At 33.4% G+C, this 144179-nt stretch overlaps 4 protein-coding genes across 5 annotated transcripts; 2 read left to right on the plus strand and 2 right to left on the minus strand.

Moving 5' to 3' along the window:
* The first annotated feature begins 2191 nt into the window (after window positions 1-2191).
* LOC129226383 (group 3 secretory phospholipase A2-like) lies at window positions 2192-24559 on the plus strand. The gene is made up of 6 exons (XM_054860985.1): window positions 2192-2283; window positions 5804-6018; window positions 9213-9391; window positions 14861-15020; window positions 16106-16261; window positions 24407-24559. The coding sequence occupies exons 2-6, from the start codon at window positions 5834-5836 to the stop codon at window positions 24543-24545; spliced, it is 819 nt and encodes a 272-aa protein (XP_054716960.1). The 5' UTR covers window positions 2192-2283; window positions 5804-5833; the 3' UTR covers window positions 24546-24559.
* A 19520-nt stretch (window positions 24560-44079) lies between these two features.
* On the minus strand, window positions 44080-85452 carry LOC129226238 (required for meiotic nuclear division protein 1 homolog). Of its 2 annotated transcripts, none has more exons than XM_054860838.1 (12): window positions 85266-85452; window positions 84850-84950; window positions 83228-83388; window positions 73083-73267; window positions 69929-69968; window positions 65469-65569; window positions 62917-63014; window positions 60862-60926; window positions 59515-59591; window positions 56760-56880; window positions 50685-50801; window positions 44080-44219 (listed from the first exon to the last, which is right to left on the minus strand). In XM_054860838.1, exons 2-12 carry the CDS (start codon window positions 84947-84949, stop codon window positions 44175-44177), a joined length of 1110 nt encoding a protein of 369 aa, XP_054716813.1. In that variant the 5' UTR covers window position 84950; window positions 85266-85452; the 3' UTR covers window positions 44080-44174. The 2 variants fall into 2 exon arrangements, with proteins under 2 accessions (XP_054716813.1, XP_054716812.1); XM_054860837.1 differs by lacking the exon at window positions 85266-85452 and adding an exon at window positions 85102-85199.
* A 471-nt stretch (window positions 85453-85923) lies between these two features.
* Window positions 85924-87549, minus strand: LOC129226960 (uncharacterized). Its single transcript, XM_054861588.1, has one exon. It carries the CDS (start codon window positions 87547-87549, stop codon window positions 85924-85926), a length of 1626 nt encoding a protein of 541 aa, XP_054717563.1.
* A 28137-nt stretch (window positions 87550-115686) lies between these two features.
* Window positions 115687-116247, plus strand: LOC129226961 (sperm acrosomal protein FSA-ACR.1-like). Its single transcript, XM_054861590.1, has one exon. The coding sequence runs from the start codon at window positions 115687-115689 to the stop codon at window positions 116245-116247; it is 561 nt and encodes a 186-aa protein (XP_054717565.1).
* Window positions 116248-144179: the final 27932 nt, after the last annotated feature.

Raw genomic sequence — 144179 nt, forward strand, 5'->3', positions numbered from 1 at the left:
TCTGACATATCAAGAAATGTTTCCGAAATTTGCTACAGTGTACACATACGCACGCTCATACACATACAGATTCATACACATGCGCCTTTACCCACACGCTAACGTGCATAAACACAGGTCTACGCACACACACAAGCCTGCACATACACAACTGTGCACACGTAATCGCCCAAGAGCCCAGTAAGCAAAATATCTTGCCTCAGTATTGCATAAAGGTTGACATGCAAGAAAAATCATCTTGCATTAATGCTGCCTCAATGTTGTTATGTTACTCCCTTTATGCTGTCAGCAGGCTGCCACAATATTGGCTGACAAGGTGTATGCAACATAATATCAGGAAAATATCAAGGTAGGCTGCTTTTGTAATATTGCATACGTATTGATATGACAGGATAATATCAAGATGTTGTCATGACAGCATAAAATCAAGGTCTAGGCAAGATGATCTTGCTTTTGTAATCTTGCATACGTATTGATATGACAGGATAATATCAAGATGTTGTCATGACAGCATGAAATCAAGGTCTAGGCAAGATGATCTTGCTTTTGTAATATTGCATACGTATTGATATGACAGGAAAATGTCAGGATACATTGACATGACAGTATGAAATCAGCACGTTTGCAAGGTGTTTTATCTATTTATTTCTTTGTATTATTTTCACTTGAAACTCGAGAATTAAATTTCATTCTGTAATTATTTCTGTTATTCTTCAAGATAGTTTTCTAGCCTAAGAATATTTCCTTAAAGCTGACATCTGATCGGAAATTCATATAAAGGTATTAATAGTACTCGCAATTTAATTTAAAAAATGAAAGTTTCTTCGTTTTGCGTAATACTTGACTTATTTTATAAATTCATGCTTCTAATTGTATTATAAAGACATAAAATGCCTAGTTAGGAATAATTGCGGAAGTTTTTATAACACATTTAAGAATAAAGAAAGCAAAATAATAAATAAGTAAATAAATACAATAAAGTACATTTCCGAATGGGTGTCAGCATTGAAAATATCCCATGGACAAAACACATGAATTTATCTTAAAGAATAACATAAATAACCATTGAATAAAATTAATCTTACTCATGAGTTTGAAGTGATAATACGAAATTCTGGGCTTCATGTCCTTCGTTTCGAAGTCTAGGGACGAAAAAAGTTATTTTCGGCCATTTCTAACATTGATCGCACATCGTCTGCGATATGACTTGTTTAGTACTATATTAATAAACAAATGCAGTTATCAGTCATTCATAAGTTATTCCTAAAACAATATTATTCCACACTAATAACTAAGCAACCAACTTAACGAAGCCTAAAGAACGCAACGACAACGCCACGTGCAGCTCCTCTGAACCGACTGAAATCGTAGGTCGAAGGAGGAAGATGTGCCAGCAATTCGAGGGACGCTGGGTAGAAAGAACTGTGCGCATGCGCAAGTATCAACGAAGGTCCACCTGTTCTATTGACGGCGTCAATATGTATGCAATGTTGTTATTGTAAGGTAATATCAATATTGATATTTTAAGATGAATGCAATGTTGCATACGTGTTGTTATTGTAATATTGCTTTTTAATCTTTATGCAAGCTTTATGCAGTATGAAACACGTCAATATTGACGCCGTCAGTATAATATCAAGATCTGTCAAGATTGATGCAAGAAATTTTGCTATTAGGGAGGAGGGGCAAGAACCGTTTCTAGAAACAAGCGATTGGGGTAGTAACCAATGAGTAGGGTCCTGTCGCAACTCGTGGTTGCGAAAAATATAATTTGAATTCAAAATTTCAGAATTCATTTCTTTTTTATCCAGAAACTTTCTCATTGTTTGGCGAAAACATTCCGTTTTACGGATTTACTGACGAAAACCCTTCTTGGGTTTGGCCCCGCTCCTTACAGTTGGGCGAAAAAGCTTTTTTCGCCCCCAACTATTTGCGACAACTGTACAATATTTATTTATAAGGAGTTGTGTTTAGTACCATCTTTTTTTTTGGGGGGGGGGATATTTCTTAGACATATTTTCTCCCAGACAAATCTTCTATTCACAAATTGAGATTTAAGGAAAACGCACATAAAAGGGGAATGGGGAAGAAAAAAATGGCAAGCGTACCAGAAAAATAACAACAGTGAACATCTGTTGGAGATTGGCTTCAAAGATTAAACTGATAAGTTCTTTACAGACGTATAAAGGTAATAGCGGGCAATAAACGCATCTCATCTACAGCCTTCAATTCGAGTGATTTTTTTCTCCTTGTATCTGGATATTGTTTTTGATAAAGCTTCGAGTAAGTACATTACATCATGTTTATATCAGAAAGAGTATCTCTCGTAGTATTTTCATTATTATTTAAAACTTGTCAATATTATTATTGGTTTTTCACCCCCGGACGCAAAAAGGAAGGGGGTTATGAATTAGACGTATCTGTGTAGCTGTCTGTGACACCGTAGTTCCAAAACGGATGAACCCATTTCTAAAAAACTTTTTTTTTTTTTTTTTGAAAGGAGACTTGATTGAGGGCGCTTTTATCTAGATCCAGTCTTTGTATGTTTTAAATTTGTATTGTTTTGTATGTTAGATATTAGTTAAAAACGTATAGAAAACTAGATAAAGTTTTTTTTTTTTCATGTTTAGTTTCCTTACCATTTGAGTCTGACGAAGAGCTATCGCTCTTCTCTTGTGTTGAGTCAAAAAGGCACAGAAGTGTGATCACGCTGTTGTTTGTTGCTACAATTTTCATACTACATAGACTACAATTTACTTCGAGCTTTATTGTCGAACAAGAAGTTCCGTCTAGAACTATACAAGCCTATTTTCCCGTATACCCATACTACTTTCTAGTACCTGATCAATATTCTCAAAAATAGCTAAAATCGCAAATGTTTTCCAACATACTTTCAAAATACTTTAAGCTAATTTCAAGGAATAAAATATTCCTCACTCATCTAAAAAAATTAGATGCGAAAAAAAAAACGAACAAATTAAATAGCAGCTTCTTTTAAACAAAGCAGCTAATACACTTTTTTCCATTTAAAAAAAATTCTTTAACAGCTATCAAAACGAAAAAATAATAATTAAAATAAATAAGCTCATTAAAATATCTACATCATATCAAAAAAAATCGTTTATTTTCCCCCCATTGCCAAAAATATTTTTTAAATGAATTAATGTACTTACCAAAATAAAAAAAAAACAATAAAATGTCAACTTAAAGAAATATTTTTCGGTGTTTTTTCATTGTCAAAAAATAAAAAAAAATCGTCTGCGCATATCTTTATATAGAAACATAAATGACTTCGAGTTTATTCGCCGAAAACTGAATACCTAAATTAAAACTTTAGCGTGAAAATAAAAACAAGTCATACCAACAATAATTATTTCACAGTTAAAACCATAGCTGCGGAGTCGGAGTCGGAGTCAATCTCATTTTGAGATAAAGGAGTCGGAGACGAATATCCAAGAATCGGAGTCAGTCATTTGTCCTCCGTGTATAAATTTTTGACAAAGCAACGAAGTCAGAGTCGAAGTCAGGGAGTTGGAGTCCGATTAATTATCGGGCACAGGAGTCGGATTCGGAGTCAGGTGCCCCTAAATTCTCGGAGTCGGAGTCTGGAGTTTGGCGTCAAGAGCTATTTCCAACAAAATTTGGTTGAAGTAAATCCGCCTTCAAGTTACGGAATCTACATTGACTTTCAGTTTCCCCGTAGGCGCTAATGTTAAGGGATTTGAACTGTTCAAAACTGAACGGAAAATTGCTCAAATCAAAAATATATTTTATATACAAGTTTTTCATTAAAAGCTTTTTCCTACAAAGTTTGTTTGAAGCAAATTCGCCTCACAGTTCGGAATTGCCTTGAATTTCCCTGTAGGCGCTAATGTTAAGTTTTTTTGAACTGTTCAAAATTGAACAAAAAATAGTTCAAATCAAAAAGTAAAATATGGGAATGAGGTGTCCTCGCCGAGATCTTTCGAACAAAAAAAAGTTTGTTCGAATCGGACTATTCATTCAAAAGTTATTAGGGAAGGAAAGACAGACACACGGACAGACATTTTTTCCCATCTCAATACACTACTTTCCAATTTTTAATTTTTCGATATTTATTTAATTATTTTATTTATTTTTGACTTTTTTTGTTTTTCGCAATATTTTAAGATGCATTAAGTCTTCTTTCATGCTTTTTTCTTCTTTTTCTGACTTTTACTGGGTAAGTAGGCCAGAAAGGGAAAGAATGGCTAGCAACCCAAAAATACAACAGGAAGTAAGAAAAATTAATAACTAAAGAAAATTTTTGTGGGTGAAAGTTTGGCAGTGTGAGGTTTGCGCAGTAAAAAAGAAAAAAAAAATCAACGGATTTTTACCAACCTAATTTGCGATATATGTAAATAATGAATTTATGAAATTTGTTCAAAAAATTTGTCTTGTCGTGAGTGAGCTTAACAGTATTTATTTGTTTTGTTAAAAATTTCCTTTTGTGTAAAAATTAGAGTAAATGCGTATATTGAAAATTATTATTTTTCAATGTACGTAGTTTCCTCCGCACTTATAACATAATTACAAGAAAATTCTTCAGCCATCAAACAATTAATTTAGGCAGTGAATCTTTATCAAACAGCTAGGCTCGTAGTCCTTTTCAAGAAGAATTAAACCGAGATATTTCTCATTTTACTGCAAGAAAAAAAGTTTATTTAGTTAATCTGAGAGTTCCCTGAAAGGCATTTTAAAGATCATTCTTAAATTGACTTCTGATTTTTAGTGATAACAGAGATAAATGTACCTTAGGGTCAGAAAAATTTCGGCCAAACTTTGAGCCTCTTAGTTCCACAAATATCTCATTTTCATAATAAATTTAGTTCAACACAGAATAATCACTGTGTTTATTTTTTGGTGAATTTGTTTTGCATTTATTTTGTAGCGATCATTTTAGTTCGTAGCAATATTCGTAGCACATTCTGTAATTACGTTTTCGTTCTTGTTATAAATTATGCACACACAGCAGCATCAAACAAAAAACAAAATCTCACAAAATTTATTGTCTATGTGTAGTTGCGCGCGCGGTTTTTTTTTTTTTTTTTTCTTTGCTTGTTACTTATTACCTAGTATCCAAGGGGTTCGCCAACTTCTTTCGGAGTTAGGAAGGGGTTCGCTAGGGGGAAAAGGTTGGGAACCGCTGTTATAAAACATACTCAAGTTCTCTTGGAATGCTCCTGATTCATTTCAAAAACGTGACTGGCTTTTATTTAGGAAGTTTTCTTAATTCTTCAGAAAAATTCCAGGTTAATTACTGGAAGCTTACTGACATTTAGCGGGAACTTTTCCTTTTTTTTTTTTTTTTTTGTCAGATATGTTGTGTGCCAAAAATAGGCACATTAACTGCCGATTATTTTCCAGTAACGTTTCTGTTTTTTTTTTTTTTTTTTTTTTTTTTTTTTTAAATTTAAATACAGGTTGTCTAAAATAACTAAACGATCAACACTGCGTCGCCGCATAAGAAGACAATTGCACGAAAAGGCAATGGAGAAAAAGCAATCAGAAGACACCATATAAGCAGGGGTGCCCACCTAGGAAGGGGGCATTACGCAGACTGCGCCATTGAAATTTTTAGGGGGGTTGCTTTGAGGGTTTTTCTTTTCTTCTTTTGGGGGATAACTCTTGCTCTTGGGGGGATTTTTGCGATATTTTGGGGGTGCGCCCTTGCTCTTAGAGGGGTGGGCACCACTAATATATGTGTTCTTTTAGCTATGAATTTATTTTAAAAGTTACGCCATTCGACAACAGCTTCTTAAAACATCCCTATCACCTTTTACAGAGGCAGTTGAAACACTTTTCATATAAGGCCATGAAATATATTCTCTTGACATTGTGTTTGTGTTTGTCTTGGAGCCAACTGCATTGTGAAGATTTGGCAAACAAAAGCTTCTATCTTCAGAGGTCTTTGGGCAAAAACAATGACATCCTCCTGGTCATCACTTGGATGCAATCTAAGGATGCAATAGTGCCAATGTGCAAAGTAATTAGCAATAGGTAAGACTCTGGTTCGTATATTTTTAGTTACAGTTTAGTCTCAGTAGAAACGTTTAAGAAAAATATGTGACGTTGTGGCTATGCCTATGTGTAAAATGTTTATACATATACAGTAAAATCCCTCCAATGCGGACAATAACGGGACTTTTTTTTTTTTTGCCCGCAATAGAAAAGTGTTCGCAGGACAGGGGTTTAATAATGTTATTTGCATTGGAACTGGGAATTGAAAATTGTCGGCAAAAGAGGGGTGACCGTTAAGAGGGGTTTTGCTGTGCATATATTCGGGAAAATATGATGCCAAGCTAAATACGTTTGCGCATTAGATAACATGACAAATGCGGGTTGTTGAGAGAACAGAATGAAATTAACAGTAGAACTCCAATTAGCCGAACGCCAACTATACGAATCGCTGATTTTCCGAGTCGTTTTCAGATTTTGAGCAAAATAATAAAGGTGATTGTACTTTTACTGTGATTCGTAAAATAATGATTCTGTCGACATGCTATTATCTTTCCCTCCGTGAAGAACAGTAGGGTTTATTTTATTGCTTTTTATTTTACAGTCACAAAAGGGGTTTAAGGGTTAAAACCCCTCCCAGAACCTCAACAAATTCTTTTCCCCAATATTAATCAAGTGAAAAAAAGTGTTACAGATTCTGTAAGTAGTAAATAGCATTTTTTTCTCATGCAACCACGTGTCATCTAACGTTTGGCTGCTTCTGGATCCTCTGAATAGGGAAGTTGCAACCTATTAAATGTTCATATTTTGGCTATTGGATATTGTTAATTGACCCTCAAAACTAAAAAATTCCCCATCGCCGAATTTTAAAACACCGTGGTTGATTTTTAATGAATTTTTAAAAATCCACGCGCAAAAGTGCGCGCTTCTGAAACGTCACGAGCCTACATCACAGGGCGCGAATGGGCAGTCTTCCGCCAAAGATCCCTTGTTTTCGCTAGGGACATTTTGAGCGCGCTGATATTTTTATTTTTTAGAAATTCAATAATCCTTTTGAACACACTATGGAGGCCGGATTCGTTAAAGCACAATCTAAATAGTCTTCGTCAAGTAACACCAATGAGATATTCGAATATTTTCGAGAGGATGTGTGGTTTAATGTTCCAGAAACGCGAGGAGTTAAATGCGTTTTACGTTTCGTCTTCGAAGTCGAATGCGTGACCTTCGCTTCTCCCCTATCGGAAGAGGGGATGACGTCACTTCCTATGCCATTTGACGTCACAAGAGCTTGAACTTTAAAAATTAATTTAAAAAAAACTACTTATCGTATCGCAAAATTTTTTTCACCTATGATGTTCATACATGTTACTCTATCATATAAAAATAAAATTGAAAAATCGAAAACTTCTCTATTAGCTAATTTTATTTTTATTTGCTTAATTTCGAAAAAAGGTCCGACCCCCCAGTAACAGACACCGAAATATCTGATGATACCCAATTACAGATAGGATGAGAAACGGACAAAACTCTCTTTTTCTCTTCAGAATGAGCAAAAGTTCTTTATTTTTAAAACTAAAGCCTTACTAAATTCAAATGAACATGAAACACCAGCTGACCTCGTAATGGCCGTTCATAACCTTCCAATACTGCCTTGAAAATACCAACTGGCTCATTTTTAGAACTAAAGCCTTACTAAATTCAAATGAACATAAAACACCAGCTGACCTAGTAATGGCTGTTCATAACCTTCCAATACTGCCTTGTAAATACCAACTGGCTCATTTTTAGAACTAAAGCCTTACTAAATTCAAATGAACATAAAACACCAGCTGCCCTAGTAATGGCTGTTCATAACCTTCCAATACTGCCTTGTAAATACCAACTGGCTCATTTTTAGAACTAAAGCCTTACTAAATTCAAATGAACATAAAACACCAGCTGCCCTAGTAATGGCTGTTCATAACCTTCCAATACTGCCTTGTAAATACCAACTGGCTCATTTTTAGAACTAAAGCCTTACTAAATTCAAATGAACATAAAACACCAGCTGACCTAGTAATGGCTGTTCATAACCTTCCAATACTGCCTTGTAAATACCAACTGGCTCATTTTTAGAACTAAAGCCTTACTAAATTCAAATGAACATAAAACACCAGCTGACCTAGTAATGGCTGTTCATAACCTTCCAGCACTGCCTTGTAAATACCAACTGGCTCATTTTTAGAACTAAAGCCTTACTAAATTCAAATGAACATAAAACACCAGCTGCCCTAGTAATGGCTGTTCATAACCTTCCAATACTGCCTTGTAAATACCAACTGGCTCATTTTTAGAACTAAAGCCTTACTAAATTCAAATGAACATAAAACACCAGCTGCCCTAGTAATGGCTGTTCATAACCTTCCAATACTGCCTTGTAAATACCAACTGGCTCATTTTTAGAACTAAAGCCTTACTAAATTCAAATGAACATAAAACACCAGCTGCCCTAGTAATGGCTGTTCATAACCTTCCAGCACTGCCTTGTAAATACCAACTGGCTCATTTTTAGAACTAAAGCCTTACTAAATTCAAATGAACATAAAACACCAGCTGACCTAGTAATGGCTGTTTATAACCTTCCAGCACTGCCTTGTAAATACCAACTGGCTCATTTTTAGAACTAAAGCCTTATTAAATTCGAATGAACATGAAACACCAGCTGACCTCTTAATAGCTGTTCATAACCTTCCAACACTGCCTTGTAAATACCAACTGGCCCATATTATTTACTGGCTCATGGTTTCATCCAAACTTATGACTGTCTGTTACTGGACCCTCGTCTGTTACTAATGCCGTTACCCTATATCACATGCTTACTTGTCCTTGTCCTTCGGACCATTTGTTTTTTCCAAAGATTTCTAACGCTGCACGTGTTAGAGGATTTCATAGAAAACGTTTGAAAAATGTTTAGTAATTTAACTCAGCATTCAAAAATTCAGAAAAGTCATTGCATATAGTTTCTATGAATAAACTTCTTGAATAATCGCAAACACTCTAAAAGTTTTCAAAATATCTACATGTCATTCTATTCGATGGCCAACGATAGACCAGAAAATAATTGGCAAAACATAGGGCATGACATCACTTTCAGGTTGTAAGTCAAATTAAGTTGTTGCACAGTTACTTGAAATATGGAAAAATTCCCCTTCTTTAGCTTCTGAAAGAACCAAATATTCTGCTAATTTCACTTACAGGGAGGGTATTGATACCCTAAAGAGTATGGCAGGAGAAGCTCTTCATTTGGTTTCAGAACAAGAAATGGAATATCTTCTTGAAGATTGCAGCGCAATGTCCCGCAAATTGAGCCCTTCAGAGAACGAAGTTCTCATAGACCAAGAGCATCAACAAAATGGACTGCCTGTTATATTCCCAGGTACGATTCTGAATTCAATGTACAGAAAATGTGTTTCAAATTCAAAGTAAAGCTCATCATGCGGAACGATATCCTAAAAGCTTTCTCAAACTCAGTGTGTTCTGCTTTTATAAACGGTTTCAAATGTAAACAAAGTATTCGAATGCTCTATCCATTGAGAAGGAATAGATGGAGAGAGTGCAACCCTACTATCCCGATACGGCAAAGTACCATGTGAGCTGGGGTGCAATTTCGAGTAACTAGTAATTATTTTAACGGCTCTTAAGCATTTTGTGTACATTTGCTTTGTTGGCGAGTAGCTTCTCGCCAAGTTCCTACGAACAGCAGATGCGCGAGAATAAAGATTTGCTATTTTTACTTTCTTCTATATCTAATATATAGAAGAAAGTATTGGATTCGTGCAAATTTTCGAATTTCGAATTTTGACGGATTCGAACGTTTTGAGGTGTGCTGAGTCCATTTCGACTATTTTTGGAAAATGTCTGTCTGTCTGTGTGTGTGTATGTGTGTGTGTCACGTCTGTGTGTGACCAGTTTTTTGTGGCCTCTCTACAGCAAAAACTACTGCATGAAATCGAACGAAATTTGGTACACATATGTGCCCCTATGTGAACTTGTGCCCATTGGTTTTTGGCGCGAATTCTTCCAAGGGGGGTGGAGCAATGGGACGTTTTTTGAGTTACGCGTGATTGCTATTCCTCGAGAAGTAACTGGCGGAATCAAACAAAATTTGGTCCATATGTTGCCAATAACAGGAGCAGGTGCTGATTCAATTTTGGTGTCAATAGCTCAAACGGGGGTTGAGTTATAGAACGTTTTTTGTCGTCAATTGTGACTGCTGTATCTCAAGAAATAGCAAACGGAATCAAACAAAATATTTTTTGACAAGTAGCCCTGAGTGGGTATAAGAGCTGATTTTATTTTGGTGTCAACAGCTAAAAAGGGGGTAGCGCAATCGCCCGTTCTTTTTTTCCATTGTGAGTGCCCTATCTCAAGAAGTAATGCTACGTTCTGGTTGAAATTTGGAATATATGTGAATCCATACGTAAACAGGCTTTGGTTCAATTTTGACTCCAATCTCTCCAAGAGGTGTTGATTTTTTTTTTTTTTTTTTGGGGGGGGGGGGGGGAATAAAAATAGTTTTATTAATGCAACAATAAGAAAGATAAATCGTAATAGATAGTCCGTCTGCGTATTTCTCGTGATTTTAATTGTATGGAAATGATCGGAAATATTATCTCAATGATTTAAAATTTTTAACTGTTGCCATCTTATGTTTTTTAATAAATAAAATATTTGTAATTAATTCAAGTAAGGCTTTTAAAGTAACTTTCAATTTTCGCTCTTTGTTTTGTTTTTACAATAATTCAGACATTGGGATGGTCGTCAAGTTTTTGCATGTGTAATTTTGTTTTTGTTAGAAATATTGCTTCCTCGTCAAGCATGGGGAGGGATCAGAAAAAGGAAAAATATAGAAGAAAGTTTCGTGATGGCCACAACATACTAGTTATACTTCAATTTAAATACTAGTATGCCTGCGTATGAAATCATTTCAAAACATTGATTACAATACTTATGAATCCATAAATTTTCAGTCAATAACAGAACACTTTAAACTATTTATACATGCCCGTCATTTCAGGGAATAAACACCAAAATGCAATTACATTATATTTTAAAATCCGGGAAGAAATGGGGAGAGGGAGTTTGAATGATAGGCCTGTGTTTGCATCCGTTATTTATTTATTTATTTATTTATTATTATGCGGTAAAGGAGTTGGAGCCAGAGTTGCTCTGATTTGTAGCCCTGATTTCATAATAAGCGCCGTCGCGTCGTCTGAAAAATATTTAATGCCAAGAGAGCGATTGCGTGCCAAAACGCGACAACTTCCCAGCCAAACAAGTCACCTGACCTGGGAAACATTGGATCCCAAGCTTATTTCACTGAGACATTTGCTATGGCTCCCTCCATTAGTATTCCTTCTCAATGGCTCCATCAGATATTTTTTAATGCACTTGAATATAACGCTTTGCATGCGAAGAGTCATGGTGGCCAGTAGAATGAAAGCGTCATGGATCATGATCACCAGCAAGCCCCGATTAAGATATTGAGGGGCCCCAAGGTCAAACTCTTTTCTCAAGGCTCCCGAGTGGCCAAAACTTACAATTTTAGTCATTTGGGGGCATAGGCCACGTCCTAGTTGGCCTATTCACTAGTCAGGCCCTGGTCACCAGAGAAATTTTGTAGCTGAACTTTTGAATCATTCGTTCCACTCTTTTGTATTCCGTACTCCGAACCACCCATTAAATAGTCACTAAAATTGGTAACGGATAAGTCTAGTTTTTCGTAGTTTTTACCGAACGAAATCGACCATTCATATTTCCAAACAAATAAAACTCGGCTTCCTCAAGCAGAAATTTCGACTCTGTCACATTTTTCGTCTACAGGGAGAGTTGTTTCTACCATACCAGCACACAACCCGAAGGTTGCGCCGGTAGCAAACTATGTACATGTGAAGTCAAACACATTTCTTAGATATTGAAGAACTCTATTCTCTGGAACTAGAGATGGAAGGCTTGATAGAACATTTCCATTGATAAATAGGAACATTCTATCGAGTTGGAAGACATGACATGGCAGGAAAGTTTTAAAAATGTCACAAATAAACTCAATCATCAAAATCACGGAGAGGATGAGTTCGATTAACTAGGGATCTTTTTCGAGACAGTCATTAACTGAAAGTAAGATTTTGACTTCAGCTGAAATATCAAAATCAGATCAAATTTTAGTCGTAGGATTTCCTTTGATAAAGTTCTGTATGTAATCTCGATTTTTTTATTTCATCGTCTGGGGGGTCACTTCCAGAAACAGAATTTTTTTCAGCAGTCTGCGACGCAGAATAAAAAAACTCAAAAATGGTCTACAAAAGGTAAACGAGCGTTAGGTTAATCGAAATATTTATTATAAACCATCACTAAAGAATGCCAGAAAACAGCAAGCGAAACTAAAAAATTACAAGAAAAGCGTAAGGTTAAAACCTTCAAACTAAAATTAAAAAAAAAAAAAAAAGGTGCGTCCCGGGACGCTCGGCAGAAGTGATAACTTTCATATGATTAAATTATTATAATATTTTAATCCTATGAAAGTAACAATTGGCTTATGGTAGCTATAATAAGCAACGAAATTTTTGCATTGTATGTTGCAAAGACTGCATCAAATACAGTTCCGTGACTTGCAGTGGCTTTTTCTGGCTTATTAATCATTTGTAATTGTAATTTGGATTATAGAAATGATACTAAATTTTAGCTCGATCAGAAGCAAAATTAACATTAAAACCTCCGGTTAAAATTAAAGGAATTGTATAATAATCATCATTAACTAAAGCAGAACCTTCTTGTGTATAATTTAAAAGCTGTTTATGAATAAATTGAAAAATACTTGAAATACTTTTGTTTGGAGATATATATATATATATATATATATATATATATATATATATATATATATATATATATATTGGAAATAATAATTTGTTGCTTTGCTTCATTGAGACGACTTCAAAATTGCTCTAAATGGAAAATAATTTTATTCTTTGATCACCATTCAGACTACTTTTAATCATAAATTTTGACGTCGGCGCAAAAACAGTAGATTTATTGACGCGTCGTTTCTAAATATTTCGTTTATCAGAAAAAGCACTCAAACTTACGATATATTTTAGATTTTACTATGTGATGAACAAATTAAATGTTTATTTATTATTTTTGTTTGCTCGGCCGTCCCCAACCCCCGCGTTGCAGAGTCTGCGGGGATGAAGTTCGTTTAAAATATGTACACCTTATCACAGTTCAAAACCGTAAATGAAGCGAGATATTTTTAGTATAACTAATCGCAAAAATGTTTTTGTTTTGAAAATAAATTTAAAGATTAAATGCTGTTTTGATTATATATTGTTTAAAATGTTATTGGTATTATATTGTATTATTAAACTCACCTTTTGTTAGGAGATTGCGTTATGTTGCGTCGGTCATCCATTTTCTGTTAGTTTCATTACTTTTTCTACAATCACTTAACGCTTAAAGCTGACCCAAAGAATAAAGAAACAAAATTTCCCCGACCATGCGCGCTTCTGTCGTATGCGCGAACGAAAAGAATGCCCGGCGAGAGTTGCGCCGTTACGCGCGTTATGTCAAAAGTCGGTTTATCCTCCCATAAGAAGTTATCACTTCAAAAAAACAGAGGTTCAGATAGCTGTGGAAGCAAATGCTTTTTAACCGTTCAGCCACGACACCTGTAGTAGACACCTCTTCTTTTTTGCTCTTAAAGTTTTCTTTTCTGTTTCATTTTGAACTTTATTTTTCTGCTTTAAATTGGATAGATACGTGTATAAAGAGGGGAAAAATATCTTTCCAATTCAAAAATAGTCTGTAGACCCCCGCAAGAATATGCGTCGGGAATCGCACTGTTTCTGCTACCGGGATGCCACTTCTTCAATTTCATCATGCAACCGTTTATTAACGCCACTTAGTGCCCTTCAAATATTCCCGATTTCTTAAAAGATTCTTTGCAAATCCTCAATCTAGAACTAGGTAATATCGTGTCGGTCAGCTATTTTATATTCCAGTTCTCTGAACTAAGCAACCTAGAGCTAGGCAATATTGTGTCACTAAGCTATTTCTTATTCCCGTCCTCTGAACTAAGCAATCAATAAGCTAGGCAATATGATGTCGGTCAGCTATGAGCTACGTCATATTCCAGTCATCCATCTGAACTAAGCAACCTAGAGCTAGGCAATATTATGTCACTCAGTTATTTCTTATTCCAGTCCTCTTAACTAAGCAGTCTATAGCTAGGCAATATGATGTCGGTCAGCTATGAGCTACGTCATATTTCAGTCATCCATAAGCAACCTAGAGCTAGGCAATACTGTGTCACTCAGCTGTTTCTTATTCCAGTCCTCTGAACTAAGTAGTCTATAGCTAGGCAGTATTATGTTGGTTAGCTATGAGCTATGTCATATTCCAGTCATCCATCTGAACTAAGCAACCTAGAGCTAGGCAATATTATGTCACTCAGCTATTTCTTATTCCAGTCCTCTGAACTAAGCAGTCTATAGCTAGGCAATATGATGTCGGCCAGCTATGAGCTACGTCATATTCCATTCATCCATAAAGCAACCTAGAGCTAGAGAATATTGTGTCACTCAGCTATTTCTTATTCAGTCCTCTGAACTAAGCAGTCTATAGATAGGCAATATGTGTCGGACAGCTACGTCATATCCCAAGTCATCTAGAGCTCAGCGATATTGTGTCACTCAGCTATTTCGTATTTCAGTCCTCTGAACTAAGCACTCTAAAGCTAGGCAGTATTATGTCGCTGTCTCAGCTATCTCGTCCTCCCTTTTTCTGAATGATGTTATGACTGGGTATCCACGTGACTGGCTTGCTGTATTCTTTATTCTGGTTTTAGGTACAAAGTGGTGCGGAGCAGGGGACATAGCCAAGAATTACGACGATCTCGGACTTCACCAGGACACTGACAGATGCTGTAGAGCTCATGATTTATGTGATGACATTTTGTTGGCAGGCGAAACAAGGAATAATTTAACAAACAAGTCGCCATTCACAGCGTAAGATTCCCTTCTTTATCTTCTGGTAAATTTCTTACAAACTGAAAACTCTAAAAAATATTTATCGAACTGAATAAAATAAAATAATAGTTTAAAAAACTAAAAAAACACGCTTTCGTAGCAAAATGAACTAAAAAGTGAAAAATAATCTTTGGATGATAGTAGTTGACCAATCACTAAATTTTAATGTAATACAAAAAACCGTGGGGTGTTGTCTATTTACATTTTTGCGTGGACAATAAATGGAAGAAATTCAAGACAACTGATAAGAAACCCCCACGCTTTTTTGTATTACATCAAAATTAAATGATTGGTCAATTACTATCATCCAAAGATTATTTTTCACTTTTTAGTTCATTTTGCTACGAAAGCGTGTTTTTTTTTAGTTTTTTAAATTATTATTTTATTTTCTTCTTTTTAGTTTAACTTGTTTTACGAAAAAATATCGATGTGTGTGTGCGGAAATCATATCTACATTACTTGGAAAATTTGAGATGCATTTGAATAAAAGTTTGTTCAACAATGGTCTGATCAGCAACGAATTTCCAATTGGAGGCTCACCTAAATTTTGGCATGAAATTAGTTAAAAACAATTATATTTCAAGTTCTAATTACCTTGGAACATTGGAACAAATTTTGTCTGATGCAGAAAAATTAAAGGTTTTTGTAGATATTTTTAAATAATTTTTGCGAGCATTTTTTAATGTATTTTTATTTTTTTTTCCTTTTTCACATTGTTGGATTTATTCCAAAATATTGATTAAAATTGGAGGAAACTAACAATTAAAAGAGTTAATTAATTAATTTGATTTTAGAATATTGCATTTCATCGGGTCTGAGGTCGCGTGCCAAATTTCAAAAATCCGATCGCAGGAAGTGGGCGAAATTTGAACTGCAAGATTCCGTTACAAGATACATACAGGTGAAGCTAATAAAAGCGTGTTAAAAAAGAATGAAATTGATCGTTGATTTGTACAATATGATATTTTCTTCCCCCCCCCTCTTATTTTAATAATTTTTTAAGCTTTAAGTACATTTTATTCTATTTTGTGACTTACCGCATCTTGTCTTTTTTTAATTTTTAGATTAAGTTGCAAATGTGATGATGATTTTTACAAGTGCTTGGACAGAGTCAACAGCTTAACTTCTAATACAGTAGGCAATATGTACTTCAATGTTCTGAGAAGAAAGTGCTACAAACTGGACTACCCGACAACTAATAAATGTATAAAATACAGAACGTAAGTCACACTTTACTTAAATTAATCTTGAAAAAGCATTTTCATTCCGTGCACCAGCAGTTTCTTTGCCTTGCCTATTTATCACTAAAAGTAAAAATCAGGGGCGAGTACAAAAGTAACAAGATGGGGCGGGGGAGGAGGGTCATAGGTCACCGTAAAATTTAAAAAAAAAATCCTTATTCGATAAATTTTGTCTTAGATTCGGCAAAAATTTTATTACTCAGTGAAATTTGGAGATCTATTCGGCAAAATTATCCTCATTTGGCGAAATTTGGAGTTCCCATTCCGCAAATTGATAATTTTCACTCTCCCAAAAATTTTAGTTCGGGCGCCCCTGGTAACAATGGCAATGATAAATGAAGATTCTGTGTAGCTTTTAAGATATTGGGGTTCCTTTGCCCGGGCTCAGTTGGCGCATGCGCAAATCATAGTCTGGTGTCCAGCGTTCCCAAGTAATAACTGCGAGCTCTCCCGTTTCGTTTGGTAGACCCTCGAATTTTCATGCCTTCTTTCTAATTCTCTGATGGAGTAAATATCTCCCGAATTTTCACTAAAACAACTCCACGAAAAGAGATTTTTCAATGATTAAAATTTCGAGAAAAATCCCTACGTTAAAACGATTGCGAAAATAAAACTTTTTCATACTCAAAGTAAGAAAACTGTAGTATATGTTCCATCGTTTTTGAAACATATTAAATTAATTTCCTTTTTTTAAAACAATAGGGCTGCTATCACTTTTTTTAGTGAATCTTCTGCCGCTGCTTTCACTTTTTTTAAGCCAAGTTTTATCTGTTGTATGTAATCGCTTTCTCTATTGGTTTAAAAGAAAGAATTGTGCTTATTTCTTATTGGAAAAGACATTTGCAGCTTTCCACGGAGTTCGCGTAATCCACCATCGGACTTAGGAGAAAGCTTATTGCTATTTGAGAAACATCATTGGATGCTGAAAATCTGCCCTCTATTCTATTTAAAGAGCAGCAGTCTTGTTTATCGGTGTCAGTTATTCCGACATCCTTCCGTTGGAGATTACAGACATCCGTCTAAGCGCTCCAGAACCAATTTCCATTTCCATTGCACTACTTTTCTCTGTCTTGCTGTATGTGTGTCCCCATGTTTCGTATTAAACGTATTTGTTTATGTTCAGTTGTCTGAATCTCTGCTTTATACAACCTTTCAACAGCAGAGCGTGGTTAGTTCTAAGTTTCACCCAGCTACTAAATCACTGCAGTAGCGGAGTAACATGGGGGACGAGATAAAATATTCCGTTGAGCCTTTTGACGGAAGGAATTTCTCTCTGTGGTGCAGGAGAATGGAAGCGGTTTTCGCAGCAAAGAATTTAGAGGTGTATTTGGAACGTGAAGCGGATTCTTCGAAAGCCAATGAACTTTTAGCGAGTAAGAAGGCCTATGCCTTGATGTTATCATTTCTTAGTGATAAAGTTTTAGTTTCGCTTTCGGAAGAAAAGACTTCTGCTGAAGTAATTGCAAAATTGAAATCGATCTATGTTCGAGAAGGAGCGGTCAGTCAGATATTGGTTAGAAAGAGACTTTCAACTTTGAAAATGAAAAAGGACTCATCCATGCAGGAGCATATTGATGAAGTGAACAGGCTCGTTACCCAACTAAAATCGTGTGGCGTGAAAGTGAGTGACATGGACAGTATTGTCTATCTTTTGATGTCTCTTCCAGCAGAGTATGACGCATCGAAATCTGCAATAGAAAATCAGCCTTCGGAGAACTTGACTTTAGAATTTGTTTGCGGTCGTCTTCTGGATGCTGAAGCGCTGATGAGAAATCGTCGAGTCTCGGAGTCCAAATCGTGGAAAACAGAGTCATCGAGTGGTGCAGCCTTTTCTACAAATCATCGGGTAATGTGTAACAAGTGTCGCAAAACAGGGCACATTGCGAAATTTTGTAGAAGTAATATAATTTGCTACCAGTGCGGAAGAAAAGGACATTTCAAGAGGAATTGCACAGTCCAGGCAGGCAAGAATACTTCATCAAAGGATGGAGCAGTTGCAGTAACTTTTGTTATTGGCGAAGTAGAACATCGATCATTTATAGTGGATAGCGGATCTACAGCTCATATGTGTGCACATCGGGAATGGTTTGAGGAGTTAAAACCATCCTCAGGAACTGTGTCATGCGCTGCAAAAACCAGTAAAATGGAAGTAAAAGGAATAGGAACTATTCGCGGTGTATTAGGTGACGGTATGCAAGAGATCCTACTGAAAGATGTGTTATATGTTCCAGAACTAAATGGAAACCTCATTTCAGTGAAACAGATACAAAAAGCTGGGTACATTGTGAGCTTCAAAAATGACGAAGCAGTCATTGAAAAGGGAAGTACAAACTTCGTTTTGTGCAAGCTGAATTCAAAAGGTCAATATGCAAGTGATTTTGTTCCCTTCATTTCAAATTCCTTTGTTGCAGAAAAAGATGGAGGTGGAACACTCCGGAACCCATGTTCTGAGCAAACTAGGATTACCAACAAGTGATAAATTTTGTGAAAACTGTGTGTTAGCGAAGCAGTCCGCGAACCCTATAGGAATAGGAAACCGAAGAAGAGAAAAAGCTCCCATGATGACAATCCATTCTGACCTATGCGATCCGGTCAATCCACCAGCTCAAGCGGGTGAAAGGTATGTGTTAACATTAGTTGATGATTATTCTCGTTTTTGTGAATTTCGTCTTCTTAAAAAGAAAAGTGATGTTCCCAGTTTCTCAAATTGAATGAAAGCGTTCGAAAAATTCGTTGTGACAATGCCCAGGAATATGTTTCAGGTGAACTTAAAGTGATAGCAAATAAACTTGGAGTTACGATAGATACCTGCCCTCCCTATACTCACGAATTGAACGGAATTCCAGAGCGGATGAACAGATCACTTTTTGATAAAGCCCGTGCACTTTTACATGATGCAAATTTACCTAAGAACTGTTGGGGATATGCCATTCAAGTTGCAGCATATATTCATAACAGAATCCCTAGTTCAAGCATAAATGATATGTCACCCTTTGAACTAAAATATTCCCAGAAACCGGATTTAAATCAAATTAAATTATTTGGTTGTGATGCTTATGCCAAAATTCCTGATACTCGCAGACAAAAATTAGATCCAAAATCTAAACGAATGATCTTCATTGGATATTCTAGCATGGGATATCGATTAATGGATCCTGATACGCACAGAGTTATTGTGTCACGTAATGTTCGCTTCAATGAAAATAAAGTATATGTGCAAGATAGAAGTAATTCACCAGACGAGCTTCCGAAAGGAGAAGAAAAAGACGAGGAAAAACACGACAACGAAGTAAATAAAGAGATAGGAGAAAACGAAACCAAAGTGCCTGCAGCTGCACCCCGACGGTCAGAAAGAGAAAGTAAGAAGCCAGAACGATATGAAGCAATGTACTCGTCAGAAGAGACGTTGACTTTTTATGACATTTCAAAACTACCGGAAGAACAACAAGCCCAGTGGAAAGTCGCGATGGGGAAGAATTGCGCTCCATCCAGATAAACAAAACTTGGGAACTGGTAGATCTCCCTGATTACGCGACCCCCATAAAGTGTAAGTGGGTGTTTAGGAAGAAAAGAGACGGAACTCTCAAGGCCAGACTTTGCGCAAAGACCAGCAGAAGGAATACGTACAAAATTATTCGCCAGTCATTGGAATGCCTTGTTTACGATTAGTTCTTGTTTCGATTCTTCAAGAGAATTTAAAGGCTTATGTAATGGATGTGAAAACAGCTTTTCTGAATGGTGAGTTGCAAGAAATTGTTTTTATGGAACAACCGCAACGATTAAATGATTCATCTGGCAGAGTATGCAAATTAAAAGTTTATACGGATTAAAACAAGCTCCTAGACAATGGTTCTTCAGATTTTCGCAATTTATGTTAAAAATTAATTTTAAGCAGTTAAACTCGGAACCGTGTATTTTCATCAGAGTTTTGAATGGAAGAAAAATAATAATTTGTTTATATGTTGATGATATTCTTATCGCAGGATCAGATGATTCAGAAATAATGATTGTGATTAAACTTCTTCAAAATGAATTTCAGATGTCCAAACTCGAACCAGCTTCAGAATTTTTAGGAATTCGTTTGGAATTTACTTCTACTAAATTAGTGCTAGATCAAAAGGAGTATATTCTTAAACTATTGAAGAGATTTAACATGAGTGAGTGTAAGCCGAGTGCAACACCTTTAGAAGCAAAGTCAACTCCAGCTGACTTTGAGGAAGGAACTATCTTCAAAGGACCTTACCGTGAACTAGTTGGATCTTTATTGTATCTTGCGATGACAACACGACCCGATATACTGTTCGCTGTGAACTGTCTCAGTCAATTGCAGGAGAATCCAACAGAATCGGCTTGGAACGGACTTAAAAGAATTTTACGATATTTAAAAGGTACATCGGATTGTAAAATTGTGTATATTAAGTGTTGTGATTCTAATGTTGATTTATCTATGTATGTTGATTCAGATTGGACATCAGATCCGCGTGATCGCAAATCAGTTTCTGGTTACGTTATTTTTTATAAAAAGTGTCCAATTTTATGGAGCTTGAAGAAACAAAGTTCAATAGCTGTTTCTTCTACTGAAGCTGAGGTACTCGCAGTTGGTAAGCAGGGGCGTAGCTAAGGGGGGGTTTGGGGACAAAACCCCCCTGAAATGTTTGTCCCCAAAAAAAAGGAGAGAGAGAGAGAAAGAAAGAAAAGAGAAGAGAAAGAAAAGAGAAGAGAAAGAAAAGAGAAGAGAAAAAAAAAGAAAAGAAAAAAAAAATCAAAAATCAGTGGTCAAAAATTCACTTCGCTCCCCCCCCCCCCAGTGCCATTGAAAATCAGCTCAATGAGTGACCCTCAAGCGTAAAGACGCCTCACTCCTCACTGTGCTGCAACATTTTTTTGATAATTGAGTGAAATTTCACACTTCGCTTTAGAAATGAGATTGATTTGTTAAATCTACGTATATGTAACCTTTTTTTTGTCATAGATTCTGAAAATTGTTAAGTATGTTTAATTTTATGAGCGGCGCAGTGGGAATATTACATACAGTTGAATCTGTATGTTTCGAATTTCACAGGAAGGAAAACAATCGAGATAAAGAGGTTTTAATACGGGGGCTTTAAGAAACTTTATAGAAATTTGGAATATGATGGTGAAAATTTGAAATCGATACTATAGACAACATGGGCTCTTGATCAAAATTCCTCTGTATTAGTTTTGTTAGGTCTTTATTCTATTATTACATTATTAAGTGCTTTATTGCCAGTTTAAGGAAACATTTTGACCGTAAAAGAAACTTTGAGCATATCTTTTTGAAGAAAACGTCTTTTATTGCTTTTTGGTGCCTGATTTTTTCTTTTTCTTGTTTTTTGATTAATTATTTATCCTCTTGAGGTTAGCAATTGCTGCAAATCTAACCGGGCCAATATTCTAGGATTTTCGTTTTTTCTTTACTTGAAAAAATCTTCAACTTTCTTTTCCCTCCTATCATCTTAGTTTTCTTTAAGGAATCATAATTTTAAGAAAGAGAGCGATCACAGAACAGTACTAAACCAGATAACAGAGCAAAATGGCTTTTAACTTGAATGACCTTTAACCATGAACTTGAAATACTCATCCATAATGCAACTAATACTCAACCTGTGAATTTCACCCCTTTACTCTTCTTCCAAGAAAGTGCTCGAAACGACTGTCCTTCGGTTAATCTTCCTAGAAAACCTATTCGTGGAACGCATTTATCCTTTTTTTGCCCCCTCAGCCCTTTCTGTTTCGAGTTGAAGAAAATGCTTTTGCTTGCTGATTTGAAGATCATTGGGATTCGAATCCAAAAATGATAGCATAGCCGGAATTCGAGACATAAGGTTTTTGTTGGCGTTGTGCTATCATAGTCAAAACGGCCTTTGCTAACCAGAAAATCCACCGCAATCACATCGATTTGTCGAAAATGTCAGCCAGTATTTTCTGCGTATTCTTTTAAAAACGTGCAGTCTGAACTATTTAGAATAGTATATTCTAAGTGAACGTTGTTGTATAATGAAGCGAGCAAAACCGATAACAAGCTTTTTAACCCCCCCCCCCTCCAAAAAAAATGTAAATGACGAAAATGGTTGCTCTAAAAAGAGAAAGATAACGTCCTCTGAAGAAAACGAAGTACAGTCTGCTGAAGCAGCATTAATTCCATCGAACCCTTCTGAAGGAAATTTTATTTTAATTTAAAAGAAAAACTGCATAGCATTACATGAATAAAATGTTTAAAAACGAAATGAATCTAGACTGTTCTGTACTATTCTTGGTTGTTAGCTTGGTTCGCATTAAAAAGTAGAAAATAAACAAGACTTCTGTTTATAACACTCGAAAATTGCTGTTGCTCTCTCAAATATATATTTATGTAAATTCTAAAGCAGGTAATAAAATTAAAAATAAAAACTTGAAAGGAGAACAGATGGTATGCAGCTTTGTGCAAATAACTTTCTACCGCCTATATTTCTTCCCTCTTTTTTAATTCGAATTTTATTAACTGCTTTAGAACTAGCATAAATGTAAATACATATAAAAAGCAACATATAAATATAACGATATGAAAAGTCATTTCATTTTTTGCAGGTTATAATCAAGAAGTCTTTTTTTATTTTATTTCAAGCTTTTAGTGCGAACCAAGTTAGTAAAAATAGTCTGACCACCGATGAGATTGGAAGTCAAGCATCCAGTTCACAGGCGGAAATGGATCCATCTATTAGCTTTCAGAGATGCCAGCTTTTGTAGATGTATGTTAGCCTCTAAATTAAGCAGTCACACTGAAATGAACGGAACACGCTCATCAGATATTTGATTTTCCCCCTGATTTGGATAGACTGGTTTTGATTAGACCTGTTGCTAGAAAGTTTCACTTTAAATTAAATGGAGGAAAAGGAAAAAAAATTAAATTTTCCAAAACATTACAAAAAATAAATAAATAAAAAAAATTCTTTGATTTTGTTTTGTTTGACACAAGTATCGAACTTGGGGCACCCCATTCCAAAGTATGTAAAAGTTCACACACACACACACACACACATATATATATATATATATATATATATATATATATATATATAAAAGAAGTAACCCCCCCCCCCGAAAGTCGGGTCTAGCTACGCCTCTGTTGGTAAGTCTTTATTAGATCTAGTGTATTATAAAAATATTGCATGTGAATTTCGTACTGTAAATAACATTGTCATATATGAAGATAATCAGTCTGCAATCAAATGTATAACTAATGAAAATAGTTCTTGTAGATTGAAACATATTGATGTTAAGTTAAAGTTTATTAGAAATACTTTAAATGTTGAAAATATATATATTGAATATGTTTCTACTGATAAGCAAATTGCTGATATGTTTACTAAGGCTCTTCCTAAATTTAAATTGCATGAACTTTATGTCATTGTGTTGTTTAGTAATAAGCGATTAAGGGCGGGTGTTGTATGTAATCGCTTTCTCTATTGGTTTAAAAGAAAGAACCGTGCTTATTTCTTATTGGAAGAGACATTTTCAGCTTTCCACGGAGTTCGCGAAATCTCTTCTTTAATCCACCATCGGACTTAGGAGAAAGCTTATTGCTATTTGAGAAACATCATTGGATGCTGAAAATCTGCCCTCTATTCTATTTAAAGAGCCGCAGTCTTGTTTATCGGTCTTCACTACTTTTCTCTATGTCTTGCTGTATGTGTGTCCCCATGTTTCGTATTAAACGTATTTGTTTATGTTCAGCTGACTGAATCTCTGCTTAAGCAACCTTTCAACATTATCTGTACAAACTTAGTCATAAATTAATTAATTAATAAAATTTCTGGAAAAGGGAAAAGTGAATTAATATTAAATAGTAAATTTAAACATCAAATGTTGGGTCTGAAAATAATATAGCTTTTCCCACCATTAGTCGTTGATTTAAGTACGGGAAGCGGGGATAAGCGAAAATAATTGAAATGAAATACGTTTTTCATAATGAACAAACAGAAATTTCATTTAAAATTTTAGTACATAAAAGACAGAACATTGTTTTTTATTGTAGAACCTGTATTTAAAAGTCATTTTTCGCCGCTAATTTGCTTTGTCAAATAATAGCGTGTAATACAATTTATTGTACCATTTTCTCCCTAGGTTTCTGAAGATTACTTGCCTGGAATACGAAAAGGATAAGAAATCTCCAAAAGTGTACCAATGGGTAGCTGCTAAAAAATACAAAAAGATTCCATTTCCCGGGCCATTGACGATTACCTTACCTTCAGGGCGCCATTGAAAAATAAAATTACTTTTTAAACGATTGTAGTTCACAACTTAAATTACTAAACTTACATAACTTATATAACTAACATAAATTACATAACTAAAACCTCTTCTGATACAGATTTTCACGAACATCTCCAGCATAAACACGGGAAAAAAAGCGTCAAAAAGGCCTTTCATACATTTTTTGTAACACAGATTGATGCTCTATTTTATAAACGTGTCATTTTGGAACATTCACAATTTTTTAACAACTTACTACAGTGTAAACCTGATTTTACGTCCATCGAATGTATGTTTTTCCCGCACTTTACGCTTTTTTTTCATCAGGTCCCATTTTTTTCGTTTTCTAATAATGTTAATTTAACCTGGATAGAAAGTTTGTTATTTATGAATTTCCCGTATTTTACGTTTTCCCATGGAAGTAAAAAAAAAACAAAATTGCTACTGCTCCATCTGGCTACGTTACTGACTCCACTGTACAGAGTATTTTCACGCTAAGTGCAAATGAATGGAAAATGATATAAAATGGTAGGTGCAAGAACGTTTTTCTTTTTTTTTTTTCGTAAGATATTGATATTATATCTTTCAAAAAGAGTCATCATTACTACCTTTAGTTTTTTCTATTTCGTCTTTTCTTTCTATGTATTTCCCGTATTTTACTTTTTTTACCCAGTCTCTTGAGAAACATAAAATCGGGGTATTACTCTTGTTCCTAAAAAGCTCCCATAGAATCAGTGCAATTTAAAATCGTTTTTACAAACTAAAACAAAAAAAAAATAATCTGAATTTTGACATCTTGAATTCAAATTATGTTTTTCGCAATCACGAGTGTGTGTATATAGCAGGGTTGGCCGGAATGGACCCAATTGGGTTGGACCCAATGGGTTTTTTCGAAAAAACCCATTTAAAAAAAACCCATTATTTAGCCCACTTTTGGGATTTTTTAAATTTCCTGAGAAGTTTTTAAAAAATTAATTCATTTATATACTTTCACAATTTAAACTTCTTTTTTATTTGTTCTTCACCACAGACAATGGACATAAAAAATGAATTTTTAACTTTAATAATAGTATTTCTTAACGGCATTAAAAAAATACTTCAAAGATTTTAAATAAATATATTTAACTTTTTTCTTTAACTGGTCTATAAATAACTCAAATTATCTTGACTAAGTCCTGTCATGTCTGATTTTCTCAATATTTGTAGATTATACAGAAGAAACTACTCTTTACTCTAGCTAAAAGGCTTTCATGTGAATTATTTTCTGCAAACCTACACATCACAAATCTTGAATAAACAAAGTATATTTTTTAGAAATTAACAGGTTTTAAACGGTCGGACAGAAAACAAAATAGGATCTACAGTATTTTCATTATCTTTCGAAGAAGTTTAATATTTCTTATTCTGTACACAGAAATAGAAAAACAGGCAAAATAAAATTCAAAGAAATGTCTTGATTAAGCTTGAATTCAGTAAAAAGGGATTTAAACTACTTGAGGTTCTACAGTAGTTTTGCATAACAAAATGAAATACAATAAAGTAAAATGCAAAAAAAAAAAAAAAATGTAGTAATTGAAAACGAACAAACGAACAATAGATTTTATCACTCGAGAAGTAACTTTGCCCTAACTGTTGGTAATCACGGAAACTAAAAAATCTGAAACTTCACCATTCTTGGGTTTTGTCATCTTTTACACTTTTCTTCAGAAAATGCTTAATTTCCAGCTTTTTTACCCCAAGACAATTTTTGTGCTTTGGTCATATACTTACGCTACAATATGCTACAAGCACCCCACATTTTCCCTAAAAAAAAACAAAAAAACCCACATTTCTTTTAAAAAACCCAGCTTTAGTTGGGTTTTTTTGGGTTTTATTTAAAAAAACCCAAAAAACCCTGGGTCCATGGGCTTTTTTAAAAAAACCCGGGTTTTTGCCAACCCTGGTATATAGGGGTGTGTGTTTATGTGTGGGGAGTATGTGTGTTTGTGTGTAGGGGGTATGTGTATGTGTGTGTAGGCATGTGTGTTTGTGTGTAGGGGTATGTGTGTTTGTGTGTAGGGGTATGTGTATGTGTGTGTAGGCATGTGTGTTTGTGTGTAGGGGTATGTGTATGTGTGTGTAGGCATGTGTGTTTGTGTATGTGTGCTGGCATTAGTGTGTGGGTAGTTGTGTGTATGAATGTGAGTGTGGGGGGCGGGTATGTGTATGTGTGTGCAAGCATGTGTGTTTGTTCTGTGTGCAGGCATGAATGTGTGGGTAGTTGTGTGTATGTGTAGGTGTCTGTATGTATGCGTGTGTGTATGTGTTTGTGTGTGTATGTGTGTAGTGGTGTATGTATGCGTGTGTGTGTGTGTAGTTGTGTATGCATGCGCGTGTGTGTAGGACATGGATGCAACCTGGAGACGGCTTTCGCTAGAGGAGCAGCATCGTGAGGAGTCGGTCGACGGTGATGCAGCAGAGGGTGGCGGTGGGAAAATAAAATGATAGCACATCAAAACAGTCAAATAAAAGCAATAAGCAATCGTGATTGCTCAAAAAAAAAAATCTTCATTGCCAACTCAATGCAGCGACTGAAGTAGCTCTCTTCTAAGAACTGTAACAACAAGATCCGACAGTTTGAGAAAAGATTATTATTCCTCTTAAAGCTATATATTTTGAGTAATATTTTAAGTCAGAGCTTTGAACGTTTTTAGTCTTTTGACGGATTTCTTTTTTTTTTTTTTTTTTTTTTTTTGAACACTTAGGATTGCTTATTGTTCTCACTTGACTGTTTTTGGCGTTACGCTGATTTTATTTTCTCACCAGCACCCTCTGCCAGCACCGCCGTCGCGTCGACCAGCCTCACGATACTGCCCCTCTTGTGAAAACCGTCTCCAGGTTGCGCCCAAACACGCCTACACCCAAACGCCTACACACACATACACACATACTCATACCTGCACACAGACACAAACACAGGCCTACACACACACTTACACACATGCCTGCACACAGATACAAACACACGCACCTACACACACACACATACCCACACACATACACATATATACACACACACATACCCACATACACACACGCCTACATACACGCATACCCACACACACAAGCCTGCACACAGGCAAAAAAACACGTGATTGCGAAAAACATAATTTGAATTCAAGATGTCAAAATTCAAATTAAATTTTTTTTTTGCGGGGGGGGGGGAAGAATTTGCAACGGAATGAGATGGAACGAGATAAAAATTAAAAATTTACAAATCATCAATGAGTGAGTGAAATCTAGGAATTTGAGAATTTTGTTTTTGGAGTAATCATTGCTTCAATCATTGAGGAGCAATGATTGCTTCTTGCTTCATTTGACCGTCTAAAAAATCAAAAGAACATCAGCTCCAAAACAAAACACCATCAAAAGAACATCATCAGATTTTTCAGATTACCATGACGACAAGAATTAGTCTAGATCGTTGTTTTTAATATTTATTTGGAGATACAAATTTTCGTCGTCATGGTTACAAATCGTCTGCGGTTTGCTACATTTTTTTCAAGGCTTAATTTAAACAGATTTTACATAAAAGAAACGAGGCTGTTCAGTGAAAAATCACGTTTTTTTTCCCCCTCAGGAAAAACCCCTGTATAGATGAATTGAAATAGCAAAACTTCATCAAAATACAAAATTCTCAGATTACTAACTCCAATCATTTAAAATTGGTAAGAAATGAAAATACCACAACAGTAAATATAATCTTTGCGATAAGTGCAAATTGGACATGATAACCATATCTTTATTTCGGCATCCTAATAACTATTTATTTTTTATGGATATACCTCGTATTACCAAATCTAGAAAATCACCAGACATTTTATAATGGGTGCAAATTTCTTCGCCATTTCTATTCCATTCCACTCGTAGGAACAAGAAACCCTAGCAGTAGGTTCCTATCACAATTCGTGATAGCGAAAAACATAACTTGAATTCAAGGCATCAGAATTCAGATGAATGCCAGGAGCTGGATGTTGGTATTTTACTTCCTTTTACAAACTAGTATGTTGTGGCCATCACGAAACTTTCTTCTATATTTTTCTTTTTTTTTCTGATCCCTCCCCATGCTTGACAATATGCAATATTCCCAACAAAAACAAAATTACACATGCAAAAATCGGAACTCCAGCGCTCGAATATGCTACCTTGCGGTGATTTATAAAACTGCGAATGCAACTAAAACATTGCCACGTTGCGCTCCACGTGTATCTGTTGACGTAAACGCGGTCAGTTTGTTCTGAGTAACGCATTCAACATGTCTAAGAACGCCTTCAACAACAGAAATTAATTCGTCCCTTAGTAGTATTCTCGAGCTTCTCAAAATAATGTTAGTTTTCCTTATTTCTTTCAAAAAAGTATTAAATGGTGGAAGCGTAAATAAGAAAACTCTGGATTAACAAAATTGGATAACGTTATACCAGGTAAAATTTTTTATTGTTTTGTATGAATTTGTAAGAATATGAGTTTTTTTTAATCTTAAATTAATTTAACTAATCATATTTTACAGCAGCATTTAGTTGGAATGGACAGTATGCAAAATATTTTCTTGAATTTATTATCGTAGAACAAAATGAAAAATGCTTAACCGAGAAAGAATTTACTTTACTAGGGGGCTATCGCCCCCTGCTCGCTATCGCTCGCCAACCCCCGGAACTGCTTACGCAGTTCCCTGTGGATCGCTTCGCGATCCATGCTCGCTTCGCTCGCTCGCTGTATGCCAATACATTAGCCTAGCTAAAATTTTCCGTAAAAATTAAAGTTGGTAATTGCATTTAGGTCACCATCCATTTAACCAATATGAAAATTACGTTCATAATGTTAATTTGTCTGCTTTAGCCAGATTTTCGACAGTTTAACTTTGCTGTATGTAAGATGACTGCCTTGGCAATGTGCACAACTTTACCATTATAGATACAAAAGTGTCTGTCATTGCTTTGGAGAGATTGCACTTCTACCTGTTGGTCCGCGGAAGGTATTTTATTTCCCTTCTACCACCCATTGGAAAACCAATGAAGGCATTCCCCTATCCGCCACCTGGGGACGCGCCCTCTAGGGGTTACAGGCTCCCCCGAGGGATGTATTTACATTATTTACACTCTTATATATTTACATATTTACACTCTTATCACACATTGCTCCACAATCATGTTCATCGGCAATGTTGTTTTGAACGCGTAGGCGCTTTGAGCGTCGTCTATTCTCTGCTTCAGTACGATTGGCTCGTCTTAAATTGGATTCAAGAACGGTTTCCTGCCTTCTTTGAGCTTTTCTTTGCTGATTAAGGTTGAAATGGGCCACAGCCCGACTCAAACTCATCTCAAAAAAAAAAAAAGTTCGTTGAGTATTCTGTGATTCAAGATTTCAAAACAACGTAGAAGTTTGTTTACATGATTTATCGGCGAAGTGTTGCCAACAGAGGTTTAGAAATTCACCCCTTCATTTGCCGGCGCGTAAGAGAATTATATATATAGATTCCTTTTATTCTCAGCTGAAAGGTTTCGCCAAATTTCTTTAGGGTTATAGTTTTGGAATTGTGCGAGCAAAGTAGCCTTGGCGAGATTTCGCGTTTTTAGTTAAACCATTTTTAATTTTTATCATGAGTGGAATAAAATGATAGTAAGATTACAGAATTCGATAAATAAAAAGAAATAATGGTCAATCAACTGAAAAGAAAACTACCACCATATATAAACTGTGAGTACACATTTTATTTATTTCGTTCTGAGTGAATTTGAATAAATATCAGTTTTTCAATTCGATGAAAAAAAAAAACGAACTTAACAACATTGACTGGACACTTTTCCTTAACCTAATTCCACATAAATGATTTAAATAACCTTTGTTACTACAGTATCCTACAGAAATAGAAAGTATGCAAATAAATTTTCTTGAAAATATTTATCGCAGAACAGATTGAAAAATCCAGAAAGAACGTTAAGAATTTGAACAATAAAAAATAAAAGTTCGCCAAAAATATGTTTATAGGGTTATGGTTTTAAAATTGTGTGAAAGAATAATGTATCTTGACAAGATTTCGCGTATCAGGTAAATCATTTCCATGACGAATGAATTAAATGCATGATTTCTTTAGATATCCAATCATATAGTCATAGAAATAAATTATCTAGTGTTAAACGTTACTCTTGACAGTCTGCCACGTATGTGCACTATGTGACAAAAATGTCAACAAATGCCGGAAATGTCACGAAACTGAACTTAATATGTACTAATGTATAGAAAAAACGGTACAAAATGAAAATGCCGTTCGAAGCGAAACAAAAATTTATGAATTCCGAATTCAACATCGTGAAAATGGCTGCTTCAGAACAACTTAATGTGTGTTCTGCATTAATTGTTTACTTTCGTAATACTTTTTGGTTTCTAATCTCTTTCTATATGGGTCAGAATAACCAAAAGACTTTGAAAAATCTTTTCAAATGAATAAAGCGAAAACATCATACATAACAACAAAAATCACAACACTTTTAGCATTTTCTTCGTTACCACATGCGTTTGTTTTAGTTTTTAATTCCGCCATTAGACAGTGACTGCAGTGCCCCCTGAGCGAAAATTGAAAGTTATTTTAAAAGCCTTGCTTGAGTTAATTATAAATATTTTATTTGTTAACAAACATAAGATGGCAAGAGTTAAAAATTTTAAATCATTGAGATAATATCATAGACTAGTAATAAGAGTAGACCGAGCTATGGCAACCCTTTTGCTGCTCATAAACCAAACCATGTGACTGGTGGATATCCTAGCAGCAGCGGGCGTTGATCGTAGCAGACGATCAACGCTCGCGAGAAATAAAATAAATAGAACTGATGGAACTCGGAAGAATGATCTTTTATGGAGTCCGATTTGTAAATTTGTTATTCTAAGTTGTAAATATTTTGTTAATGTAGTGAGTTTTTCGTTTAGATAGTATTGTGCATTTTCTTTATTCAATTTCAATAACACTCTAAGCAATTAAAGATGCAAGCCCCCAAAAAGAATCGGCAAACGGTAAGATTTTTGCCTACAATTTCAATTTAAGATACCGATTAGTACATTTTTGCGTTAACGCAAAACGTTTACGCCATTACGTTTACGCCAACTCTGACGTAGTAGTTCCGAATGAAATAAAAGTTACTGAAAACTGTGACCAAAAACTATTACTAATGTCAAAATAATGCATAACTAAAAAAAAAAACAGTTCAATCTCTGCACTTGGAAATTTTTTTTTTAATGAAAACACATTGTCTTAAAATACGTGTCGAGTGTCAAACTATAGATAATGCTGCCATCTAGCAACCATGCTGCCAAAGTCTTCGCCAAGCCCTTCCACTAGTCACGTGATACATCTATGAACCAATTTTCTTCATCAGCAAGATTGAAAAAGCTCGGTCTACTCTCATTATTAGTCTATGGATAATATTTCCGATCATTTCCATACAATTAAAATCACGAGAAATACGCAGACGACAATCTATTACGATTTATCTCTCTTATTCGCAACTCCAACGAACTATAGGCAAGGACGTAGCCAAGGGGTGGGTCCATGGGGTCCGGACCCCCCCTTCCCGAAAGACCCCTCTCCTTTTTTCTCAGTTGTTCCATCTCGCATCAACAAAATTTTTCCGAAAGGTAATGATTTTATAAAACGCAGCATTCTCTCCCCTTAAATATTCCCAGTAATCGGCAATTTTCTCAGCGCTTGAGTCAATTCAGAACACGAGAACCTCGTGCAACAACCGCAGGTTCCCAATTTTCATCTGCTTTTTGCTGTGTCACCTACTCCGTCCGAAACGGGGAAATGTCCCTTTCGATTTTCAAACCAGCTGGGTCCTGTGACCTTGAAATTCAGCCCCTCTCCTTGGTCCATCAAATTGCCATTGGCAAAGTAAAAACAAGCATTTATTGCCACTTCCGCCGTATCCCACAGTCTCATATTGGCGTGGTTTTCTTTATTTCTTTCTCTTTTCTTTTTGGATTTTCGTGGATTTCCTAGACGCATGTTGTACGAAAGACAGTCAGAGTGAGGTGCGTTCCTGGTGAATCAGTAATTGAATTCCGATTCTTTTCTGTTTTAACACGCTGTTTTTATCTACGTCATACTTATAGGAAACATATCTTGAACAAAATTGTATGCAAAAGAAAATTAAGTTTACTCAAACTAGGTAAGTCGCAGTGCTTACTTTTAAAGTTTTCTTGATAATACGAGCAATTTTACGTGTTAATGTGTTTTTCCATTTAAAAACTAATTTTAGATTCTAAGCCAGCAGCGAAAAAAGAAATTCTACACATTTCGTGTGTTTGAGGATGAGAAAAATAATTATTGATTTTTTTTTTCATTTTAACTCTATATTTTTGGCATGGTTCATTTCAGATTCATTTTATATTTTGATAAAAATTTTATTTGAACTTTTAGATTACTTTTAACATCTCTCTCCTGTCTGAGTAACAAATTACGTAGATTTTTTACTGATGTTTTCCCCCCAATATTTAAGCATGATCATGAAACATATTAAATGCCCCCCCCCCCCCCCAAAAAAAAAAAAAATTCGTGTTCGAAGGTAAAATAAATAAAATAAATGAATAAATAAAACTTGAAGTTGATGTAACAAACTTTTTACGGTATCAAAGTTTTATAGAAAAATTAAATTGAAAATTACTTGAAAATTTTCTGTGATCAGTTTATGAAATTACAAGTTCGGCCATATTAACGCATTTAATAAGTAATTTATTAGAAATTATTACTTTTAAATATTACTGAATTGTGATTCTATGATCCCAAAAGAAAAACAGTTAGTTTTTAATTGACGAAAAAAAATCTTATTCGATGTTGTTCCATAAAACATGTTTGTATTTGCATCATTGGAATACATTTTCTGATTGTTATTCACTGGCTTTGTACTAAGTAGTTATTTAATTAGCATCTATGCATCCATCTTTAGTAAATTGTGAAGGTAGCATTAAACGTAACAAAAAACAGGCATACGCATTTAGCTATAAATTACTAGGTGAAAATTACCGCTATTTACTGCGTTACAAGCAAAGAAACAAAAAACGTGAATACGAGGTAAATGTTTTTGAGATTTTCTTTTATATATTGCCTTTTTTTTAAACACTTATTTTCTTCAAGCTAAAGATATTTACTATTTCTTGCAATAGTGTTTTGCTAACATCGTATTGAAGAAAAAAATCATTATCTGCGTCGTAAAATATGATATGTACTGTTGTTAAAATTAACAACATGTTGTTAAAATAAAATTACACAGATGCTTAATTTAATTCATTAGGTATACATTACATTAATCGGCATGTAAAAGATCCCTTAGGTCGTTTGACTGTGAATACTCTTGACAAAATTAAATTCCTTTTGCAGTTTCGTATCGAAGAGAGCTCAGGTGTCTCCATCTGGTGGAAACTGGGCATCAAATTTTCCTGTGACATTCACATCCGCGCCTTAATGGTGGCATATGAATGACTGGATGCCATATCGTTGGTTCGCACTTGTTCCGCAAAAGGCTAAAGCCTCTAACACAGCCCCGTGAGAAAGAAAAAAATAATGATAAAAAACGGCAATACGCCTTTTCCGATATTTAAAAATTTTTCGAACAGCTTTCACCCTTTGAGGAATAGCGACTTCACTTGAGAACACCATTTATTTCTTGCTTCTCTTTTTTTTTTCCTTCAACTAACTGAAATCACTGTGTCAATTGACTGAAGAAAGAAAAAACATAGATAAAAAATGGTTGCAACAAAGGAAGCCTCCGTCCCTCAAAGAGTTAATAGTTTGTTCAAGCTTTTAATTGATGATTAGGAATGATAATTAGAAAATAGATAAGATTGGAAATATCATTCTATTTCGTGTTATCAAAAAAAAAAATATTATAAATGTAAATAAATAAAAACTAATTCAAGCTTTTTAAATGAAACTTTGTTAATATTTTCGTTGAGAGAGTTGTGGGATTTTGCCTGAAATGTTGTTCAAATCGGACAGGGTTACGTTATGTAACATTCATATAGTTATACATTCGACACCATAGATATAGATTTATTTATCCTCATATAAATAATGCCGATGATCGAGTAACCCGCGTGTTTCAACAATGAATTCGCACCACGGCATGATATGTAATTCGATAATATGTTTTGGTAATGTTTAACATGCAAGGAAAGGCTTTATTGTGACAAGGCTGAACTCGATCCGGTAACTTGAACAGTTTTACTGGTAAGACTGGTAAGACTGTGGTAAGAATCAGAGGAATGAAGAAACGAAAACAATGAACGTTATCTACTGGAGTTTAGGGTTAATCCGCTGGTGTTAGAGTTAAAATTTCAATTATCAAAATATCACGAAACAGGCAATTGCTTCGTTCAAATGGAGAAGAGTTGAAGCAATTTTCACCCGTCATGCCTTGACGGGTGACTTTCTAGTTTTCAAATAAAATGGCATAAGTACAAATGTACATATTTTGTTGAAATATATTACAAAGCTTTAATATTTTATTAAATTATCGCATGCATTTTCCAAGTAATTTCTTGAACAGTTTTCGTTTTCCGTTTTTCTTTTATTGTGCCCTTTTTATTAATAGAAAATATATCACTTATTTTCAGGAGGACAGAGGTTCACCCATATTTGGAAACTTTGTATGTGATAACTTTCAGTTTAATGTTAATTTACGAATTGACAATAATTAATTTACCACTTAACATATTAACTTTTTGTTAACTAATTTTAACTAAAGACTCTATTAATTTCAATTATTTAATTAATTTTAGTTAATTATCATATTATAATGATCAGTTTTAATTGAATTTATCTTAGTCTTGTGTAATTATCAGCTACTAGTTCTGCTTTAGCATGCCTCCTCTTTTGAAGTTCGTGCAACCTTGGACCCCCCCCCCTTAACAAAGTTCCAGCTACGTGCCTGCCATAGGGGGCACTGAAGTCACTGTCTAATGGCGGACTTGAAAACTAAAACAAACGCACATGGTAACGAAGAAAATGCTAAAAGTGTTGTGATTTTTGTTCGTACGTATCATTTTTTCGCTTTATTCTTTTTAAATTAATTTTCAAAGTCTTGTGGATATTCTGGCCCACGTAGAAAGAAATGAGAATTCAAGAAGCATTACTAAACGTCAAAGATTAATGCAAACTACGTAGTCCGTAGTTCTAAGCAGCTATTTCCACGATGTTGAATTCGATATTTATCAATTCTTGATAAAACTAAATAATAATTGTGGCCTGACAAGAATAACAATTAATGCTAGAAAATTCAATATGACATTACAAATCGTTATCGAAAGAAGATGATACTTTTTTGCCTTGCTTGGCTAGCGCTTATTGTTTTCCATTTGTAGCCGAGTTATTTCTCTCGAATTCCCGAATCGGTTCATTTAAAAAATTTCTGTTTCGATTTTTCTAATTTCTGAACTACGATTTAATTGTGTCATGTTATGCAAATCATCAACAAAATTCTCACGGATATATGGTGGTAGTTTTCTTTTCAGTTGATTGACCATTATTTCCTTTCACTTATCGAATTCTGTAATCTTACTACCATTTTATTCCACTCATGATAAAAATTAAAAATGGTTTAACTAAAAACGCGAAATCTCGCCAATGCTACTTTGCTCGCACAATACTAAAACTATAACACTAAACAAATTTGGCGAAACCTTTCAGCTGAGAATAAAAGGAATAAAGTAAATTCTTTCTCGGTTATTCATTTTGTTCTACGATAATATATTCAAGAAAATATTTTGCATACTGTCCATTCCAACTAAATGCTGCTGTAAAATATGGTAAGTTTAATTAATTTAAGATTAAAAAATTCCCATATTCTTACAAATTCATACAAAACAATAAAATTTTTTACCTTGTATAACGTTATCCAAGTTTGTTAATCCAGAATTTTCGCTTTCACCTATTATTAAGGAAATAATGAAAACTAACATTATTTTGAGGAGCTCGAGAATACTACTAAGGGACGAATTAATTTCTGTAGCTGAAAGCAAACTAAGACACATCGATTGCGTTAATAAATACTCAGAACAAACTGCCTGTGTTTACGTCAACCTCAACAGACACACATGGAACGCAACGTGGCAAAGTTTTAGTTTCATTTGCAGTTTTGTAAATCACCGCAAGGTAGCGTATTCGAGCGCTGGAGTTCCGAATTGTTGCAGTAATAAAGCTATTTTTATTCAAAAAAAAAAAAAAAAATCAACACCTCTTGGAGCGATTGGCGTCAAAATTGAACCAAAGCCTGTTTACATATGAATTAACATATATTCCAAATTTCAACCAGAACGTAGCATTACTTCTTGAGATAGGGCACTCACAATGGAAAACTAGTATGTTGTGGCCATCACGAAACTTTCTTCTATATTTTTCTTTTTTTTTTCTGATCCCTCCCCATTCTTGACGAGGAAGCAATATTCCCAATAAAAACAAAATTATACATGAAAAAACTTGAAGACCATCCCAATGTCTGCATTATTGCAAAAGCAAAGCAAAGAGCGAAAATTGAAAGTTATTTTAAAAGCCTTGCTTGAATTAATTACAAATATTTTATTTGTTAACAAACATAAGATGGCAACAGTTAAAAATTTTAAATCATTGAAATAATATTTCCGATCATTTCCATACAATTGAAATCACGAGAAATAAGCAGACGATAATCTATTACGATTTATCTTTCTTATTGTTGCACTAATAAAGCTATTTTTATTCGCTAAAAAATAATGATAATAAAAATAAATCAGCACCTCTTGGCGCGATTGGTGCCGAAATTGAACCAAAGCCTGTTTACATATGGATTCACATATATTCCAAATTTCAACCAGAACTTAGCATTACTTCTTGAGATATGGCACTCACAATGGGAAAAAAAGAACGTTCGATTGCGCCACCCCTCTTTCAGCTGCTGACGCCAAAATAGAATCATTTCTTATACCCTCTAAGGGCTACTTGTCGATAAATTTTTGTTTGATTACGTTCACTATTTCTTTAAATACAGCAGTCACAATTGACGACAAAAAACTTTTTATAGCTCAACCCCCGTTTGAGTTATTGACACCATAATTAAATCAGCACCTGTTTCTGCTACTGGCAACATATGAAACAAATTTTGTTTGATTCCGCCAGTTACTTCCTGAGGTATTCCTCAGGAAGTACGTTGAATCACGCGTAACTCAAAAAACGTCCCATTGCTCCACCCCCCTTGGAGGAATTCGCGCCAAAAACCAATGGGCACAAGTTCACATAGGGGCACATACGTGTACCAAGTTTCGTTCGATTTCATGTGGTAGTTTTTACTGTAGAGCGGCCACAAAAAACTAGTCACACACAGACGTGACACACATACACACACACATACACACACACACACACACACACACACATACACACAGACAGACAGACATTTTCCAAAAATAGTCGAAATGGACTCAGCACACCTCAAAACGTTCGAATCCGTCAAAATTCGAAATTCGAAAATTTGCACGAATCCAATACTTTTTCCTATATATTAGATATAGAAGAAAGTAAAAAGAACGGGCGATTGCGCTACTCCCTTTCTAGCTGTTGACACCAAAATAAAATCAGCTCTTATACCCACTAAGGGCTACTTGCCGAAAAATTTTTCCTTCATTCCGTTCATTATTTCTTGAGATACAGCAGTCACAATTGACGACAAAAAACGTTCTATAGCTCAACCCCGTTTGAGTTATTGACACCAAAATTGAATCAGCACCTGTTCCTGTTGATGGCACCATATGGACCAAATTTTGTTTGATTCCGCCAGTTACTTTCTGAGGAATAGCAAGCACGCGTAACTCAAAAAACGTCCCATTGCTCCACCCCCCCCCCTTGGAGGAATTCGCGCCAAAAACCAATGGGCACAAGTTCACATAGGGGCACATATGTGTACCAAATTTCGTTCGATTTCATGCGGTAGTTTTTGCTGTAGAGCGGCCACAAAAAACTGGTCACACACAGACGTGACACACACACATACACACACACACAGACAGACAGACATTTTCCAAAAGTAATCGAAATGGACTCAGCACACCTCAAAACGTTCGAATCCGTCAAAATTCGAAATTCGAAAATTTGCAGGAATCCAATACTTTCTTCTATATATTAGATATAGAAGAAAGTAAAAAGGAAGTATTGTATTCGCAAAAAAACTTTCACTCAAAAATCGACCTTAATTTCCATTTTGCTCACCCCCAAATGAATGTTGAGTTTTTTTTTTTTTTTTTTTTTTTCCGACTCGACCACACGTGGATAAGTGCCTAAGAACGTATAGACATGCGAAATATCCATTTTGACGATTCCCGAGTGAGTTACGAGTTTTCTTGTGACGTCTGTATGTTGCATAACTCAAGAACGGTATGTCCTAGAAAGTTGAAATTTGTTATTTACACTCCTAGTGGGGTCTACTTGTGCACCTCCCCTTTTGGTTGCATTCGGGTGTTTCTAAAGGGGTCTTTTGTCCCTTTTTGGGGGAAAATCATTGTTAATTTCGATGTAAACTCAAGTGGTGTTACAATTTGGCGGACCCTAGGCGATATATCGCCAGTCTTTTGGTCGCCAAGTTTTGTCGTCAACTTAACGACAAATTTGGCGATTTTTTTAAATTCTGGTTTCAATTTGGCCACTGTTGGTGATATTTAGAGAGTAAACTATTGAATCACATTAAAATTACCAATAAGGGGAAAATGACATTAAATTGGAGTAAAAGGAAGTCATGTGAGGGCAAACATGAACTCGTTATTTTTATTTTTTTTATTTGATTTGTATTTTATGATCACAATTAAGAGAAATTGCTACTCCTTATCTGATGATACTTTGTTTAACATTTGTTCAAGCATTGAACTTTTTAAATGCATTTTTCCCCCCAAACAGCTTCCAGTTCTTTTTCTTTCTTCTCATTTTCTGTTTTGGGGCACAAACAGTAATGGAATATGCAATACACCAGACAGCCCGGTTCTAACTTTCTGCTAAGCAGTGGCGCAGTAAAGGGAGGTTTTGGGGGTAAAAACACCCCCAAAGGCATTGTTTTTAACATAACTGCAAATACTAATACAGTGCCGTAAAACGATACAACTTTGTGCCAAGGGGTCAACAATGGGCCCCTGTTGCCATGGCGATGATTTTGCTCTCTAGTGACCAAGAGCGTATATAAGGAGGGGCTGAGGGGGCCCGGGCCCCCTCCAAAATCTGGAAAAAAATTTAAATAAAAGGTAGTTATTTTTGGTTTTAGTTGCTCACAAACAATTTCCAAACTTTTAGCTACAAAAAAGGGAAAAAATAAATAAATATGATAGTGATAACAATTATAATACGTTCGATCAGAAATTTCAGAACTGGGTGAGGGAAGGAGGTGGTTCAAGGCAATTCCAAAAAAATTTTCGGGGAGGACCAACGATCTGTTCTCCCACTAGAAGGAAATTTTTTAAAGAATGTCCCCCTAAAACTATTTTTTGATTGCACCGCTGTATGACAGTATAAAGAGGACCGACAGTATGAAGTCCTTTCCCCGCATCGAAAAAATGAGAAGATCAAGGCACTGTTACTCCCCCTCAAAAACAATTGAAATTACAAAAAAAAAGAAAAAAGAAAGTGAGTGTGGGGGGAAGTTAATCTTGGTTGTTTGGGCCCCCTCCAAAATGAAAACATATATACGCCACTGCTAGTGACCTCTTTTTCGAATTTACGAGCTCCAAAAAAATCAACAGGTAGTGTAACCATTTAGGTAGTTAAAGTCGCTTTACCAGAGATTGCCATGTTTTTAACCGACTTCAAAAAAGGAGGTTATGATTTCGTCTTGCGGCTTTTTATGTATGTTTTCTGATTATACCAAGACGACTACTAGACCGATTTAAAAAATTATTTTTTTGTTTGGAAGGGTATACTTCCCAAATGGTTCCATTGTAATTTGGTCTGGACCTGATAAGGGGTCCCAGAAAAATCCAAGAAACTTTAAATTTCACACGTTGTGGCTACGTAATCCAGCTTACATCACAGGCGGAATACGTCACAGGTCACGTGGTTCTGAATTGTCCAATGTATTTTCACAACTTTGGTTTTGCCTTCGTCTTGAATATTTAATTCTCGCGGCATATGGATGATTAGTTTTCGCGCCTGTTAATTTTAAACTATATGTGTTACTGATGTATTTATTACTACGTAGCAAAGCAGTAAATTAAATATATTTTGCTACTTTAATAGTTAAATCAATTACCTTAATATTTTTTTTACTAATAAATAACTTTATTTAGTCATTAAAGTGTAATTGTTTTTGAAAATATTTCGGTTTTAAAATATATTTAGTGTTCAATTCAAGGGGAATTGAATACAGAAACCCCTCCCCGGAGATTTAATTTACATTCTTTAATAATATACTGTAACTGGTGTCTGATTTCTGAGGTTTGACCAGTATTCTAGATTTACTATTTCAAGATGGCGTTAGTTTAATTTGAAATTAGGGTTATACTAATTAGCAGGCTTCGAAAAAAGGAGGAGATTTTGAACTCGTCGGATTTGTTTTTTCCTCTGTACAATGTTCCATAAATACTCGAAGACACCTGTACCGATTTCTGTATTCTTTTTTTATTTGAAACGGTATACTTCCCCAGCGGTCTAATGGTAATCAAGTCCGGGTTTGATGAAGTCGAGGGCACGCTTCAAACATCATACTCACATTTAAAGCGATTTGTACTTTGTTAATTTGAAAATCATCTCACTTAATGAATCAGTTTTTATGATTTTTGTGTTTAGTGGATAGGGGGTGGTCTAACTTAGGTTCTAATTCCTTGATTGACCCTATTTGTTCTTTAGAGAAAGGCTATGGTTAAAAAACAATAAATTTCATGTAAATTCCCTCACAAACGATTAAATATAAAACCCATTGTTAAAAACAATGCCATAAAACAAAAGTATGTACTTGTATTTTCTATACCCGTATTCAAATAAAGCACTAAAGAACATTATTACTAAGAGTAATCATAATGAAAATTTTGAATCAAGGATTCTCTGAAGCAAACGCATAAAATTCATTCTAGTGGAATTTTTTATCTTTATCGAAAATGGGTCCATGTGAAGAAACATGCGACTTTTATCACGAGTTACATGACACATATTGTTGTAAAACATAAATTACAACTTACAATGTTACAACTTTACAATTTACACTGTTACAATTTACAATTTTACAACTTAAAATTTATTTGTAGTTTGGGAAACCATAAACATTTAAATGGTTCTAACTAAATACTAAATCCAGTCTACTTTTCATCAGAAATGAGATGTGTCAATTGTTGCATTTCTGCTAATGCTCGTTCATCGCGAGGTTTAGTTAAAAGTTTAGAGGGTTCTAAATCAGATAGAGCTATTCCTTCAAGTCTGCTGAGAGCTACGTATACTCATTAGGGTTTCCAATCCCGATAATTGTTTGAATTTTATTCATAAACTGATTTAACAATATGTGGACGAATAATATTGTTGACTGTTAGGGGTTAGGAGTAAAGGGGAAGGTCATGATCCCCCTCTTGTATCTACAAGTGGTGAACGATTGTTTTAATCATGATAAAATCAATTCGTTTTTGAAAGTTCGTCATCCAACTTCAAAGTTGCCTCTTTCTCTTATGTAGGTGTTCTTTATACAAACAACTTCCATTTAAAAGAGGGAGATTTTAATAAATTTTAAATCTAACATTTATTTATAATACAGGAAATCACAAATCCTTCAAATAAAATAAAAAAGATTCAGAAAAACTAACATTCCCAATATACAGTCAACTCTCAATAACTCAAAGTCCCAAGGGACTGGATAAAACGTTTGAGTTATGGAAAGTTTGCACAGCAGTCTCAAGAGTTAGGGGACCCGATGAAAACTTCGAGATAAAGGAATATTTGAGTTGTAAATATCGAGTTTGACTGTATGTCAGTATCTTAAAGGATAATAAAATAAAAGCTGAATGTTAATGGAATCTGATAAATCATCAACATCTAGGTAAAAAAAATAAATAAATAAAAGTTTTAATTAAAAAAACTTATCACATGCTTTCACATTGTTTTAAAGCATTATTATGAAAAACATTATTGAAAAAGTCGTGACTATGTATATATATATATATAAGTAGTTATTAAAATAACGGAAACATTTGAAATTTATAAAGAATTCTTTATTAGTATGGTGTTGGACGACCTTTGGCATTTTATACAGCTTGGATTCGTCAAGGAATTGATTCATACAAGTGTTGAATAGTGTTCAGCGGAATTTTGTACCTCTTCATGGAGACATTGTGAAAGCTCTCTGTGTGAGAGATGCTGGTGGAGGATGTCGATTCCGTATCGATTGCTCTAAAATAGACCATAACAGTTCAATTATATTGAGGCCAGGTGACTGTGTAGGCCAAGGCAGATGTTTAACTTCGTCTTCGTGTTCATCAAACCATGATTGGACAAGTCCTGCTGCATGGATAGATGCATTATCATCTTTTAAAATTCCATCTCCTGCCGGAAACAGAAATTGCATCAGAGGATGAACATGGTCAGCTAAAAATTCTCTATACTTCTCGCCAGTTATCCTTCCTTTTAGGGTTACGACAGGTCAGGCAGAAAACCAAGACATAGCTGCCCAGATCGTGACAGATCCTCCTCCATGCTTGACAGTTGGATGGAGAGCATCACGGTTATATGCTTGTGCTGGTATACCCGTCCTGTACTAAGTGTCCTGTAAACCCGTCCTGTAAAAAGTGTGAAAGACGATTTGTCAGACCATATTACTTTCTTCCAGTCATCAGTCAACCAGGATTTGTGAGTGTGGCACCACTGTAGACGACATTTAGCGTTAACATCTATGACAAGTGGCTTGGGAATCGCTACTCTGCCGTAAATTTTCTGTTCATGAAGGTGCCTTCTAACTGCAATCATTGACACTGGTGAATTCAGATGCTGCTTGAACTCTGCGGTCACTTTTGCTGCGGCTGTTCACTTTTTAGACATTACAATCCGCTTTAATACCCTTTGGTTTCTTTCACTGAACTTCTCGTTTCGCCCACTGTTTTGCTTTGCCGAGCTTGTCTTACCGCTCTGTTTTTATGCTGTCATAATTTTAGACACTGTATCTCTAGAAACACCAAAACGTTTAGATGTTTACGTCACACTTGCTCCATCTAGACTCGCTCCAACAAGTTGACCTCTTTGAAAACGTCAGAGGTCTGACATTTCACGTGATTGAAAAAAATCCAATACTTCCAGAACTTCAATTAAGCTACCATACACTTCCAGAACATGTACATAGCCATTTATAAAAAAAAAAAACCTAGTAGCTGCTTTTATTCTTTTATGCTTAAGAAGCTTATTCAAAAACGTCAATTTTATTCACAGGTGTTTCCATTATTTTGATAACTACCTGTATATATTTTTTAAAATATAATCAGTAAAAATGTTATAAAAACTACACATCAATACATAACAAATATTCAAAATGAAAACTTTATTGTAAAAATACAAATTTCAATATTGGGGAAGTATGCTACACAAATGTTCTTTTCAAATAATGTTGTAAAATTTATAATAAAGAATCTAAACTGTTTAATAAATTATCTTTTCGATGAAATGGATACATTCAAACATAACCTAAAAATGAAAAAAGGAGAAGAAATCAGATTATACACAATTGTACCAGTAATTAGATAACCAAATCAATTATCATATAATTTTTCAAATCAATAAACATAATAAATATTAAGTCCTTTCTTTCTTTTCTTTTTAAATTTTTATTTCTCATGTGAGTTGTAATTGCTGTTCATTTGCTCCAATTAAGAAAAAGCAGAAAACTAAATTGTTTTTGAAGCAGGAAAATGTGGGGTAAGTGAAAAAGTGAGGCAAAACAAAATGGTAAAATATTTTCAGTTTGTAGTGCTGCCTATCTAGCAATATTTTCACAAGTTTCACAAATATACAGGGTGTTCCGTTTTAACCTGCAAGACCTCTATTTTTGCAACCGTTTGTCCTAGATGCATACTTCCAATTGCAAAAATGTTCAAAATCAGATGCAGGGTTAAGATATTGAAAATTTGAAATAAAAATAAAAATGAGTGAAAAAATACAAAATTTAACTTTTTACACGGGCCCCTGGTCCTCTAACTTATATTTAGGGAAATAATCTCCATTGAAAAACAATTTGTCAACAACAAAACAAACAATCAACAGAAAAAGTTTGAAATTAGTACGACCAAAATTCATCCAGATACGAAACCCAGCGTTTTGTGACTTACACCACTTTACACCCGCCGTCATTAACATCTTTTGGGGGGAAATATAGCAGTTAATAAGTGTTTAAGATTTATATGTGCAGATTGTGGTTTTTCAAATTGTTTGCGGTTTTGCAGCAGGTTTTGCGTATCAGGACATAACATTTGCATAAAGTTTTGAATAGCAATGATAAATATAAATACCTTGTTTTTTTGTTTTTTTTACTTTGCCAACCTGCCATTCTTCTGAAAGGGCGATATGTTCCAGTCTCATCTTCTGTATGAGTTTTGGTCACACAAATGTCAAGTTTTTTGTATCAGTAATAGTTTTCAATGGAGATTATTTCTCCAAACATAAGTTAGGGGACCTAGGGTTCGTATAAAAAGTTAAATTTTGTATTTTTTGACTCATTTTTATTTTTGCTTCATACTTTCAATATCTTAGCTCTGCATCTGATTTTGAAACAATAATTTTTGCTTTTGAATAGTCACCATTTTTACAACTTTTTTTTGAGCTTTGATTTTACAACTTCAATTTAAAAGAAAAAGAAATTATAAAATAAAATTTCCTGCACTTTCCAGGTTTTTTAAAGAAAATTTCAAAATACCCTGGATTTTCCCAGTTTTTTTGGTTGATTTTTGAATTCCCTGTATTTTTCCTGTTTCTTCAAAGGGATGAAAACAGCCTGAAGTCAAAAAAGAAGAAAAATTGCGAAACTTAAAATTTGAGTATGTGTATATTTTTTACATTTTGCAAAAATATATTGATATCGTACTGTTTTTTAAATATTAATAGATGAATGTTTTTTTACTAGTAGAAATGCTAACAAATGAATAAATAGAGTAAGCTTGCATTTATTTAAAATTTTAACAGATGTATCAATTCCATTTACCACTTTCAATTTCCCATAGCCCACAAATCAGGTGAAATTAAAACTTTAAAATTTGACATCTAATGCTATAAAACTTCCATGTAATTAAACACTTAATACAACCTGAATCACTGGACACCATAATTAAAAAATGACATTATCAGTGTTGCTAACCTTTGAGAAACAATTTGAGGAGCATTTTGAAATTTTGTGGAGCAGCTGGGTATATATATTCTATAAAAATCATTAAAAAACTAAACCCAATCTAAAACTTTTTGAGCTTTGATGGTCATTTTAGGCACTAGAATAAAAATGATTATTTTTAAATTGATAAAAAAGTTTGAAACACTATGTCATGATTTGAGAACATAAGCATCTTTAACTTCCTATATTTACATGTCTGTCATAATAAAATAGCACAGTACAATTAAAATAAATTTGAATTTCTTAAGATCTTCAAGAGCTATATCTTTGATAAGCATTAAAACTAGATTTGAAGAATGATTTTGGCTTAAATTAACTCGAATGGAATAGGATAAACATTGTTGAATAGACATGGCAGTCTTCATAAAAAAAAAAAAAGTATAAGAAGGGTTGAAAATATTAGTCTACAAAAAGGTATTAATGTCTAAGCAGTAGAATGGCATAGCAGATACAAATGAGAGAGTGTTACAAAAGCGGATGCAATCGGATTTCAAAAGCTACATCTAACGATTGCAGCCAACACCACCACTCTCCATCATTTCCCCCTTCACTCCTTTCACCCTCTTCACCAACAGCAAAAAGTACTTCTTTCTACTCAAGAAAGAACATGTACCTCAACAAGAATTTTGTTGGGAAGGTTGGGGCAGAAGGGAGGAGAGGGGGATTTGCGCGATCGCTAGAAAGTAGCTGTAAAATGGACGTGGCAAAACAATGAGCGTAAAAGTCTTCAGTAAAAAATAAAATACATACAAGAAGGGTTGAAAATAGTAGTTTACACAAAGTTATAAAGGTTTAAGTGATAGGATGGCATAGTAGACAAAAATGAGCGAGTGTTATGGAAGCGGATGCAATTGGATTTCGAAATGCATAAATGCTGACGCTTTCTACGTCACGAAACGAAGTTCCTTTCTTCTTTTTACCTTAGAAAGAACACGTGAGTCAGCAAAAATCCTGACGGAAAGAACGCGATCGCGATCGATCGCTTGAAAATGCTCGGCAGCCGGGAAATGAAAAAAATACAAAAAGCGGAAAATCGCGGATCAGCGGAAGATTTTCATCCCTGCTCAGGTTTCCCTGTGATGTGGCAACCCTGTAATTTTTGCATTTATAAAATAATATTTTTGTAATTAACATCTTTAGTACTAGTTGAGATCTACTGATGTCCAGTGCAGTCATTAATTATTAGGCATCTCTTTAGTTATTACAGTCGGACCCCAATTTAACTAATTCAGCAGGACTGAAACTTTTATACGTTAAATCGGGGTTATTCGTAATATAAGGGTGCGAAAAAAAAGTTAAAAAACTGCACTTATCTTATCTGAAACCTCGAATAAGCAACAGCAAAAAAATATCCATAATTAGAAAGTGCACACTTTTTATTCCGCTTTCCATGACTTATTACACACTAGTCATGTGAAATTTTAAGCTACTGAGTGATAGACGTTTGACAATTTCCTTGATACTTGACTCGAAATAGTTCTCTTTTGGCTTGATGGAGAGAAGAAAATACTGTGCCATTTTCAGCCTGCTGCATGAGATATGTTTTTAGTTTCCGGACCATGTAGTGATGTAAAATACCCGGGTATTTATTTTTAGGGGTAAATACCCAGGGTATATACCCGGGTAAATACCCAAGGTATATACCCGGGTAAATATCCAAAATGGGTATTTACCAAGATATTTATTTCAAAAAATTATATTCAACTAAAATACTTCTTAGTATGTATTCCACTATGCATAACCAACCATATACAAAACAATAAATTTTTGCCCAAAAATTGTATTTTGATCACATATTTAAAGAATTATTGTGTGAAACAACTTTGCAGTCCAATATGATATTCACATTAAATGTGTTGGATATGCCCAATCAATGTTGATAGCCAAATTTCAGATATAAAAAGCCATTCTGTAAAAAGTAAAAAGCTTAACTGGTTACAAAAAAAAGCAAACATCAATTTTTTAAGTTCCTAGTCTTTTATAACCTAGTAATATGTCCCTCCATGACATCAAAATGTAACGAAATGTCAATAAAAATAGATTGAATAAATTTTCATCATGAAGTACCCGGGAGCAAATGCAAATGAGCAAAGCAACGGAAAACAATATTTTTATTTATTTATTCATTTATTTTTGCTTATTAATGGGGAAACTGTTTCTATATTTGTCACGTTATCACTTAAACAGCAATAAAATAAACAAATAACATCATAGTGTCTTAATAAATTCTCAGTTTATTCTTCCAAACATCCCTCATGCTTCCTTTTTTTTCATTTTGGATATGACTAACCTAGATTGTGATTTTGAAATTCTGAAGTTCATCATTGAATTGCTTCTACTTCTACAATTATGGCATTGAAAAGAAAGATTCTTTGGTTCACGATATGTTTCTTTTATAATTTCATCAAGTCTTTCAATAAAAAATATTATGAACTGTGTAATACATATGTATTATCAGTTTCACCAATTATTTCACATTAAGATTTTTTTAAAAAAATTCCCATTAACTTTTTGCATTTTTTTTGGAAAATACCCAGGTAAATACCCAAAAAATATTTACCTACCCGCTGGGTATTTACCCCATCCACATCACTAGGACCATGTAAAGCTTTTGAAAAAGTAAATTTTAATGGGAGTTTCATTATTGCTTTCTGCATCAGAATCAATATTTGTTGGTTGCCCACTCGTCCGTCAAAAATTGCTAATTCCAAGAAAAGTCTTTTTCTGCTTCGTACAATATGGATATATTATTTAGAAAACAATCCAATATTTCCGAACTCTAACAAAAAAAAAAATTTTTTCAACCGTTAAAATAATTTGTTAATTCAGGGTTCATTATTCGGTAAATAGGGGTTTTTGACTTCATTTTAGCATTAAATCGGGGTCCGACTATATTACTTATTTAGTTAATACCAGATAATTGTACGTAGCAAAAATGCCCGGCGTTGCCTGGGTCTGTAATAATTATGAGAAACAATCGCTCTTTTATTCGTTCTCTGCTGTAACTGAAATAACTCAAAACACACCGCTTTGACGTGATTAAAAATAGAGCTCCTTTCTAACCCATAAAAGTAAAATGGCAATAAGTATGAAGAACAAAATAGTACTCTTTTAGAAACGAAAAAAACGATACTTAAATATATACAAATTTGAGGAATTTCCAAAATATGAAATTAAACTTCACTTGTTTAAAAAGATTTAACTTTTTTTTTTTCGAACATAGTCTAAAACTTTCTGTATATTGCTATTGAAGTACAAATTTTTAAAAAACGTAGCCGCCTGTAATCTCTTACTGCACTTTAAAATGTTATTCAATTTGCATTAATCGTATTGGGATACCTTAAATGAGGCTCCCCCTCCCTATTTTGTCAAACTGTGTGTTACTTATTTTAATCAAAGAGATAGTGTCGCCAAATACTGAGATACTTCTGGTGATTATAAAATGTTGCTACCCGAAATGTTTCCAATAAATAGTAAAAATTTGGCAATTGTTTGAAAATGTGCACAAAGACAAATTAATGGAAGTTTTTGTGCTGTTTATGGATTTTCTTGATTTAGTTGGCGAATAATTTTACATGTTAACAAATTTAAAGAAAGAAATATTAAAGAAATGGCGATATTTGGTTACATGGTGAAAACCGAAAAACAATATTGCGTATTCTTAAGCTTCACAAACAGCGAGAGTTGAAAAAATTGCCGAATGCCTTAGCTATTGAAATGATTCCACAAAAAAAGTGTGGCTAGATTCCTACTGATCGATTAAATACCCAGTCAACACGAATAAATTTTTAAAAAAAGCGCATTAATTGCCTCAAAGTTGCATTAAAATGGAAAATAATCAGCAAAATCCATGTATTATTTGCCAATCTTGTGCAAAAATCTTGCTTTGTGCAAGATTTGACTTGAGAAAAGCCTTGAAACGGTCACGAAAAGCAAAGATAGTCAATAATACAACAATTGTCGCTATCGACAGGGAGTTGAGATGACACACTAAATACTGTATTGAGTTGAGGAAAGCCTTCGAACATGGAACTAAAAAACTCATAACTCGTTTTTTATTCTACTTAGAAATTTCGAACAGGTACCATCTTCTGCAGAAAAATCAGAGCTTTCTATGGACATATAATGTAAATATGTGCAAGTATTTTTTCATCCCCATATTAGAGAATTTATACCAAAATTGTGTAATATTGCCCCCTTAAGGGGGTTTTGCCCCCCATAACGGGACGAAAACTACCCTATGTGTTATTCTGAGGCATAAGCTATATTATTGTAAAGTTTCATCAAAATTCATTCAGCAGTTTTTGCATGAAAGAGTAACAAACATCCATAAATCCAGACAAACTTTCGCATATATAATAGTAGTAAGATTAGGCATGTTTTGATTTTACTTGTTCTTATTAGCATGCCAAATGCCGTTTAAAGCATATTATCTGCAATATCAAGAGTTTTGATTTTGAAAAACGGGAACATTTTATCTGTTAGCAATAACGCATTCGTGTAAAACCAAAACTCACCGAATAACATAAGGGTCTACTGTATATTTATACATTTTTTTGTTGCATGTTACAAATATTCTATTTTCCACAAAACTTGGCTCATAGAATTGTGGGTGGAGGTGGGTTAAATCACTTTAGGACTGCTTAAATGCCAAATTTTGCAACTGTAAGTGTATCAGATTTGTCAGGATTTCACACACACATGTGAATACAGATTCCTTTTAAAATAATTTGAGATAATTTAAAATCAAATTATTAAAATAGATACATTACCTCTACCATAATCAAGATGATAATCATCCACTCCAAACGAACGTGGTGCTTATCGTTCATATGATTTCCTAATAAATCAATTAACTCTGAACAGTAACTCAATCGCTCATTCATCACCTGAAAAGTTTCACATTATGAGTTAATTTGTAATTGATTTCACACAAATTCAGATCAGTTCTGAAGTGTATACAAAATTCAAGCTCAATTACTAATTAAAATCCACACAAAATGTGGATCTAATGTAAATTTACCACCTATTGCTCAATCCATCTACATGGGTATGACATGATTACCCGAGTAGCATCAACTCATCGGCCGATCATCAGCCGTTCATCAAAATCCGATCAAACTATTATCGGCCGATCATCGGATTCCGATGAGTTTTCATCGGAAATTGCTCCAATATGTCTCATCGGCAATAGTAGAATCCGATCATCGGAATCTGATGAATTTTGCTCCCTATACCGATGAGATTTGGAGCAATATACGAGCAGTGCTTTTCCGAGGCGATGAATTTTGGATGAAAATACTATGAGATTTGGAGCAATATACGAGCAGTGCTGTTCCGAGGCGATGAATTTTGGATGAAAATACGATGAGATTTGGAGCAATAGACGAGCAGTGCTGTTCCAAAGCGATGAATTTTGGATGGAAATACGATGAGATTTGGAGCAATAGACGAGCAGTGCTGTTCCGAGGCGATGAATTTAGGATGAAAATACGACGAGAAGTAATAACAACCGCAATATAGGGACAAGCAGGAGGAAAAAAAAATAACAGTGGGAAGATGGGTCCGCCATATTTAAAACTTTCAAAAGGGGTATTTTCGGATTCGTCATTTTGGACAATTATTTAATATATTTTAATTTCTTTTAATAACTTGTTTAGTTAATTTCTAATTTAACAACTTTTGATGAACGTGATTCATGAGCTCAATCTAAGTCGCTTTAGCCGGGAATCGAACCCTAGACTTCTGGAATACGAGATTCATATGCTAACCACTAGACAAGCAATGCTCTCTCCAAGGAGAAAAATAATGTATTAAATGGAAAATCATTTGTGGCGCCATCTATCGGGGGGCAAGGCCATGACAGATTTTTGAACGGAAAGTGAGAATTTTATTCAGTGAATATACGTGGCGCCAGCTAGTGAAGAGTCAGAGTCGATCATTTTGCCCGCAAACCGAGTCGGAGTCGGTAATTTTGGGAGTCAAATTGAACAGAATGAAATTGTTTTGGAGGTAGAGAGAAATCATTCAAGAGTCGGAGTCTCATTTTGTTCGCAATTCCAGTGAGTTAATCGGGGTTGGAATTGTGGAGTTACAGCAAATCGGAGTAAACCCTTCCAAAATCCAGGAGTCGGATTCGCAGTCAAAGTCTCAATCATTTTTCCTCCAATTCTCAACCCTGAATGTTGATCCGTATAGCCTTACGTTTGATCAATAGTCGGATATTCGAATAATAAAACTTATCCTATTTTAACAGTTGGGAGATTTCCAAAAATTTTAGATTGGGAAAACTTTTATCGGAAAATTTAAACGACCTACTTTTTTTAAGATGAAATGTAACTCGGAAAATTTTCATCGGAAAATTTGATTGTTACGATCTCTTTTTCCGATGAAATGTAGCGCGGCAAATTTTCATCGGAAAGTTTGATCGTTAAGATCTCTTTTTCCGATGAAATGTAGCTAGGCAAATTTTCATTGGAAAATTTGATCGTTACGATCTCTTTTTCCGATGAAATGCAGCTCGGCAAATTTTCATCGGAAAATTTGATCGTTAAGATCTCTTTTTCCGATGAAATGTAGCTAGGCAAATTTTCATCGGAAAATTTGATCGTTACGATCTCTTTTTCCGATAAAATGTAGCTCGGCAAATTTTCATCGGAAAATTTGATCGTTAAGATCTCTTTTTCCAATGAAATGTAGCTAGGCAAATTTTCATCGGAAAATTTGATCGTTACGATCTTTTTTTCCGATGAAATGTAGCTCGGCAAATTTTCATCGGAAAATTTGATCGTTAAGATCTCTTTTTCCGATGAAATGTAGCTAGGCAAATTTTCATTGGAAAATTTGATCGTTACGATCTCTTTTTCCGATGAAATGCAGCTCGGCAAATTTTCATCGGGAAATTTGATCGTAAGGATATAGTTTTCTGATAAAAAACAGCTCATCGAAAACCGTTCTCGGATTCTGATCGCAACAATATCAGCGTGCATTACGCGATGAGTTTAGGAGGAGTCGATGATCGGCCGAGCAAAATCCGATGAGTTGATGCTACCTGAGTAGGTAAATATATTTGTACTTGATTCACGAAATTTTAAACTTTGGCTTTTAATTGTAAGATATTTGAATGTAAGGAACCAATTGAATGTAAGTATAAATTTTCTAAAAGGATTTTCTGTACTTAAAAACAATGATTTGTATGTGTAGCAGTTTGACTGTACAATGTACAATCACACACAACATATACAAATTATAATTTTTTTAAAACAAGAATTTCTTTTAGAAAGTTGATAGGTATGAAGGTATATAGCATAATATATTAAATTTTTATATAACAGCTCTACGAATAATATAATAGTTATAAGAATTAAAAGCTGAAATTTAAAATTCTGTGAATTGAGTACAAATTTATATGTAAAAATCCCAACTGTGCAAATAAATTGAACGATATACATATATATACAGCACTCATTATCAAAGAGGTAAGGAAAAAATATCTAAAAGAGGGGAGCACAACTAAAAAATACTCAACTCTGATACTTGAAACTGTCAAAAGATTTGATTTTAATTATGCACAGCAGTCTTGAATGCATGAAATGGATTAGATTATGAAAATATTCCTTTAAACAGAAGATAAGTTTAATTTCCCTTATAGGAACTTAATTTTGAGCTTCATGGGAGAAATCTGGATGCAGAAACCATTTCCTACATCACTGTTCACTATTCAAATACCAACCAATTGGAACGTTGTACAACTGAAAGCGTTCCAGTTGGCAAATTTAAAATTTCTTACTATGCTGAAGTATCATGACAGCCACTAGCTACTATGTTCTTGCTTTGATAAATATTAAAATTTATGGGTTTATTTTTGTGAGTTATAAGACTACTGAAATGGCTATTTTGAAATTGCGAAATTCAAAACCACCCATTACCTTAATGGAAAGTGTTCAAAGAATGGCTACTTGATAAGTTAGGGGACTTTCAGATTTTGATTATGATTCCCTCTGACACAAATGCAAAATTTCTGATTTACGAAAAACTAACTTTCAAATGATAAAAGGTTTCAAGCATCCATGTTTTTAAAGTACTGTATTACTTTTCAACATGCTTTTACTAGCTTTGCTCGTACCTAGGTATCTATGTATTAGGGCTGGGTGATGCATCGATCATACTTGCCAACCTTCGAAGGAAAAAAAAAACAGGAGATTCCACTAGAGCTAAATGGATGATTCACCGGCGACATATCTTCACAACAGAATGATTAAATTACGCTTTTAAATAACAGAATACTAAATTTAAAATGAAATGGCAGAGAATGAATGAATGGGAGAATTTGCTTAAAGTTTCATACATTCCCAATCTCTACTAAAAAAGTAGCTACAAATATTTAATTACTAAAATCCGAAAAAAAAAAAAAATCAGTATATAATGAAAAAATATATATATAAAATAAGTAAGTATAGTTTAACATGTTAAAACAACTTCAAACTTTCAAAATAATTGAAATATTTTCAAGATGCAAAAGATTGAAATCTGCTGCAATTTTTGGCAAAGCACGTGCTTTGTTAAACATGCAATGTGGAAAGCTTCCAAAAAATAATTTTTTACTAAATGAATTATTAATTGGAAAATTTTTTATTCCCTGTCATTGGTAGATGACTAGAAAGGGGCGCCATCTATTGAGAAGAAAGTGAAACTTTTTGATGATTGACTGAAAAAACTGCAAAAATGGGAAATCGGGAGATGGAAGCAAAAAACAGGAGTCTCCCGTTATAAACAGTAGAGTTGGCAAGTATGATCGATGCATCTCCAAAAACCGGCGTGCCTCTCACATTGTTAAACTGGTTTAGAATTTTTCTCTTAACTGATGCATTGATACTGCTCTGATGTACAGACACCTGTCCAGGGTTTCTGCCTATTTTTTTCACACTAATGTTAAATTAATAGTGTGTCAATCCAATCTGGCTTAACAATGAAGGTGCGAAGAATTGGACCTTCATTTCTCCCAAAACATGTAAGAAATGCACATCTGTTTCTAGTTATTGACAAAAGATATTTTGATGAACTAGTAAGATTACCATGTAGTCACTTGCCAGAAAAAAGCAAAATTTAAAGAGCAAAATAGTAACAAAAATGCTGACATGTATTTTGGTGGGTATTACAAGCAGTATTATTATAAAAGAAACACTGTAATATTTTTTATGGGTGCATTTTTATATTGTGCAGAATATGTTTCAGTAGTAGTGATGTGGATCGGGTAAATACCCAGCGGGTAGGTAAATATTTACCAGGGTATTTACCCAAGGCCTGGGTAAATACCCAAAAACTGGGTATTTTACAAAAAAATGCAAAAAGTGAATGGGAGTTTTTTAAAAAATCTAAATATCAAATAATTGGTAAAACTGATACATACATATGTATTACACAATTTATAATATTTTTTATTGAAAGACTTGATGAAATTATGAAAGAAACATATCGTGAAACAAAGAATCTTTCTTTTCAATGCCATAATTGGAGAAATATAAGCAATTCAATGATGAACTTCAGAATTTCAAAATCACAATTTAGGTTAGTCCTATCCAAAATGAAAAAAAAAAAGCAAGGAAGCATGAGGGATGTTTGGAAGAATAAACTGAGAAGTTATTAAGACACTGTGATGTTATTAATTTATTTTATTGCTGTTTAAGTGATAACGTGGCAAATATAGAAACAGTTTTCACATTAATAAGGAAAAAAAAATCAAAATATTGTTTTCTGTTGCCTTTGCTCATTTGCATTTGCTCCCCCGTACTTCACGATGAAGATTTATTCAAACTATGATCAAGATTTATTCAAACTATTCTTAATACACGCAATTAGTGATGTAGGGTGGGAAGGTAAATATTTCTTTGAGTATTCATCCAAAAGCAGAATAAATCCCCTAGTAATTGCGCATTTTGCAAAAAAAATTTGGGAGGTATCAAAAGGTGGTGATTTTCTTTTTAAAACATAAACCACAAAATGAAAGATTAAAAATATAAAAATCAATGTATTATAATTTTTTCAATTAAAGGCTTAGTGAAATCTTATCAAAAAAAAAAAAAAAAACTGTCAGAATTTAGAATGAACTATTCTAAAACTTAAATAGGATGTTTGCTTTTTTTTGTAAAAAGTTAAGTTTTTTACGTTTTGTAGAATGGCTTTTTATATCTGAAATTTGGCTATCAACATTGAGTAGGCATATCCAACACATTTAATGCGAATATCATATTAGATTGCTAAGTTGTTTCACACAATAATTCTTTAAATATGTGATCAAAATACAATTTTTGGGTAAAAATTTATTGTTTTGTATATGGTTGGTTATATATACATACTGGAATACATACAGAAAAGTATTTTAGTTGAATATAAATTTTTGAAATAAATACCCGGGTAAATACCCATTTTGGGTATTTACTCAGGTATATACCCTGGGTAAAAAATAAATACCCGGGTATTTTACATCACTATTCAGTAGTAAACAAAGTGAAATTAAAGGTTTAAAAAAAAACTACAAACCAAAAAACAATAATTTTGAAAAAGAAAGAATTCAATTTGATTATGGTCTATTATAACCAAAGTAAAGTCTGCACAGTTTGTTACAGCAGGAATTTTAAATCATTACAGTACACAGAAATTTCTTGAGAACCAAGCCTTCGAATATGTTAAAAGAGAAAGTATCTTCAAACTTCTAGTGCCAAATGCACATAAAACATTTTGTTTTGAATACAGAACGTAAGTTTAATTTGTGCAAGAAATAAAAGTCTTGGTTGCTTAAGAAATAATTCATTTACTTTGCAATATTATTGGGCAAGAAAGAGGCATACCTTTGTTCTTTTTGCTACATTAAAATAATTACAAGTTTGCTGATACAAAACTTCTAATTCTTGTCGGTCCCAATAAAAATCTGGAGTGTCCAATAAATCTGAACTGAGGTTTATGACGTGTCTGGAAATGGAAGAAAACATATAAATATTATCAAAATTTCATACTTGCCATTTAAATATAAGTCGTAATTTATTTTAAACACTTTTCTCAAAGAAAATAATCAGCACATTAAAACTTTCGTGTGAAATCCTCTGATTTAAACTCAAGAATTAATAAAATCACTCTTTGACAAGGTTTGGGAACTACAGCTCTAATTGACTGTTCCAGATCTTTCTGAAAGTAATAAATCATTCCTTTTAGAATATACAGGGTGATCCAAAAGTCAGGACGGAGGACCAACTTTAAAAACGAATTATTTGAAAACGAATGAAGATTTTAAAAAATGCGGTTCACACTGAACGAATTGAAAAGAAACTAGGCTTTGTGTGTCAAGGAAACAAAAATAGTTCTGTTTTCGACCAACAGATAGCGATATAGCCTTTTATTTCTCCATAATTCTTATAATACAATTTAACTAAACAGACTTTCTCAACTATGCACAGCATTGTATATTATCTTCGACTACCATTACCTGCTGTCGTTGCTCCTTTTTATATCATTTGTTGCTTTGCATGGTCCTAGATCAGAAATGCGACCATCTGTTGGTCGCCACCAGAACCATTTTTGATTCGCTGCCAGACAAAACCCAGCTTCTTTCCCATACGTTTAGTCCATTCTTAGTGCCTCATCATTATATCTTCATTTGTTTTCGAATTATTCATTTTAAAAGTTGGTCCTGATATTTGGATCATCCGGTGCCTAAAGGAAAAGGTTTTCAAAAATTGAAGATTTAAAAGAAGGAATCTCATAGAAAATCAATGTCTTTTGACTTGTGCTAACGCAAAAAACTTGTAGGAATGTCTTCAAAAATGTATTGTCAATAACAGCTGCCATCATTCAGATATTGCTTTTAAACCCATAAATAAAATATTTCATACCTACTTTTCAAAAATACATTGTGTTTACTACACGTTGGGTTGGCAAGTTTCTGTCGAGGCGGTTAAAACCACTGGTAGAAACCAGTTAAAACTGGCATGGCAAAAACCACTTTCTGCCACTTTGTGGCAGAAACTGGCAAAAACTCACAAAATAAAAAATTAATTCTTGATATACAACAGAAAATGCATGGAAAAAATAATTGTTAACGAAAGTACTGTAATTTTATTACAAAATTATCACAATTCAAAAGCAAATGCCACATTATTTGGACCCTTCAATTGCTTCTTAGAAAAGGTGGTTTCAAAAATCTAAATAGGCTCTCGATTTACTATGCACAAATGAGAAATTTTAGAACATTCTTAAAACAGAAGAGCTCACAGACAGTGAATGCATCAAGGAGCAAGCAATGTTCGTGAAACTGGTCCACCATGTAGCGGTAAAAATTTGAATCAAAAAATAAGTTTTGAGAAATGGTGCCGATTTGTTTTGCAACGCTGTGACATTAGGTACAAAATTTAGGCAAGTAAATTTCTGGCACTTTCTTCTTGAAGCACATGACATGATAATTTCAATCACAAACAATTTAGAGGAAGCATATAAGTGAGCAAATTACAATCAGTAATGCCTGTTTAATTCTGTATGTGACTCCTCTTTCCAAAAGCACCCCTGTATGATTTTTTATCCTTTGTTAAATTAATCCGAATACTACGAGCCTCTGCAATTGGACAGTTCCCTTTTTGAACTAAATCAAGGGCATTAGCATGAGATTTTATTTTTAAATAATGAAATGATGTTTAAGTTTTTAATTTACTCGAGCAAACATTATTTACTAATTACTTGAGTTATTAAAGACATTTTTAAGTTTTTGCCAGTTTCTGCCAGTTTTTTACCGGTTATAACCAGTTTCTGCCACTGGCACGGCAAAAACTAGTTTTACTAACATGACTTTTTTCACTTTTAATCGTTTGCCTATGGTTTTATTTAAGTTATTTTAAGCACATTTGAAAATATAAATTATGTATTGCTGTGGAACATCTTACTGTTGTTGAATAATCTATATTCAAAGATTGTTTAATTTTTTAGGTCATATTGCAACAAAAGCATGCTTTTTTTTCTGCTTTTTTAAACTATGATTTATTTTCCTCACAATTTAACGAAATTCTAAAGATCTGCTTCTTTTCTGCCAGTGAAACTACACAATATCCACAAAAGATAAACAACTCAGTCTTAGTTATAGCTCACACCAAACTTTCTTTGCCATCCATGAGATCTTAGAGAGGATATGGACATGCAACATCTAGGCAAATGCCCTGCTCTTCCTCGGGCTTCAATTTGGGAGCGTTACTGGATGGCGAGAGCTGCAACGAGTTTATAGATTTTCTTATGTCAATTTTATTCTTGTTCTATGTTTTCTGTGATTTTCAGCTGCCTTATTACTTGCCATTGGAGTACAAAAAAGTATTATGTATTTTAAAATAAAGTAAAGTAAAATGTGACTTTTTGGGTCCCAACTGCAACTTGTACAAATTGTTATATTTGAACGCTAAAAATTTTTTCTCGAAAGTTGATACTTAATATTTTGTTCCATAATCGTACTTTATATTCAAATAGATAGAAATGCAAAGCCAATGTTTCAAATTCTCAAGATAAAATTCAAATATCCATGCAGAAATGTCCCACCCACAATGAATTGGACTAAATATTTCTAAAGCTTACCTTAATGCAAAAAGTTCACCTCTTTTCTTAAACACGTGACTTCTTGACATATTTATTTCTTTTCCACATTTCATATTCTAAAAATAAAAATGAAGAACATTACGTGCTTTATCAGAAAAATGAACAAAACATTTTGTATTAAAATATAAATAAAATAAATGATCAACATAAATGAAGCACATATTTTGAAGAAAATAATGTAAATAGATATGATGAATGCTCGACAGCAGCTTTGCTATTGAGTAATGAAGGGTAGTTGTGAAATAGCTATTTACAGTAATTTTTTCACAAGTTACGTGTCTTTTAGTTGATCATTGGTTTCATTCATATGATGTACTCACAATATCTAAACTAAAAATATTTCACCACTCATGGAAAATAAAATACTATCAACAGTTACACCTCTTATACCCAAAGTTTTTGCAACTATTGGACTATTGGAGCAATAGAGCTTAAATTCTGACATTTGATAGATCTGTTTCTAGCATAACTACAACATGATTCAAAAATTGACATTAAAAATGTTTCAGTCATAAGTTCACCCAAAGCTCCTGAGAGAGTTTTTGGATAATACACACATAGTTTTATTGAGGAACAGTGGTTTTCCCATAGGGTATACTACATATAAGCCATATACTCTTAAACATTTTTCAGACATATAGCGTGTAACCCTCAAGCTTCATAAATTTTCATATTACGACATACTTTGAGTATGATCACATACACAAATTGTGCGTAATGGAGTACACCCTCAGAAAAATTGAGGGGAACATTACTGTTGAGGAACAATATAAATAACTGCATTTATTTAGAAATTTTTTTTAGTAAGTTCATAAAGTAATAATGAATCAAAAATCATTTCAATTTATGTTTTTAAAACTCATTCTTTAAATTATATATTAAAAATTATGGTATACAGCATTTGAAATCATTTGTGGTCCATTGGTTTTAGACCAGTGAGAATTGCTTGAGACAACAATGAAACAATATTCAGTGGTCGATCAGTCAAACATTTTCGTATTATTTACATTTTAAGAATTTTATTTTGACAATTACAGTAATTTTGTATAATTAAAGGTTATTTTTTCTCATATGAATTTTAAATTAAAGTCGGTTAGTTACACTATGAAGATTTGAAAAAAAAAACAATAAAATGTTAATGAAATGGTTATAAATTTATGTACTAACACTTCACATAAAATTGAATTTATTGTTAAGAGGATCAGTCATTCTGTTTGCAGACCAGTATATATTCATGCTTACTGGTCTGCAGGACCAGCTATTTTTTCAAAGCATTTCTAACAGTGATACAGGAACTTCACATGTTACAACTACAAAAAAACTAACCTCTGTCACCCATTCCATGCTGTCAATATAACTTTCTAAAGCTGCTTCCCACATAGCTAATTTCACTGAAAGAGGGAAAGTATGACTAGATAATAATGGGAAAATCAAATAAAATCAAAACAGCTACAAATTTTCATTCCATACTTTTATTTTATTTAAATTAAAAATTTGAAATTCCTATTACAAGGCAATGTAATAAGAAAAAAATACTTTCATGCTAACTAAATCACGCAAATAATAATATCTGATGATAAAATAATTTTACAATACAGCAATTTTTGAGTACTAATTTCATTTAAGACGATCAGTATATGAGCCGTTCAGAGCTAAGTCCATGAACGATCTGGTTCACTTGAGCTCCGAATGTCTCATGTAAGACGAGCAAGAGCCCAAATGCATTATGTTAAATGAGGCATTCAAAGCTAAAGTGATGGACTTGATCCACTTAAGCTCAAGACGCCTTAAACGTTTAAGGTAGAAATATATTCAAGGCAATACTATTCATACATGTTACTAATCTGTGTTGAAAGTTGGTAGGTAATTGTGTGGACTAAGTTTAAAAGGATTCAAAGAAAATGTTAATTAAGATTTTTTTTTTCTTTTTAACTTTTAATAAATGTAAAATGAAAAGAGCAAAGAGAATAATGTTAAGAGGGCCCTGTTGTGTTGATGCTTAGTTTGATTCATTTGCTTTTTTTTTCTCTGAAAAGTTCAACTGCAATGCCTATTTTTTTTTATAAAACATAATTTAATCATTCTAGGCATCTTTTACTTGTTTTTTTTTTTTTTTCTTTTTTTAAATTATACTTACTTACTTATTTCAGAGAGGGTAGAGATAACGATATTCTATTATAATGTGCATGCAATTGAATTTTATTTGAAATGGAGTAAGTTCACTATCTCAAACATGAAGCTTCTTTTTTTAGGGGGGGGGGGGCTTTTTTTAATTTCTGGTTGGCATAACATGAATTTTTAAATACTAAAGAAAACAAGGGAAATATGATTAAAAAAAAAACAGATACCTAAAAAAATACAGCAATCCGTTACAATTATCTGTGTCTCTTTTTCATGTGAATGTCATGTGTGAGCACAAAAATGAACAGTAGCGAGAGGGAAAGCCTGCTTTGACAAGAGAATTTCTTCTTTTATTCACTGCAGAAGAAATATTTTGAAAAGACCTGTCTCAATCCTTCAAAGGGCTTCAACATTGAAGAATGAACTCTTTTCAAAATCCATGATCGCAAGTGGAGATCATTTACAAAAAAATCATGATCCCAAAAACATTATCTTGAAGAAATTGCTGGAAAATAGCAGTCATGATTTTACTGACAGGTTCGATCAATAACTCTAAATAAAAACCAAGTTCATTTTAACCTTCTTGATTTAAACTTAGATTCTGGTTAGGTCTGGGCTCTCAATAACAAAGTTTGACTACCTTATCATTATTGAATTCATTGTCATTTTAAAAAGGAAAAGGGTTCATCCTATAGCAAACTATAGAGGTAAAGAAAAAAGAAATATTTTTTCTCCCAGTAGTACTTATCAAAAAAAAAAAAAAAACAATAAATAAATAAAACAATTACATTAATTTAATTTTGAAAAAAAGCAAGAACACTTTAATAAATACAAGAATAGATTCTATCAACTTGACATGAGCATTTTGTTGATTTACTAAGCTTATCATTTTACTTATAGGTCAACATTTTCTACTAATTTTGTCAAAAGCGCATACATACATAAATGCATACAAATAAATCATTTACAATTAATAACAATTATCTGTACAATAAGTATGTATTTAAAAGTAGAGTAAAAATCAGAATTGTTTTCCAATGACTAAGCATGAAGGTTACAGTCCGAAAGCATGACAGTAATTATTCTGAATGAATCATCAGCAGTAAGATTCAAAACAAGAGATTTAAAAATCTCATAATAGATAAGATTTAAAACAAGACATAAGATTTAAAACAAGATTACAGTTTACTTATCAAGGTATTATGTGCATAAAAGCTGACATTAATCAAAAAACACTGCATACAGTAAAAAATAACAGACCTGAGAGTGCCATGCTGTTGGAAAACGCATATGTGTAGAGATCAGTTTCTTTTTCAGAATTTAGCACAATACTTCCTCCAGAAAATTTAGTTTCTTTCCTGTTTAGAAAAACAAGTTAATGCTCTAATATAGAGTTAAGCAGTACAAAATTTTCACATTACTAACAGCAATTGCAAGATATTTTTAAGAGTGGAGCATTTTGTTTTTGAAGAGAGATTACAGTCAGACCCTGATTTAAAGAATTCACCTGGCCTGAGATTTTATACGTTAAATCGGGGTTATTCGTAATATTGGGGTGTGAATTTTTTTTTTTTTTTAATGCATTTACCTTTCCTAAAAAGGTAATAAGCAACTGTACAAAAATATCCATAATTAGAAAGTGCACACTTTTTTATTCAGCATTAAACGACTTATTACACGCTAGTTAATCTGAAATTCTTAACAACTGAGTAATAGATGTTTCACAATTTCCTTGACATTCGACTTGAGATATTTTTCTTTCGACTTTATGGAGAGAAGAAAATACTATGCGTTTTGCAGCCTGTTGCATGAGATATGTTTTCAGTTTCCAGGCCATGTAATGCATTTGAAAAACACGACAAGCAATTTTCAGCAAAGTTCGAGTAAGTTTGATGTTGCCATGGCTCCGAAAAAAAAGTAGCTTATTATCTATTGAAATTAAACATAAAATTAGCTAATCTAAGGTAATGTATGTCCAAATAACTTCTGATTGTCAAAAATATCAAGATATAAACAAGATACGAAAAGATTGAACTTACAAACACAGGAAGCAATTTTTCGTGATGCTGCATATCAAACACAAGTTCAGGAAATTGCACTGATGAAATATTCTTGAAAAATATTTAAGCACAATTCAATGATTGTCTACCAATTCCAAGCACTAAAAACATTTTCACGTTTTTTTATATTGTTTTATTCAAGGTTTTAAAACTTTTTCATTTTAAAAATTTTTGTTTCAAGCACTTTTCAAAGTTTTTCAAGGCCGTACAATTTTTGGAAAAATATCGGTAGAACTCTGCTTCGATTTGACCTCATAACTCCTCTCCCAAACCTCTCCATTAGCTAGATTTCCATGCTGCAATGGTTGAAGGAGGAGTTATGATGTCAATCTGTAGTGAAATAATACGGGAAATTCAGGTTCAATAGAAAAAGGCGTGAGTTTGGGTGTAACAGACATCAGCGCACAGTATTTAACATAATGAAAACTTTTAAAATCTGATTTTTAAGTAAATACAATATAAAAACAGACTAATTGGACCAAAATAATAAAAAAGCGGTATAAAACGGACTTCACCCTAAAAACCGGAAAAGCGGACCATTTGGGAATCCTGAAGTTACCAAATACATTCCTTCCAGTAAATATTAAATGGCTACAATTCTGACTCACCAGATAGTAGCCGAAAAAATAAGGAAACATACTCAATCTATTTAGTTTGATTTGCAAATGCCTATGCTACAGTACGAGACCCCAATTTTGGAATTCCAAAATCCGGAAGACCTGAAAAGGGCAACTTTTTTCCCTTAAAAAAAATCATTTATAAAAGTTAAAAAAATGACCTTTTAGCAATTTCTTGTTGGAAACACAGTACTTTCAGTTCAGCTTTTTTAAAAACTTTTTTCAAAGACATGTTATGCCTAAATACGTGTTTTACTGCATCAATCTTTCAAAATCCCTTTTCAGTGAACGATAATTCTTTTTTTTCTTCTCATAAGTATGCAATACAAAGCTTATTGGGCAAAAGTATGAAATATTTTTAGTCAAAACCTGATTTACTTTTTGTATCAATCAGCACATTGCATAATAACAAAAAGCAACATCTGCGGATAGTACACACACGCCACTGCAAATTACATCCGACTTACTTCTATTTGTATACTTTCATTCAGATTGATCAGAAAATAAAAGAAATTTAGCTTGAACATTAGCGAAACCAGGAAAACGTCACACATTCAGCATAACATGAGTTTTCACTACTTTTTAAGTCAGAATACAAAATCCGGAAAGGTTGCGGTCAAGAGCATTCCGGATTTGGGGTTCTATACTGTACCAGTTGCACAGCCAGGGCAGAGGTTTTAGGGTCAACTCTCAGATTCCCAGAGTGACTGATATTAACACATATTATCAATCTTAACATGGTAGTTTTTATACATATAAAAGCCGTTATGACTAAAAAGCCCACCTAGAAAAGAAATTTCTTACTGCGTGGCTGTATACTAATGAAAAAGACCACACTGCACTATATTTTCCATCTAGCTTGAATCTTTTCACAAAAGTTTCGATTGTTACTCCAGCATCTCTTATGAAATACCAAAACACATTTGCATTACCTAATTATAAGACTTTCTAAGTCTAAAATTTACATTTGTTACTCGTCTATTATTCAACGCAAGTGTACTGAGCAATAAAAATAAAGCATTTTAAAGCTCTAATCCAATTTTAAAATCCAAATTATTCAGTATTTTTTATTCCTTTTCACTTGAACAGCTTTAAAAATTGTAAGCCAAATCTCTTGAAAATATGATATACTTACTCAGAATAAGAGTACTCTAAATCTTCTTTTTCTTCTTTAACCAAATTAAAATCATATGAATTTGTTTCAAATGGTTTCAAAAACTTTAAAATGGACTGTTGCTGCAATAGGAAAGAAACAATTACAAAATACCTTGGTTTCAAGTCTAACTTGCAACATTTAATTGTTTTTCACACTATTTTCTAGCATATATTTTTAGTTTTTCAATATTTTAGGCAGCAGTCAATTGTAGTTTATTGTAAAGGCACAAACCAGTTATGTAGAGGAATGTGGGCAAAGTGAAATAATTAAAATGATTGAAACTTTCAATTGGAAATTTGTTTTGCAAATTACAGTATATAAAGAAAGAACAATGTATTTTATAGCAAAACTTGTACTGAAACATTATTTTTCACTGCTTCTGCAAGCGATAAATAATTGGTGGCGCCAAATAAATATAATGCTTGTTGTTTGTTTCTTAGAAAAAATTAACAGCTGAAAAAAGGTTTGGTTTCAAATAATTTTGTTTGTTTTATCACAGCTAATTAGCAGCGATGTTGTAAACTTTTCTGAAAAGGCATTGGTAAGCACTTTTCTCAATGCTCATTCAATAAATAATAACAATATATAGCAGCGAAATGAACTTATAACTGCAAAGGGATAGTATGGGAAAAATATGATTGATTCAGATAGGATTGCCAACTTCAAAATTATCGCCACTTAGTGTCTGGTGTTAAACCTTTATTATGATTTGATTAAAAAATATTCTCATCATTTTACCAGCTTGCGTTTAACTGTTGTTTTGGGAGAAAATTATATGGTTTTGATTTTTCGATGCTAACAAGGAAGATTAACTTTAAATAAACTCTTATTTACTGTTTTTATTTCCTTTGGATGTCTATGTTTTGAAAAATGCAATTTTTTATCATCCCATATGAGAATCATATTTTATTCTTTTTTCAAGCTAACTTTGCTTTATTAGGATGCAAATAAATGAAAAGTCTCTTTATTTTTGTTAGAACGCTAGATAAAATTAAAGTCACGCTCATTTCAAGTTTTTAAAGCAAAATTTCATTTTCTTTTATGAGTCAAAAAATAAAATGCAGAATCAATGGTTTAATTTTATTTATTTATTTATTTATTTATTTATTTATTTATTTTTTTGCTTAAACTGTGTCTACAGATATTAATGATATGTTTATCATAGGACTCTAAAATGCAATTTTAAAATAATTTTATCAAAAATATTTCTTTTACAAGCTGTTTTTATACTTTTGATGCCTTCACTTTGAGGATTGCGATCTCTTTGCATCCACTATGAGTATCGGATTTTTCGAATTTTTAATGTTTAGTACGCTTTGTTAAGAGGTAAAGAAATAAAATCTCTTCTTATTTTTGTGAAAATCACGGAATTCATAAGATTTAAACGAAATTCTGTGCTTTTTAAGAGTGTCTTGGGTCAAAAAGGTAAATGCTGAACCATTGTCTGATTTTTTTTTGTTACAATTATTTTAAATACTGTACAGAAATACTTCTAGTATAATTTAACATAATGTAGAATGGTTGATAAATATTGATACTTGAGAGAGCGATGCCACCCCCCCCCCCCTTTCCTCGCCAAATACTAGAAAAACACCCCAGAATGATATTCTCAACATAGAAGAGGAAAACACTCAACTTTAAGTTTTAATGATGCAGTTTGTACCATCTCTAAATTCTAAAATTTCCTTTTAACAAAAAGAAACATATATATATATATATATATATATATATATATATATATATATATATATATATATATATATATATATATATATATATATATATATATATATTTAAAATTATTTGATTTTTCATAAAATTAATTCATTTTTCACAAAATTATTTGAGTTTTCACAAAAAACGGACCCTGTGAAAAATCCTGGACAGACCCCTGATAATGCTGACCAACTGACTTCTCATAACACAAACATTTCGATAACAAAAGTACAGTAAAATTGGTCTTGTATTTTCATACTTTTGCTTATGCAAAATCCTTACACAGAATTAAGAAAAAATTCATGGATATAGATGATTTTGAACCCCAGGGGCTTAGTGGTAATGAATCGAGCTTCCATGCCACAAACCCGGGTTTGATTCTTAAGACTCAGCCGTTAAATAATAACTTATATTATATACTTATTTTAAATAAAATAAGTAACTATACTAAAATAAGTAACTATTACTATATACTTACATTAAATAAAATAAGTAACAAGTGTGCTCAGGTTTCGCGTTCAGCTGATCACCTAATGGGAACATCTGCCTTGAAACTCAAAGTTCTCATCAAAGTAAAGATTCAATATCGTTTTAGAGTTTACTAAATGTTTTGTATCAGTCAACATTATATTTTCTTCCTTGCTCTGAAGTACATCGGTATCATCAAGCGCTTTTCTGACAGCCATTGAAGAGGCAAATTTGGCACTGAGATTTCCTCATCTCCCGAGACCAATTCCTTTACTTCTTGGTGCTTCTCTATCAATTTTTTTCGCATGATGTCCAAAATTTTGATTTTATAAAACAGCGATAGTGATTTTATTAAAGGATGGTTTTAACATGTTTTGATATTGCAAAGATTCTGTTCTTCTAGATTTGATTTTTAAAAGCGGCTGATTTTATAATCCAGTGATTTTATTAGTGGCGAGTACTGTATTCGTTTCATTATAATTCTTTTATGCCTTTAACTACTCAATCGATCATTATGAAATCTTGTATACATGTTGTCAGGGGTGCTGCTGTGAAACTAGGGTAGTTTTTGTTTAGAAAAAAAGTATTCCGTGATTTTTAATCCAATTTTAAAGAAAATCATAAATTTGAAAAAATTTCATCGAAAAAATGTTATATTTGCTTGGTTTTTGCAGCATGTTAAAAAAATTCTGCACAATGTGAAATTTACACAAAGTTTGAGGGATAAATAGGATAAATAGAACACTCCTTAACTCTTTATTTTAAGTTGACTTCATATTCTAAAACGAGGCTTTATTCATTTTAAAGTGTTGCCTGCGGTTTCTGGTCACAGAATTGCTGTGAGCTCAGTTTTAATTAATGTGAATAAAATCATCGAGAACAAAAATCTGTTGCCATTTTTTTCTCAAGTGTAAATAAACGAATAAAATTCTTGTTTTTGCTTTGAGGCTTTTCCTATATCAGGAGATTTAAAAACTTGTCCCCTTTTGGTTATTTTTCTGCAATTTATAAATATTTTTGTACTGCCGGCAGAAGATGATCAAAGATTTCAGTAGCATTAAATGAAAACTTTTATTATTTACTTTGTTCTAATTGTGAATTATAAATTTAGTGTAAACTTTGTATTAGAATTATTGATGCTGATAAGGATTTTGAGGAAATGACATCGTTAATCTAATGGAGACTTTTAGAGAACTTATTCAAAGGGGAAATTTTTGGAAGCTTTTTTCCCCATTTCTGATAGTGATTAAAAGGAGGAATTTTAATGTTATTTTGATGTTTTACTCTCATTCTAAAAGGGATTTTTCAAAATATTATCTTTATCAAAATAGTTTTAGTGGGACTGTTGGTGTTATTTGAAAACTGTTCCTTTTATTCTAATACGGAATTTTAAAAACAGATGTACTTATCATAATGGAAATTTCAAGGAATGTTTTTCTTTTTCTAATGAAGAGTTTGGGGGAACTAATGGGGATTTTTAGGGGCTGTGGCCTGAACTCTCATAGAGATCTTTAATAACTATTGTCCCCAGTCAAGCAAGGATTTTTAGGGACTAATATTGAGATTGTACTGGAGATTTTGGAGGACTACTGTTCTAATTCTAATGATGATTCAAAGGGTTTGTTGACACTATTATGATGCTGTTGTCTTTATTCTAATGATCCTTTTATTAGTATTTCTCCTTATTCATTCGGGTATTTTGATTTTTAGAGGAGTGTAAACTTTATTAATGAAGTTTTCTCCTACAAATGGCAATTTTTAGCGACAAAGGCTCAAACTGTAACGGGGATTTTTAAAAACTGTTGGCATTATTCCAACATATGGCAACATTTCATTATTTATTTTCTTTTATTTAACACTGGTTGCTGAACACACGTCATTTGACTTAACTTTTATTTTCCAGGTAGACCAGGCAACTCAGCTAGTTATAAATATACAACTGATATAAGTGCAACACAGTGTTTTACTTTCAATACACACTCCTTTTAATCACATGATTCCCCTTATCTTCTGACACATATTATAAAAGAACAAACACATTTCTGACCAACTGCATAGAAATGCTACAAATTGCAATTTTCAAGCAAATTTGAGGCAGTTTTCATCACGTTATATTGCTTCAACTGAGCAATTCCTTATTAATCATCACGCAAATTAAATTTTATATTTTAACAGAATGTTGATTTAATATTTGGAAAGTTTAATTCTGTTAAAGAATCATTAACTTAATACAAGCAAACATTTGTTTTTCTTACCTCTAGATCTGGAACATTCCAAAAAACAACACTTCCTTCACTGGAAAATAATATATTTTTATTAGCTTTAAAATGTCATAGTGCAAAATATTTCAAAAAAAAAAATTTCTTTTCAGTCACACTCAATTGAAACTATGATTTTTGATGCACGTTTGAAAAAGTTTTCTAATAAAATTAAATTAAAAATTGTAGGAGCTCTTTCTAAATGGTATTTGTATTTTTTAAATTATTCACAAATGAAAAGAGTTTCGTCACATACAACAATGTAATATATAGCTCGACACAATATAAAGATAATTGAAAAACTGACACAGAACAAAAATATTATTTTTGCACTATTTAATTAAGTACACTTTTTAATTAATTATTTTACATAACATGAAACAATAGTACTCTGACATTGACTCTGTTTACAAGATTTTCTTTTATTTTTTTAAATTTGAACTTTTAAAATTTAGAGCACCATAATCCTCCAGTTAAATCAAACTAATCAGTATTTTACCATCCTCAAATGATGTATCAATTTTATCTGCAAAGGTGTTCCTAAATGTAAAGGAGCGAGGGTCTTTCCCTCTTTTGAAAAGTGATCAATATATTTTCAAAAGTGAAGGATGATACAATTTGATGGGAAGAAGATAAAAAGCAATGAAATAAACAAACTAAATGAGCTGATCTATAAATAGAATTAATAAACTAATTGTCTCCGAAAGGATGTTTAAGCCAAGTTTTGCATGCCTAAAACAGTTTTTGAACTTTTTGCCAAACTAAATATTATGTGTGTATGAATAAATGACACATAAAATCATTAAAAGTATATCTATTAGTATCACATTTAGCATGACTGTCATGTTTGGAGATTTTCACAAGTTGCTTTAAAAGAAAAAGTACCTTTTTAAAGTACCTTTTTATTTCCACGGTAAATATAAAATTGCTTCTGAAATCTGACTGCTGAAAACTTATAATTAAGTAGAGTTGAAACTCACATGCTTATTTTTAACTCATGATAACAAACAATAATTTCAGTTTAATCTTTCATAATTCTATGCTAGTTTAATCCACATTTTATTGAAGAAATAAAATACTGAGCAATGACTTGTGCTGCCGTGTCCAATTTATTCTACTGTTCTACAATGAATTCAACCTGATGTAGGCTTTTTTTTCCCTTAAATACAGAGAACTATCCAATTTGAGAAAATTACTTGATTTTTTTTTTCTATTTTTTATTGTAAAAAAATCTTAAATTAATTAAGAAATTATAAAAAATGTTAAAAAGGTAAATAGTCTATTACTTTTACAAGTACTTGAAAAATTGTTTCATCAAGATGGTTTCAAATAAATTTCCTGTAAAAATGATAAAAGCAACATTCACAAAACACAAAACTAACACACTCATGTATCAGAGTTACAGGGAGCCCTCTATTGAACACAAAAGAAGTGAGTTTATAGATGAAGAAGTTCTTTCATCCAGAACCACTTATTTTTGCTATGAAAGAGGGGTTTTTGTAACCTTGAAACACGTGTATACAAGCATTTAGAAAATTTGTACATCATTATAGTGTGCAAGCCAGGTCCAAAAATGGGGGGGGGGGGCATTTGATACATAGTTGCATTGTAAGCTGTAGTGTAGATTGTGGAAAAGCGTTTAAGCACCATGTCGCACATTTTGGGTTTTACATATCGGGATAGGATATTTTTGGATCAAATGATACAATACGGCATATTGTTGATTTTAGAGATGGTCATTTAAAAGCCATTTTTTACTTATTGCAGTACAGAAAAAATGGGTCTGGAAAGGCCCAGAATTTTTGTTCATAGAATTATTTATCCGTCTTCTGGTGATTTTTAAATCCAATATTTTCACCCCTGTACCAATAAATTGGTACGGGATGAAAAAAATGAACTTTTAAATAATAAGAAAAGAAAATACGATAATGCCATACATTTAAAAATCACCGACAAAGATGGCTAGATAATTCTATAAACAAAAATTCTGGTTCTTTCCAGACCCATTTTTTCAGAACGGCAATAAGTAAAAAATGGCTTTTAAATGACCATTTTTAAAATTAACAATATGCTGTACTGTATCATTTGATCCAAAAATACCCTATCCCGACGGTACTTCCTGCTTCCGGTGTAGTCACATGTACCACCCAAAATGTACGGCATGGAGCTTAAATGCTTATCCCTAATCTACACTACAGCTTACAATTTAACTATAGGTGTATCAAATGACCCCCCCCCCCCTTTTTGGACCTGGCTTGCGTACTATTAATACTTTTAGTTACAGCACACAAGCATTATTTTATTTTTTAACTTACACCTAGCTAACTTTACATAGAAAAAAACAATTTTAAATTAAATTAAAATTCATTATTTGCCAGTCATGTAATTTTACACTGATACTGCAGGATTTTTAGAAGGATGAAATTGACCTTCTTGCCTCCATTCTGCAATGGATTGCTTATTATAGCAAAATTTATGTTTCAGAAATCTATCAAAAAAGTCTTTTACCAATATATGTCAACAAATGTATTTGTATAAAACCTCTTTTGAAAATTTATCAGGATTCATTGCACACTCCAGGAAGGAATAAAATGTTTACTTATTCATTTTATTACAAGGTTTTTATCTAATTTTTTGTACATAAAAAGAAAAAAAAAGTTAAATATTTTCTTAAACAATATTTAAAACAAGTTCAAATTAACAGCTCAAAAGTAAGTCCATTCTATTTTCAGGGTAAATGAAAGAGACATGAAAATCTCACATCTGGTATTTTAAACATTTTAATTTTTTTAACACACAAAATATTAAATGAACAAATGAATAAAACAAAGTTATAACAGAACTGGAGATATCATTTATCCTTTTAAAGTGACGATAAAAAGCAAGAGCAAAACTTCCACAGATGAAATTTTAAACTAAAATGTAATAGCAAAATAGCTAGACGAAATAATTTTCCCAAGTGTTTACGAAGCTTTACTTTTCAATGATTATACCTATTTAAAAAAATCAAATAACATGACAACCTTCTCCTGCTGTTTAAATTTCAGGATTCTTATTATCTTTGAGCTGAGACATAGTGCAGTGACTTATAAAAAAAAAATTGATATAGAAAATTCTTTTATGTTGGTAAAATAAGTACTTACTAGTTTACCTAAAAAAATAGATATGTCGAGGTTCTTCTTTCCCCAAAGTATATTTAGCACAAACATGAATCACATCTGCAGCATCTTCTGGTAATGAAAGACGTTCATACAAGCCTTGCCTCTCTAACTCTCTTGATAATAATTTCATGTCATATTCTTCAGCAGAACTGTAAGCAACTGTCAGCCACGTTTCCTGGGAAATAATGACAATGGTGCTTAGAAAAACTGACCCTGACAGTTTAACAAAATACAAATATTTTGCAGTTAGGTAGGTGAGTCAAAGCTGGCCAGTGTTCCTCAGCTAGACCACTAAAAAAAATCAGAACTTCATTTATTTTTTTTTTATCACAAAATGGCTGAAGTGCAATGTAAAGCAAGTATCTGCATTGCAAATGGCTGATTTTGAAGAGATTTCCTGCATCATTGCATCATGCATTGATTTCAGTTTTGAAGAGTGGTTCTGATTTCTAAGGGTCATCTTTTCTTTTGGCGAAGACCAATATAATAGCGAATGGTCGAGTAACGCTCCTGACGTCATCAACAATGAAACTCGTCCCACGGTATGATAATTTGATAGTATTTTTTGATGATGTTTGACATGCAGGGAAATGCTTTATTTTGACGAGGCTGAACTGGATCCGGCAACTTAATTGTTTTACTTGTAAGACTGATTTTAGGAGAATGAAGAAACAAAAAGGAGGTCAACAGGGAACGATATCTACTGGAGTTTTGGGTTAATCCACTGGAATAAGGGTTGCATTTCAATTATTAAAACACCACCAGCAGGCAATTGCTTTCTTCAAATGTAGAGTCAATTTTTACCCATCATTACACCCGGGCGATTTTCTAGTAGTAAGATAAAAATATAAAGTATTTGCGCACACAACTCAAAACTATCTGCAGGTATTTAAAACAATATACAGGGTGCACACAAATAACTGAAGGCAAAATTCATTTGTGCATAATTTGCAATCGAGACATTCTTTAGAGTTGGTAGTTTTAGTTTAATTCTATGAACAATAGCGCAGATTATTTTTTGAATTAAAATCTGTTTTATTCTTTGCATTATCAAGATGGATGCTAAACGACAATTATTTCTCGAATTGCATATAAAAGGTAAGCGGAATTGTGATTTTTTTCGAAAATTCAAGTATTTAAAAATGTATCAAAGAGATTAAATGAAATAACTTTAAAATGGTTTAAAGAAACTGCAGGGGTCTGTCCAGGATTTCTCACAAGGTCCGTTTTTTGTGAAAAATCAATTAATTTTGTAAAAATCAAATAATTTTGCAAAAAAAAAAAATTTTTTTTTGTAAAAATGATGTTTTAGAATTTTGAGATGGCTCAGACTGCATCATTGACACTTAAAGTTGAGTGTTTTCTCTCTTTTCTGTTGAGAATATCATTCTTGAGTGTTTTTCTCGTATTCAGGGGTGGTGGTGGGGTGGCATCCCTCTATGGGAGACAGGCACCCCTCAAGTATCAATATTTATCTATCATTCTACATTATGTTAAATAACACTAGAAATGTTTTATGTACAGTATTTAAAGTAATTGTAAGAAAAAAAATCAGGCAGGGGTTCAGCCCAAGCCAAGGGTTTTTGGCCCAAGACACTGTTAAAGAGCACAGAATTTCTTTTAAAACTTATAAATTCCATGATTTTTACAAAAATAAAAAAAGATTTTATTTGTTTACCTCTTAAAAAAGCGTACTAAACATTGAAAATTCGAAAAATCCGATGCCCATAGCGGATGCAAAGAGATCGCAATCCTCAAAGTGAAGGCATCAAAAGTATAAAACGGCTTATAAAAGAAATATTTTTAATAAAATTATTTTAGAATTGCATTTTAGAGTCCTATGATAAACATATCATTAATATCTGGACACAGTTGAAGAAAAAAATTAAATAAATAAATAAATAAACCATCGATTCAGCATTTTAATTTTTATCTCATAAAAGAAAATCGAATTTCGCTTTAAAAACTTGAAATAAGTGTTGTTACAAAAATAAAGAGACTTTTCATTTATTTGCATCCTAATAAAGCGAGGTTAGCTTGAAAAAAGAACAAAATGTGATTCTCATATCGGATGTAAAAAGATTGCATTTTTCAAAATGTAGGCTTCTAAAGAAAAAAAAGGTAAATAAAAGAGTTTATTTAAAGTTAATTTTCCTTTTTAAAATCGAAATATAAAACCCATATAACTTTCTGACAAAATAACAGTTTAACATCACACCGTCAGATGCTAAGTGGCAATAAGTTTGAAGTTGATAACCCTATCTGAAGCGACCATATTTTTCCCACACCCATACTATCCTTTGCAGTTCTAAGTTCACTTCGCTGTATATTATTGTTGATTAAATCATGAGCAGGGAAAAAAGTGCTTATGATGCTTTTTCAGAGAAGTTTACAACAACACCGCTGTACAAAACTAACAAGCAAAATTATAAACCAAACTGACTTTCAATTTCTTTCAAAGAAACAAACAAGCATTATATTTATTTTGCGGTAGTGGTTATTTATCGCTTACAGGACCATCACAAGAGTGTCCTTTTTTTTGCAAAGTAAGCAAATTTTGTATATGCTGATCCCTTAAATGTAACTTTTAAAAAGTTCAAATATGATCGTTTTATACAGGGAAATATGCATTATTTTGATTCGAGATTTGCTCTTTCAATTAACAATTTGCGAAAGATCCGTCTCTGTTTATCAGAATTTTGTGAAGAGTCCGTTTTGGTTGATCAGATTTTTGTGAAGGGTCCGTTAACGGACCAAATTTCCTCTAGCCTGAACAGGTAGTGTAAAAGTAAGGCATAGTGGTGGAAGAAAACGCAGTGTACGAACAAAATAATTAATAAAATGTGTCCTTGAAAGAATTCCAAGAAATCCTGCACAATCTGCCAAAAAATTTCACGAGACATAAATGTATCAAAAAATATGGTTGGAATCATCATAAAACAGGATTTAAAAAAAAAAATTTTGAAAAAAAAAATAGAACCGACTTCAAAATTGCTCTAAAAAGTGAAAAATAATTTTATTCTTTAAACACCATCGATAATGCTTTTAAACATAATTTTTGAAGTTGGGACAAAAACAAAACTTAAAATCCAGTGTAACCATGCTTCGTTCATATTTTTTTTTTCAGAAAAGCATCCAAAATTATGAACGAAACATTTATATCGCTATTCAAATATGCTGTCATCAATGCATAATGTATGTGATAGTGAAGAAACTGGTCCTGGTTAAATTTATAGTTGTATTTGAGTTATGGCTGTGAATGATTTTATCTATCGTTTTTGTGCCAACTTCAAAAATTATGTTTAAAAGCATTATCGATGGTGTTTAAAGAATAAAATTATTTTTCACTTTTTAGAGCAATTTTGAAGTCGGTTCTATTTTTTTTTTTCAAAATTTTTTTATTTCATTCTTTTTAGTGTAAATGTAAGTATTTCAGAAATAATAAGAAGTTACCATCACGAAACTTCACATTTTTTTCTTAAAAATGCTCCATACTAAAAAAAAAAAAAAAACTATTGACACGCGTTAAACTTTAAGCGATTGGCACTAAAAACTTATCTTTGTTCCTCTCTGGAAATCATGCGTAGTTAATTTAACTATAACCATTTAAGTATTACGTTTTTCCTAACTAATTTACATTCCACAGCATCTAAGTTGCTCATGATACAATCCTGTATTTTCTTACTTAGCCCCGATCATCTGTTATCGGCATAGATGATAACGATAAAAATACTACAGAGTAGTTGAGTCAAACCTAATGATAGCATTGTGAAGGCTAAGCAGATCCTAATCACTGCATCACCTCGCTTCCAGGTTAGGTTAACCCCTACTATGGAGCAATATTACTGAAGAAAGGAAGATTTTGATAATTCACATAGGGTTACTATAAATCAACAGGATTACTAAAATAAAATTATTTACGCCAAAAATGAGACGACAACGCCAGATTCCCTATGATCGAAATATCCCTCAAAGAAATTTGATGCTTGCTTCAGAGAAGCCTTCATTCAAAATTATCATTACAATTACTATTAATGTTACTGTTATATGGCACCAAACTTTTATAACAATGAGTTTCATATTGTCGCGTAGATGAAGATAGCGAAAACAATGTGAAAGCCAAATGAAGCAAATACTCGTTAGTCTCAACTCGAGATCTTTATTCAGAACCACGAATGAACGTTACATCTCCTTATATACAACTTGAGAAAGTGCTGGAACTTTCCAGACTTGGAAAGATACAGAAATTAATAGAAGATTCGAGAAAATACGGGAAACAGTAGAAACGAAATTTTAGTAAAATTCACTTAGTCCTAGTCGGGATTTGAACCCAGGTCGCTCGTGTGGGATGCGAGAATTCTACCACTGAGCCACCGTTATCCACGGATGAAAAGTGCGAACTTCGCTACAATATCATTTAATAGGGAAATTGCATAAAATTTACTGTTTTTTGCCCATATTTTTTTTTCTAAAGAACAAATATGGTCAAACAAAGTAATGGGACCTAAGTTGAGTCATCCCCTATCCATTAAAAAAAGAATCATCAAAATCGGTTCACTAGGTGAGACGCTATGAGTGGACAAACAAAAAAAAAACATACATACGGTATGAATTGATAACCGCCTCCTTTTTGAAGTCGGTTAATTAAAAGCTTACAAGGAAATGACAGTCCATGGATTAACAGAGAAAAATAAAATTGAAAGACTAAGAAAGTGCCAAGAGCTGCTGAAAAGACACACTGCTAATGAAATAATTTTTTCGGATGAGAAATTATTTTTGCAACAAGTATCTCATAATAGGCAAAATAACAGGATATGCAACATCAATGCAGAATATCACTTCAACTAAACTAATTGTTCAAAGGTTCCAGAAACCATTTTCAGTGATGGTTTTGGGTGCTAAGAGCAAGAGAGGAAAACTGCTCCTTCTTTTTATTGAAAAAGGTGTGAAAAAAAAAATATATTATTTACAAAAAAAGTATTAAAATTTCACATGATTCAAGAAGCCCAAAAAGCATCTTAAAAGGATTCATTCATTTCAACAAGATTCGGCACCCGCGCACAATGCAAAGATTGTTCAACAATGGTGCAAACTGAATATTCCATCCTTTATTTCCACAGAAGAATGGCCTGCATCCAGTCTTGATCTCAATCCACTGGACCATTGCATATGGTGATATATCTTTACTAATAATAAAGCTGAAAGTCTCTCTGTCCGGAGGATGTCTGGATGTCTGTAGGATGTCTGTGACGTGCATAGCGCCTAGACCGTTCGGCCGATTTTCATGAGACTTGGCACAAAGTTAGTTTGTAGCATGGGGGTGTGCACATCAAAGTGATTTTTCGAAAATTCGATGTGGTTCTTTTTCTATTTCAATTTTAAGAACAAAATTATTGTAAGATGGAGGAGTAAATTACGAAATTATCATAACGTGGAACCGTAACATGGGCACAAGCCAATTGGCGAGATTCGAAATTATCATAATGTGGAACCGCAACATGGGTACAAGCCAATTGGCGAGAAAATTCACCACACATTATTTGTAAACATACAGGCGAACCAAAAGACCTTTTAATTTTTCTATTACGGGCAAAGCCGTGCGGGTACCACTAGTTACTAATAAAGTTGAAAGTTTCTCTGTCCGGATGTCTGTGACGCGCATAGCGCCTAAGACCGTTCGGCCGATTTTCATAAAATTTGGCACAAAGTTAGTTTGAAGCATAGGAATGTGCACCTCGAAGCGATTTTTCGAAAATTTGATTCTGTTCTTTTCCTATTTCACTTTTAGATAATTTTCCGGAGCAAAATTATCATAAGGTGAAAGAGTTAATTACGAAATTATCATGACGTGGAATCGTAACATGGAAGAGCGAATGAACACAGCCATTTGGCGAGAAATTCACCATACATTATTTGTAAATATACAGGCGAACCAAAAACCTTTTCATTTTCTATTATGAGCAAAGCCGTGCGGGTACCACTAGTGGAGAATAAATTGAAAAACCTAAAACCAATGTCCACAATTAAATGTAAAAATTTATTACTAAAGATATGGAATGAAATTCTATTCTCTGTAGTGCATGCCGCTGCAGAAGCCTTTTTAAAAAGATTGTCATATATGGTTACAGTTAAAGGCGCGAGAACAGAAACCAGTACTTAAACATTGATTAACAATGATGTTACTTTTATCTAACATTTATTTCATCATTATAGAAAAACTTGTATTACAGTAATAAATTTTTTTGAACCGTCAGTTATTTGTGGGCACCCTGTACAGTGGGTAGGTAAAATTTTCAGTAATCTAATGCTTATATTGCTTTCAATCATGTATCCATGAAAGCAAGAGATTAATTTCCATAATTTAACCACAGATTTTCATGATAACCACTGTTTAATATTGACATTAATTTAAAAATTCTGAATGAAGTACATATTTGCAACAAAGGTATCGGCACAGTGGCAAATGTATCTGTGCACGACGTGCGCATGTAAGTCTACATTATACAAATACAAATGTGACGACCAACAACAGGCTCTGGGCCCAGCTAGGCTGGTCCTAGTCAATTAATTAGTCCCCAATGAAGATCACTGGCCCTCTTAAAGTTATCCACCCCCTTGCTCATTACCGCCTCTTCCAGTAAGCTGTTCCAAGTGCCCACAACCCTACTAAAGTAGTAGTTTTTCCTGATTTCCAAGTTAGCCCAAGATTTAAATAGCTTAAAACAATGACCCCTTGTCCTGCTTTCCCCGCAAAAATTTAATCCATTTACATCTTTCATTTTGATAAATTTAAATAACTGAATCATGTCCCCTCTGACTCTCCTTTGCTCCAGGCTATACATGTTAAGCCTATTAAGTCTGGTATAACAATCTAAATCTGAGAGTCCCCTTACTAATTTAGTTACCCTTCTTTGAACCCTTTCCAATACGAAAATATCTTTCTTCAGATAAGGCGACCAAAACTGAACAGCATACTCCAAATGAGGTCTTACTAAACTCCTATATAAAGGCAGAAGAACTTTCTTAGATTTGTTTGAAATAGATCTCTTGATGAACCCAAGCATTTTGTTGGCTTTGTTACTAGCAATACTGCACTGTTGACTAAACTTGAAGTCCTGATTTATAAAGACACCCAGATCCATAACATTTTCTGCCTGATTTATGACTGAACCCTGTAAATGATATCTCATACGCTTATTTCCATGACCTAAGTGTAGCACTTGACATTTCCCTACATTAACTGCCATACCCCATCTATCTGCCCACTTAGTAATATGATCTAAATCCTCTTGCAGCTGTTTTACTTGTTCTTCATTTTCGACAATCCCCATAACTTTTACATCGTCAGCAAAACAATTCATGCTTCCAGAAATATTTTCATTGATGTCATTCATAAATATAATAAACAAAAGAGTCGCTAAAACTAATCCCCGAGGAACCCCACTTAAAACATCACTCCATTTAGAATGATTTCCTTTCACAATTACTCTTTACTTCCTACCAGTGAGCCAATTTCTAACCCAATGTAAAGTTTTTCCTCCTTTTCCTATGTCATCTAGTTTGCTGAGAAGAGCAACATGCGGTACCTTGTCAAAAACTTTTTGAAAATCAATATAAACAACATCCACACATTTTTTGTTATCTAAAGCTGAGGAACCTTGTCATAGAAATGCAATAAATTAGTAGCACAGGATTTACCTTTCCTGAAACCATACTGCAAACTAGTCAACAGACTATTAGTCTCTATGAAATTTATGATCTTAATTTTGATCAAAGTTTCAAAAATCTTACAAATCACTGAAGTCAGACTTACAGGTCTATAATTCCCAGCATTACCTTTAGACCTCTTCTTAAAAGTGGCGTTATGTTAGCCAGATTCCAGTCCTCTGGCACTGTCCCTAAGTTATAAGAAGCATTGAAAATATTTAAAATAACATCCACTAATTCCTCTGCACATTCTACTAAAATTTTTGGATAAATATTATCTGGTTCTGGCCCTTTTTTAGCTCTAGTGAAGACAGCCTGTTTCAAAATATTTCTCAGACTGTAGTATTTCTGTTCAAACTTCAATACAAAATGAAAATGATTAAAACTTCAGAATTTATTTTAGCAAGACCATTACTTTAGCATTACTTATTCTTTCCTATAATTTCCGATTAAGCAACTGTCTTTAACAAATCATCTACCGACTAAAGAACTAACCTAATGAACCTATCGACCGGTGCCTAAACTAGGGCTGTGAAGCTGATTTGTGAGGCCTTTGATATGTTAAACAATCAGGGATGAGAGTGGTCAGAGTGTAAAAAAAAAACGAAATCCAAAAAATTTTTGTAAAATCATGTGGGAAAGAGATGATATCAAAAACAGCATCAAAAAAGCTCCCAGAATGCACAATACCTAAAACTTCACAAAATAATTGGTTAATTTACCAATTTCAAAGGTAAAATGAACATTTTTCCATACTAATAATGCTTTTCCATACTAATAATACTTGGATTGAAATTAGCATATGGCACATAATGTTCTATAGGCATAGTATTCCATTTGAAAAACTATCAGGAAAATGTACTAAACATTAAGTACAAATAGAATGCACTAATTTAACAGTTGTATTAATCTTGTGTTTTGAGGGATATCTAAAAAAGGTATTTAAAAAAGAAAAAAGTGATCTGCACTTTTGGTGACCAGTACTTGATTCTTAGGCAGCCATTTTCAATGAAATGGTAGCCAGTTGGGGACAGGCCACCACTAATAGGTAGCTTCAAAAACAATTAAAAATAAAAATTAGTTTAAGAGCAACAATTAATTTTAACATAAGTGTAAAAAATAACAAATAATTAGTTTGGACAAGATGACAAAATGCATGTCTCAAAAAGTCATCATAAACATGTAAATAAACATTTCCAAATATACTGGGTGTCTGAAAAGTCGGACATATTTTAAAAATTCACAGAAAAACAACAAATCGTCATATTGAATGTGCAGTTTGCGTCATAATACTTTACAGGTACAAGATTTTTTTATGAAATCATATTTAAACAAACTGATGTGTGCCTCACATGACTTCCTTTTACTCCAATTTAATGTCATTTTCCCATTATTGGTAATTTTAATGTGATTCAACAGTTTTCTCTCTAAATATCACCAACAGTGGCTGAATTGAAACCAGATTTAAAAAAAAAAATCGCCAAATTTGTCGCCAAGCAAAATTTGGCGACCAAAAGACTGCCGATATATCAACAAATGTCTGCCAAATTGTAACACCACTTGAGTTTACATCAAAATTAACAATGATTTCCCCCCAAAAAGGGGCAAAAGACCCCCTTAGAAACACCCGAATGCAACCAAAAGGGGAGGTGCTCAACTAGACCCCACTAGGAGTCTACGTACCAAATTTTAACTCTCTAGGACATACCGTTCTTGAGTTATAAGAGATACATACGCACATACATACATACATCACGAGAAAACTTGTTGTAACTAACTCGGTAATCGTCACTACGGATATTTCGCGTGCCTATACCTTCGTAGGCACTTATCCACGTGTGGTCGAGTCGAAAAAAAAGCTCAACATTCATTCAGGGGTGAGCAAAAATGGAAATTAAGGTCGACTTTTGAGAGAAAATTTTTTCGTGACTACAATACTTCCTTTTTTGTAAAAGGAAGTAAAAAACAAAACAAAAAAGTGTAATTATAATTAATAGCTGTATAATCACAGTAAGAACAACAAACCCCTTGTGAGATGTTCACAAACATTATCAAAGTTCCTTTCATTATCAGAGTTCAATATGCGCACCGTATGTTCCTCAAACCACATCTAAACGGTGGGTACTCAAGTTCATCCCATGTCCACAAACGGTACACACATTGAACTCTGGTAATGAAAGGTATTGCTTTCTGTTTAATAAAACCATGAAACATCCCACATGACCCTCAAGTACCTCATCAAACTATAAGGATACAGCAATTACTCAAAATTATTTTTCTTTAACAATGTCATAAGAAATTCTTGAACCCGCAAATTATTATGGCACAAACCGCATATTCATACGGTAATTTGTAGCTTTCCTATGAATTACTTAAAATGTGTCAAGGACTCTTCGGACACCCTGAAAAACAAACAGAAAAAAGTTACCTGGTCAGTACTTTTCTCACTCTTTAAGGTTTTCTTTCTGGGAACCCGTTTTTTTGCTTGGAGAGCGGAAACGCTCTTTTGAACTCCTTCTCTGCTTTCTAAATTACAGATTCTTCCAATGTGTATGTGACGAATTGAGAAGAAGGGCAAAGTTTTCTTCACTATTTAAGTAAATTGTTTTAATTGAGAAAATTATAAAAATAATAATTTAAATCATTACTTCAATGTTTGGTGTTCAATAAACTGTTAAAATGGGGGTGTTTCCTCCTCTTTAGAGACTTTTAGTCATTGATAAATAAAATAACATAGAGCTAGAAAAAAATTTAATTTCCTAACATTTAGTTTTGAATTCATTTAAAAAAATGTCAGGTTTCAAAAACAAAATGTTTCACTGCGTAACATCACAAGTGAAGAAGGCCACCTTGAATTGGAACGCTTGGTTGTCTGTTTTTATTGGAAAAATATCACGTTTTAATGACTTTTTTTTGCTCCAAGCAATTATTGGCAGAAAAAGAAGTGTTAGTTAAACAAAATATTCATTTGGCTAAGTTTGGCAATGTCCCGAAACTTTATTCTGGTAATTCTAACGACTTGTTCACTTGTGATGTAAGCAGCAAAAATGGAAACACAGCGACTAATACATTTCAAAATTATTTTTTTAAGTGAGAAAAAAAAATCAACCCATGTTTTTGACTATGCTCGTTCAGAAAAATTTGTTTTTGAAAAATTTAAAACATTCCAATTCAAGAAATATTCAAACAGTTCTGTACTATACACACACATAAATTACTTTAGAAAATCAACTAATGAAAGCCAAAACGGGGAAAATTCTTCAGCAACAAATGGTTGGTGGCTTACAATTTCAGCAGAAGGAGCTTTTTTTAAGAAAGAAAAGCCACTTTGTTTTAACTCAAAGTGTTAAACAATATTTTTTTAACATGTTAAAGTTGATAATCTTAAATGCATTAATTAATGTATTATATATATGCTCATTAGTTCAATTACCTTTTGCTCATTAGCACTAAGTAGTTCATAAAGGCTGCATCTTGATCTTAGTGGGCCGATTTTTGAATTTTTTTTTGTTTTCGACATTTCAAGTTTATAAATTAATTTTATAGGTGGCAATTAGTAGATAATCTTTTAATCAACATTTTTCTCTTTCGTCACTCTGGTAATGATCAACCTACAAATTCAGATTTTAACTTGAAAAAACTGGAAAATATTTTCAAAATTAAATTTAAAGCAATACAAAATGCCAGCTGTTGGATGGACCCACAGAAAGCTATGCCTTTACAAACGGCTATTGAATAATATAAGCTTATAATGTTGAAAGTATATTGAAACAACAAATTGAATTAAATGCTAATTAATGCAGTTACTTTTTTTAATTATTTGTTATAATTATACAATGTACCAAGGGTGATAGTGGACTCAAGTATAATTTTCTGAATTAATGAGGAAGCTCATTGACGTTCATTAAAAATGATGCAATAAATCACCATACATTGCATCATTTTTGAAAAAACAAAATCAATTACTCATCAACTATCATGAAATTTTCCCTCTAGCTTTGAAGTAAGAACAAAACGATAGTTTACAATTATTTATATTATGTTACTTACCTAGGTAAACTCGTTTAGATTTTGACATTATTCCACTGCATGGCATTAAAGCTTTAATACTACAAGCTGAAATAAATTTTAGCACAGGCATCTTTAGCATCCTGTTGAGAAAAAAATTCATTAGCAAAAAGAGAGAATACTACAGCAAAAATAAAACTAGTTACAAAATCAACTTTTCAATTGAACATTTTATGACGAAAACATTTAAATGTTTCTTTTTCTTTGTGTCGAACATAATTGCAAAATTATTACATCAAAACGCAACCGGGATCAACATTTGTCCATTCACAAGTGATTAAAATTTAACTGAGCACTAGAAGAAAAATAAAAGATGATTTTTGATGTTTTTTTGCCACAAAAAAAAAAAAAAAAAAAAAAAAAAAAAAAAAAAAAAAAACAAGAAAAGAGAAAGTTACCTTTCTTCTTCGGCTACTATTGAAAAGCTTTCGATATAAAAAGAATGTCAGAAGCTAAAAATTGAATAATACAAATGAAAGAACCTTTCATAAGCAGCTTTGTTATTATTATTTATTTTTTTTTTTTTAAAGGTGACAAGAAAGAGAGAACTAAATAAAAATCAAATCTGTTTCACATGCTTTTCGAATTTTTTGTTTTGTTTACCATTGCAGCAACGCAGTTGCCATTGTTGTTACTCAAATAAAACTTCGTAAATCCCGGGTATACAATTTATTGTTGACGACATGACATACACAGGATATAATTCTTAAACATATTAAGCAACTTAAAACGTATAATAATCGTATATAATTAGCTTAGAACCGTAGGACGTATAATAATGACAATTCAAAAGAAAGTAATTCTAAACATTTTCCGTTGCCAGGTTCACTAAACATAACTATAGTAAAAACAGTGTTGCCAAATTATCAAACGAGTTTCAACATACTCCCACCTTTTGTATTGCAAATAAAGCTGGTCGCAATACAAAACTACAATAAAATAAAATACATAATAAATAATTTCAAAATATAACAAAAATGAAAGACAGTAATGAATAATGCAAATAATATTTAACACAATTTTAAAGTCACAGTACGAAAAAAAAATAATTGAAGTCTACAAGTCCAAACGTTGTGGAGGGACTATTCGTCGACCACTGCGGGTTTGTTTCACTGGCTGAGGTACCTCGGTCATGGGAATGAAAATCTCAGCGTCAGGGTTGAGGGTTTTTGGAATAGGAACTGTTGTGGACTCCAAGTATCCAGAATCGATATTAGCTGCCACCTCCTTCCCATTTGCTGCTAGGTCTGATGGCAAATCACTGATTGACATTTCGAGAGGATACAGCCTCTGCAAAGGTCTAACGAGGTAGCCATTAGCAACTCGTAGTTTGGCAATTCTTTGGATACCATCCCTGCCAGGATACAGTTCAACAACACGACCTAATGGCCAGTTCAATCTCTTAGTGTCCTCACATCCTATGAGAACTATTTCTCCCACCGAAATTTCCTGCTGTTTTGATCTAGATTTTGGATTACGTACAAGTTCACCTAAATATTCCCTCTGGAAACGTTTTCGAAAATTATCGCGCAAACTTTGTACATAACGCACTCTTTTTAATAAATGCTGGGAGTCAAGGATGTCCAAGTCATGTGTTTCTGATCCTCTTATGTCTTGTATGAAATGAGCTGGAGTTACAGGTGTCATTTCATTCGGATCGTCCGAGATATAGGTGAGTGGTCTCTCATTAATGACACTTTCTGCTTCGCACAACACCGTGAGCATCTCTTCGTATGTCACGCAAGCCTTTCCCAAGCACTTTCGTAAAATTTGTTTAATGCTACGTACCATTCTCTCCCACCAAAGGAATCTTAGGTAGTCTCTATCTTTGGCAGCTAAAGAGAGTTGAAGAAATGCTTGTTTAATGTCTGCAATTACTCCAATGGCACCACAACGAAATTTACTTATGAGGCGAGGGATTTCACTTAATAAACTTGGTCCTGTACTAAGACAGTCATTTAAGGAGGCATATCCGGGGCGTTTGCATGAAGCGTCAAAGACTGGCCTGACCTTCGTGGTAGCGCTTGATGATTTAACGACTGGATGATGTGGCAAATAATGACAAGCCTTTGAACTTGACATTTCAGCTTCTGTCACCTCCTCTATGATGTTATCATTCTTCCACTGCTGTAAGACACCATCATACAGTTCGTAGTAATTGTCTTTCAAAAGACGCTTAGTAACGGTGCGAAGTCTTGCTTCTGCCTGGTCGTATCCATCATACAAGTGAGGATGTCCTGCTAGCCATGGAAGAGCCACCTCATACCTGTTGCCAGTTTTCCGAATTGTCTCTTGAAAATATGTGACCGTTTCTTCATCTAGCTCCTTAGTTGTTTTCCTCTCAGAGGGATCTGTTATACCCAAAGATTCTAAGTCCCAAATTTTGTGTATCTCTGAGTGATGCATACACAGCGATACCATATTTATGCTGCTCTTCTTTCCTGGACCTAAAACACTCCATCCGAGTTTCGTTTCTACGGCTGTTATACCAGATGGCAGAACTTCTATTCTTCCTGTTAATATTCCTCCCAGAAAGTCAGCACCGATGAGCATGTCAATAGGAGGAGTTTCTGGACCTATGTCTGTTAGTTCAATTCCTCGACGTTTTAATTCTTGTTCTAAATCTGGGTCACGTATGCGAGGCAAAGAAGAACATATCTTGGGCTGGTCCAAAATTGACATGTTGCACGAAAACCTTCTATCGATACTCTGAACGTTGATGTCATAGCGACCATGTTTAACTTCAGCTGTTTGCTTACCACCAAATAGTCCTTGGGACAATAACTCTGTACCTGAAGGTTTTAACCTTAACTCTTTAACTACTTGGTTGGTCACGTAAGATCGCTGTGATCCATCATCAAGGAGGGCTCTGACATAAATTTCTTGATTTCCATTTCTTAAACGTATCAATATTGTTTTCAAATATATAACCTTCTGAGGTGTAAGTTCCGTAAATAAAGTGGACGTATTCACTTCTATCTTTGATTCATTAGGGAGTTGAACCTTATTTTTTCTAGGCAATTCGGGGCACAAGATTACGTAGTGTCGCTTTCCACATACAAGGCAATGAATATTACTGCGACAGTTTTTCGCCATGTGTCCAATCTTCAAGCACACCAAGCAGCAGCGTCTACGTATTACAATTGATTTTCTTTCTTCTGTACTCATTGAGGCAGCTTTATGACAGTCTTGACTGTCATGACGTTTCTGACAAAAAATGCACTCAATCTTACAAGGCCTTTCGTAAGAAGATATTAAAGTCATTGCTGTAGGTTCATCTTTGCTTGAAGATTCCTTCTTACCTTTTACGGGTTGACCAAAAGCTCTTTCAGCTAAAGCCCGATGTTCTTCCCCTTCTATCTCGCGACGAAGAAATGACATCAACCTTTCCAAAAGTTTCTCTTTCGTAATTTGGACGGTTTCTTCATCATCCACCTCACTGTTTAATAAATATCTATCCCAAGCCTTTAATACATCAGTTGGAAGACATGACTCCACAACCGGATACAACATGGCAGCATAATTTTGCGTAGTGACGCCTAATGTTTCCAGAGCTCTTAAACTCGAACCGAGCTTGTCGTACAAATCAGAAAGCTTAATGTTAGCTCGGTTGTTTACCAATGTTAAAAGATCTCGTATAAACACGTCAATTAATAAATCACGTCTGCCAAACCTGGACTCGAGATGTTCGATAACCTTGGCATAATTTTTCTTAGATGGTGGATAACTTTCTACTATATTGCGCGCTTTCGAAGTAGGCTTCAATGATGACAGAAGATACTGAAACTTATCCTCTTCTAATATACTAGTATCTTCATGAATACGACTGTATTGCGCCCAAAAGGCAACCCAAGTCCTTGGCATTAGGTCATATTCTTTCAGTTCAATTTTTGGAAGCTTCAACTTAACAATCGTAGCTGTATCAATTGGCGAAGAAGCGCCAATCATACTACGCCGTAAACAATGCTCATATTCTGTTTTAAGTTCAATAAAGCGATCTCTATACGTTTCCATTTCATCATATTCCTTATCGCTTTGCTCGTAAATTTCCAATAATTGAGCATCAGCACTAAATAAACGCTCGGCTTTATCCGCCAACTTATTAAAAATTGCGCCAAGTTCATTACCTCCGACTTCTTCTTTCTGTGTTCTTTCAAATTGATTACAAGTCGTGGTAAATAACCTTCGTAAATTAGTTCTTTCTTTCCGTAATCTTTCAAATTTGTCGCATTTCTGAGTGATAACGGCATCATCTTTGTCTTCGTTGTCAGACATATTCGCTGTTCGAATCAAAAAATACAAAGTTCAAACTTCACGGACGCCACTTGTTGTTACTCAAATAAAACTTCGTAAATCCCGGGTATACAATTTATTGTTGACGACATGACATACACAGGATATAATTCTTAAACATATTAAGCAACTTAAAACGTATAATAATCGTATATAATTAGCTTAGAACCGTAGGACGTATAATAATGACAATTCAAAAGAAAGTAATTCTAAACATTTTCCGTTGCCAGGTTCACTAAACATAACTATAGTAAAAACAGTGTTGCCAAATTATCAAACGAGTTTCAACAGCCATATTTAAATCATAATAATGCTCAAAAGAAATCGATTAATGAGGAGTTGCCATGCCTCTGAAATATGTACAAAACGAAAGAAATTTCAAGTAGATGCAAAATAACATTCATAAACGAACTAAATTATTACCTAATAGACCCCTTTTACACGATTCCCGCTTTCGGACATCGGATGGCAGACATGTGACGTCACAAGTCAGAGGAAAATCGTTGTTCATTTCATCGTCGTCAGGGAAAGCATGTTGATAACGCGTACTTACTGCCAACGCATAGGTTGCGTTCGAGGCCTTCGAGATAGGAAGGCCATCCAATTAGCAAATGACGTCATCGTTTGTCGATCCACAATGATATTGGGAAGTGAGCACTTCGATTAATATTTTGGTTAAATAAAACTATTTGGTTTATTTATTATTGACTTCTGTTATTTTAGTAGCATTACAAGTTCTACTTTTTCATTTGAAAACATAAAAAGGAACCGATAATCATACATTAAAAAATACACTGAGCTTAATTCATAGTATTTGACATAAAAACATTTACAAGTATTACAAAGTATTCAAATAACTAAACACGATTTTATTTTACAATCATGTTAAAACGAAGTGATAAATAAACACAGTTTTATTTTTCATTAGAAATTGTTTTTTAACTAATCGCATTTTAACTACTCGTATATTGTATTGAAACATTGTCTTAAGAAGTATTCAAATAAATAAATGAACTTTCATTTTACAATTACATCAAAACAAAAAATAATATTACTATTGTATTTGAATAAGAATTAAATGAAATTTCAAAAAATAAATAAACATTTTTACTTAAGAAAACGGGAAACATGACTGCAATATGTTTCAAAGACATAACATCAAATTAAAGTACATAATACCAGATTATTAATGTTAACTTAGCTGAGCAAATTTATGCTTTTAAAAAGACGTGAATGCTTGGGTGCCATCCCCCAAAGTAGACGGTGCCCTACCCCCTTCAATTATGAAAACTTCAAAAAAAAAAAAAAAAACCCAAAACATCTCCATCTCCCTTAAAATTTCAAGGGCACAGTTATTTATAGCTATAGCCGTTGAAAAGCTATCATTACTATGAGACTATGATTTCGACCCCCCCCCCCCTTCGGTGGGCACTCTCGAAAAATTACACAGGAATTCAACTCGAAAAACGTTAATTAAAGAATGAATAATACAGCATCATGAATACTGTATGTTGTACATCAAAAAAATGTATTCAATTCTGAACAGCCTTTTTTTTTTTTTGGAATTCGGCTACTTTTCCATTTTTAGCTTTTTCTGCTGCTAATGATTCTTGTGTGGGGGGGGGGGGCTTTGATAGTTCATCAGTTTAGGCTTTTGAAAAATTATTTTAAAAAGCATTAATTGATGACAAAGTAACCTTTTTCAAAAAACTTTTCATAGAATGACCATTTTAGCAACTTTCTTTAATACTTAAAACCTCATATAAGTTAAATTTAGATCAACATTTTGCTGAGTATGCTCTTTTAGGAAATCAATGTGACAGTTTTGTGACAGGGGGAAGGGAGGGGATAACAAGAAGTGTGACATCACGCGTTGTTTATAACAATATGTTCATGTTGAACAGCTGTACATGTAACAAGGAGGAGGGGGGGGGAATTTGTTCAAAAGTTTGGATAATACTTTATAGACTGCCCCTTAATTCAATTTATGTTACAGTTTCAGAGTTCCTGAAAGCTTATTAACAGAAAACCCAAGGAGTTCAAAAAATATGTAGTTCAAGATATTTTGCCCTTTTTAAGCATAAACAAACAAGCACAGAGCATTTGGCAACATAGGCGTCGGAACCGGGGGAGCTGGGGGAGCTTGAGCTTCCCCTGGAATATATCAAACCGGCTCAGCTCCCCCGGAAAATTCTAGCACTGCAGCTCATTGCCGTACATTGATTTCCTCAAACCTAATTTCAAAAATGTGATCTGCCTTTTCTAGGAATTTCCACCCAATAAGTAACAATAGCAAGGGACAGACAGAGTGGTCAGTGCACTTGAATTCACCTTCACCCTTTTTTTACTAACATCTCTTGATTCCAGAAATGCGGAAAAGTGGGCTCTACCCCGCGGCCTGCGAAAATCTGTACCGGTACCAATATGGATTTGCTCCCCACCTTGAGCTCGTGTTTCGGCTTTCGAGAGCGGCATTGCAGTTCAGTTCATATTTATTAGTTTTGCATGCGGTTTTTTTGTCCAATGCGGTGAAGAATCCAGAATTTTTTTCTGGGGGTGGCTGAGGTAGTTAAAATTCTTGCTGAGGTCTCCTTGTCATTACCAAAGTTTATCGATGTAAACGAAAGTGTTCTGTATCATTGTCTGCTATCTAGGGGTGTTAATGACTAATGAATCTTTCTGAGTTACATTTGAAATTATCTAAAATTTGGTATTCACTGTTAAAACTCTAAATTTTAAATGTATATTCAAAGTTTTTTCATTCGTTTAGACATATTTGTTATGCAATTTGAAGGCAAAATTTTCAGTTCTTGTTGAGGATGCAAAAGGTGACAAATGCAAAAGGTGCTGACAAGGTGATGTAAATGAAATAGAAGAAAGAAAAGCTGAAAGATGTTAAACAAATAGTGAAAAACAGCGAGAAAGAAGACAAAATTTTAAGAATTGATATTAAACACGAAAATTAAAGAGAGAGAAAGAAAGAAAAACAAGTAGTTATTATATCTACACTTTTGTTCTCCTTTCCTTCTTTCAGTGAGTAAATGTATAAATATTTGGAACAGGTAGGGAAAAAGTTCAGAAATTTGAAGGGAAATTTCGGAAAACTAACACTTCTGTTACTATCGCAAATTTGTGTATCAACCTTAAGAAGAGCGAAAACAAAATAATTGATAAAGATAGAATAGATGTAGGAAATTATATATATATATATATATTTTAACATTAAAATTCATAGACAGAGGGTGAAAGAATTTATTTCTGGTATGGGGGTAGCTGCAACCTCATATCCGCCCCCCCCCCCCTCCTGGATTCGCCATTAGTCCAATGATCACAAAAAGAGATAATAATGAGCCAGTTTGGCATTTAAATATGAATAACATGGAAGGTGCTCCAGAAGTGACTGAAAAAAGGTTACTAAGGTTGTTTGTACTTGTTCAAATAATGTTGAACTTTGTTCAAATAATTTCAACTTTCCAAAAACTTACAGTGGCTCCCAAAAGTAATCGTACACTTACGATTTTCAATGAAATACGCCATTATCGATTCGTTAAAATTAATATTTTGGAACGGGTATTTGATTATAAGATCTATGATTCATTTTTTAACAAAATTACATGAAAATTGTTAATAACATAATAAAACTTGATTTTTAAGAAATCAATAATCAAAAAGTGCCAGAAACTTAATCTCACAAAAGTCTTCGTACACTTGGAAAAAATGTCAAAAAACTAGCAGGCTTTTTACTAAGTTATTATTTAGTAGAATATCATGCAGTATCAGCAACAGCTTTTAAACGTCTGGGAATAGATTTCATTGTTTTTTTTTTTTTTTTTTTTTTTTTTTTTTTGAACAATTTCTGAGTAAGTGTTCAGCCGCACTTCGAGTCTTACTGTTTCTAATTCGTTTTCCGTTTCAATAGTGTATTTCAATAGTGTATTTTCGTAATATATCCACCAGATATCTCCAAATATGTTCTATTAAGTTTAAATCTGGCGATTGAGGAGATATTTCTAAGCTTAATGACAATATTTGAGGCACCAAACGCAAACGTGTGCTTCTTATCGTTATTTTGATTAAAAAAACGAAGTTGTTTCCGATTGCGAAATTTTGGGCTAATAATTTAAAATTGTTTTTAAAAATATTTCACTGAACAGCATGATTCATCGAAAAATTTCAAACTTCCAAGTCCTGTACCCTCACACAAGAACACCTTCACCGTCCTGATTAACTGATCCCAACCAAGTTCTTTAGATTTAATTTCTCATTTTTTTTCTATTTACAATTATGCAACAATTTAACCGAAAATGTTGAATTTATTTTTATTTTTAAGTAAGACGTTGTTCCAAAATGTTTTGAGCATATTTATCATTGATTTTACGGCGGAAAATGTAAGCTTTCTGTTTTTCGCACGAACAATAAAATTTCTGCAGGAAGAGGTCCCATTTAATCCAGGTAATCAGAGAACTTGGCAAATAATTTTAGGGGAAAATTAAACGAAAATGTTTCATTCAATTCTGCAGAAATTTTTTCATCACTCAAAGGTGTATTTTTCATCATTTTTTTAACTGTAAATCTCCGATCACGCTTTGTTAAATTTGCATTTGACATTTTCTTACCTTGTTTTCGATCCGATTCTTGTCTTTAAAGCATTTTATCAAGCACTTCACTATAGAATGGTATAAATTAACTAATGTAGAGACATTTCAAACCAATTTACGGCAATTGAGAGAGAAAAAAGATCAAATTTCGAATTGTGTTTTTGGTTTATGCGCATAGCTGCTATTTTAAAATAATAAGCAGAATATTAGGGCATAAATAAACAAAAAAATAAAGCCAAATGACTTTACAGTGTGTCATCACAATGTAAAAATAATAAAAAAAAACAACTTATGATATTAATCATGAATTTATTCGAAAATATTTCAGTGTGCGATGACTTTTGTGGCGTATTTTTCTCTGACCCTTCGTCTTTTGACAGATTTCAAAAATAAAATCTGGCAATATTTTGAAAAAGAACTACTAGGTTTTATTCAGAATGGCATAGGAATGGTGTGAAAAAAAAAGGACTTCAAATTCGAATTCAGTTTCACGTTATTTTGATTTTACTACAAAATTTCGAGGTGTACGAACACTTTTGGGAGCCACTGTATCTCATTTTAAGTTATCTGACCCCTCAGGCATATACTCGTATATTTAACACCATTTACTGAAAAAACAATACATATTAAGTGAAATGAATATTTAATTTATATCTGCCTTATACTTAATGATTAAGTGACATTAGAAGAACAATACTTGTTAAGCCTAATATTATGACCACTTTACCCCATCTTACTAAAATTGTTCTAAAAAATTATCTAAAATAGATTCAGCTAACTGCTAATGAGTAAGAGTTCTTGAGACATGTAGGAAGCTTCCTATGCAGTCAATCTGTTCATAATTCTAACAAACAAAATTTCCCAAGGAAGTTAAAAGAGCTCTTTAGATTTAAAAACTTTTCATATTGACACAAAATATTTTTTTTTTACTGAATAACATTTTGCCAGTTGTAAAATTTTGTACTCAAAATGAAGTTTCTAACTACCATACTCTAAAATAAAATTTTCACATTCATTCGAACATTTATTTCCAAGCTATAGCCATTTATTTGACGACTGACCATTTTACCCCATTGACCACTTTCCAACACCAGACCCTACACTTCTTATACTGTGTCCCAGCTCCCCCTACTTCTACAAAGTTCCTACGCCTCTGTTTGGCAAAAACACGTTGTGTATCCACTGCTCAAAATTAATCTTTCGCAAGCCCAGAAATTATGAATACCGTTAACTTAACCACAATGTGTGCATAAATGTCATAAAAATTAAAGACAACAGTGAAAAAAAAACCATATATTTTTTTTTAATTTACGCACAGAACCAGCTTGTTTGGATAACATTGCAGGGGCGTAGTTGGGGAGAAATGTTTGAGTATCGAACCCACGACCTCCGGCGTTCAAATCTAATCTTCTATCTCAGAACTACGGAAGCCCATCAAGGAATGTTTTTTGATCAAAATAACACATGCTAGCGTATGAAACAATTTAATCGAAGCGGAAAATATAAGAGTAGTTCAGTTAAAAGCCTGTTTCAATAAACTTGTTTACATATTAACTGAATATCAACACCAAGTTACGTTGCTTCTGATAGCAACAAGTATATTTGCAGAAAATTTTGACATATGTATATTGTCAGCTTGGAAAATCCATTTCGAATAAATGCGTGTACAAAGTTGAAAAAAATAAAGAAATAAAAAGTAGCAAATTAACCGTTTCAAATATTAAAGCAGTATACTGAAATTACAAATTACAGACAAAGATATCAGAAAGGAAACTGACAATTGTTTGTGTAATGGAGGAAAACTTAAGTAATCTTAACTGCATAAAATATAAATTTGTTTATCTGAGAAAAGTACTTATACCTCCGAACTTTAAAATTTATTCCATGAGGCGCCCAGCTTTTTTCTTCACATGCAGGTTGTTCGGAAGCGGAAATCGCTGACTCACTTTCACTCAGCAAACACTTGTATATATATTTTTTAATTGCCTCTACATTCCGGTACGTGGAAAGGATGAGATAAATCCAACAGTATTGTATTCAAAAATGTGCAGCCGAAGTTACATATTTCCTATTTCATCTATTTCAACCAGAGCAAGAAGCACTATTGTTTAACTGGTGGACTGCACTGCTTTCAAAGTTTCGCGCCAAGTTCAGAGATCGACGACTGGTGGCGTAACGAAGCGGGGGGGGAGGGGAGTTGTCTGGCCTGTTATCACGTGGGTCTCGTTGCGTTCGACGAAACTCACCGGTCGACCGGTAAGTAACTTTCTTATTTTGGTGTTGCCAATTTAGGTTTTTTCAGCTTTTAGGTTTTTGCTGTTGCCAAATTTAGTATTTTCTTGTATTTTGTACAATTTTTTGAGTGATTTTTTTTTTTTTTGAAAGTTTTGTGGCAACAATTTTTGAATTTCATATATGTTTTAGCGACATTTCATTCATTCGCCATTTCTTTGTGAAGTGCTCAAGCAGATTCTGACTTGCTGTATTTTGCCGCAAATCTGGTTGTATTTTCCAATTATATATATTTTTTTCTATTAATTATTTTTATTTTTTAGCTTTCAACATGCCTACTGTATATAGTGTTGTTGAAAACCAGGTATTTTGCGCCAACGCCAAAAACAGGTATTTTGCTCTGCGAGGAAAAAAAGTCGATTAGAATTACGGTAACCGGATCGCGGTGATAAATATTTCATTCTATCAACCCGCTACCTTACCTTGGCGACGGATCAATGTTGGTAACCCTACACCAATTGCAGAGTTCACTACACAAAATTGCAATGTATTTGTTTAATAAATCTTTTTTTTTTTAATTCCATAGAATAAGATTTTAAATTTTCTCAAAGTTTTTTTTCCCAGAAAATGGCAACATATATTGCGTTTCTTCAATTTTTAGATCTTCGAAACATTTTACAAAAATTTACATCGCAGAATGTTTGTCACTATTTTAAGTTGGATTTAAAAATCAGTTATTCCTATCTTTGGATACGTTTTTGGAATTTGTTCGCAGTGAGTAATTTCCTGGAACTACTTTGATATACCCCCCCAAATCGGGAATTTGGCGACTTTTTTTGTTTTTGTTGACACAAAACTTTGTTGCCACAAAAACTGTTGCCACAAAACTTTAAAAAAAACTCAAAAAATGGTACAAAATATAAGAAAATACTTAATTTGGCAACAGCAAAAACCAAAAAGCTGAAAAAACCTAAATTGGCAACACCAAAATAAGAAACAGCAACCCTAAAAAGGCCGTAGGAAATGCCAGATTTGGCGCGTAATTTTTGGGGGTGTATATCAAAGTTATACCAATTTCCTTTGTGTTTTACTGTTCCATCTTTGATTTAATCCATTACTTATTGCAATAACTTAATAAGTTTGAACTAAAATGTTAGTTAGGATAATGTTCTCTGAATGGATCTTTTGATATGATTTAACTTATTTAGTAGATCGTTTTAAATTTTAATTGAACATTAAATCTACGTAAGAGCTTTTTCTATTTACTTAACAAACTATTACAGACTAATGTCGTTTTTTATCAAACTTTAAATGTTGTTAAATTTGGTAGAAATGTATGTTTCATTTTAATGTTTTTTAGGAAATTAAACATAAAAAGTGTAACATTTTTGTCATGAACCATTTCGTTTTATGCGCTTTATATTCCCACGCACATTATGTTATCATGTTGGAAAACGTTACATCTCACTTCTCTTTTCTGCAAACTTAATTTTAAAATAAGAAAAGCAATAAAATTCTATAAAAAAAATAGGCTTAATAATATATTTCTGCATATTTTCATCAATTACAAAAGGAAATGTTTTATTACTTTTTTTTTTTTTTTTTTTGCTTCCTTACGGCTACAATCAAAGAAAGGAGAAAGTTAATAAACAGTTCTGGTTACCAAGGTGATAGTTGGAGCCATTCAAAGCTCCACTCCTTTTCTTTAAGTCTATTCCCATTGGATGATTTCCTTTGTTTACAATGTAGTACTTTGTTTACATTGAGTCTTAGGTGCCAAATTTGGCTGTTTTTGAAAACATACGCCAACGCGACCCGGTTACCGTAATTTTACCAAAAGTCGCCAAATTTCCGATTTGGGGGAGGGGAACTACTTTGATGTACCCCCCAAATCGGAAATTTGGCGACTTTTGGTAAAATTACGGTAACCGGGTCGCGTTGGCGTATGTTTTCAAAAACAGCCAAATTTGGCACCTAAGACTCAATGTAAACAAAGTACTACATTGTAAACAAAAGAAATCATCCAATGGGAATAGACTTAAAGGAAAGGGGTGGAGCTTTGAATGGCTCCAACTATCACCTTGGTAACTAGAATTGTTTATTAACTTTCTCCTTTCTTTGATTGTAGCCGTAAGGAAGCAAAAAAAAAAAAAAAGTAATAAAACATTTCCTTTTGTAATTGATGAAAATATGCAGAAATATATTATTAAGCCTATTTTTTTATAGAATTTTATTGCTTTTCTTATTTTAAAATTAAGTTTGCAGAAAAGAGAAGTGAGATGTAACGTTTTCCAACATGTTAACATAATGTGCGTGGGAATATAAAGCGCATAAAACGAAATGGTTCATGACAAAAATGTTACACTTTTTATGTTTAATTTCCTAAAAAACATTAAAATGAAACATACATTTCTACCAAATTTAACAACATTTAAAGTTTGATAAAAAACGACATTAGTCTGTAATAGTTTGTTAAGTAAATAGAAAAAGCCCTTACGTAGATTTAATGTTCAATTAAAATTTAAAACGATCTACTAAATACGTTAAATCATATCAAAAGATCCATTCAGAGAACATTATCCTAACTAACATTTTAGTTCAAACTTACTAAAATTAATTCATTATATATGAATTATTTCATTATATAAAGTTAATTCATTACTTTATTGCAATAAGTAATGAATTATATCAAAGATGGAACAATAAAACACAAAGGAAATTACTCACTGCGAATAATTTCCAAAAACGTATCCAAAGATATGAATAACTGATTTTTAAATCCAACTTAAAATATGACAAACATTCTGCGATGCAAATTTTTGTAAAATGTTTCGAAGATCTAAAAATTGAAGAAACGCAATATATGTTGCCATTTTCTGGAAAAAAAACTTTGAGAAAATTAAAAATCTTATTCTATGGAATTTAAAAAAAAAAAAAGATTTATTAAACCAAATACATTGCAATTTTGTGTAGTGAACTCTGCAATGGTTGATTGGCCAAACGAAGAGCGAGTAAGATTTGGTGTAGGGTTACCAACATTGATCCGTCGCCAAGGTAAGGTAGCGGGTTGATAGAATGAAATATTTATCACCGCGACCCGGTTACCGTAATTCTAATCGACTTTTTTTCCTCGCAAAGCAAAATACCTGTTTTTGGCGTTGGCGCAAAATACCTGGTTTTCAACAACACTATACACAGTAGGCATGTTGAAAGCTAAAAGATAAAAATAATTAATAGAAAAAAAATATAATTGGAAAATACAACCAGATTTGCGGCAAAATACAGCAAGTCAGAATCTGCTTCCCAGCTAGCACACGAACATTCGGCCAACGTTAGCTTATTACGTTAGACTTATGTCGGCCTCTTACGTTAGAACATACGTTAAAGTGCACCGTCGGAAAACGGTTATCCAACGATTGGTTTCCAACGTTATCTCAACATTTTTCCAGCGCTGTTCCTACGTAAAATGCAACGGTGAACCAACCAATTCCAAACGTTATTCCAATGTAAATTACAACAGTTAAACAACACTTCTTAACATTATCCCAATATAAATTTCGACGCTTATCCAACAATTTTGCAACGTTAGACTGATTATTTTCCGACGCTATTCTGATAAAAAATCAACATTTAAGTAACTATTTCCCAATGTTATTGAAATTTAATATGCGCAACCTTAATAGTGTGCTTCAGATTGCTTTCCAGCCTATTTCATTTGAATTTTTTATTATTTTCCCTCATCAAATCAATGTACTTTACCAAATATATATCAAATCATTATTATTTTACAAGCGTAGAAATAGAAATACTAAAAATTAAAAAAGTATGCTGAAGCATGGAAATTCTTATATGCTAAAATAAATTAAAATATAGTAGAGAAATAGTTGCATCATGTATAGTACCTATAATTTATGTGACTTTTTGCCCTTTGTGACATCATAACCTTTATTGCTACCTCTGATTGCTCTCAAACCTGTTTCATTTAAAGTTTTTACTATTTTCACTCATTACATCAATATATTGTTTCAAAGAGTAAAAATGCTTTAAAAAAAAATGCAATTTATTATTTCCCTATCATTTACAAACGTTTCAATAAAAAATGAACAAAAATTAAGATATTTATAATTCTTACCTTTTATTTTTCTGAATAATTACTCGAAAATTATCTTCATAAGCATACATTAGTTTCTTTTTTCTTTTTCAGGAAATATTAATTACCAGCAAGGTTATTCTTAAGACAGAATAAAATCTTTGACTTTAAAATTCTGCCATGAAAAATAACCTAGCTTGTTTGAAAGGTCAATTTTGCTTTGACCTGAAATAAGAATAAAAATTAAAAAAAAAAAAAAAATCATACGCATACACATTCAGTTAGTAAATCTTCATAACAATTAAAATGACGTAGGTTAAACTTGAATATCATGAAAAGTACTTATTTTATTGTTTTGCCGAACTATATTATACATACTCTCCCATTTCATTCAAAAGTTCATGTTCATTGATTTTTTTTGAGCAATCACGATTGCTTATTGCTTTCATTTGACTGTTCTTGATGTTGTGGTTCCTTTTTCAACTTGGACCAGGGACACCAGCACCACCGCCCACCGGCCTCTGCGGGCGCGGCTGTCCACCGGCCCTGAGCTATCCGCTTCTCCTGGTCGGAGGCGTCCATGTCCTAAACACACCACTCTCACACACATACTAACACACAACTTCACACACATACACTCACACTCGCTTACAGGCATACACACAGGTCTACGCACACACAAAAGCCTACACACGTACACAAACCTACACGCACACGTAACCGTCCAGGAGGGGCAGGCTTGGGCGGACAGAAGCCGTTTCTAGAAACAATAACTCCAATGAGTAGGGTCCTGTCGCAATTTGTGATTGCGAAAAACATAACTTGAATTCAAAATTTCAGAATTCAAATTAGTTTATTTTTTTTTTTCATTTTATTATTATGGAAGGAATTTTAATGTATTTTATCCATCAACGAGAAAAGTTCATTCAAAGACACACTTTTATTTCTATGGTAAATTGCACGTGTAATTTGTATGACTAGCAAACTGTTTTTAAATATTGTGCGTTTAAAATTACCATCAAGGCTAAGCAAAGGAACAACACGAAATTCTGAAACAAATTCAAAGCATTCACAAAATTCTCTAGAAAACTAGTTAAAGCATCTATCAAAAAAAAAAAAAAAAAATCAGTTCGAATGCGCAAAAATTTTAAGAATTTCGATTCATCGGAGACCCCCCAAATCGGGAGTCCCCCCCCCGTTAAAAAAAGAGAAAATTTATTGAAAGAAAGAAAAACAGTTGGAAAAATGAATTGATTTACTTTGGAAGACTTGAACTTGCGAGGATTGAACATTCACAGTGAGCAAGTACGACACGTGTGAATGTGTATGTGACCCTGGAATGAAAAGATAACGCAAAATATTAAAAAAAGCTTTAGGGTATAATTGATGCATATTTCTAAGGCAAAGTGACAAATACTAAGCCTTTAATGTAGTATCTGCGCAGTTACCCGTTTTTTCCTTAGTTATTATGTAGATACAACTTTTATACCTTAGTAAAGTAGCATATTTAATAATGTAGCAGTTTTTGTAGCAGAGTACTAAAGTTTAGTTTAGCTATTAACTGAATAGTTGATAAAGGTCAATAATAAAAACTAATAAAATTTTTTCTAAATGTTTAAATAGATATGTGTTTTCTAGTCGAACTCAGTCAGTTGATCGCTGACAGTTAATGACGTCAATGGTGCACCAACCGATGCTCCATGGAACTAAAGCCGCACAGGCCGACGCATCAGCTTTAGTTTAGCCATTTTGGATCGGATTTTTCATTGCTGCGCTGCTAGGGTTATCACAGCAAAGTTTCGGGTTTCGCCAAATTTGCCAAAAATAATACTTCATTTAATAAACAATTCACGTGCTGCTAAGAATCGTTTGCAGTGAACAATCACCAAACTCGATTTCTCGCCAGAAAAGACAACCACTCTAACACGCGCTCCGATCCAAAAAGGTCTGTGACCTTTTGTCTCATCTAGGAAAACTGTAACCGATGCTGGCACGTCGGTTACAGTTTACGTATGAAGTTCAAATAGAAATTCTGATGTTGCAAAAATGGGAGATGTATTTTTAAAGGTTAATAAACTAACTCAGCCAAAAACATTATTGAAAAAATAAAAAAGCGTTAGGGGCTAGATTCGGGGCTAGGTGCTAGATTTTCTTCTTCGGGGCTCAACGAGCCGAAAAAGGGCTAGATCTAGCCCTAAAAGGGCTAAATTGGCAACACTGATGGCTATGCGCACTCCTCCCTCACCCCTTTCAAATCCTGGGTCTCAACAAGACTGCAGAGGCGGGGGGGAGGGGCTTATGGGACGCATTTACGCACGCTTCGCAGAACGCGCAAATCAGCAACGAGCATGCAATGAATGGGCATAAATGTGAAACAGGTTTGAAGGTTAGAAATAAGTTGGGAATGCGTTTAGTCGGATATAGGTTGGTTTTAAACCATCCTCCGATGCTTTGAATGATCGAATGAGCGTATGAAAAAAAACAATATCTAACCAAAACATATTTTCAACCATTGCGATGCATTTTCAACCTTTCTCCAACGTAAATCCGATGGTTTGTGCTACCTGGGTTGAGCACTTCACAAAGAAATGGCGAATGAATGAAATGGCGCTAAAACATACAGTGGCTCTCAAAAGTGTTCGTACACTTTGAAATTTTTTAGTAAAACCAAAATAACTCGAAACTGAATTCGAATACGGAGTCCAATATTTTTTCACATTATTCCTATGTCATTCTAAATACAACCCATTGGTTTTTTCAAAATATTAACGGATCTACTTTTTTGAAATGGGTCAGAAAACGAAGAGACAGAGAAATAACACGCCACAAAAGTCATCGTACACTCAAATATTTTCGAATAAATTCATGATTAAAATTATCATATGCCGTTTTATTATTATTTTTACATTGTGTTGACCCTTATAAGTCATTTGGCTTTAATTTTTTGTTTATTTATTTCTTAATATTGTGCTTATTGCTACAAAATCGCTGGTATTCGTAAAAAACCGCAAACACCATTCAAAATTCGAATTTGTTTCCCGCAGTTGCGGTAAATTGGTTTGAAATGACTCTAAAATTAGTTAATTTATTTGTTTGTATAGTAGATTGCTTGATAAAATGCTTTAAACAAAGGAATCGGACCGAAAACAAGGTAAGAAAAGGTCAACCGGCAAAGTTGACAAAACGTGATCAGAGATTTAAAGTTGGAAAAATTATAAAAAATACACATTTGAGTGCTGTAAAAGTTTTTACAGAGTTAAATTAAATATTTTACATTTAATTTTCACCTAAAATTTTTCGCCAAGTTCTCTGATTAGCTGGATTAAATGGGGCCTCTTCCCGCAGAAATTTTCTTGTTCGCACGAAAAACACAAAGCTTACGCTTTTCGTCGCAAAATCGAGGATAAATAAGCTAAAAACATTTTAGAATTACGTCTTGTTTACAGATAAAAATGAATTTAACATTTTTGGTTAAATTGTTGCATAATTGTAAGTAGAAAAAAAAATTAGGAAATTAATCTTAAGAACTTAGTTGAATCAGTTAATCACGACGGTGGAGGTGTTCTAGTGTGAGGGTGCATAACAGCATCAGGACTTGGTAGTTTGGAATTTTTTGATGAAATAATGAATCATATTGTTCCTTTAACTATTTTAAAAACCAATTTTGAACTCTTAACCAAAAATTTGGTTATTGGAAACAACTTTGTTTTTTATCAAGATAACGATATGAAGCACTCGGTTTTCAACGTTTGCGTCTAGTGCCTCAAAAATCGTCCTAAAATTCAGAAAAACCCCCCTCAATCTCCATATTTGAACTTAATGTAACGTATTTAGAGATATCTATAGGCTAGATTACGAAAATACGGCTTTAAAACGAAAATAGAGCTAGAAACAGTAAGACTCGAAGTGTGGTAGAACACTTACTCAGAAATTACGCAAAAAAAAAAAAATAAAGAAAAAGAATGAAATCTATTCCCAGACGTTTTAAAAGGTGTTATGAATATTGTATGATATTCTACTAATTAATAACTTAATCAAAAGTTAGATTATTCAATAATAAATAGACATTTTATAAAGTGTACGAAGACTTTTGTGACATAGAATTTCCGGCTTTTTTTGGTTTTTGATTTTTTAAAAATTAAGTTTTAATATTTTTTGAAAACTTTTCATGTAGTTTTGTTAAAAATTAATCATAGATCTTATAATTAAATACCTATTCCGAAATATTAATTCTAACCAATGGATTGGGGCCTATTTCGTTGAAAGTCGCAGGTGTACGAAGACTTTTGGGAGCCACTGTATATGAAATCCAAAAATTGTTGCCACAAAACTTTCAAAAAAAAAAAAAAAAAAAAACTCACTCAAAAAATTGTACAAAATACAAGAAAATACTAAATTTGGTAACAGCAAAAACCTAAAAGCTGAAAAACCCTAAATTGGCAACACCAAAATAAGAAACAGCAACCCTAAAAAGTTCGTAGGGAGTGCCAGATTTGGCGCGTAATTTTTGGGGGGTATATCAAAGTTATACCTGGGGGGGTATGTCAAAGTAGTTCCTGAAATATTTACTGCAATCACTAGAGTCCATATTACGTTTTCATGTAGGGACTCGTTTTCATTACATGACCTCCTGTACTACACGCAAATAGCTTTCCGCTGCTTCTGCAGTTCAGTAACGACATAGTGCCTAGCAAGAGCACTGTTCTTTCTAGGCACTCTAAACAACTAGGCACTGAAACAATCCCGTCTTCTCTACATAGTCATAAACAGTGACAAAGTGATGATCTGCGGCTCGATCGGCGCATTGCAACAGTTTTGACTTTTTACACTGACCATAGACTAATAATAAGAGTAGACCGAGCTTTCTCATTCTTGCTGATGAAGAATTTTGGTTCATAGATGTATCATGTGACTGGTGGAAGGGCTTGGCGAAGACTTTGGCAGCATGGTTGCTAGATGGCAGCATTATCTATAGTTTGGCACTCGACATGTATTTTAAGACAATGTGTTTTCATTAAAAAAAAGTTCCAGGTGCAGAGATTGAACTGTTTTTCTTTTAGTTATGCATTATTTTGACATTAGTAATAGTTTTTGATCAGTTTTCAGAAACTTTGATTTCATTTGGAGCTGTCAGCGTTGGCGTGAACGAAATGGCGTAAACGTTTTGCGTTAACGCAAAAATGTACTAATCGGTGTCTTAAACTGAAATTGTAGGTAAAAATCTTACCGTTTGCCAATTCTTCTTGGTCGCTTGCATCTTTTAATGCTTAGAGAGTTATTGAAATTGACTAAAGAAAATTCACAATACTATCTAAACGAAAAAATAACTATATTAACAAAATATTTACAACTTAGAATAACAAATTTACAAATCGGAATCCATAAAAGATCATTCTTCCGTGTTCCATCAATTCTATTTATTTTATTTCTCGCTGGCGTTGATCGTCTGCTACGATCAACGCCCGCTGTTGCTAGGATATCCACCAGTCACATGGTTTGGTTTATGAGCAGCAAAAAGGTTGCCATAGCTCGGTCTATTCTTATTATTAGTCTATGACACTGACTCGATATAATATGTCCAGCAACTGTGTTGCCAGATTGGGGGAAATGTCCCCATTTTGGGGAAATCTGGTGCTCTCTGGGGAAATTTTGGGGAAATGGGTTTTGAGGGGAATTCTTTGGGGGAAAATTTTTTCCTTTGGGAATACCTGGGGGAAAAAAATACTTGGGGAAAAAAGTTTCTTTTTCGTATTTAAATTCGCGTCAAGGAGTAGTAAGAACATTGTTTGTATCAAACAGCGTTGGGTTAGCTTTGCTCAACTTTATGGAATTCGCATTTCGCATTATGTGGAACATTATGCTATGGAATTCGCATTAATGTTCTGTGTGAGTAACTAGTTGATACGTGAAACAGGTAAAAATAAGTGTGATGAAGAGTGTTCTTGGATGAATATATACAAAAATCATGGTTTAAATGTACATACAGAAGCAGAGTAGTAAATATGAGTAGAAAAGAAATATTTGGCTATTTCTTATCTCTCGGTCAGGCGCTTGTATTTATAACTAGTGTCACTCGCACGGGTTTGCCCGTAGTAGAAAATTTAAAGGTCTTTTGGTCAACCTGTATATTTACAAATAATGCTTGATGAATTTCTCGCCAATTGGCTTGCCCACGTTACGGTTCCATGTTATGATAACTTGGTAATTTACTCGTCCATCTTATGATAATTTTGCTCGGAAAAATGTTCTTAAAATTGGAATAGAAAAAGAACAAAATCAAATTTTCAAAAAATCGCTTAAAGATGCACACCCCCATGCTACAAACTAATTCTTTGCCAAATTTCATGAAAATCAGCCGAACGGTCTTAGCGCTATATGCGCGTTAGAGATCCTGACGGACAGAAAGATATCCAGACAGAGAGATTTTCAGCTTTATTATTAGTAAAGATAAAGAAAGATAAAGATAAAGAAGACAAAAAAAAAAAAAAAATGTGAAAATGTGAAGAAAAAAAAGTTGGGGAATTTTATAAGAAAATTTGGCTATTTGGGGGGAAAAAAATTCAAGAGACAAATATATTAGAGGAAGTTGATTCATTTTATGAAAATATTAGTGGAAAAATAATTTTTGCATTTGGGGAATTTTGGTAGAAAACATCGTTTTTTGGGGAAAAGATGGAAGGGAATTGGGGAAATCTGGATTTGACCATCTGGCAACACTGTCCAGCAATCAAAACCTCTGTTTTTTCAACATTTTTATGCTCGCCTTATAATAAAGACTTAAAAGTGATGTAATACAATGTTTACACATTTTGTATATCATTTTGAGGACATGGACATTAGGATTTCTGAACTACAGACAGACAATGCAGCCTCCGTCATTTGGGTAATCAGAAGGGGAAGGAGGGTCCTTCACTTTTGATGCTTTTTCTTTCAAAGTGCATTGAATTCTTGCCCTTTGCCCAGCCCCCCACCCCTCCCGAAATAAATGTGAAATGACGAGTCTGATCCCATTTTGATTTTGGCTGGATGGTTGTACTTAAACTGCGAGAAAAACTACTGTCGCGAAACTTTATTCATAAGTTTACACTTTTTCTGAATGGAAAATAGATTTCCATGAAACCCCAAAACATGTATCAGTAATTTGTTGCAAAATTGTATATTTATAAATAAGGACTCAAGTATGGGGTAACTAGAACTACAAAATTATCAGGAAAAGATTGGCAAATATATATATATATATATATATTTTTAAGTTATACACTCTCTTTTGCACATTGAGATAAAACAAATAAAAATTGGTTCTCGTTTGACAAAACATTGGCTTAAATCAATAGTGAAGAAGAGCGAGGGAGGAGAAAAGAAAACGCATCGTCAATTGCTCACATCAGCTTTTGTTATACAGTACAATCTCGTTTATCTGGACTAGCTGCGACCAAAAGCAATCCGAATTATTGAAAATCCAAATAAACCGGATAGTATGGGTAATAAGCAAAGCAAACAATTCAATAAACTAACTTACAGTTCATTACCATAAAAAATCATGCTTTGTAGCAAAATTACATACAATTGTTTCAATGACAAAAAATATCAAAGTAATTTTTCGATTTTTTTTCTCCTCAACGAAACATTGGTCCACTGTCTTACGGTTCAAACATGTGTGTCGCCTGAATGAAGCACGGTCAATCAAAAGATTTTTCTTTATAGTTCAGCCGCAGTGATGTTTGTTAGATTACCATAATTTATTGTACAATCTGCACAAGAGCTGTACATTTCCTGTTTAGTTTATTGAACTTCTTTTTTTTTCATAGTATAAAACCAAAAATACATAATATGTTATAAAATAATCTTGGGCAAAATTTTTAACACTTTTCCGGTATACCGCATAGTGAATAGAAAAAAAGGTTTAATTAAAAGAATATGTACAAATAAAATGAACGCTGTGTCGATTGAACCGAAATGAATTATTTGACACTTCTTGACAATGCGGACAAGGTTAAAAGAAAAAAAAAAAAAAAAAAAACCTTGAATTCCCCCTCCCTTTATAAAATTCTGGACACGAGTCTGCTTAATTAATAAAAATATAAATAATAATACTTAATAAAAAATTAAATTGGAAGCAATTTTCAGAGTTGTAATGCTTTGTTAAATTATTTTCAAGGGCTTTAAAACAGTTAAAATAATTAAAAGCATTGCATTTCCGCTTTCGAGTCTCAGACACTTAATACTTCAGTAAGTTACCGCCCTATAGCCAGGGCTAAGGCAGAAAAACATGAAATACACCGCCAGCTCAGTCAATTCCAGCCGAGAATAGCAGTTTCGTGCTTAATTGTGTAGTTTTACAGAAGTGTTCTAACTTGGCAAGGAACAACAATTTCAAGTTAAACCAGTGGTTGGGGAAAATACTTTTTTTTTTTTTTTTTTGTAGCGAACTACGACTACAACTTCTTTTCTCAAAATGTAGCTACTACAAACTACTTTTGAAATGTAGTCGCTACTTCGTTACTTTTTAAAAATTAAATAAATAAAAAGCATACACATACACACCGTTTGAGGATTGTATGAAAAATTCAAAAAATGGTTTAGATTAATAAATAGGCTCATTTGAACATGGAATATTACTAAAAGTTATTTTTTCTTTATTTCCTTTACTGAGCCGATTCGTCAATCCAAACATTTTTTTACGATTTTTACGACTATTCCCTGCAAGAAAGGATTTAAAAGTGCAAGGAATTCAACCATCAAATTTTAAATCCTTTCCTAACAGTAAACATTTAATTCAAGAAGTGCAACTCGGCTATTTGAAATTGAGATAAATCCAGTCATAATTTGATTTAAATTTTACATAGACATACATATGCATAAAATTGCTTCAAATGATACACCGGGGTGGTTATAAAATAAGTATCTCTATTTGGAGCAGTCTGTAGCTTGAGGGAATCATCCGATTGCAACTAAAGTTGGAACACTTACTAATCTTGAAGGGGGAAGAAGGATGGTGCAATAAAAAAATTTAGGGAACGGAAAAGCAATACATAAACTAGGAGATATATTGTAAATTATTTTCTAATTAAGTGACAGACAAATATAAATAAACTCATTAAAATGAAATTACTTTACTTCCATTTGATGATTTTTCCAATTTTTGTCAAAGTTTTTTTTTTTTTTTTTTTTGGCCGCACCCTGTATACTGCCATGCTAAGCACAAAAGTGGAATCTGCAGTTGAGCTCAAGCTGAGATATTGTGTTTTGAAGCATGGCTCTTCCATATATTTGTTTCAGGTGCATCTCTTTTTCAGAATTTTTTTAAAAAATAGTTCCTGATCAAATGTCCCTAAAACGTTTTGTTTAAGTAAAATACGAAATAGAGAAAAACTTGGTTAAAATAACTCAGTTTTGTTCCAAAGTGCAGGTATGACTACTTTTACAACTGTGCTTAGCACGGCCGTATGAAAAAACTGAAACCCCAGTTTAAATTTTGGTTCAGCTTTGGAAACCATCACGCAGTTTTGGTTTGGGTTTCTGTTGAAAAGAAAAAGAAAAAACAGTTTAGTTTTGGTTTTGACTCAGACTGCATTAGAAAAAAATTAAAACTCAATAGCTTTCATTTTCAGACAGTAAAGTTAAACTTTAAGGAAGGGAAATATGATACGTATTTCTCTTTTAAACAATATCAATCATGTTTGAAAAAAAATTACAAACATTGCTTCAAAGGCAATCTGAAATAGAAAATGTATTGGTATGATTTGACACACTTTACCCAAAATAATCCCACATATTAACTAAACATTAAACCCACATTAACTAAAATGCGTAACCACCCTTTAAAAACCTAAATACAATCCTTTGGAATTTAAATATTTTGCCGAATAAACAAAAAATACATCAAAATTATGTCAACAGTAGCTTTCAATGTTTATCGCCAAACTCGCCAAGCGACGTCGCTATACCGTAACCGATTAGCGAGCGAAGCGAACTCCGATCGATTAGTGATTCGATCAAAGAAAAAAAAAAGTCATTTGATGAAAACGACTCACCCCCTCCCCCTGATCTAAAGTAATAATGTTTTTTAACTAAAACGCGCAAACACCCTTTAAAAACCTAAAAACAATTCTTTGCAATTCAAAATGTTTCGCCAAATAAACAAAAACGACAATAAATTACATTAAAAGTACACTGTAAAAAAAATTCGGAAACGTTTCTGAGTATATCGTGCAGCTGCGGTTCATGAAATTTTCAAAAACGTTCCTGAGTATTTCGGAATTCTCTTTCTGTAATGTCCGGAAACGTGTCTGAGTATTTCGGAATCCTCTTTCTATAATTTCCAGAAATGTTTCTGAGTATTTTGGAATCCTCTTTCTGTAATTTTCAGAAACGTTTCTGAGTATTTCGGAATCCTCTTTCCGTAATTTCCAGAAATGTTTCTGAGTATTCTGTGCAGCTGTGGTTCATGAAAGTTTCGAAAACGTTTCCGAGTATTTCGGAATTCTCCAAACAATTTTCAAAAACGTTTCTGAGAATTTCAGAATCCTTTTTCCGTGATTTTTTCTAAAAAATAATTCTTTACTATAGTATTGCATGCCATATCAGTTTCAATTCTTTCATATCTAAGAGCAATGAAACAAGCAATTTTAGAATCATTCGTGGATTTTTTTTTTCTGAATTTCTAATGACAAATAGCATGGTTAACAGCATAACATATGCACAGTTATAAATTTTTGAAAATTTATGAAATAATATAGTAGTTACATTCATAATCACAAAATCGTCGGGGGAGGGAGGGGGAGAACTTTCTCAAAAGTGGGATTGTTTGTTAAACAATATTAAACTTCAGTTTTTCTCTCAATATTTTCAAGACAAAATTATCAACATATTGTATTTTTAATGCAGAACTTAAAAACATATCTTGTATCAAACTTGATAGCTTTTATTTTCGGATAAAATTTGACAGAACTTACCTACACTTGCGTTCCGAAATTCGTTCACGTCAAGTCAATTTCTTTGACGAACAAAGTGTACCGAAAAGTACCAACAGAGAAATTGATGAATTTAAATATGACAAAAAAGTCCCCCTGCTGGAACCATTCGGGTTTATTCTTCTTTTCTTGCCCTTTTCCAGTTTATCACAAATATAGATACTTAATCAAAATAGGTTACAGATTTTATTTTTAGAGTGTGCGCAAAATGCATTATATATTTCATTTATTAAAACATTGAACTCTATTACATGATTATTCCATTTCATATATACGAGAGTCCCCCCCCCCACACCATAAGAGTGATGGTGCACCCATAAAATGATATAAAGCGCCCCCCACCTTAAAAAAAGCAACCCCTTGAAAATGTCAATGGCACAGTCTCTCACCATATGTGCATTGCATATTAATAACATAGTATTTAAAAACTGATCACTTTTAAAACGATGACATGAAATAATATTACTTTTTATTTCAGCATGTAAATGCAGCTGTTCCACTTTTGCCACTGATACATTCCTCCTGACTGTCCTACATTAAACTAGTATATCCACGAAGGAAATGTTATTTTCGGAACTAATGTCAAGGAATTTTTTTATTGTTAACCACATTTAACAAAATGAATAAGCAGATGAATTAATTGCATAACTATGTTCTTACTAATAGATAACATGGTCATTTTCTAATGGCATAAATATTTTTAAATGAATGAATAAATTATAATAAAAAAAGATAAATTATACAGGCACATTTTTTGTGAAGCATATTACAATACTAGAAAATATTTGCATTACCATATTTCTAATGAATTAAACAATTGATTTTTTTTTTCTTTTTGAACCAAAATGTATGTACATCCAAGTATTTCGAAATAACTTTTCTGTGATTGCTTCTCAAATATAAATCTTACTTCTTTTGCGTAATTAATCAGTTTCAGTTGGTTACAACAAATAGTACACCGCGCACATAGGTATATGTAGGATAACTTTAAATTAATTCGATAAACCCAAAAACAGTTACAATTGGAGCCTCATCAAATGCAAATCAACAAAAATATAAATGTATATAACAACATGTTTTAAAATATTCATTAATACTTACAAGTGAACATGAGCGGAAGAAAATCTAAGTACCTCCATTACAACTGAATAAGTAATCCAAAGGGTTTCGTTTCATTAAGTATAAACACGGGTGTTGAAACTATTCACGCTTGAACACACAATATATATCTAATTATGGTCGCATTGGAAATTGTAAAGAAGCAAATGGTTATTAACTAACTTAATAGCTGCGTACATCGTCTAAAAAATCAAGGGCAGTCCAAAATGCAAAGGCGTAAAATTAGTTTCGACACATTTTACTACTCTCTAGACATGAAATAACAAGCAATCCAATGCTAAACAGTTGCTGACTGCAGCAACCATAGATAAGAAAAAAAGAAGTTCTCGTTATTTCCGACTCATTGGCGCCTGGTTGGAAGGATGAAATAGGTTTCGAAGCGTTGCGTCATCACTTCCGCTTCTAGATATCTTGAAATAACAAAAAGCTTTCTGAATATTGAGGAGTTCGCTATTGGATGAAGGATTCCTACTATTTCGGAAACGTTTCCGATATATCCAGAAACGTTTCCGAAATTTGTTACAGTGTAGCTTTCAAAACTCGACGTTAAATCCCGGTTATCACAAATTTGCCATTTCAACTGGGCTTTCTGTTTTAAGATTTCGTGTTGCTTGTTTATATTTAGGTTGTGCTAGAGTCCCAACAAATTAATGAATGCGGTTAGAGTATTTTCACAGCGATTTAGGGATACATTATATGAAACTACGGATATGAATAACTGATAATCTTTATAAAGAAAAGAGAAAAATTTTACTTCAATATTTATTGGTTTGGGAATATTTATTTAACGTAAACGTAAAACACGTTATGTACTTCAAAAATGATCGGAATATTACAAATATCCGTCTTTTGCGGATATTTTACGTTAGGCGTAAACAGCTTAGTATTATACATTTGTATTTAGGTTGAGGGTTCCGCTTTGTATTGGAAGTGATGCTGCAGATCGAGTACGCTCTTCTGAGGTTAAAAATTTGGCCATGAAAAGGGCGTTTGTTTGATAGAAAAAGCAGACTCCGAATCCATTAATAATTAAGACGCAAAACTCAATCTTTACGGAGGCCTAAAAACTAAATCAAAGACAGCTTTGTAATTTCTAATTTTTATCTGTTCTTATCTCATATTAACAAATTTAAATGTTTTTCATTAGTTTGAGCAAGAGTTTCGAAATCAGCAAAGTCCGCGCGCAAGCGCAGTTGAAATGGCAAATTTGTGATAACCGGGATTTAACGTCGAGTGCTTTCAAATTGTAACATAATCCCGCATCTCTATTGATTATCGCCAAACTCACCAAGTGACCGCGCTACAGTAACCCACCCAATTAGCGAGAGCAGCGAACTCCAGCCGATGAGCGATTCAATCTTTCTAACGAAAACGTTTCAACGAAAATTCCCAAGCAGAAATTACAACGCAATTAAAAAAGAAGGTACATATAGGACGACAAAAAGCAATCCCGTACACCTTACGAAAAGAATTTATCTATAGAAAAGCTATCGTTTGAGAAAAGGGGGATAAACGTCTCTAATACCCCCCCCCCCCTCTCCCTCTTCTGATGTCTAATCATCCTTTGAAAACCTAAATACAATCCTTTTCAATTTAAAATATTTTGCCAATTAAACAAAAAATACATCAAAATTACTTTTACAGTAGCTTTCAAATCCATAGTTCATCGCCAAATTCGCCAAGCGACTTTCTAATTAAAAAGAAAATCAATTAACATACGCACAATGAATCTTCTTTTCTTTATTGAGCAATCACGATTGCTTATTGTCCTCATTTGACTGTTTTGAATTCCTATGATTTTATTTTCCCACCACCTCCCTATGCCAGCACAACGTCGCGTCGACCGGCCTCACGATGCTACTCCTCTTGCGAAAACAGTCTCTAGGTTGCGTCCATATCCTACACACACACGCATACACACACTCATGCTAGCGCACAGACACAAACACACACTCCTGCACACACACTCCTGCACACACATACACATACGTCTGTGTGATCATGCCTACACACAGACTCATACCTGCACACAGACACAAATACATATGCCTACATACACACATACACGAACGCCTACACACACACTCGCATACACATGCATACATACACACACACGCACGCACCCACACACATGCGCCTACACAAACACACGCGCAATCATACACACACACGCTCGTGACTGCGAAAAACATAATTTGAATTCAAGATGCCAAAAATTCAAATTAATATAATTTTTTTTTTCTTTATCTCTTTTTTTCTTTATCTTCTTTACTAATAATACAGCTGAAAGTCTCTCTGTCTGGATTTCTGTCCGGATCTCTGTGACGCGCATAGCGCCTAGACCGTTCGGCCGATTTTCATGAAATTTGGCACAAAATTAGTTTGTAGCATGGGGGTGTACACCTCAAAGCGATTTTTCAAAAATTTGATTTTGTTCTTTTTATATTCTAATTTTAAGAACATTTTACCGAGCAAATTATCACAACGTGGAAGATTAAACTACCAATTTAACATAAGTTGGAACCGTAACATAGCCGCAGCAAATTGGCGAGAAATTTATCATCCATTATTTGTAAATATACAGGCGAACCAAATGACCTTTTAATTTTCTACTACCGGCAAAGCCGTGCAGGTAACATGGGCGAGCAAATAGCCATAACAAATTGGTGAGAAATTTATGATCCATTATTTGTAAATACACAGGCGAACCAAATAACTTTTTAATTTTCTACTTCGAACAGTAGCGTAACTAGGGGTTGGCAGAAGTGGCTCTCGCCAGGGGCGCATCTGCCAGGGGGCGGCAGCCAGAGGGGCGGCATTTCGACTGATTAAAAAAAAAGTTTTTTTTTTTTGAAATCAATAATTACTTCATTTAAACGTGGTTAGGCTTAAGGGGGAAAAAAAGGGTCAGGTTGGGTAATTCCGTGCATTGTGTACAGCATTATCCACCAGTGTACGGTACTTGCCTTCGGTACGGTATGTTTGCTACGGTATGTTTTATCTGAAAATGTTAGATTTAAGCTTTTTAAACCATTCCAAAAAATTTTTTCCCTTTTTTTAAAACTAAAGAGTGTTATCATACAAAGAGATTAGATTTCATGCTATATTTTAAACATACCCCACAAACGAGGTTTATGCTAAACCAACTCTCGAAGACCCAGTGTTGCTCATATTTGACAATTATTGTAGTCATATTTCCATCCCAGCTTAAGATTTCTGCCGAGAAAAGAATATAATCATGGTCAGCATACCTCCGCATACTTCCCATAAGCTTCAACCTCTCAATCGAACTTTCTACAAGTCACTAAAAAATAACTACTACATCGAGTGCGACAAATAGATAATCAACAATCTTCGTCGACGAATTACTGAATACGATGTTGTCAAAATATTTCAGGTTGCTTATGAAAAATCAGCTACAATGGCGAAAGCTACGAGGGGTTTTCAATGCACCGGAATTTACCCTTTTAATCCTTAAATACTCAGTGATGAAGACTTTGTTGTTGCCAAAGCCATGGAAGTCCCACAGCCTGGGCAATCAGAAGAAGCTTTCCACAGTGCCCAAACATCAGGAGAAGCTGACCACAGTACCCACACACCAGGAGAAGCTGACCACAGTACCCACACACCAGGAGAAGCTGCCCACAGTGCCCAAACATCAGAAGAAGCTGCTCACAGTGCCCAAACATTAGAAGAAGCTGCCCACAGTGCCCAAACGTCAGGAGAAGCTGCCCACAGTGTCCAGACATCAGGAGAAGCTGCCTACAGTGCCCAACCATCAGGAGAAGCTGCCTACAGTGCCCAACCATCAGGAGAAGCTGCCTATAGTGCCCAACCATCAGGAGAAACTGCCTACAGTGCCCAACCATCAGGAGAAGCTGCCCACAGTGCCCAACCATCAGGAGAAGCTGCCTACAGTGCCCAACCATCAGGAGAAGCTGACTACAGTGCCCAACCATCAGGACAAGCTGCCTACAGTGCCCAACCATCAGGAGAAGCTGCACACCAGTGCCCAAAAATCAGGAGAATCTGTCTACAGTGTCAAGTAATCCGGAGAACGACCAGTCATAGATGAGTCTCCAAAAGAGTTGGATCTTTCACCCTTAAACCTGCCTCGAGCGTTGCCATCATTAACAAACAGGAAAAGACGTGCTCAATGCTCTTAAATTCTGAGTTCCACGCCTATAAAAAACAAGCTTTTGGATAAGTAGATACCAAAGAAGGGAATAACAACCACAAAGCAAAAGTTAAATGTCGATAAAGTTGAAAAGAAAAGTAAAATCACTTTTATATCTGGAAAAAAAGGAATCCCCCCCCCCCCCAAAAAAAAAAAAAAGAAGAATGAAAAATCTAGAGACCTCCCAAATGAAGATTTCGATTGCTTAGTTTGTGGAGCGTCATACGCCAGCCGCCGTCGGAAGATTGGATCGAATGCCATAAATGCAGAGGATGGTTTAATGATGGATGCACCTACGGCTTGGGTACAGCAATAGGATTATACGAGTGCGACAGTTGCCGAAAATAATTTTCCATTCGTGCTTTTTAAGAATGAACATTTTTTTTAGTTCAATACTGACTTGTCGTCATTTCATTTCGCGGACGTTTGTTTCACTGTACGGTATTTCCCGACTATGTTGCATAATTCCGTGCACGCGACATTTTCATTTTTTAATTAAAAAAAAAAACCAAGGCTATTTGGAGCCAACTTTAAATGTAGCTCCAAATAGCCTTGTTTTTCATGTCGACAAATATTAGAGGTGAATATGAAATCAATACAGCCACTACTGCTCGAATATTAACACAGATAGATGACATTTAAAAAATGTGTACGGCATTTACCGACTCTCCCCTACATAACATCTACTGAGAAGGAACATTGGGCATCACTAAAAACAATTCTAAAATAAAAAAAAAATGAGAAAAAAAATTACAATGCTGCTTCTTATTTGTCGAATCAATTTCAAAACGTTCAAAAAAAAATTTTTTTTTTCGGAAGTCACAATGACCTCCGGTGACTTCCCTGGGGGTTAGGGCGCAATTTCTTTAGTTCGCCGGGGGCGCTAGACTCCATAGTTACACTACTGACTACGAAGAACATTTTACCGAGCAAATTATCACAACGAAGAAGATTAAATTACCAAATTATCATAACGTGGAACCGTAACATGGGCGAGCAAATAGCCATAGCAAACTGACGAGAAATTCATAATCCATTATTTGTAAGTATATAGGCGAACCAAATGACATTTTAATTTTCTACTACGGGCAAAGCCGTGCGGGTAACATGGGCGAGCAAATAGCCATAACAAATTGGTGAGAAATTCATCATCCATTATTTGTAAATATACAGGCGAACCATATGACCTTTTAATTTTCTACTACGGGCAAAGCCGTACGGATACCACTAGTTTAAAATAAAGTAATAACCCCTTAATATTCATAAGTAACAAAAACAACTTTCCCCAAAATGTTTAAAAAGAAAGTAATTGAAAATTGTCTGGAAAATGGACCTAGTGTTATAGTTGAAAATTCTCCGGAAAGTGGACCTAGTTGTATTCGCAACTCCAACAAAGTATAGGGGGCGCTGAATGGACACACACTGAGCCCTCCAACTTCTCTCTGATAGAGTGCAACGGAGGAACATTAGGGATCTAATGACTCACCTACTTGAAAACGAAGAAGCATATTAAGACACAGGGTAGTGGAACTTTGAGCACCAGTCCCCAGAAGGAGAGGCATTCCACATGTTGCAAGACGAAGCTAACCTAGTCAAAAATAAATAAATAAATAAATAAATAAATAAAAAGACAAAAAATAAGTAACAGTAAGAAGCTGGTTGGGGGGCGAGGTATATTCTAACATGCACGCATGTTTTCAGATTTACAGGTCGCCCTAAGGGACCAGGGGAAGGGTCCCATACTAATCAGTTTTCTCTTATCATTCTAGGACGACAAAAGACCCGGCCTTGACAAGACCGGGGGGAGATCAGGTCAAAGAGCTTTCCCCCTAACTTAAAGAGAAAATATCACCCTACATAAATAGTAGGGTAGGAGGAGGTTTGTCCTTCCCATCAGGTCGGGTCCAGGCAGACTCCTCAACACCATAGTCAGTTACTTTATTCTATCACTCCCATTCCAATAGTCAATCCCAAGACCTGAAATCTCCCGAGGGGGCAAGATGGGGGTGTCGTGACGACAAGGACAGAAGATTCATGAGGGTGAGTCCCTTACACAAGATTCATGAGGGTGAGTCCCTTACAAACGATTCATGAGGGTGAGTCCCTCACCTCGAGACAAAAGCAGCCCTGGGGGTAAAAAAAAAAAAAATTAAAATCTTTAAAAATAACCAAAAATATAGATGTTGTGCTGTGACGTGATGTATAAGTGTATGTCTTGTAAGTGTATGTGTTGTAAATGTAATTTAAAAAAAAAACCCCCAGACACTGCAAATGTAATCAGCTTCCAAGCCATAAGGAGTCTCGAGGTCAACAATGGAAGCAACGTTCCACCCCCATTGTACCCCCCTCGAATACCCCATTTAATAGAAGTAATTTCCATTGCAGATATGACGTGATATCTCATTTTAAGCCGAGACATGAAATGGATCGGTGGGAATCACAACTACGGCAGATGAACTAATATCTTTTTCTTCCACAGCAATTAATAATTTTTTTCTATTACAGAGAGGACACCCAAGAAATCGAGACAGATTGATATCTGTACTCCACATGGACGAGGTGTCCTAGTGCATGTTTATGCCGTAGTAAATAAAATGCAGTAGTGTATTTATGCAGTAGTGCATTATATGTCTAACCCCATTCCCTTACAGGGAACCATGGACCACCAACGAGGTACGGGGAGACATACCGTATCTCATGGTGAGCAAGGTTCAAACATTCAGGGGTAAACTCCCAGCTGGGTTGACGCCCAGCACGGGGACCTTCCCCGGCGCAATAAGCATCAAGCGCGTCCGTAGCAAGATACGACTATCGACCGCCGCACCCAGCCGTGCGGGGGGCCCGCTACGCGGACCCCCCCGGGCGGTGGAACCTAAGGCTTACGGCTAAGAGGTGGGGTGTGTGCGGAGAAAGGTCTAATGGCGGATGAAAAAAGTAAAACAAACAAAGCCATAACTTATAACTTGCTTTGTTGCTTAGTGAATGACAGTAATTTTTCATCGTGTTTGTGAGAAACTTTCTTTTTTATTCTTCTGTAATTACACTATACCACAGCCTGTTTGAAGCCTGTAATTTACCCCAAAGAAAACATTATTTTTATTACTATTATTGTTATTATTATTATTATTATTGTTATTATTATTATTTTCTTTCTCCCTTCAACTTTCATTGTCTGCTTTTATTTCTGTTGTTATTACCATTATTTTTTTCTTTCTTTAAATAATTTCAACATTAATTTTGATTTTTCACATGCATTAGAATTTTAAAAATGCGAAAGTTAAAATTTTCCAAGTAGGGGCAAAGCTGCGATGTTGTAGGGGATACTCCTTTAATAGAAATTATTACTAAAACGCAACTGACAGCTACACAAGGAAAAACTTCCTGACATATTTTTTAAGCAGAAAAATATCGGCAGAAATTTTTGCAGGAAAATCTCAAGAAAAGTCTTTCTTCTTTCTAAGAAAAATTATCTGGAAGTCCCGCGTTTTTAATAGTGTAAAAGATATTCACTACACTATAGTGGATAAGGTGACACCACCGACTGCAATACGAACTCCGCGCGGTAAAATAAAATCCCTATAGGGAATACAGGACAACGAGTTGGCGTTCAGCTGAATTCGAACGAGTTGATAGAAAGAAGAACTGGCAAAAAATTCTGAAAGTAGCTAACTGATATCTTCTTCGCCAAATGACAAGACAGGTCAGTCTGAAATTTAATTTTCGTTCTAAAGTTTACGAAATTATTTTTTTTTTGCGGTGAAATTATTTGAAGAATTTAGATAATTTTAAATAGTTTATATAAAATATTGTATGATGTTAAATTCAGATAATGCAAGATGTTTTGATTTTTTATAGCACGGGAAAAAATTGTGAAAGCTACTAACTATAGGTTTTCTTCGCCAACTGACACGACACGTCAATCTGAAATTTAGTTTTCGTTCTAATGTTGCACTATTGATTTTTTTTTTTTTTTTTTTTGCGGTGGATTCATTAGATAATTTTCAATAGCTTATGTCTAATACCAGATGCTAGATTCAACTAGATGTTTTGTTTTTTATTGCACGCAAAATTTTCCAACGAGATGATCGTCAAATGACACAAGTCCGTTCAAAATTCAATTTTCGTTCTTCAGTTGAAATAATAATAATAATAATTATTATTATTATTTTTACGGTGATTTAATTTGAGGCATATAGATATTTTGAATAGTTTGTGTATAACTCCATTTGATAGATAACTTAAATAACATTAGATGTTTTGGTTTCTTTCTGTCTTACTTTCCTTTTTTTCTTTCCTTTTTTTTTTTTTTTTTTTTCTTTTTGTTAACTCTGTAAGTAGCTGTTTTGAGATTTTCTTCGTCAACTGACACGATAAATCAGTCTGAAAATTTAATTTCGTTCTAACGCTGAAACGATTAAATTTTCTTACAAAGAGTTAATTTGAAGAGTGAAGTATAGTTTTAAATAGAGTAATTTTAAATAGTTGATGCCTAATATAGTGTGCTGGATGATTTGAATAATGCTAGGCGTTTTAAACTTTTACTGCACGCAAAACTTTCAAAAAAAAAAAAAAAATATCGTCTTATATAATAAATTGATGTTCATCGTCAATGATTGTTTTATGACACGTTAGGTCAGTCAGAAATTTAATTTTCCCTCATAGGTTGAAGTAATTAAATCCTCTCGCAGTGAAGTATGTAATTTGAAGAATATAGATAATTTTTAAATTGCTTACATACAATACCATATGCTAGATAATTTAGATAATACTAAATGTTTTGATTTTTTATTGCATCTAAAATTTTTGGAAAAAGTAGTAAAAAATTTTAAATAATTAAATTATACGGTGACTACTGAAACTATCTCATTGAGGGTTTTTTCGTCAGATGAGGCGACAGATCAGTCATAAGTTTAATTCTTTTTCTAAAGTTGAAGTAATTGAATTTTCTATCAGTGAAATTTTTTGAAGAATATATATTCTAAGTAATCCGAAATAAGCTATATTTAATAACATGTGCTCAATTATTTAGGTATTTTGATGTGTTTATATCTTTTATTGCATCTAATGTCCAATCACGGATTGCATGGAATTTTCAAACGTCCAGATAAGACGAATCTATGAATAAATGGAAAATGGGAAAATAAAAATTTGATGCGCGTATTCCGCTCATATGAATGGGACTCTGCTTCTGCAAAACCTGACGTCGGTAAAAAAAAATAATAGATTCGTCCATTTCCGGCTGTAAAGCGGATGTTTGCCTTTCCATACAATCCGTGGTCAGACAGTAACATTTTTGATCAAAGTGATTAAAAATAATAATAAATAACTAAATTGGTCTATGATTATTGAAATAGTTTAATAACAAGTGCTCTTTGATTTGTATTTATTTACCTTCTGCATATATTATGTAAAATTCAAAAGAACTCAAAAAAAAAAAAAACCCTTAAATGACCATATTTCCTGAAAACTCATTTGCCCAATTTAATTGTATTAATGCATTAAATAATGTAAAGAAGATTTTCATATTATAAAAAACTAGAAGTTCTTAGCATAACTTGTACTTATCAATTAATCTATGTCGCTACCTGTGTAATACATACACGGATCCCCCCCCCCCCCCAAAAAAAAGCAATATCACACCTTTTATACCTAGAAGATCCCAAAAATGAAAATCCCGTCCAGAAAAGAGCAAAATACCAAACTAAGAAGAGCAAAATACTAAACAAATGCTTATTATCACAAAATCCCATCAGAGGCTGTACATAAATTATTTTTTCATCATTTTTTTTTATCCCTCCCCCTTGTCACAACACAAACTATCATAATTTCACGAACCCCCCTCCCACCTCAAAGCCTGAAATCATTTGTGGGCAGCCCCTATTGAATAAAATGAAAATGCCTGATATCACAACCGTTTATTGTAACCGTATTAACAAATGATAAAACCATTCCCTCTTTTAAAATGAAATTACATCAGCAGTTGACTCTACATTTGTTTCTATTAAAAACTTCTGTTGAAATTATTTTTCTGATTTTGAATACGTATCTGTATTTTTGAACTGATAAGTAGACAGAGGAAATCCCCCTCCCCTAAAAAAAGTCAAGCTCTTTGCAATTTTTCCCTCTTTGTCCTTGGTTATTTTTTGTTATTGTTCTCAAACTACTATTTTTTAAAATTCATTTACAAATTAATTTTTAATTATATTTATTTTTTTTATAAATGTATTTCGTATTTATGTTATTATTATTAATAATAATTTTTAATGTGAAGTAAAATTTGTGCTAGGTAAAATATGTCGTCCAAATAAAAATTAATTTGTAAACAAATGTTTCCGAGAAAGTTTAAAGAGGATGTTCAACCGGCTGTCCCCTAGTTCTGAGTTCAATGCCTTGCCGATCGGGTCACCACGACCCCTAAGAATACTATACAATGCGAGGGTACTCTTGTACGTCCTGAGTCAATCTTGCAATGATTGTCTTTACCATCCCCCAGAAGCGATGGTTTAGCCACCGCAAATATTATATAGTGCCCCCCTCCCTCCCCCCCCCAAAAAAAAAACACGACCCCGTAAAACAACCTTCCTGAAAATTACAATGGCGTAGTCTACGCCATGACTCCCTTGTGGGTGCCTCTGTTTTAACCAAGCTCCCCCCCCCCCCAGTTATCTGTGTCTAGAAATCAAAAAATTCTAGCTAGTTTTGAGATTTTCAATATTGAATAAATAGCAAGCATTTAACATCGGTCAATTTAATGAAAAAGAACTTCCTGTTTTAGTAATCGGAACTTATTCAAACGCAGCTACAAAGAAACACTGCTACGTATTTTCTTAACCAAAGAAATAATTGTAAAAATAAATAATAAAATAAAGAATAATAAATAAACAAATTTAAAAATTAATTTGAATCTTCACATTTTGAATTCAAATTATGTTTTTCGCAATCACGAGTGTGTGTATGTAGGCGTGTGTGTTTGTGTGTGGGGGTATGTGTTTGTGTGTACGGGTTATGTGTATGTGTGTGTAGTCATGTGTGTTTGTGTCTGTGCTGGCATACGTTTGTGGGTAGTTGTGTGTATGAATGTGTGTGTGGGGGGGGGTTATGTGTATGTGTGTGTAGGCATATGTGTTTGTGTCTGTGTACAGGCATGAATGTGTGGGTAGTTGTGTGTATGTGTGGGTGTCTGTATGTATGCGTGTGTGTAGGTAGGTGTATGTGTGTGTAGGTGTATGTGTGTGTAGGTGTGTGTAGGTGTATGTGTGTGTATGTGTTTGTGTGTGTATGTGTTTGTGTGTGTATGTGTTTGTGTGTGTGTATGTGTTTGTGTGTGTGTATGTGTTTGTGTGTGTGTATGTGTTTGTGTGTGTGTGTAGTTGTGTATGTATGCGCGTGTGTGTAGGACATGGATGCAACCTGGAGATGGCTTTCGCTATAGGAGCAGCATCGTGAGGAGCCCGCCGACGGTGCTGGTGCGGAGGGTGGCTGGGGGAAAAATCAAAGGAACGTCAAAAATAGTCAAGTGAGAACAATAAGCAATCGTCATTGCTCAATAAAGAAATAAGCATCTTTTCTTAACTAAATAACTATTCACTGACAGACAGTAAAGAAATAGTATTTGTTCTATCTCACAATTTTCCGAATCGCCAGTCAAATTTAACTATGAAAATAATTTGGGAGGTCACAGTGAACTCTCGTGACCTCCCATTAGATCACCCAAACTTTTGATAAGTTTTTGAACATTGGCGTAAGCAAGGGTGCCGTCCCCACAAATACCATGAAGATCTCCCAAGAGCGAGAGCCCCCCCCCCCCCTCCCCGAATAAGGAGAAAACTATCTCTCAACTCCTTTCCCCCTAAAAATTTTCAATGGCGCAGTCAGCGCCATGACCACCCCTAAGTGGGTACCCCTGGCGCAAAACTTAGGGCTGTGGAGTCGGAGTGAAAGTGGCAACGAAGCTCTGACTCCGATTTCCGAAATTTTGCAGCTTTTGACTCCGACTTCGATTGCTTCACTCTGAAAACAGTCCGACTCCGACTCCGATGCCTTGGCAAAAACACATAAAATTTTGATCCTTCGTTGTTCAGCATACGAAACCAAAACCAAAAAAGAGCGGCAAAAAAAAAGAGGAAGTAAACACGACTTTAATCGACCAATCACCAGCAAATAGGTTAGAGAATTACGCGTTTTTACCCGTCGATTGCGCAATTGCCGCTTTCTGATGCACGCAGTTTTTCCTGGAGAAGGAACGAGTCCAACTGACCAATCACAAGCGTCGGGGGAAACTTACAAGGAAGTAGGGAAAATCATGAAGAGACATGGGGAAAATGCTACGGATCCCGCGCTTTGATTTGTAACTTGTTTCAAGAGCTTTTTCTCCGTTTGTGATTAATCTTTCTTTTTTCATCATGCAAAATAGTATCTATGATCGCTTCGATAAGTGGACAAGAAGAAATTGTAAAATAAATGGTGGTAATACAACCGAACGTAAAGACCTGGAGCATTTATTTATGGTTCTTAAATTATTATGTTGTAATAAAAATCACAGAGAAAGCCACGCTTCAGAAATCCAAGTTTTATTTATTATTTCATTGTGTTAGAATGTTCTTGCGGCGCGAAATTCAAGTTCGCCTAAGGAAATTCTGGCGGCGCGTTAATGATGCTGTAAGTATTTACATTTAATTCTCTAATGAACATTATTTTCAAGAGTTGCTACAAAGTGCATCATAGTAGAACGTCGATTCAGGGCGGCCGGATTTAGGGGAGGGCAGGCGGCGCTACTGCCCCGGGGCCTCCACAACAAAGGGATCCCCACAATAAAATTTTCGCAAAATATCCTAACTTTTACGGGTCAGCAAATTTTACGTATTTTCTCCCCTATCAATAATAATTTTTAAAAAATTTAAAAAAAAAATAAATTGCAATAACTTCAGGATGTATTTACTATTAAAGTGCTGATAGGAAATATCGGATATATACATATATATCAAAATATTCGTATATATATCAAAGTATCGGATATTTTCGAAAATATGATGATCTTTTCGAACCCTGAATAGGGGCATCCACTCCTTCGTTGCCCCGGGGACTCCACACTTCCAAATCCGGCCCTGCGTCGATTATCTGTACCGGTTCTAGTTCCAATAATCAAACGTTCGGATATTCGGACAAGGAACTTAATGAATGCTACTACTGATTTCTGACCATTTTTAAATGGTTGAAATATACAGCGCGTCTCCGTTTAACCAGCAACACCTCTAGTTTCGCAACCGTCGTAGCCCTAGACACATACTTCCAGTTTCAAAATTTTTCAAAATGTTGTGCAAAGTGAAGATATGGGAGGGGGGGAGGAGGAGGAAAAAAACATGCACATGCTTCGTTCATTTCAATGTAACTCTGCTTAATTTAGAAGCTTAAGTAAAAAAATGATTTTTTTTTTCAAACTTTTGCAAGCACACTTATCTAGCAATCAATAATTTATTTTCAAAAATTAATATTACTGTCCACTTTAAAAGGAAATAAATAAAAAGTAACAAAAAAATCTTGTTTTAAAAAATCCTATACATTATAAACTTGTTTACTTTTTTAAAATGTTCTTTGCTAAATGACCAAGGTATAATCAACCCAACCAATCCGTGCATTCATTTGATTATGTATTTGATGGAAGATCAAACCACAGTCAACTACGTTAAGAATCAGGAATATTCTTTCATGTAGAGGAATGTGGGGCAAACTGAAATAGTGAAATATTTACTTTGCTCATAGTTCCACCAATCTGGTATTATTTTGACTATGTAGTGACACAGGTATTGTATTTCAATCAGGGGGAAAATGCCGCCGAAACTTAAAGCATATGACAATATAGGCAGCTTTCAAAAACTGATTCTCATGTTGTAATATTTTTCATAAATCAAAAATTATTTTTGTTATTAAAAAATGGTAAATTTCTTGATATTAACAGTTTAAACATCAATCGACATCATTGATCGTCAACATCTTCATCTTATATTCGATGCTGTATTTATTCAGTTAATATTAAGCTAAAGATAATTTTAGCTCAGTATGTATTTAAACTGAGCAAATACATAAAAAAAAAAACGTATAGAACGAAAAGATAGCATTAATCAAAATTTTCAATACATTGTATCATATCCGCTTGATTTTAAAATCCTCTTATTAGATTTATGGGGAAAAAATGTTTTCAATAAAGCAATTGAAAAATTTTAAATATATATTTTATGTTACATACATGATCAAGTAAACATCTACTATTGGCACTCAACAATTTACGAGCTTATAAGATAAAATTATTATAATCAAAGTGGTTAAAATCATCAGTGTTAAAACAAAGTAAATATAAATATAATAAATTTTAATTTTATCTATCTAGTGGCTCATTATTAAAACCCGAAAAAACTACGCAAAATACTTTTGTTAAATTTTCCCATCCACTATTACAGAAGCATTCACGCACTTTGTAATGCAATGGCTGTTACACAATTAAAATGATTCTAAAATATTCAGAATTGAATATGAAATGTTTTCAGCATAAAAATAGAAATTTACATGGGGAGTATTTAAAAAATACATCACTATCTGCAACTAATAGTTATCAATTATTATGCCAAAAAAAAAATGCAATGTTTGAAAAAATTAAAATTTTTCTGTTTGTTTTTAGTCTTTGGGCGACATTCGTTGAAAACTATCTACAATGTAGAAATTCTTAAAATATTTCTTTCACCGTAAAATTGCAATTTGCAAGAAAGTGCGAATCATTGACAGCTTGAAAAAGAGACCTAATTCTAAGTCTGTAATTAATTTTAATCTATCACATTTATCTGGGTCTTTAATAAATTTGTGTATGATAAAAGCCACGAATTACTTTATTTTAGAAACATTCTCTCAATCTTTAGCGTAAATAATTTAATCACTTACCTGCTTTTTTGTTGGAATAAAGTTATTTCATCCATTATGCCTTATTAAAATTCTTCAAGGATTTGTTTTTCATTTTTCTTCCTCATAATAATACAGGGGCAATTCCACAGGAAAGGGGAAAAAGTGGCAGAATTTAAAAATAATCTTTTTCTCAAAAATTTGGTATCAATGGAAAGGTAATTATCTGAAGTGTATGGAAATAACAAAAATATGCAGCAAAAGCAAAATTAATTAGAGTTCTGAGGCTTCAAGTCAGGTTGTTATGACCATGTTCTTACGAGTAACTTTTTTTATACGACTTGAGAATAGCTGTTTGATACTTACATTGTCGCTTTTTTCAAATATTCTCTTTAAAATATGTTTCTTAGAACTCTCTAGGAGAGTTATGTACAAAAAAATTGCACTTTAACTGCAAAAGTTAATTTTTAGGGATTTTTTTCATATAAGACATTTTTGTAATTCTACGTCCGACACCAAATTGGCTGAAAGTTTATATTGTGTAAAACTAAGTGGAGATTTTTACAAAATATTTTGTCTGCAAATAAAGATTTTATATGCAATTAAAAATAATCATTTAAATTAAATTTCAAAAAACTATTTATGCTTAAATAATTGGTCAGAAAAAATTCTACGTCCGACACCAATATTTTCCTAACTGAAACTAGGTTTATAAGTATACGAAAATTCCTGGTTAAATTAAATAATTCACACATGCTATGTATGCCTTATTATGTATTTATATTTTACATAATATAAATTTAAAGAACATATACACAATATTTTGACTGGGGAAAATATCTGAAGATAAGAAATGAGTCTCACATGTTTATCAATAGCGATTAACGTAGGAATGTATAAAATTATGAATATTAATTAAGAAGCATTAGGGGTCTCAGTTCAAAAATAACACTCCTCCCTTCCCCAGTTTTCACTTAAAACTCTCAAGTATTTTTGGTGAACTCACAACAACCTCTGTGCCTCAAAATGCTCAGTTTCGTTTTCAACAATTTGTAACCAACATCCAAATTTCTTATTATTTGTTAATAACTTAGAGTTTTCTTCATTAAAATTCTATAAATCAATCTTCATTTCTTTTCACCCTAGAGATTGAGCTTTTTGTTGTTCACATAGATTGTAAAAAAAAAAACTTGACAAAATGCGTCTAATCTCTCTTCTCGTTATAGTATTTTCCTTATTTTATGAGTGAAGACTTAAAATACAAATTTCCTGGAATGGTTTCCAGATATTGATACATTAGGGGTGTCCATCTCCCCAAAAGCAATGGGATCCCCCCTGCCCCCCCCCCCCCCCAAATCCCTCAAGAACACCCAGAAGAATAATATTTTGTCAGAAAAACAAAGAAATGTCTTGAAAGACATTCCCTGTAAACAAGTTCTCTGGCATCACTTGGGCCATGACCCCGCCCCCTCCCTACATTCTTTTTGCATAAAATTTTTAGTTTTCAAATTATTTCAATTTTAAGAAAATTATTTGATTTTTCACAAAAAATGGAGTCCTGGGAAAAATTCTGCACAGACCACTGTTATGCATATTTTCCCCTTTTTTATGCTTTAAAATACCATAATATATAATTCTATAAACAAATTAAGAGTTAAACAGCTTTTTAAGATGTTTGTTTCATGTCGAATGTTGTCTGATTTGCACATCCTACGTCCGACACCAACTATTCTACGTCCGACACAAAGGAAAAAAAAAAATTGTGCTATTTATCCGTGAATTAATTTGGTGAAAAATAAAAAATTATTCATATTTCAGCTTTACTTTTAAACATTCAAGTAGTCAAAAAATCTGAAAACAGTTCATTGAGCAGAAACTTGGGTTTTTTCAACTTAAGTCAATTTTCAGTTCCCCTTTCATCTACGTCCGACACCATGAAGTTTTTTATTTTTAATATTTATAGTTCGAATTATTTTCAGAAATTCTATAAATTTTTATATTGTTCCTACATATATAAGTATTGAGAAAAAAAATTGGCTCAGTTCATCAATTTTAACTCTGAAAAATATGAACCTTTATTGGTAAATTTCGTGCAAATTCTACGTCCGACACTGTGGAATTGCCCACAGTGTTTCTAAAATACCGTTATATTTGTATAACTAACTTAACGATAAAAAATGAGTTCTGAGTCCACGAATTGCACTTCGATGTCAACTAACATTAGTGGGGAAAATAGCGCAGATTTGAAATTTGCTCCGAGATTGGCCCACGCGTCGTTAAGTGTTAAGAACTTTAAATAGCCAAGTAAGGACTTTGACTCTGCTTTTCGGTAGTACAGTAAAATCTGTAAAGTTGACCACCCTTGTAAGTTGACCACCTGTCTAAGTTGACCGCTTTTTTCAGGCACGGAATTAGCCCTTATCATATAAATCAACCTCTGTAAGTTGACCACCTGTTTAAGTGGACCACTAAAGTAGTGCACCGCAGGTGGTCAACTTACACAGTACGTCACAATGAGAAGAGATAATTCCTTCTCTAAGGTACGTCATGCCTCATTTTAGGTTTGCAGTCCTATGGCTTTAGGGGCCGTGGTGGCCTGATCTGTAAGGCAGCGGACTTGTGATCGGAGGGTCCCGGGTTCGATCTTAGATGGTCGAAGATCCACTGTCTTCATTAATGGTGACTGGGCGACGTTAAATATGCTCGTAGACACAAAGTCCTCCAAGTGAAACGATACTTCTGGGGATGCTGGACCAGGGATTGATCGGCTTCTGATCTAGATCGATTCGAATCAGAGCTGTCTTCAGCGTCCCATCCAACTGGTTAAATTATAAAGAGTGATAGGTACGGGGGGCCCTGCGTGTGGTACGGGGGAAAAGTGAAGAGCCCTATGGCTTTTTCTCACAGGAGGTTCCGGACGTACCCACAAAAAAAAAAAAAAAAAAGATTCTGGATCGTCTTTATTGTTTCTCATTTACACCTTCTTTCGCACAGTTGCAATTTAGTCTCGAAAAAAAAAATCACAATCGACCCCATTCCCTCCCCTGGGTAAAAAGCACAATACACTACATCTCGATTCATCAGAAAATGCTTCGCCGACAATCTTATTAAGACAAGGTCACAAAATTATCTGTGGATACTAGATTTGTTACAATGTTTTCTTCCGTTCGAATTCATTGAATCTGCTCCTCTGAAACGCGAAAATAACGTCGGGGATTACGGAACTAAAGCGTAGGGAAAAAACGCTTTCCCACCAATCGCGATCTCTTTGCGGCTTATCTCTTCCGTTAGGAAATAAAAAGAAACAAAAATGTTTTCAAAGAGCTTTTTATTAAAACATAAAGATGTGTTCCAAGCTTGAGTGCGACACTGCGGTGAGTAATAATTTTTAATTCCATTGTTTGTTTGTTTTTTGGTTGATTATAATGGGGTCGTTTCCAATATTTTAAAAGTATTTTTTTCTGAAAGAACATGCCTAAAAAAAGAGGATCTAACCATTTTTCAAATAATTTGTTTAAGTTTAATATTTAAAAAAAAATACTTAAATCGGTGATCTTTCATTGTTTACACTTCTTTGTGCATTTCTTGCCGATGACATCACAAATGATGAAATGCCATTCTGTGTTGCCATTCACAGAGCAAAATATTTAATCCGCATCTTTACTCACGTGTATTGGCAACGGTATGGTTGATAGCAAGCGTAGAGATATTTTTTTCTAAAATAAAAGATATTTTTTCTAAAATAATAATTCTAAGCGATGATAGCAAGAACGAAAACATTCGCTTTGTATTTTGCTTAGATGTACAACTCATGCACAGATAGTTGGAGCTTTTGACGTTTTAAACTTGTGCTGTCTAAAACGGATTGTATTTATATATATAGTTGTTCATTTTATTAATATACTAGTGGTACCCGCACGGCTTTGCCCGTAATAGAAAAATTAAAAGGTCTTTTGGTTCGCCTGTATATTTACAAATAATGAATGGTGAATTTTCCCGCCAATTGGCTTGTACCCATGTTACGGTTCCGCGTTATGATAATTTCGAATTTCGCCAATTGATTTGTATTTACTCGTCCATCTTATGAAAATTTTGTTCTTAAAATTGGAATAGAAAAAGAACCACATCGAATTTTCGAAAAATCGCTTCGAGGTGCACACCCCCATGCTACAAACTAACTTTGTGCCAAATTTCATGAAAATCGGCCAAATGGTCTAGACGCTATGCGCGTCACAGAGATCCTGACAGACAGAGATCCTGACACACGGAGAGACTTTCAGCTTTATTATCAGTAAAGATTTCATGAAAATCGGCCGAACGGTCTATTCGCTATGCGCGTCACAGAGATCCTGACAGACAGAGAGACTTTCAGCTTTATTATTAGTGAAGAAAATAAAAGGGTCCTGTGTGTTATCTTAAATGACATAGCAATATATCATGTTAAAAATAAACTGCTGTAAATTATTTTTTTTTTTTTTGTTTTAATAATTTTCTTTACTAATAATAAAGCAGAAAGTCTCTCTGTCGGGATCTCTGTCTGTCAGGATCTCTCTCTGTCCGGATCTCTGTCTATTAGGATCTCTGTGACGCGCATAGCGCCTAGACCGTTCGGCCGATTTTCATGAAATTTGGCACAAAGTTAGTTTGTAGCATGGGGGTGTGCACCTCGAAACGATTTTTCAAAAATTCAGTCGTGGTTCTTTTTCTATTCCAATTTTAAGAACAAAACTATCATAAGATGGACGAGTAAATTACGAAATTATCATAACGTGGAACTGTAACATGGGTACAAGACAATTGGCGAGAAAATTCACCATACATTATTTAAATGTACAGGCGAACCAAAAGACCTTTTAATTTTTCTATTACGGGCAAAGTCGTGCGGGTACCACTAGTTAATAATAACTGGATAATGAAAGCAAGATGCATAAACAGTGGCGTCACTACAAGGAGGGGGGGGGTCCGCCGCGGGTGTCACCCGTCTGGGGGGTTACACCCAAAGTGTAATTGCAAGATTTTGAAAAATATGAAGCTAAAATAAATTTTTAAAACTACAAATTAAAAAATTTTCTGCTGTGCAACCCCCCGGACCCCATTTGTATTTGTATTTTGGACATTAGCAGACTTAAAGTTTCGTTTCAACACAAATGTAGTTGATTCCTGAAAATTGCACGAATTTCCTGTTTTTAAATAATTTCTTTTTTCTTTTGCTTTTGTAGGGGGAGGGGGAGATGGACACCAAAAATTACCGCCCCGGGTGTCAGTCTTGCTAGGTACGCCACTGGTTAAATTATGCATGAAAGTTTAATGAGCAGGAAAAAAAATAAACAACCTAGAAACACTTCTTTAATTATTTTTACTTGAACTCCATAAAAAATATTTTTCCATTTTTTTTCTTTCCCTTTCATATAAGTTCTATGACCCATCAAAAAGTTCCACGAAGCCCAAATACGTGCAAAGTCAATCACCGTGAAGAAATGTAACATGATCAGCAGTGGCGTAGCAAGAAAAAATCCTTGGGGGGGGGAGGTTAATTTTTTCGGAAGTTTAAAGTAAAGCTATGCCCTCGAGTTTACACACACACACACACACACACACACACACACACACACACACACACACACATATATATATATATATATATATATATATATATATATATATATATATATATATATATTGGGGCTCGTGGGATAGGGGGGTTATAACCCCCTATCCCCCTTGGCTACGCCACTGATGATCAGTGCAAAAAAAAAATATCAAAGCCATATGCATATTTCATTTTTAGAGGGGTGATGCACTTACTTCAGTGGCCCACTTCCCCTAACTAACACTAATTCATTAAAAAATTAATTCGCCAAATTCCCAATTCGTTTTCTTCAAACCATCAAACCTAGGCGGACTGTATTTTAAAATATATAAATAATAATGACTAATGAAGTAAAATAAATAACCTTTAAAATGGTAAGAAGTTCATGGATATGAATCACAATAGTTCATTAAGACATTAATGAAAACAGGTATGAAAAGGAAAGGATATATATTTACTTACAATTAAACACTGCTGATTTTAATTTAATTGTTTCCCAGGATTTATAAAATGAAAAAAAAAAAAAAAATTCTTAGGACGCGAGAAAAATTCCTGTAAAACCTAGCGCTGATTTTTCGTCGCAATTCGATAACTTAGCAAAAATTGAAATAATAATGTTATAAATGAAATACACCGCCAGCTCAGTCATTTCCAGCCGAGGACTGCAGTTTCGTGCTTATTAACACTCATCAGCCCGGCATAGGAAAGTGACTGAGCTGGAGGTGGAAAACCTCTTATGGAAGCCAAGAGGGCCAAACAAACTGGTAGCTAATGTAGAATTAGCACAGGCCAGACGAGTGACCGAAGCAATGGGCTGATGAGTGCTAATAAGCACGAAAATGCAGTCCTCGGCTGGAAATGACTGAGCTGGCGGTGTATTTCATGTATTTCTGCTTTAGCCCTGGCTAATGGGTTGTAATTTACTGAATAAATAATGTTATAATTTCACCTAAGTTGAATAAAAATGTCAGTGCTTCGAAAAATTATGCCACCATATTTTTCTTGAAACATTCTCTCTCGTGTAAAAATAATATTTACTAGGCTTACGGTACAATAACAGGCATTTTTAATTAGCTAAATAGGAGCAACAAATGAGCCAGAGATATAGCTACTGGGCAATTCTACGAAAATGTCAACCTGAGCATCAAAATTTCACTATTAACAAAACTATAAGTATTGTATGTCATTTAAAAGCTTGAAATATATATTTTATAAGGTACCAAGTTAAATTTTAATTTATAATTTTTCGTATTAAAAGTAAGCCGTAACAGATGCCTGTGTCAATTCCGGATTTTTTGGGGAAAATTTGGCATGTAGTAATCAAATTTTTTATAGTGTTTCATTCAGAAACAATCTTAAAATCAGTTTATAAATGTCAGTCAGTTAGCATAAAAAAGCAACTTTTTCAACTCAGCATGAAATTAATTGGTGAAAATTTTTCAAAATTCGTATTCTCTGCCTACATTAGGAGTATTTAAATGCTGAATAAGTAGAATTGAAAGTTTACATCCGGAACACCGAAAAATCCTCGGTAACTGACTGACACACTTGATACGGTAACTAACATTCTGTTTAACTTCAAAATGGTTGCAATGTATTGAATTTAATACTCCTGAAACCAGATTTCTTTTATTTTTAGCCTTTTAAGTGATATCAAACAACCTAACTCTTTTAATTTTTAAGAATAATAACATTTATTATTGATTTTATTCATTATTCATTCTAACATAATTTAGTAATGTTTGGGCCTAAATTAAAAAAATAATTGCCTAATATTCAAAAAATACATCAATTCGAAACCGAAGAGGAAGGAATTTTACAGTCAATACAGTCAAAAGACAAATTTACAATACCACAACTTTTACAGGGTGAAAAGAAATTTAAAATATGGGAAGCGACTGCTAGTAAAAGACATTTTTATGGAGGGCGTGTTTTGAGATATTCAAGGTAAAAATTCAAGGTGAATGACCTTGAATCTGAAAGGGTCAAAGAGGTGACTGACCTGACATATGGAATTCCACAAAGTAAAACATGTGAACATTCTTGATTTTTTTTCAGTACCTTGCTATTGCGATCCCAGTTTAAGTTTTGGTGTAGTGGAAGAATAGTGTTAGAGTTATGAAATATATTTTTTGAAGAAATTCTAAGGGGACATGTTTTGAGATATTGAAGGTCAAAAGTAACGGTGAATGACCTTGAAACTTAAACCTGTTAAAATAAAGTCATGTTTTATATCAATAGAAAGACTTTCTTTATCTTTACAATAGTTTTTTAATTTTTATTCTTTTATAATTAGGAGAGACGTTACGATTATTTGAATGTCACAACTTTTCGTTTTTTCCGTATTTTTTCAGTTTTTTAACAGCCCAGTATTTCGTAAAATTTTTAAAGTAGAATTCTAAAAATTGGCAGGATAACTTATCTTGTCATATGTGTCCCTCACACTAATTAAAATTTTCATCAAAATCGGAAATGGTGAGGCCAAAAACTTATTATTATTTTTTTTTATTTTAATGTACTTGAGTAACTCTCGCAGAGAGATCACTCTCAACTTTTTTGTAATGAACGACGTCGTTCAAATGAACGAGTTCGAGAAACGGGTAAAACATACGAACGCTCCTTTGATGAACGGATCATGAAAAATAACGTCATCGCCAATATTGCCGGTTAACGAATTGATTTTATTTACTCATTCTATTTATCGTTTTTTAACCTCGAAAATTTAAAATATTTTTGTTTAATCAAACGAAGTTTTTAGAAGATTCATCAATAAAAATTAAAAATTAATTTTTTGAAATTATTTTTTGAAAAATTTTGGGTGGTTGACGAAAAATTGCTTTACGGTTAATCTTTGGACAGTCTTTCCGATAGCGCATTAAGATTAGACACGCCTTCTGAAACTCCGCCTTTTTTCTGTACCGTTACACTTATCAGGTATGACTTTTTTAAATTAGTCTTCATTGATTATTGTTTTTTATGAACATAAAATTTAGAGTTTTTGAAACCGACGTGAAATTGTAAACTGCTAAAAGATTGCGGACTATATACGCCAACTATTAGGTAAGCGTAAAATGACGCACTGACGAATAAATTTAGGATACAAATTTTTGTTTCATTATGTCAACCTCTTAGCAGTCAGTACAATTTTAATTATATCTCGCAGAGTTAAGTGTTTCATTGTATCCCAAATCTGAAACTTGTATTTCGTTTGTCTATGACTGACCTCACTGACCTCCAAGATGTGCGTTGAAGTAAAAGTGAATGAAACGACTTTATAAAAGTGCATTTTGCATTCTAAACTCGTTTAAAGCTCGATTTCAAAAGATTATTAGTTTTAAACGCTTGACTTCTTCAAGGTTAAGGGCGTTCTTGGCGTTCGATTTCAGCTTAACAAAGTGTAAAAAGTTTTTTTCCTCACTTCCACTTTTTAACGATAATTCTAAAATCAAATACGTTTTTAATTCAATTCGCAATCTTGATGGAATTGATGAATTATTAATTGAAATTATTTTGAATTACTTCAAAGTTATTCTTCTCAGGTTAACTCCAAAATGGAGATGGCTGGTTTTTAATCGCCGTTTGGCAACAGTTTAGACTAACGGTTGTCTCAAAATTATTTACAGGTACTCAATCAATTATCTGAAACGGTAATAGGACGAAAAAAAGAAAAAAATTGGGGTTAAAGAACTTTTGCAAAACATGTAGGGTAATGTGGGGCAAAGAGAAATAGCGAAGCGAAATGAAATGGTAAAAAACTTACTCTTATTACTTTATACTTATCTGGTACTGATTTAATTATGCTGTACCATAGGTAGTCTATTCCATTCAGGAAAATAATGTCTCCGAACATATTATTTTCAAAAAGCATGATAATACAAGCAAATTGATATTCATATTGTAATATTTAATGGTAAGTTAAAAATTGTTTTTGTTATTTTAAGCTATAATGTTCTTGTTGTTAACCTTTTAAATATTTATCGAGACCCACTAATATTCGATGAAGTATGTACAGTGGCTCCCAAAAATGTTCGTACACCTTGAAATTTTGTAGTAAAACCAAAATAACGCAAAACTGAATTTGAATATGAAGTCCAATTTTTTTTCACACCATTCTTATGCCATTCTGAATAAAACTCAGTAGTTTTTTTCAAAATATTGCCAGATTTTATTTTTGAAATTTGTCAAAAAATGAAGAGACGGAGAAATAATACGCCACAAAAGTCGTCGTACATTCAAATTTTTTCGAATAAATTCATGATTAAATCTATCATATGTCATTTTTTTATTATTTTTGCATTGTGTTGACCCTTAAAAGTCATTTGGCTTTAATTTTTTGTTTATTTATTCCTTAATATTGTGCTTATTACTTTAAAATGACTGGTATTTGAAAAACACCACAAACACCATTCGAAATTTGAATTGTTTACTCACAGTAGCGGTAAATTGGTTTGAAATGTCTCTAAATTAGGTAATTTATACCATTCTATAGTGAAGTGCTTGATAAAATGCTTTAAAGACAAGAATAGGATCGAAAATACGGTAAGAAAAGGTCAACTGGCAAAGTTAACAATGCGTGATCGGAGGTTTACAGTTAAAAAAACTATGAAAAATACACATTTGAGTGCTGGAAAAATTTCTGCAGAATTGAATGAAACATTTTACGTTTAATTTTCACCTAAAATTGCTCGCCAAGTTCTCTGATTAACTGGATTAAATGGGACCTCTTCCTGCAGAAATTCTCTTGTTCGTGCGAGTAACAGTAAGCTTGCGCTTTCCGTCGCAAAATCAATGATAAATAAGCTCAAAACGTTTTGGAACAACGTCTTACTTATAGATGAAAATAAATTTAACATTTTGGGTTAAATTGTTGTATAATTGTAAATAAAAGAAAAAATGGGGAATTTAATCTGAAGAACTTAGTTGGATTAGTTAATCAGGACGGTGAAAGTGTTTTAATGTGAGGGTGCATTACAGCATCAGGACTTGGAAATTTGGAATTTTTTGATTAAATAATGAATCATGCTGCTCATTTAAATATTTTAAAAAGCAATTTTAAACTATTAGCCCAAAATTTGGTAACCGGAACCAACTTTGTTTTTTATCGAGATAACGATAAGAAGCACACGTTTGCGTTTGGTGCCTCAAAAATTGTCCTTAAGCTTAGAAATACCCCCTCAATCTCCAGATTTGAACTTAATGTAACATATTTAGAGATATCTGGGGGCTAGATTACGAAAATACAGCTTTGAAACGAAAACAGAGCTAGAAACAGTAAGACTCAAACTGGGGTTGAACACTTACTCAGAAATTACGCAAAAAAAGAAAGAAAAAACAATGAAATCTATTCCCAGACGTTTAAAAGCTCTTGTTGATACTGCATGATGTTCTACTAAATAATAACTTTGTAAAAAGTTAGATTATTTCCTAATTTTTTGACATTTTTTCAAAGTGTACGAAGACTTTTGTGAGATAAAATTTCCGGCAATTTTTGGTTTTTGATTTTTTAAAAATTATGTTTTAATGTTTTATTAAAAATTTTCATGTAGTTTTGTTAAATATAGATCATAGATCTTATAATAAAATACCTATTCCGAAATATTAATTCTAACCAATGGATAATGGCCTATTTCATTGAAAATCGTAGGTGTACGAACACTTTTGGGAGCCACTGTATTTATTTATTGAATATTAAGCCAATTTTTATTTTAAATGCTTTATCGAATCAGTCAAAGTGAAATAGTAGCTCATTTCGTCTACTTATTTAATCAATTATTAAATCATTTAAGTTTTCATTTATTAATTAATTCATTTACATTCCTTCACGTAATAATTCATTCATTTATTCGTTCATTCATTTATTTTCTTAGTCATTCACTATTTTATTCACTCATAAATATGTATTCTCATAAATTGATTGATCGTTATATTCATTTATTCGCATTTATTGCAAAATTTTCTCTTCATTTCTTCATTCATTCTTTTATTTACTTGTTCATTTTATCAAAATTATTTTCAATTATCAAATAGAAGCTATTTTATAAGAAAAATATTCTATTTTTCACTTTGCTCCATGAGGGGAAAAGGAATAATTTTCACTTTTTTTCTTTTGAAGTACAAATTTACTACCAAAAAATATAAATAAAATTTCAGTGAAAATTTTATTACAAAACATATTGTTCTTCCTTTATTCACCTTAATTTTCAAAACAAATTTTCAATTTGTTCAATTTGAAAACGTAAGTTATCATAACTATTCCCATTGATTTAACTATCCCCACATTCCCTTATAATTATTTTAAACGAATAGTGCTTTTGTACACCAACTGAAAAAAAAAATGAAGTAGTTTTCCAGAAAAAACTGTTGCATTACTGGATAAGTTCACCGCTGTTTTATTTTTTAAATTATTTTTATCTACTTTTAGTAGGAAAGAATGCAGCCCTTCTTATTATTTTTTATGATGCATGTCCTACTTTTGACAAAAACTATTGAACAACTTATTAAAAAAAAAAAAAAAACTTTCTTCAGTATTCAATTCACCTTTTTAAAACTTTGTACGATTATTAAACAAGACATAATTATCACATTTTGACAACTTATTTGTTGAAAAAAAATTCGATAGGATTTTTTTAAATAAAAAAGCCATACTTTAAAGAAAAAACCACAATTTCCTTAACACTTCCAGTACTTTTACTTTTTCATAACTTTAAAAACTTTTCTCGTGTCTATCTCTCTTCGTTAGATACCAGAGAGTGATGTGACCCTCCAGTTTGGAAATTATCAACCAGTAACAGGTTTTTTGGGTGAATGTTTGAAAAATACCGCCGAAAAACGTACTTTTTGCCTCCTAAGTTTAGTTGATCATTATTTCAAAATCACATATTGCATGTATATTAACCTTTCGAGATTTATATCACAGTAAAATTAAATTATAATTTTTGCAAACTTTCAAATATTTAGAGTTAATACCTTTTACGCTAGAGCTGTTGTCGTAAATAAAAACGTTGAAAACGTGATTATGAGAAAATCAAGAAAGAAAAAGAAAACTTCAGTTAAAAGCAGTGCATTTGAGTTAAGTAAATTTCTTCCAGTTTTCTCAATAATTCATTGATTTTTAAAAAAATGCGGGTTTAGATAGAAGAACACTGGGGCTCTCTAAATTTCTCAAAATCTCGAAATCGATTTTTTTTCTCAAAAATTAGGGTGTTTGCATACTTTAAAAACAAAAACTAAATACCTTTTAAGTAAAAACAATAACTCCTGATGCTCAAAAACAAACCTTTGAGTTCTAAATTCCATAATTTTTAAAAACGTCATTAAAATGCCTTTTCTAAAAAAAATCGACAACTAAATGTATCCATCCCCACTGTACGTGTTTTCTGAATTATTATTATTATTTAAATTATAGTTAATATTATTTATAACGTTTAGAAATATTTTTCATATTTCAGTTCAAACAACATTACGTTCATTTCTCTCATAGACTTTTTAAATTCAGTTTTTCTCATGGTTTTATTTTTTGTTTTTAGTAGGAAAATATGTAGCCCTAGTTTTTGACGCTTATTTATCTATACATTTTTCTACCTATCCATTTTAATGTCACTTAATTTAAAATAAAGAAATAAATTTGAGTTCAAAACTTTTATTTTTGAAATATAGCATTGAAAGAACTTTTGTAAAGAAACTTTTCCACCACTAAATAAGCTATTGTAAAAATGAACCATAACTTTTATAATAATAGATATCTCTTAATCTCATAATAAATTATTATATTTTTTAACTACTATTTGGAATTTCTAGAAATATTTTCTTTTTTTTTTTTTGGTGTTAAACAATATTACATTCATTTCGCTTATAGACTTTTCAAATTTACTTTTTTCATTACTCGCTGTGTATTAAAGTTTGTGTTCGTGTAGGGTGGATTTGTTTTGTGTGACATATTTTTGCTTTGAAACTGAAATATAAATCATCCCAGATAAATTTTCGGAAAAGGAAGTACAAACGATAAATGCTTTAAGGATCACCAAAAATAATATAATCCGTTTCTGTATGATAAATAGTCTGCAGCGAATGAGAAACAATTTCTTGGAAGATTTACAAAGTGATAGTACAATGTGTCCAGGGCCCGAATAACTAAAAGTGCGACCCTAGGCCCACAATCATTTGGAGGTCTCCTGAAGACTCTATAGCGGAACTAAGTGGTTTATTTATAGGTTTCAAGGTCAGAGTGCATTTTTGAGAGGCCTCTTTGTTTATCGCACAAGTGTGTTAATCATTCATCAAGAGCATTTATGAATCCCCTTGGACCCCACATAGTTATGAAATGAATAAAAATTCTCCTTTAAGGAAGTTTTTTCAATTAATTTTTTTCTTTATCATTATTTGAAAAATACATACATTTCTGGTATAATTGTAATGCTGTGCATAATTCTTCTTAAGTAATTTTTGGGGCCCTTTAGGAAGATGGGTACAGGTCCAGGCCTAGTCGGCCCGTGCGGTAATCAGACTCTGTATGTGTCTTTAAGAAATTAGTGATTAAATCATTAAACAATGAGATAAAAATCGACCAATGAAAAAGAAGGGGGGGGGGAGTGATATCAATATTAGATCCGTTAATTTAACGACTAAACAATCAGCAGTTAGATAATTCGTAAATCATTCGTTGGGCTTCTCAAATACAAATTTAGATAAAAAGTATATTTGCAAATAAAAACTTGGATAAATATGTTGAGGATTCAAACGCACGAGATTGCTGTAACAGGTTTGCTTTTTGCGTACATTTCATGAAAAATTACTTACATTATAGAAAAGAAAAAAAAATATCTGAATTATTTTATTGCATTTGTAGCAGAGCTGTATTTAAGGGAGATATTTTTAGGGTTCAAACCCCTCAGGAATCTTTCAAAACTATTCCAAAAAATGCTCTTTTATTTTTGAAAAAACTAATATTGTTGGTATTTTATAATGTATTTTTTATTTATTTATTTATTTTAAATTTCACTTGAAAAATGAAAATATTATTGAAGTAGTATACAAGCTCAGTGCTTCGCCTGCAGTATTTATTTTTACTGCTGTAATCAGGGGGCCCACCAAGGGGGCGCAGACTGCGCCATTGAAATTTTTAGGGGAAGGGTGTTTTGAGGGGTATTTTTCTCATTTTTAGGGAGGGCTCTTGCTTTTTTTGGGGTGGGGGGCTTCGCGGTATTTTGGGGGGTGCACCCTTGATCTTGGGAGGGGGGCACGCCTGGTAGTTACTGCGGACATCCTTTCGTCAAGTTTTTATCTTGAAGTTGATTACTACAAAAAATCATTTTCCAAGATTTTTTTAAATGTTCTAATCATAACCTCTTTTTACATTTATTTTTAAACAGAACCCTTGAAAGGGCACCAAAGTACCTCAAGTTTAGAGCAGCTTGAACCACACTGCATCAAAAACTTCGAATAAATTTTTACATTAATGCAGCTAAATTTCCTTTTTTAATTAAAATGAAAAATACAAATTTGCGGAACCAATAGAGTCTGCTAAATTAAATTATTTTACTAGTAAAAATATCTTCGATTATGAAAAAGAAACATAAATTTACAGTTAAAAAAAACCAATTAATTTAAAATGTTATAGATAAGCAAAATCTTCGATAATTAAAATTTTTAGTTCAAAATGAAATTTAGTACATATTTAAGTTAGCAGCGTTATTTTTTACTACAGTTTCAATTTTATTAAAGTTTAAAAAGAAAGGAAAAACAACATTTTGAGAAAGTGCTACTAGAAAATTTGTTTTTAATCAAATTCTATCATATTTCATTGTATCGAAATATTGTAAATTGATTTTGAAAATAATTGTAGATGAGAGCTGCAAAAGTGCAAATTTTAATTGAAATTTTGATGGGAAAAAAGTATAATATTTTTAAAATAATTTTTATCAAATATTGCTCTACTTTTATGCTCTACAGTTTTATGATTATCAATTTCAGGTCTATGTAATTGGAAATGAGTAGCTATATAAAAGCATAAATTAGTATACAAATAATTAAAGTAAGTATACAAATAGTTAGAACAATGGTATAGGTAAAGTTAAAACAAAACAAAAAAACAAAAAGAAATGCAAAAAATTGCTTTTAAAAATCACTGGGGGTTGGATGGTCCACAATGAAACGTACCTCCAAAAAGTAGAATTAAGTATCCTGCTTTCTTGGATTCACAAAATGAATTAATATTTATTTTTACTATGAAAACTAAACGTACTAATAGTTTAATAAAATAACTTACTCAACTACAGGAATTCAATTCCATGCGGCAATCTTAATGAAATCAATTTTTAAAGAATAATGTTGTAGACTTCAAAAAATTGAGGAATTGACATCGAATAAGATTTAAGGAACAAAATCAAAAGTTTACAAGAGAAGGAAAGATCGATTCGATGTCATTAAAACAACCGCTAATTCCAAACCAATGAATCACTTTATTTTCAAAACTGACTATTTTGAAAGTAAAATGACTCATTAGTGTGGTATTAGCGATTGTATTTCAATGATACCAAAACGTTTTCTCCTTATTTCATGAAATTTTGTTTTAGTTACTTTACTCGGTCTCAATGTCAACTGCCCAATTATTAAGCAGCGTGCTGAAATTCAATTTGCTGGAATAAAAGCTGCTCAATTTTTCTGAAAGGTATGATTCCGTCATAGGATTTGAAGAGCCGCCAATTACAGTACATAGAAAGAAATAGAAAATATAGATAATATTAAAAGAATTAAAACTGGTCTAACGAGCTAGACTCCCCCTACATCAAAATGTAACTTTTGGCTATAGGCATTTATTCCTGTTTAGCAACCTATAAAGATGTTCATGAAATCCATTTACGAGATTTTCTGGGATCTGGGTTGGGGGTGGAGGCGGGGGGTCATGCAGTAAATCAATACTGAAAATAACCACTGGTTTGTTGATTTCAATGATATTATTATAACGGCATTATGGACATTATTCTTTTGCTATGGATATTTTGAAGTTGTTACGTGCATGCATTTAAGAAATGTTGAATGTGTTCATGTAGGTAGGGGAATGTGGGGCAAAGTGAAATTGTGAAATATTTACTCCGCTTTTAGTACCACATACCTGGTAATATTTTAACGATGTAGTAACATATGTAGTCTATTCCAGTCAAGAAAAAATATCCCTCAAAATCAAAGCCTATGATAATACAAGCAATTTTCAAAAAGTGACACCCAAATTGTAAAATTTTGCTGCAACTCAAGAATTATTTTGATGTTATCAAATGATAAAGTTCTTGTTATGAGAAATTTAAATATTAATTGGGAACTTCTAATATTCGGTGCATTATTTATTTAGCTTATTTGT

Source organism: Uloborus diversus, chromosome 7 (genome assembly GCF_026930045.1).
Source record: "Uloborus diversus isolate 005 chromosome 7, Udiv.v.3.1, whole genome shotgun sequence".
In the NCBI taxonomy this organism is placed as follows: Eukaryota; Metazoa; Arthropoda; class Arachnida; order Araneae; family Uloboridae; genus Uloborus; species Uloborus diversus.

Coding starts and splice junctions, on each gene's coding strand:
- LOC129226238 (XM_054860837.1), bottom strand. Junction 69,969..73,082: donor CGACATATCTATTTTTTTAG/GTAAACTAGTAA, acceptor ATTATTTTCCAG/TGAAGGAAGTGTTGTTTTTT. Junction 56,881..59,514: donor GGTGAACTTTTTGCATTAAG/GTAAGCTTTAGA, acceptor TTCCATTTCCAG/ACACGTCATAAACCTCAGTT.
- LOC129226383 (XM_054860985.1), top strand. CDS start 5,834: ATGAAATATATTCTCTTGACATTGTGTTTGTGTTTGTCTTGGAGCCAA. Junction 6,019..9,212: donor TGCAAAGTAATTAGCAATAG/GTAAGACTCTGG, acceptor TTTCACTTACAG/GGAGGGTATTGATACCCTAA. Junction 9,392..14,860: donor ACTGCCTGTTATATTCCCAG/GTACGATTCTGA, acceptor TTCTGGTTTTAG/GTACAAAGTGGTGCGGAGCA.
- LOC129226960 (XM_054861588.1), bottom strand. CDS start 87,549: ATGTCAATTTTGGACCAGCCCAAGATATGTTCTTCTTTGCCTCGCATA.
- LOC129226961 (XM_054861590.1), top strand. CDS start 115,687: ATGGAAGTCCCACAGCCTGGGCAATCAGAAGAAGCTTTCCACAGTGCC.